Here is a 144,179-nt window from a genome sequence, read left to right as displayed (position 1 = left end):
TCGCTCCAAAGACTACAAAATACATGGGAATAAATTTAACCAAAGAAGTAAAAGATCTATACTCAGAAAATTATAAGACACTGAAGAAAGGAATGAAGGAAGATACAAATAGATGGAAACACATATCATGTTCATGGATAGGAAGAATTAATATAGTTAAAATGTCCATACTGCCTAAGGCAATATACATATTCAATGCAATTCCTATCAAACTGCCAACGTCGTTTTTCACAGAAATAGAACATATAATCCTAAAATTTATATGGGACCATAAAAGACCCCGAATAGCAAAGGCAATCTTGAGAAATAAGAACAAAGTGGGAGGTATAACAATACCTGACTTCAAATTATACTACAAGGCTACAGTAATCAAAACAGCATGGTACTGGCATAAAAACAGACACATAGATCAATGGAACAGAATAGAGAGTCCAGAAATAAATCCACGCCTAAATGGCCATTTAATCTACGACAATGGAAGTAAGAATGTACGATGGAGTAAAGACAGTCTATTCAATAAATGGTGCTGGGAAACCTGGACAGACACATGCAAAAAAATGAAGCTGGACCACCTCCTTACACCATATACAAAAATAAATTCAAAATGGCTTAAAGACTTAAATGTAAGACCTGAAACCATAAAATACCTAGAAGAAAATATAGGAAGAAACTTCTCAGACATTACCCGGAGTAAGATTTTTACTGATATATACCCTCGCTCAAGGGAACTAAGAGAAAAAATAAACATATGGGATTATATCAAACTAAAAAGTTTTTTCACAGCAAAGGAAACCATCAATAAAACAAGAAGGGATCGTACTGAATGGGAAAAGATATTTGCCAATGATATATCTGATTAGGGATTAATATCACAAATCTATGGAAAACTCACTCAACTCAACTCCAAAAAAACAAACGATCCAATTAAAAAATGGGCAGAGGACTTGAAGAGACATTTTTCTAAAAAGGACATACAGATGGCAAACAGACATATGAAAAATGCTCAACCTCACTAACCATCAGAGAAATGCAAATAAAAACCACAATGAGATACCACCTCACCCCAGTCAAAATGGCTATCATCGATAAATCAACAAACAACAAGTGCTGGCGCGGATGTGGAGAAAAGGGAACGCTTGTGCACTGTTGGTGGGATTGCAGATTGGTGCAGCCACTATGGAAAACAGTATGGAGGTATCTCAAAAATCTGAAAATGGAACTACCTTATGATCCAGTAATTCCACTCCTAGGTATCTATCCGGAGAAATCCAAAACTTCAATTCAAAAATCTTTATGCACTCCTATGTTTATTGCAGCACTATACACAATAGCTAAGACATGGAAACAACCAAAATGCCCATCGGTAGATGACTGGATTAAGAAACTGTGGTACATTTATACAATGGAGTATTATGCAGCCATAAAGAAGAAAGAAATCTTACCATTTGCAACAACATGGATGGATCTAGAGAACATTATGTTAAGTGAAATAAGTCAGATAGAGAAAGATACGTACCATATGATCTCACTTATTTGCGGATTCTAAAGAAAAGAATAAGTGAATGAACTAATCAGAAACAGTTTGGGAGATGATAAGGAAAAACTGAGGGTTGCTAGATGGGCGGGAGGGGAGGGGGTGGGGGGGAGGGTGAAGGGATTGGAGGGCAATTGGTGACCATAGGATGGCCACGGGCTTGAAAATTAATCTGGGGAACGTAATTTGGTGGTTACCAGAAGGTAAAGGGGTTGGGGGGTGGGGGATGAGGGTGAGGGGGATGAAATATATGGTGATGGAAGGGGAGCTGACTCTGGGTGGTGAACACACAGTGTGATTTATGGATGATGTGATACAGAATTGCACACCTGAAATCTATGTAATTTTACTAACAATTGTCACCCCAATAAATTAAAAAATAAAAAAAAAAATTAGAGCAGAACTAAATGAAATAGAGAACAAAAAGACAATAGAAAAAAATTAATGTGACAAAGAGCTGCTTCTTTGAAAAGATTAACAACATTCACAAACCCTTGGCTAGACTCAGTAAGATAAAAAGAGAAAAGACACTAATAAACAAAATCAGAAATGAAAAACTAGAAGTTATGACGGATGCCACAGAAATACAAAGCATCATCCAAGAATACTATGAAGGACTATATGCCACCAAATTCAATAACCTAGAAGAAATGGACAAGTTCTTAGAAACATATAGCCTTCCAGGCTAAACCATGAAGAACTGGAAAATCTAAACAGACCGATCACCAGTAATGAAATTGAACCAGTCATCCAAAACCTTCCCAAAAGCAAAAGCCTGGGACCAGATGGCTTCACTAGTGAATTCTACCAAACCTTCAAAGAGGATCTAATACCAATCCTGCTCGAACTCTTCCAAAAAATTGAAGAAGAAACAGTACTCTCTAACTCATTTTATGAGGCCAACATGACCCTGATACCAAAACCTGGTAAGAACAACACAAAAAAAGAAAACTACAGACCAATATCTCTGATGAATACAGATGCAAAAATCCTAAACAAAATTCTAGCAAATCTAATACAGCAATGCATTAAAGAGATCATTCATCACGACCAAGTGGGGTTCATATCCAAGGCACAAAGATGGTTCAACATCCGCAAATCCATCAATGTGATACATCACATAAACAAAATAAAGGACAAAAATCATATGATTATATCAATTGATGCAGAAAAAGCATTTGACAAGATACAACATCCATTTATGATCTAAACACTTAATAAAATAGGTATAGAAGGAAAATACCTTAACATAATAAAGGCCTCGTCTAGTCTCATAATTAATGGTGAAAAACCGAAGCCCTTTGCTCTACGTTCAGGAACTGTCCCCTATCACCTCTGCTTTTCAACATAGTGTTGGAAGTCCTTGCCAGAGCAATCAGGCAAGAGAAAGAAATAAAAGGCATCCACATTGGGAACGAAGAAGTTAAATTATCACTCTTTGCAGATGACATGAAGCTATATATAGAAAACCCTAAGGACTCCACCAAAAAGCTATTAGAAACAATCAACGAATACAGTAAAGTTGCTGGCTACAAAATCAATGTACAAAAGTCCATTGCATTCCTATATACTAACAATGAAATCTCAGAAAAAGAAATACAAAAAAGAATTCCTTTTGCAATTGCAGCAAAAAGAATAAAATACCTAGGAATAAACTTAACCTAGGATGTGAAGGACCTATATGCTGAAAACTATAAGACATTTTTGAAAGAAATTGAAGAAGACACAAAGAAATGGAAAAACATTCTGTGCTCATGGATTGGAAGAATCAACATAGTTAAAATGGCCATATTATCCAAAGCAATATACAGGTTTAATGCAATCTCCATCAAAACCACAATGGCATTTTTTAAAGAAATAGAACAAAAAATCATCAGATTTGTTTGGAACCACAAAGACCTCAAATAGCTAAAGCAATTTTAAGAAAAAAGAACAATACTGGACGTATCACACTCCCTGATTTTAGCTTGTACTACAGGGTTACAATAATCAAAACAGCATGGTATTGGCAGAAAAACAGACACATAGACCAATGGAATAGAATTGAGAACCCAGAAATAAAACCACATAAATATGGACAGATAATTTTTGACAAAGAAGTTAAAAACATACAATGGAGGAAAGACAGCCTCTTCAATAAATGGTGCTGGGAGAATTGGAAAGCCACGTGCAAAAGAATGAAACTGGACTGCTATCTGTCACCATGTACCAAAATTAATTCAAAGTGGATCAAAGACTTAAGCATAAGACCTGACACAATAAACTGCTTAGAAGAAAACATAGGCACTAAACTTATGGACCTTGGGTTCAAAGAGCATTTTATGAATTTGACTCCAAAGGCAATGGAAGTAAAAGCTAAAATAAACAAATGGGACTATATGAAACTTAAAAGCTTCTGCACAGCAAAAGAAACCATCGACAAAATAAAGAGGCAACCAACTGAATGGGAGAAGATTTTTGCAAACAGTGCCTCCAATAAGGGGCTGATATCCAAAATATACAAGGAACTCATGAAACTCAACAACAAAAAAACAAACAACCCAATTGAAAAATGGGCAGAGGATCTGAAGAGACATTTCTCCAAAGAGGACATACAAATGGCAAATAGACATGAGAAAATGCTCAACATCACTAATCATCAGAGAAATGCAAATAAAAACCACAATGAGATATCACCTCACCCCAGTCAGAATGGCTATCATCAACAAGACAAATAGTAACAAGTGTTGGAGAGCCTGTGGAGAAAAAGGAACCCTCATTCCCACTGTTGGTGGGAATGCAGACTGTTGCAGCCGTTATGGAAGGCAGTGTGGAGGTTCCTCAAAAAATTACGAAGAGAATTACCATGTGACCCAGTAATCCCTCTCCTGGGTATCTACCCAAAAAATTTGAAAACATCTACACATAAAGACACGTGTGCTGCAATGTTCATTGCACCTTTGTTTATGGCGGCCAAGACATCGAAACAACCAAAATGCCCTTCGTTAGATGAATGGATAAAGAAGTTGTGGTGTATATACACAATGGAATATTATTCGGCAGTAAGAAAAGATGATATAGGAACATTTGTGACAACATGGATGGATCTTGAGAGTATAATGCTAAGTGAAATAAGTCAGACAGAAAAAGCAGAGAACCATATGATTTCACTGATATGTGGTATATAAACCAAAAACCACAAAAGAACAAGACAAACAAATGAGAAACAAGAATTCATAGACACAGACAATAATTTAGTGGTTACCAGAGGGTAAGGCGAGTTGAGGGTGGGAGATGAGGGTAAGGGAGATGAAATATATGGTGATGGAAGAACTGACTGCGGGTGGTGAACACACTATGGGATTTATAGATGATGTAATACAGAATTGTACACCTGAAATCTATGTAATTTTACTAGCAATTGTCACCCCAGTAAATTTAAAAACAAAATACATTTGATATGGAAAAAAAAAAAGAAAATGCTAATGTTTGCATAGTTGGTAAGGAAACTTTTATGTGTGTGTGTGTGTGTGTGTGTGTGTGTGTGTCTGTATTTGATAACATTTAATTTAATATAACTTTGATTGGGACCTCTTTAAAGACTAATCCAGATTACTTTTGTCAAAGCAGCTTATGGATAATATGGAATCACAAGCACAATCATACAATGGTATAGCTCTGATCTAATCCTATCTGCTCTGCAGAAGTTATAAATAACACTTCTTAAAGTGTTTTCCAAATATTTCTGGCCATGAGTCCCCAGAGGCTTTCTCACATGTGCTCTGTAAATGTCTGCTTTGCTGCCATGTGGTGCCTGCCATTTTCCTCCAATAATGTTGTCTCCCCTCCCTGTCATTATCAAGAATGGTAGCATGCCAACAATGCCCAAGAAGGTCACATGAGTTGATGTCTGAGCTGAAGACACCAATGCTGGCTGTCAAAGACACTGAAGAGACCATGTCCAACAGAGCTACTGCCCTCAACAATTTCACCGCCAATTTTGCAGCCATCATCACCATCATCTTGGTACTTCTCTTTCCCTCACACTACATCCAATTTATCTGTAAGTCCTGTGGATTCTACCTCCAGAACATATCTCAAATATGCCAACTTCTTTCCAAGTCCACTACTATCACCATGGCCCAAGCCATATCTTACTTGTACTATTGTTTATACTCTACAAATTGGTCTCCCTGTTTCCATTCTTATACCAATTCAATCCATTTTCCACAATACTAGTAAGAATGATATTTAAAATATAAATTAGATTTTATCATTTCCCTGCTTAAAACCATTTAATTACTTAGATTATAGTTATATTAAAATTCAGTATCGTTACAATGACTTACTAGATTGTATGTGATCTCGCCCCTGACTACCTCTAGAACATTATCTTGTGCCACTCTCTCCTCAGTCAAATTGGTCCAGCCACACTGGCCTCCTTTCTTTTCATGAAACATAACAAGCTTACCTTTGGGCCATTAATTTTGCTGTTCCCCTTGCCTAGAATATTCTTCCTGCATTTCAAATGGAAATGCCTTCTTCTCGTCTTTTCTATCTTACCTTAAGTAACAACCTTCCCTGAGCTACGAATCCAAATAGGCACCCACTCATTCTCTATATCACTTAATTTAATGGACAGCACTTTTCACTACCTGACATCACTTATTTTGTCCATTTCCACCAAGAAAACCCCTAGAATCCATGATCCAAAAGAGAAACTACCTTCTCAATTCTATTTGCCACTGTACCCTTAGCACCTAGACTAGTGCAGGCTTTCAATAAAATTTTGCTGAATGAAGGAATCACCAGTATGGCCAATGTTGTTGACAATGTCAAAGTCATTGACTCTTTGTGCTCTACTCAGCCTTAACATATGTATATATATATATATATATATATATATATATATATATATATATATATATATATATATATATGATATTTGTGCAAGTAAGAACATTTTAAATTTCCTTACTCTACTCAGTGGCTATCTTACTGAGTTATAGAGCACACTGTTATTTTAGATTTTTCTTTCTTGTAATTCCTTAAGCCTAGGTCTCAGGTATGGTGTGGGGACACAGTCCCAGAGAGCAGTTTCCAGGCCCTCGGCCTCTCATGAGGAGGTGCTGGCTGGGGTGGTGGTTGGCCATTGGTTGTAGCTGGTTGGCCAATTGGCTGCTGATGCAGCTGCCGTGACTGCGTTGGTTGGTTGGCTGGTTGGCAGGTAGAAAAGCAGACGGCGGGTTGCGGATGGTGTAGATCCTATTTTGTGTGTCTCGTCCCGCCGCCAGCGAAAATATAGTGTTATGACTCCCCTATCTATGGCTCTGTGAGTGTTCCTTTTTGACCTCACCATGCCGTGCGTTCTTATGTGGGGAGTGGGAGCTGAGACCCCACGTGAATCCCTGCATGACACATGGTACAGCGAGCAGGGTTTGGTGTCGGCCGAAATGCTACATAAGGTAATGGAGCAGTTTATATATATGAAAGCTCAGTTTCAGAAGGCCCAGGATTAGCTGCGCCGGGAACGAGAGGTGCAGTCTGCCTTGGAGACTTGAGCCTCCAGATGGCACACCACCCTCTTGGCAATAGAAGGCGTCGCCTTCCTTTTGGTAATCTGCTGCTGCTGTAGGCTCCGAGGGTTGTGGACATCTTGCACTGAGGCATCCACTCAATCAGATGCCTGGCATGGTGAGCAGGATTCCGGCCAGGTAGGAATGGTGTCTGACTCTGGGCGGGAGGACACGTGGCCCACACACAGTGTGTGGTACCCGGTAGTCACTGTTCTTGGAAGTTGGACCCCTGAGGAGGGTTGGGAGGACATGGATGGCTCTCTGGCCAGTGTGGAGAGGGCCCTGCAGGTTCTGGCTGAGTGGTTGCCAGAAGAGGCGAAGGGTACAGCCGGCCGTGTGAGATGGATGTTCCTCACCACGTTAGGTCGTAACATGGAAGACACGCTTAATGAAATAGCTCAAGTGCAGGACCAGCAGCCCCGGGGGGAGGCACTGGAAGCTCGGGACTGCCGGTTGGTGGAGGTTCTTACCATGGTGCATCATAACTCGGAGGAAGCACTTGCTGGAGTAGCCCAGATGTGGGACCAGGTATCCCGGTTGGAGGCGTTGGAAGCTCGGGTCCGCCTGTTAGAGGAGGTGACCCACAGTGGAGACTCTGACGCAGAGGCAGACGATGCAAGTGGAGACAGTGTAGTTTGCACCCCCAGGCCTGGCCCATTATGAAGCAAAAAGTAAAGCATGGGCAACCTTGGGCCCCAAGGGCATTGCTGCCAGCAACCCAGCTGTGACTAAGTTCACAACCTATACCCCTTACACTCCCACTGAGTTACAGGTGCTGGGGAGGCGGTGCCCACAGCGCCCTGGAGAGCCAATCTCAGCTTGGCTACTACGTTTATGGGATGAGGGGGCAGATAGCATTCTCTGCTCCCCAGGCAAAATGGAAAAGCTAGCCCCCGTGATGGGGCATCTGTCCCTGTGACAAAGGTTACAGAATTACCATAGGTTGGCCCAAGACCAGGGCAACCACACTCTAATGGAGTGGCTTGCTACTGCGGTACGCACAGTATGGGGAGAGGCTGGCGAGCTTCCAGGCACTGTGAGTAAATGGCAATCATATACTGAACTTACTCAAATCATTTGTGAGATGGATATGAGACATGCTATGTTCAATCCTAATATGCGGGGGCCGGATGACGAGCATTTTATAACCAGCACGAGAGATCTGGTTTTGGATACTGCCCCTGTAAGTGCTTTTGGATCCTTGGTTGCCATTCTTACGCCCTATGTGGGGCGATGGATCCATGAAGTTACGATTGCCATGGCCACCCTAGGGGATGTTGAAAGCTGGCAGCAAGGGAAGTTAAGACAGGAGGTCCAAGCAGTTAAGACCTGGAAGCCCAAATCAAAAGTAGGGGGGGCGAGGTCACGGGCCTCAGAGAGTAACACACACGCAGATGTGGTGTGATCTCGTGGCAGCAGTGGTTGATCGGGGAAAGAATAGACCAACAAACCAATGCACTCTTGTTGGAACTTTGGAAGTAGTTGCGTCTGGAACAGCAATTCCAGTGAAGCCTAAAGGAGAAATCTGGGGAAGCGCAACCCGTGTCCCTCCAGGACTTCATGAGGCCACTTGAGGCCTACTCCTTTCAGCTTGATTAGGGGTGGGACCACAGTACCCGGTCAGAGGGGACGAGCAGGGACTGGAGGCCCCACGTGGAACTGTCCATACATCGGTCACTTTCTAATGTGCAGAGTGTTTGGCCCTAGTTGACACTGGCTCAGACTGTAGTCTTGTTTATGAGAAACCCTGGCTGTGCCCAGGAAGTCTGGCTTTGCCCAGAAGGACTGGCGGTGCCCTGAGAGCTCTGGCTGTGCCCAGAAAGTAGGTAGACATCAAGGGACATCCCCTAGGACATTACTTGAAATTGGACTGGGACCTTTTCTTTTTTTCGTGAGCTGGGTCCCTGACACAGGACCCCTCGCTGAAGACGCTTGTTGCGTAGATTGTAAGGTGAGACCCTGGAGGGGTGGAGTGTGGGGACAGAATCCCAGAGAGCAGTTTCCAGGCTCTCGGCCTTGCTTGGGGGGGTGCTGGCTCGGGTGGTGGGTGGCCTTTGGCTGTAGCCGGTTGGCAAATTGGCTGGTGTAGTAGCTGCCATGACTGCGTTGGTTCGTTGGCTGGTTGACAGGCAGAAAAGCAGACGACAGGTTGCGGATGGTGTGGATCCTACTTCGTGTGTCGCTCCCGGCCGCCAGCAAGAATACAGTGGTATGACTCCCTTATCTATGGCTCCGTGGGTGTTCCTTTTTGGCCTTACCATGTCCCGCATTCTTATGTGGGAAGCGGGAGCTGAGACCCCGTGTGAGTCCCTGCATGACATGGCAATTCAAGTATGGCCTCAGATATGACTCCCTGGGGGCTTCACCCAGGGGCGATTTGATTGATAGACACATGCTGCACCCAGAACCACTTGTCCCCAGCCACATAGGCCTGTATCCTTGACTCAACCCTGTGTATCTCTAGGCTCTCGTCCTCTACAGCAGCAGTTCCCAAACTTAGCTACACAAAGAATTACCTGAAGAAATTTAATAAATATTAATGCCTGGCCTGGTCCCACCCTCAGAGGTTCTGATTAATTGGTCTGGGATGTACTGTGAGAAGCGGGATTTAAAAAAAAAAAATACCCTCCAGGTGATTTTGATGTGTAGCCAAGGTTGACAACCACTGATTTAGAATAAAATAGGTAAATTTCAAGTCCTCTTGACTGTCCTTGAATACAATGAATATTTACTTTAGGCTCAAGCTGAGACCCTTGCTGCATAGATGTGCTGCCACATACTAATACTGAAATAGTAATACAATAATATTTTGAACACACCAGGGTTCTAAAGATCCATTTCATGATCACATGAACTGAATTGAGGCACTTTTGAGAAGTGTAGTATGTGCTTGTTGTCACTAGAGGGCTGTCACATAAGGTAAGTAAAAGAGGAAGAAACAAAATTTCATTATTTCACAGAATCCATTTACTCCTGTAGTTCTTATCATTTTGATGAGTACAAACTAAACTTTCTATCACTTGCCCTGATTATGTCCTCAACTGTCCAGTCCTGTATATTCCGTGTGCATTCTAGTGATTTCTTCCTGATTATGCATCACCTCACATTTAATCAAACAGACGCCTCACAAAACTGACTCTCCTTTCTGACTTCTGTTTCTGTCAATGATGCTTTTATTCTCCCAGTCACCCACACAAGAAACTCCACAGTCCTGTGCCTCCTTTCCCCATATGTCTTCTCTCTGCCCATGTTCCAAGCTGATTTTACCTCCTAAGTATTTCTCGCATCCATTTTTTCTCCTTTATCCCCATTGCCATGGCCTTAGTGCAAAAAACTTCTCACCTGGATTTCTGTAATAACCTCCTAAGGGATCTCGCTGACTCAGTTTGGAGTCCTCTACTCCTTCCTTAACACTGACACCAGAATGAGATTTTAAAACCAAAAAGCTGATCATGACCACGGCAGTCTCCTGCTTAAAACCCTTCAGTGGCTATATATATATATATATATATATATATATATATATATATATATATATATATATATATATATATGCACAAATATCCCTTTAAAGTCTTTAAGATCTGGCTCTTGCCTACTTCTCCTAACACATCTTCCACAGCTCCTTTTCTTGCATGCTAAGATCTGATGTCTCCAAACTTGCAGTTGTCCTATCTGTGCCTTTGCAGGTGCTATTTCTTCTGCCTATAATGTTCTTCCTCCTCTTTTTCACCTGGTGATCAACTCATCCTTCAAAATTCAGCTATGGAGTTTCCTTATCTTTCCAGGCCAAAGTAGTCACTCAGGTGCCACCTGGGCTTCAGGACTTTTCGAAGCTCTCCAGGTGATTTAGATATGTATCCAAGGTTGAGAACCACTGCTACAATATATTTCTAACACTACACTGTATTTAAACTGGTTTTTAGCATATGTGTCCTCCTTTCTAAACTCTAAGATCTTTGAGGAAATGAACTATGTCTTATTTAATTTTGCAATCCTAGTACCTATGGAGAACAAATGAATGAAGGAGTGAATAAACCTTACCAGTAACATAAAAATACAAGTTTCCATTCGTATTTTTGTCATATCATAACCATATATAGTTTTCTTTTGTAAAAATATGATGTAGCCTTACCTTATAAGGATATAAGAATTAATTTTATTGCTGATTTAGACTAAATATTGTCCCCAACAGTGTAAAAAAACATGATTGTCCTCACTGACAACTACCCCAGCTAGATTAAAGATATACTTCCTGTAATAATTTATTGTAAGATCATTATAAGTGAATTAATGAACCTCTTCACTATTTATAATTTTAGCTACTCTCATTTTGTGGGGATAAATTTACTATTGGCGTGCAGCAACATTCCAGGGCCTGGTAGTAGATATAGAGTACAATGAAGCACATAAAATTTTCTTTTTAGATAGAACTCGATCTGGGGACCAAGGACAATTTATCCCCAGAACAGCTTCCCTAATGCCTTCAGTACACCATCACATTCTTATCAACAGCTGCTTAGCTAAAAAGTCCTGAGGACAGCTAAGCTAGCCCAGCCCAAGAAACTTAAAGATATTTCTGGGATTAGAAGAGAGATCATTGAGAGACCATGGAGAGGACACATGTTGTCATTCCAACAAAGAAGACACTTGTTGGCCTGAAAACTTGGGCCTTTATCCTGGGTAGGAGTGTCTAACCAGAATTTGTAGGTCTCTAGACATGGAGAAATGTGAAGTCCTAACCTGACTGGAGTCTGGGACATGCGTTCTTCTAACTAGTAACCTGCTTTGTCAAGAGTGTCTTGTTAAAGGGCTCTCTCAACTCCTTTCACCTCATTTACCTAGATGAACATAAGGTATTTACGGGCCAGAACCATTACCCTTTCCAAAAGAACAGAGACATGAATATTTGATAAAGTCATCACCTGGCAATGGGAAAGTGCTTTGGTGCAAGTGTAGTCAGATCAAGAAAGCCAGGGTTCAAAAGTAGTTGGAATACATATCAACAAACTCTTATGTAGGATCATAGTCTAAAGTTACAGGAGAGGTCCAAAATGGCAGAGTAGATAAATATTGTGCCTGCATCCTTCCATGAACACATTAAAATTACAACTAAATTATAAAGCAATCAACCTGGAGAACCATCTGTAGTCTGGCTCAACAGAAGTCCTATAACTGATAATATAAAGAAGCCACATTGAGACTTGTAGGAGGAGCAGAGACACAGAATGGGTCCCAAACCTGTCTGTGGCAGTTGAGAATCAGGAAGGATATCTCAGCCATAGAGGTTCCCACCAGAAGAGCAAGGTAGCCCAGTCCCCCACATCAGGCTCCCCAGCCAGGAATACTGGTGCCAGGAAAAAGAGCCCCCACAACAAATGGCTGTGGAAATAGTGGGGATTCTGAACCATCTGGGTGGGATGGAAGGTTTCGGGAAACCCAGACATCCTCTTAAACAGCCTGTACACAGACTCACTCGCTTGTAGCACTTACCTTGGGCTCCAACAGAAGGTCAGTGACTTGGCAGGGGAGGCTTGGAGACATGTGGGGGCAGACTGAGATGTGTGGCTTCAAGAGGAGGACTGGAGGACAGTCAGCATTTTCCTGGTGAGTGGTCTTCTTCCCAGGCAGCCAGCAGATGGGCATCATCTTTCCAGTGTTGAGCCCACCCCCACAGGCCAAATTTAATCTGATTGGCCTGGTGAGCTCCACAGCTCTGCCTGGCTGACTCAGCTGGGCCTCGGCTCCACCCAACTCACACACCTTCAGAGGCACTTTCTCTGTGAGCAGCCAGCCCCTCCTGCACTGTACTCTTTCTTGGAAAACTATCAGAGTCCACGGGCCACAGGCAGGTGGTGACTGGCCTCGGTGTGCTCTGAGACTTTTGCTGAGTCGCTCCAGGCTCAGCACTGGCACCAAACCAGAATCTACATTAACCTGGTGACCACAACTCTTCCCACTCTAGTGACTCCCTGAAACCCTACCTCACCCAACTCATGTACCGCACAAGGCTTTATCAGTGGCTGAACCTTAAAGGAGCCAGCAGACCTTGGGGTGTCCTGGTTTTTATGGAGTTAACCCAGGTCAAGTACTGGTGACAGCCATCCTCAATTCACAACATGACCACTCCCACATGCCTCCAGGTTGAACAAAGGCAGCAAACAACTGCAGATTGCTTTGTAGCTCCTACCAGGTAGCCCCTGGCCAGTCACAGGCATTGGCTGACCTGAGCCTGCACCAGAGTACCTTCCAAAAGGCCCCAGAATCAACATACTTGGAGGTTGACTTCAAACCATAGTAGAGCACCACCCAATTAGCTCTACAAGTGGCACATACAAAGGGTGATCTAAACAGGCACCAGAGCCTGCTGGGGTGACTCCCACTCAGTGGGGTAAGCTTCCCACACAGCAGCCCATAAGCTGTGGATGTGGCCAAACCCCACAGCCAGTCAGCCTCAGGGCCAATCCCACCCACTGATGTGCCAATAGTAATGAAGTCTCAATTATAACAGAAGAGAACACAAAACCGACACAAGGGACACTCTTGGAGCACCTGGCTCAGGTGACCAGGGGGGAGACTCTGACACTGGGCCCCACAGGACACCTACTACATAAGGCCACCAGCCAAGACTAGAAGACATAGCAGATCTACCTAATACATAGAAACAAACACAGAGAGGCATCCGAAATAAGGAAACAAAGAAATGCATCCCAAATGAAAGAACAGGAGAAAAATGCAGAAAAAGAAGTAAATATAATGTAGGCAAGCAACCTACCAGAGACAGAATTCAAAACAATGGTTATAAGGATGCTCAAAGAATTCAGTGAGAACTTCAACAAAGAGATAGCAAGCATAAAAAAAGGACATAGAAACCGTAAAAAAGAATGAGTCAGAAGTGAAGAATACAATAACTGAAATGAAGAATGCACTAGAAGGAATCACCAGCAGACTAGAGAAAGCAAACGATCAAATCAGTGATTTGGAAGACAAGGTAGCAGGGAACACCCAATCAGAACAGAAAAAAAGAAAAAGAAAAAAAAAATTTAACTGAGGATAGTTTAAGAGACCTCTGAGACCATATCAAGCATAACAACACTCATATCATGGGGGTACCAGAAGGAGCAGAGAGAAAACAAAGGATTGAGAATCTATTTGAAGAAATAATGACTGAAAACTTTCCTAACCTGGTGAAGGAAATAGACATACAAACCCAGAAAGTGCAGAGTCCCAAACAAGATGAACCCAAACAGGCCGACACCAAGACACATGATAATTAAAATGGCAAAGGTTAAAGACAAAGAGAGAATCCTAAAAGCAGCAAGAGAAAGCAACTAGTAACTTATAAGTGAGCTCCCATAAGACTGTCAGCTGATTTTTCAACAGAAACTCTACAGGTCAGAAGGGAGTGACAGGAAATATTCAACATGATGAAAACCAAGGACCTACAATGCAGACTACTCTACCCAGCAAGGCTATCATTTACAATCGAAGGACAGATGAAGAGCTTCCAGACAAGAAAAAGCGGAAGGAGTTCATCACCACCAAACTAGTATTATAAGGAATGTTAGAGGGACTTCTTAAAGACGAAAAAAATCAAAATTGTGAATAATAAAATGGAAATAATTGCATATCTATCAAAATTACTTTTCCCCCCTTTTTCCACCTCCCCCTGTCCCCCATCGGCCGTTCTCACCACGGTAGCCCACAGCTGCTTACAGAAGCCCAGCTCCAGGGAGAGCCATTGTTCACAATCTTAGCTGTAGAGGGGCAACTCACTGGACCATGTGGGAATCGAACCCACGAACTTGGCGTTAGGAGCTCGGCGTTCCAACCACCTGAGCCACCAATATTGTTGGGAGGCCCAACAATAACTTTTAATGTAAATGGATTAAATACTCCAATTAAAAGACATAGGGGGCTGAATGGATAAGAAAACAAAACCTTTACATATGCTGCCTACAAGAGACTCACTTCAGATTGAAAGACACACACAGATTGAAAGTAAACAGATGGAAAAAGATATTTCATGAAAGTGGAAATGAAAACAACAAAAACAAAAAATCTGGAGTAGCAATACTTATACCAGACAAAATAGACTTTAAAACAAAGGCTATAAGAAATGACAGACCCAGTAATCCCACTTCCGGGTATTTATCTGAAGAAACCCAAAACCCTACTTTGAGGGGAAATGTGCATCCATATGTTCATTACAGTATGGTTTACAGTGGCCAAGATGTGGAAGCAGCCTGGGTGTCCATCAATGGAAAAATGGATAAAGAGGAGGTGGTACATATATATAATGGAATATTGCTCAGCCATACAAGTGAATGGGTTCTTGCCACCTGCAGCAGCATAGATGGACCTGGACGGTGTTGAGCTGAGTGGTGTATATCAGACAGAGAAAGATAGATGCAATGTAATTTCGTTTACATGTGGAATCTAAGAACAAAATTAACAAACAAAACAGAAACAAATCATAGATACAGAAAACATTTTGATGGTTGCCAGATGGGAGGGGGTTTGGGGGTGTGGGTGAAAGAAGGGGAAAGGGTTAAATTGGTTGTTACAAAGTAGTTATGGGGATGTAGGGTATAGTGTAAGGGATATAGTCAATAATATTGTAGTAACGAGTATGGTGTCAGAATGGTATTAAATTTGTTGGGGTGATAGATGGTAGGGGGTTGGGGGCAAGGTGAAAAAGGTGAAGAGATTAAGAAGTACAAATTGGTAGTTACAAAAAAGTCATGGGGATGTGAAGTAAAGCATAGTGAATGATATGGTAATAATTATGTATAGTGCTAGGTGGGTACTAGACTAGTCAGGGGGATCACTTCTTAAATTATACAAATGTCTAACCACTATGCTGTACACCTGAAATTAATATAAAATAATATTGAATGTTATCTGTAATTGAAAATTTTAAAAAGAGGGGAAAAGGTGATGGGGAATAAGATGTTCAAATCTCCACGTATAAAACAAGTAAGTCATGGGGATGTAATGTACAGCACGGAGAATATAGTCAATAATATTGTGATAGCATGGTTCAGTGTCAGATGGTTGCTGGACTTATCATGATGATCACTTCTTTAGGTATATAAATGTTGAATAACTATGGTGTGCCCCTGAAATTAATATAACATTGTATGTTAGTTATATTTTTAATAAAATCTTTTTAAAAAGAAAAATACAGGATACTAAAAATAATATGAAAATAAACTCTAAACTTATGTAACTAAAAAGAATTTTTTTAAATAAAGCTACTGCCAGGAGGGTAGTTGTTGCCTCAGCCCTAGTGTAAAGAGGACTGTTTGGGAGATAAAACAGTCTTCATTGACAAGTAGGACTAGAAGGTGGAAGTTATTCCTGACATCCTTCCTATTTTCAGGACTTAAAGGGTGAACATCTTGTTCTCTCTCTCTCTCTCTCTCTCTCTCTCTCTCTCTCTCTCTCTCTCTCTCTCTCTCGTCTGCTATACCTTTTAATTTTTTTTAATTATCCATTTTTTCAGTACAACTGACATTCAGTATTATTTTGTATTAGTTTCAGGTGTACAGCATAGTGGTTAAACATTTATATACTTTATGCAGTGATCCCCCCAATTAGTCTAGTACCCACCTGGCACTATACATAGTTGTTGCAACATTACTGACTATATTCTTTATACAGTATTTTACATCCCCATGACTATTTTGTAACTACAAATTCGTATTTCTTAATCCCTTCACCTTTTCACCCAGCTCCCCAAGAGCATCTTGTTCTTTAACTTAAAGCTCTATTGGGATTGCAAATGGAATGAAAAGGACCTGGACACACTCTAGCTGGGCTTCTCGTTTTTTCTCCAGTGACCAGCTAGCTCCCTTCGTCTATTCCAGACACAAGTAAACTTAAAGCACTGAGAGGATGTATGGTGAGACTGTTTGTTTTTTAAGAAATCACCAAACTGTCTGGACGTCCCCCCCTCCAATTTCACACTTTGAGGAAGGAAGGCATTTTTTCTAAAGATGCCTCTGAGTTTAGGTGTCTCAGTAATAGAGCAGTTCAGTTTCAAACAAATTGAATCTCCATATTTCTGTGCAGAAGAGATATCCATACACTCTTCAGGAAAAAATGGATTCTCACCTTTCACCCAAACATTCCTTGATCCACTTTCCGCAAATCTGTAGTTCAGAACGTGTCTTCTTCAGGACCTGCTGCTCACAGAACTAGTTATGGTACACTATCTGATGTCTGATCCAGGACCTCAAACATCCTTCTTTTATCTTCTTTTTTTCTTTAAAGTTTATTGGGGAGACAATTGTTAGTGAAGTTACACAGATTTCAGGTGTACAATTCTGTAATACATTATTGATATCTCACTTTCTGTGTTCACCACCCAGAATCAGTTCACTTTCCATCACCATGTATTAGATCCTGTTTACACTCTTGTAGAGCCCCGCTCCCCACTTCCCCCTTACCCTCTGGTAACCACTAAACTGTTGTCTACGTCTATGAGTTTTTGTTCTTTCAGTTGTTTGTGTTGTTCTTTTGTTGTTTTCTGTTTATATACTACATACCAGTGAAATCATATGGTTCTTTACTTTTTCTGTCTGACTTATTTCACTTAGCATTATAATCTCAAGATCCATCCATGTTGTCAAAAATGGTACTATTTCATCTTTTCTTCCTGCTGGATAATATTCCATTGTGTATATATACCACATCTTTATCCATTCATCTATTGAAGGACATTTTGGTTGTTTCCATGTCTTGACCACCATAAACAAAGCTGCAATGAACATGGGAGCACACTTGTCTTTATGGATAAATGTTTTCAGATTTTATGGGTAGATACCCAGGAGACAGATTGCTGGGTCATATATAATGCTACACAAAATTTTTTGAGGAACCTCACACTGCCTTCCATAGCGGCTGCACCTGTCTGCATTCCCACCAACAGTGTATGAGGGTTCCTTTTTCTCCACAGCCTCTCCAACACTTGTTCCTATTTGTCTTGTTGATGATAGCCATTCTGACTGGGGAGAGGTGATATCTCATTGTGGTTTTTATTTGCATTTCTCTGATGATTAGTGATGTTGAGCATTTTCTCATATGTCTATTTGCCATTTGTATGTCCTCTTTGGAGAAATGTCTCTTCAGGTCCTCCGCCCATTTTTCAATTGGGTTGTTTGATTTTTTGTTCTTGAGTCTCATGGGTTCCTTGTATATTTTGAATATTAGCCCCTTATCGGAGGCATTGTTTGCAAAATCTTCTCTCATTCAGTGGGTTGCTTCATTATTTTCTCAATGGTTTCTTTTGCTGTGCAGAAGCTTTTTAATTTGCTATAGTCCCATTCATCTGTTTTAGCTTTTACTTCCCTTGCCTTGGGAGTCAAATTCATAAAATGCTCTTTGAACCCAAGGTCCATAAGTTTAGTACCTATGTTTTCTTCTATGCAGTTTATTGTGTCAGGTCTTATGCTTAAGTCTTTGATCCATTTTGAATTAATTTTGGTACATGGTGACAGATAGCAGTCCAGTTTCATTCTTTTGCACGTGGCTTTCCAATTCTGCCAGCATCATTTATTGAAGAGGCTGTCTTTTCTCCATTGTATGTTTTTTTGCTTCTTTGTCAAAAATTATCTGTCCATATTTATGTGGTTTTATTTCTGGGTTCTCAATTACATTCCATTGGTCTATGTGTCTGTTTGTTTTCTTTTGTGTTTTTTGTTTTGTTTTGTTTTGTTTGTGGTTTTTTTTTTTTTTTTGCCAATTCCATGCTGTTTTGATTATTGCTGTCCTGTAGTACAAGCTCAAGTCAGGGAATGAGATACCTGCAGCATTGTTCTTTTTTCTTAGGATTGCTTTGGCTATTCGGGGTGTTTTATTGTTCCATACATGTGGGGAGCCATAATTTCTTGTTATTCTGAAGCCTTGCAGACTGGCTCAGTTTATGATTAACTTGTGTTAGCTCCTAAGGCATTGTCTCTGCCTGCACCAGGAGGGCGCTTACAAGCTGCTGAGGAATGAGGTGGGAGTGGCCGGTTCCCGGACACAGAGGACTGATGATTATCAGGGTAATTGGTGGACTTTGTCATGAGAAAATGACTTTGGGGAAGTTTCAGTGATTTTGTAGTTTCTATGTAGAAGTTAAAAATTTACTCTCAATGAGGTAATGCACACTCGTGATTGTTAAGCTGCACGTACACGGATGGTATAAATTGGTGAAGAAAAGTAAACTCAGTGCTTCAGCATCACTGGAGTCCGATTGATCGCATCATTACATGTGTGAGTGTCTTTTTTCATTCCCACTCCCCCATTCAGGTACTGATCGACTCGTGGCGGCTGGCCCGTCACACATAGAAATCTAATGGTTTTCTGTTCTATTCTTTTAGAAAATGCCATTGGGATTTTGATGGGGATTCCGTTAAATCTGTATATTTCTTTGGGTAATACAATCAGTTTAACTATGTTGATTCTTCCAATCCATGAGCACGAAATGTCTTTCCATTTCTTTGTGTGTTCTTGAATTTCTTTTAAAAATCTCTTATAGTTTTCAGCATTTAGGTCTTTCACATCCTTGTTTAAGTTTATTCCTAAGTATTTTATTCTTTTTGTTGTAATTGCAAAAGGAATTCTTTTTCTTGTTTTTTTTTTATTTTATTTCTTTTTCTGAGATTTCATTGTTAGTATATAGGAATGCAATGGACTTTTGTATGTTGATTTTGTAGTTGGCAAATTTACTGTATTCATTGATTGAATTTAATAGCTTTTTGACGGAGTCTTTAAGGTTTTCTCTATATAGAATCATGTAATCTGCAAAAAGTGACAATTTAACTTCTTCATTCCCAATTTGGATGCCGTTTATTTCTTTATTTTGCCTGATTGCTCTGGCTAGGACTTCCAATACTATGTTGAAAGGCAGAGGTGATAGGGGACAGCCCTGTTGGGTTCCTGAATCTACAGCAAAGGGCTTCAGTTTTTCATCATTAATTATGATATTAGCTGAGGGTTTGTTATATATGGCCTTAAGTATGTTAAGGTATTTTCCTTCTATACCTATTTCATTAAGTGCTTTAATCATAAATGAATGTTGTGTCTTGGCAAACGCTTTTTCTACATCAATTGATATAATCATATGATTTTTGTCCTTTATTTTGTTTATGGGATGTATCACATTGATGGATTTGCGTATATTGAACCACCCTTGTGACCGTGGGATGAACCACATTAGGTTTTGATGAAAAATCTTTTTAATGTATTGCTGCATTCGATTTGCTAGTATTTTGTTTACGATTTTTGCATCTGTATTCATCAGAGATATTGGTCTGTAGTTTTCTTTTTTTCTGTTATCCTTACCAGGTTTTGGTATCAAGTTAATGTTGGCCTCATAAAATGAGTTAGGGAGTACTGTCTCTTCTTCAATTTGTTGGAAGAGTGTGAGTAGGACAGGTATTAGATGCTCCTGAAGTTTTCATAGAAGTCACTAGTGAAGCCATCTGGGGCCGGACTTTTGCTTTTGGGAAGGTTTCAGATGACTGATTCAATTTCCCTACTGGTGATCTGTCTGTTTAGATTTTCCAATTCTTCATGATTCAGCCTCGGAAGGCTCTATGTTTCTAAGAACTTGTCCATTTCTTCTAGGTTATATAATTAGGTGGCATATAGTCCTTCATAGCATTCTTGGATGATCCTTTGTCTTTCTGTGGCATCCCTGATAACTTCTCCTCAATCATTTCTGATTTTGTTTATTACTGTTTTTTCTCTTTTTATCTTAGTGAGTCCAGCCAGGGGTTTGTCAATTTCATTAACTTTTTCAAAGAATCAGCTCTTTGTTACATTAATTTTTTCTATTGTCTTTTTTATCTCTATTTCATTTATTTCTGCTATGATTTTTATTATTTCCTTTCCTCTGCTGACCTTGAGTTTCATTTGTTCTTCTTTTTCTAGTTTTTAAGGTGTAACGTGAGGTTATTTATTTAGGATTTTTCTTGTTTCTTGAGATAGGCCTGTAACGATATAAATTTCCCTCTTAAAACTGCTGTCCCTCTTAAAACCCCAAATTTTGGTAGGATATATTTTCATTCTCATTTGTTTCTATGTATCTTTTGATCTCTCCTCTTATTTCTTCTTTGACCTGGTAGTTCTTTAAAAGTATGTTGTTTAATCTCCATACATTTGGGGTTTTTCCTGCTTCCTTTTTGCAGTTGATATCCAATTTGAAAGTCTTGCAATTAGAGAATATGCTTGGTATGATTTCAGTCTTCTTAAATTTGGTGAGGCTGGTTGTATTTCCCAATATATGATCTATCCCTGAGAATGTTCCATGTACACTAGAAAAAAATGAATAGTCTTATGTTTTAGGAAGAAGTGTCAATTATGTTTATTTCATCTAATGTGTCATTTAGGGCTACTATTTCTATATTTATTTTCTGTTTGGATGATCTATGCATAGGTGTCAATGTTGTATTTAGGTCACCTACTCTAATTCTGTTTGGTCGATTTCTCCCTTTAGTTCTGTTAATAGTTGCTTGGTATATTTTGGTGCTGTCTTGCATTGGGGGCATAAATATTGATAACTGTTACATCTTCTTGTTGTATAGTCCACTTTATCATTATCAAATGTTCATCTTTGTCTCTTGTTACATTTTTTACCCTGAAGTCTGTCTCATCTGATATCAGTATGCTACACCTGATTTTCTCTGGATACCATTTGCTTTGAGTGTCAGTTTCCATCCTTGCACTTTGAGTCTATGATTGTCCTTGTGACTGAGATATGTCTCTTGGAGACAGCAAGTGGTTGGGTTCAGTTTTTTCATCCAATCTGCTACTCTGTGCCTTTTTATTGGTGAATCCAGTCCATTTATATTTAGGGTAATTATTGGCATGTGAGGATTTCCTCTCATTCTGTCTTTTGCTTTCTGGTAAAACTGTGTCTCCATTGTTTCTTTGCTTTTTTGCTTGTTGTCTATTATTTCTGTGTGGTAGTATAATATGATTTTTCCCTCTGTTTCCTCTTTTATTACAGTATATATTTCAGTTCTGGATTTTTTTCAGTGGTTACCCTTAAGTTTATGTAAAAGAAAGTTTGATATTTAGAGTATTCCATTTTCTTCAGCATGCTTAATTTCTCCATTCCTGTATTCCATTTCAGGATTTTCTTCTCCCCCCTTTTATTTCTGGTTGCCACAAATTATCACTATTGATGCTGGTCGAATAGCCTCCTTCAGTATTCCTTGTAGTGCAGGTCATGTGTTAGAAAGTCCCTCAGCTTCTGTTTGTCTGGAAAGGTCTTTATTCTACCTTCATACCTAAAGATATCTTTGCTGGATATATTATTCTTGGCTCATAATTTCTTCTTTCAATAGTTTGAATATTTGGTTCCACTCTCTCCTGGCTGGTAGAGTTTCTGCTCAAAAAAATGGTGATAATCTAATGGGTTTTCTGTTGTATGTTACCATCTTTCCCTGGCTGCCTTGAGGATTCTTTCTTTGTTGTTGTTTTTTGAGAGCTTCAGTACAATGTCACTTGGAAAAGCCTGTTGGGGTTCAGGTAATTAGGTGTTCTGTTTGCTTCTTGGATTCTAGGATCCAATTATTTCCACAAGTTTGGGGAGTTCTCCTTTACTATTTGTTTGGATATACTCTCTGTTCCCTTCGCTCTTTCTTCTCATTCTGGTATGCCCATCATTCTCATATTGCTCTTTCTGATGGAGTCAGAAAGTTCTTGCAGAGTTCTTTCATTTCCTTTATGTCTTAAGTTTCTTTCTCCTTCCATATGTGTCATTTCCAAATCTATCTTTGATTTCACTGAATCTTTCCTCCATCTGGTCAACTCTACTACCTAAGCTAGCTATTTCAGTCTTGATTTCTTTTATTGAGTTTTTAATCATCAGATATTCTTTTTTTTTTTTTAATTTCAATCTCTTTGGTAAAATGTTCATTTTCTCCTTTGTTTATGTTTCTGAGTTCATTAAACTTCCTTTCTGTGTTTTCTCGCATCTTCTTCATTTATTTTAAGAACTGCAATCTTGAATTCTCTGTCATTTAAGGACTGGCTGTGGTGGTGGTTGCCACCATTGCTCTGGGCCATCTCTCACAAATCACATCGCCCCTGGACCCACCTATCAGGGTGGATCCCTGCAGGAGTAAACAGAACTGCTGAAACATACGGGCTCTGAATCTGGTGCAGGAAGAGTTTTGGAACTTCAAAAGCTCTCCACATACCCACACGGACGCTTCGCCCTGTGACCCAGGCAAACTATTAACAGAGGAGAAGCCCGTCTCCAAGGGAATCTGCCCATTGTGTGAGAAGCTGGAATAGTGCAGAGGAAACATAGCAATACCGTGTGAGAGAAATAAAAGGCTGCAGTCGGAGAGAAAATAAAACATTCTACCAAAAAGTACTGGAAAACAAAAGAAAGACCTCTTGCTATCAACCTGTTACAGAAGCCACTCCTGTAGATGTCTAGGAAGAGAAATAATAAATCCGTAATTGCCATAAACAACCAAGGCAACAAGACAGCTCAGAAAGAAAGTGAAAAGTCTCCAGAAAAGGACTTAAAGATATGGAAAAATGTCACTTAAACGACAGAGAATTCAAGACTGCAGTTCTGAAAAAACTCAACGAGATGCAAGAAAACACAGAAAGATAGTTAAATGAACTCAGAAACACAATCAAAGAACAACATGAGCATTTTATGAAAGAGATTGAAATTTTAAAAAAGAACCAAATAGAATATCTGGAGATTAAGACCTCAATAGAAGAAATTAAGAATGAAATAACCAGCTTAGGTAGTAGAGTTGACCAGATGGAGGAAAGAATCAGTGACATCAAAGATAGAAACCTAGAAATTACACAGATACAAGAAGAAAGAGACTTGAGACTTAAAAGAAATGAAAGAACTCTACAAGAACTTTCTGACTCCATCAGAAAGAGCAATATAAGAATAATGGGCATACCAGGAGGAGAAGAATGAGAGAAGGGAACAGAGAATATATTGAAACATATTCTTAATGAGAACTTCCCAAACTTGTGGACAGAATGGATCCTGGAATCCAAAAAGCAAATAGAACACCTAATTACCTCAATCGCAACAGGCCTTCTCCAAGGCACATTGTATTGTAGCTGTCTAAAATCAAAAACAAAGAAAGAATCCTGAAGGCAGCCAGGGAAAAGAAGACGGTAACCTACAAAGGAAAGCCCATTCGATTATAAGCAGGTTTTTCACCGGAAACTTTACAAGCCAGGAGGGAATGGAAGCAAATATTCAAACTACTGAACGAGAGAAATTGTGAGCCAAGAATAATATATCCAGCAAAGATATCCTTTCGATTTGAAGGAGGAATAAAGACCTTTCCAGACATACAGAAGCTGAAGGAATTTTCTAATACACGACCTGCACTACAAGAAATACTAAAGGAGGCTATTCGACCACCATCAACAGGGACAATTTGTGGCAACCAAAACATAAAGGGGGAGAGTAAAGGCCAGAACCAGAATATGGGAAAGTAAGCATGCTGAAGAAAATGGAATACTCTAAATATCAAACTTTCTTTTACATAAACTTAAGGGTAACCAATCAAAAAATTCCAGAACTGGAATACATAGTGTAGTAAAAGAAGAAACAGAGGGAAACTTCATAGAATACCACCACACAGAAATAATAGACAACAACGAAAAGGCAAAGAAACAATGGAGACACAGCCTTACCAGAAAACTAAAGATAGAATAACAGGAAATCCTCACATATCAATAATCACCCTAAATTTAAATGGACTGAACTCACCAATAAAAAGGCACAGAGTAGCAGATTGGATCAAAAAACTAAACCCAACCATCTGCTGTCTCCAAGAGACACATCTCAGCTACAAGGACAAGCATAGAATCAAAGTGAAAGGGTGGAAATTGACACTCGAAGCAAATTGTACCCAGACAAAATCAGGAGTATCCATAATGATATCAGATGAAATAGACTTCAGGGTGTAAAACAACAAAGGACAAAGATGGACATTTTATAATGGTAAAGGGGATTATACAACAAGAACCGTCATCAATATTTATGCCCACAATCAGGGAGCTCCGAAATATACCAAGCAACTACTAACAGAACTAAAGGGAGAAATTGATCAAAACACAATTATACTAGGGGACTTAAATACATCATTGACAGCTATGGATAGATCATCCAAACAGAAAATTAATAACGAAATAGCAGCCCTAAATGACACATTACATGAAATGGACATAATTGACATATATAGAGCACTTCATCCTAAAGCATCAGACTATACATTCTTTTCTAGTGTACATGGAACATTCTCGAGGATAGACCATATATTGGGACATAAAATAAGCCTCAGCAAATTTAAGGATATTGAAATCATACCAAGCATATTCTCTGATCAAAAGGCTTTGAAATTGGATATCAGCTGCAAAAAGAAAGCAAGAAAAAACACAAATACATGGAGATTAAACAGCATACTTTTAAAGAACGACTGGGTCAAAGAAGAAATTAGAGGAGAGATCAAAAGACACATAGAAACGCAAGACAATGAAAATACATCCTACCAAAATTTTTGGCATGCAGCGAAAGCAGTTTTAAGAGGGAAATTTACATCATTACAGGCCTACCTCAAGAAACAAGAATAAATCCCAAATAAATAACCTCATGTTACACCTCAAAGAATTAGAAAAAGAAGAACAAGTGAAACTCAAGGTCAGCAGAAGAAAGGAAATAACAAAAATCGGAGGAGAACTAAATGAAATAAAGAACTAAAATACAAAAGAAAAAATTAATATGATAAAGAGCTGGTTCTTTGAAAAGATTAACAAAATTGACAAACCCTTGGCTAGACTCACTAAGATAAAAAGAGAGAAGACACTAATTAAAAAAATCAGAAATGAAAAAGGGGAAGTTATCACTGACACCACAGAAATACAAAGGATCATCCAAGAATACTATGAAGGACTATATGCACCAAATTCAGTAACCTAGAAGAAATGGACAAGTTCTTAGAAACATATAGCCTTCCAAGGCTGAACCATGAAGAACTCGAAAATCTAAACAGACCGAGCACCAGTAATGAAATTGAATCAGTCATCCAAAACCTTCCCAAAAGCAAAAGTCCGGGACCAGATGGCTTCACTAGTGAATTGTACCAAACCTTCAAAGAGGATCTAATACCAATCCTGCTCAAACTCTTCCAAAAAATTGAAGAAGAGACAGTACTCCCTAACTCATTTTATGAGGCCAACATTACCCTGATACCAAAACCTGGTAAGGACAACACAAAAAAAGAAAACTAGAGGCCAATATCTCTGATGAATACAGATGCAAAAATCCTAAACAAAACTCTAGTAAATCGAATACAACAATGCACTAAAAAGATCATTCATCACGACCAAGTGGGGTTCATCCCCGGGGCACAAGGATGGTTCAACATCCACAAATCCATCAATGTGATACATCACATAAACAAAATAAAGGACAAAAATCATATGATTATATCAATTGATGCAGAAAAAGCATTTGACAAGATCCATTTATGATTAAAACATTTAATAAAATAGGTATACAAGGTAAATACCTTAACATAATAAAGGCCATATATGACAAGCCCTCAGCTAATCTCATAATTAATGGTGAAAAACTGAAGCCCTTTGCTCTACGTTCAGGAACACGACAGGGCTGTCCCCTATCACCTCTGCTTTTCAACATAGTGTTGGAAGTCCTCGCCAGAGCAATCAGGCAAGAGAAAGAAATAAAAGGCATCCACATTGGGAATGAAGAAGTTAAATTATCACTCTTTGCAGATGACATGATTCTATATATAGAAAACCCTAAAGACTCCATCAAACAGCTATTAGAAACAATCAACGAATACAGTAAAGTTGCTGGCTACAAAATCAACATACAAATGTCCATTGCATTCCTATATACTAACAATGAAATCTGAGAAAAAGAAATACTAAAAACAATTCCTTTTGCAATTGCAGGAAAAAGGATAAAATACCTAGGAATAAACTTAACCAAGGATGTGAAGGACCTATATGCTGAAAACTATAAGACATTTTTGAAAGAAATTGAAGAAGACACAAAGAAATGGAAAGACATTCCGTGTTCATGGATTGGAAGAATCAACATAGTTAAAATGGCTATATTACCCGAAGCAATATACAGATTTAATGCAATCCCCATCAAAATCCAAATGGCATTTTTTAAAGAAGTAGAACAAAAAATCATCAGATTTGTTTGGATCCACTAAAGACCTCGAATAGCCAAAGCCATTTTAAGAAAAAAGAACAATACTGGAGGTATCACACTCCCTGACTTTAGCTTGTACTACAGGGCTACAATAATCAAAACAGCATGGTATTGGCTGAAAAACAGACACATAGATCAATGGAATAGAATTGAGAACCCAGAAATAAAACCACATAAATATGGACAGATAATTTTTGACAAAGAAGCTAAAAACATACAATGGAGGAAAGACAGCCTCTTCAATAAATGGTGCTGGGAGAATTGGAAAGCCACGTACAAAAGAATGAAACTGGACTGCTATCTGTCACCATGTACCAAAATTAATTCAAAATGGATCAAAGACTTAAGCATAAGACCTGACACAATAAACTGCTTAGAAGAAAAAATAGGTACTAAACTTATGGACCTTGGGTTCAAAGAGCATTTTATGAATTTGACTCCAAAGGCAATGGAAGTCAAAGCTAAAATAAACAAATGGGACTATATGAAACTTAAAAGCTTCTACACGGCAAAAGACACAATCGACAAAATAAAGAGGCAACAAACTGAATGGGAGAAGATTTTTGCAAACAGTGCCTCCGATAAGGGGCTAATATCCAAAATATACAAGGAACTTATGAAACTCAACAACAAAAAAACAAACAACCCAATTGAAAAATGGGCAGAGGACCTGAAGAGACATTTCTCCAAAGAGGACATACAAATGGCAAATAGACATATGAAAAAATGCTCAAAATCACTAATCATCAGAGAAATGCAAAGAAAAACAACAATGAGATATCACCTCACGCCAGTCACAATGGCTGTCATCAACAAGACAAATAGTAACAAGTGTTGGAGAGGCTATGGAGAAAAAGGAACCCTCATACACTGTTGGGGGGAATGCAGACTGCTGCAGCCGTTATGGAAGGCAGTGTGGAGGTTCCTCAAATATTACGAATAGAATTACCATATGACCCAGCAATCCCTCTCCTGGGTATCTACCCAAAATATCTGAAAACATTTATCCATAAAGACTCGTGTGCTCCAATGTTCATTGCAGCTTTGTTTACAGTGGCCAAGACATGGAAGCAACCAAAATGTCCTTCGATAGATGAGTGGATAAAGAAGTTGTGGTATATATACACAATGGAATACTATTCGGCGTTAAGAAAAGATGATGTAGGAACATTTTTACAACATAGATGGATCTTGAAAGTATGATGCTAAGCGAAATAAGTCAGACAGAAAAAGCAGAGAACCATGTGGTTTCACTGATATGTGGTATGTAAACCAAAAACAACAAAAGAACGAGACAAACAAATGAGAAATAAAAACTCATTGACTCAGACAATAGTTTAGTGGTTACCAGAGAGTAAGTGGTGTGGGGGGGTGAGAGATGAGGGTAAGGGGGATCAAATATATGGTGATGGAAGGAGAACTGACTCTGTGTGATGAACACACAATGGGATTTTTAGATAATGTAGTACAGAATTGCACACCTGAAATCTATGTAATTTTACTAACAATTGTCACCCCAATATATTTTTTTTATAAAAGAGTGTTTGGGAATTACAGGGTGTTGTCATTCTCCTCTTGAGGGTTCCTGATGCTCACTGGCTAATTAAAAGTTATGAGAATTCAAAAAGAAATAAAAATTAAAAATATAATTTCAAAAACCACAATTACTTTGCACCAACCTAATATAAAATGTCAACCAGTTCATTGTACCGAATAAATAATTATTCCTTTTTCATCCCCCTCCTTCTCTTTAGGTTATGACTTTCAGACTTTTGCCCAAGACTGAGGCCAGATCCGTTATTAGTTTTTAAACAAGTTGTCTACTCTTGACAAAATGGTCATTTCGGGTATAAAACTTTGTTAGAAAATTTGAAAAACTAAAATTGTGTCTACTGTTTTTCAACTTCAAGATGTATATGGGCAAGCCAGATCTAAGAATTGGATATTGACCAACAGAGCAGTGTGACTCAGGTGGACAGGACAACTGAAGTAGGTAAAAAGATCCAGCAGGTCAAGTTAGATGTCAAGTCCACAACTCAGCACTAGCCAGGGAAAATAGGAAGAAAGTAGTCAAGGCAGGCTGGAGAAGGCTGATGTCCTCTGTTTAGGCTTCAAAGATGAGGAAAATAGGCAAAAGCCATAAATGAAAAGCTAGAGATTTAGTTATTCAGGGGCTGGACAATAATTATTGGGGGGCCCATCCCTAGATGATCTGGGTCACATATGTCAGATTTCAGGTTCAGAGTACTGGAGCTATAAGTCAGAGCTCAAATCAAAAGTTTAAATGATAGGGATTGAAAAACCCAATCCAAAAGGACTAGGCCATACCACTGTTAACCCACTACATAGCACAATGCTTGGAACATAGTAAGCCCTTATAAACATCTGTTGAATGAATGAAGAGCAATCACAGTGAAGCCAGATAACAATACTGGAAGGTCAGTAGTAAGATTAACATTGAAACTAAGCCCAAACTCTAAAGGAAAGCAGGTTCACTAATGGTAAAGATCACAGAAGTAGGAAATTAGACCGTCCCTAACATCTCATGGGTAGTAGCAGACTTGCTGAGGCCCTGGAGAACATTTTGCACATGGTGTTGAATTTTGAGTGTAGTGTATGTGAAGGAAGACACTTTGTTCATATTTTAAATATATGTTAGATTATTTTTTTCTGAAATCACTGTTTTTCTCTTCTGTTACATTGTACCTTAATGTTCACTCCAGCATTACATTTATTCCCAAGTATAACAGCACCTGTTGATATATGTACACTTCTTTGACCATGACCTACCTAGATCCATGGTTCTTAACTAGGAGAGGAAGGGTAGGGATATTTACCCCTATAGTAGTTTCTATTGCTTCATAACAAATCACCACAAAGTTAGTGGTTTAAAAAATACCAATTTCTTAGCTCACCATTCTGTAAATCAGAAGTCTGAATGCAGCGTGGCTGAGCTCTGCTCAGGGTCTCAAAAGACTGAAATCAAGGTGCTGGCCAGGCTGCATTCTCATAGGGAACTAAAGGTCCTTTACCCAGTTCATTCAGGTTGTTGGCAGAATTCTGTTCCTGCAGCCGGAGGACTAAGGTTCCCATTTCCTTACTATCAGCAGAGGGCCACTCTCAGCTCCTAGAGGTCACATTCCACACCTCACAGTAGATGTTTGCTTTCTTTCTGGCCAGCCATAGGGCTTTTTTTTCTACTTCCTCTTCCCCACCAGCCATAAAAACTCTACTTTTAAAGCGATCATGTGATTAGGTCAGATCCATCAGATAATCTCCCTATTTTAAAGTCAACTGAGTTGAGACTTTAATTATATCAGCAAAATCCCTTTATAGTAGCACATAGATTAGCCCTTGAATTGAATAACTAGGAAAAAGTGAATATACTAGGAGCTAGGAAATCTTGGGGTCTCTGAAAATTCTGCCTACCACAACACCCAATGTTGAGATGTACCCACTTGAAGAATACCATAAAATATAAAAAAAGAAAAATATCAACCAATTGCTTTAGTTTTGGCTGTAATATTATTATTTCAGATACTTCATTCATTAACATGGCTCATTTGCTATAAGCTAGTAAAAATAGAGCAAACTCTAGGGAGAAAACAAAAAAATAAAAGTGTGACCTTGCCCTGGAAGGGAACCAAAGTTTTGCTACCCTGAAGCTGCCATTGGGGACATTGATTTTAAGCTGGTTATTAAGAAACAAAAGACTCAGAAAGAACCTTTGGCCCTCCCCACTTTTCTGCCAAAGAGAGTCAGATAGAAAAACCCACTTCAGGAAGAAAATATTAGGATTTTACCTTAGCATGATTTGAATTAAGTATGGTAAGTAGGAGGGCTTCAGGCAGGGGCCTGTTAGCTAGATACCCATGCCCCATTGTTTCTGAGTTGCTGAGCAAGAATTCTCCTTCCATATATGTTCCCTCTTACTCAATTACGTGTAAATCTCCATTCTCACTTCTGAAATCTAATACCCACCTCCTCCCTTTCTTCTTTGTCCAAAATGTTATATATACCTCACCCTGGTGTGTCGAGACCCTGCCCCACCCAACTTTCAGGCACACCCAAGCTTCTTCCAGTGGCTTTCTCATACAAACTGCCTGCCTTGCTCAAGCTGCAGACTTTACTAGGGTCTCTCAAAGGTTTGGAGAACCCTGACAGCAGCAACTGGCTTGAGCATGTCCTATACCTTAGGGCTGAGCAGCCCTAAATGCAGCACTAACAGCAACTGGCCTTGGTTTGCATCTTGGTCTCTCAAGGCACTTCTAGCATGGCACCATCTGCGGATTGCTTTGTGACTCCTGCCAGGTGGGGCATGGTCTGCGGCTGAACTTGACCTACAGTAGACCCCCTCCAAGGTGGTTGAGGGGCTAGAGCCCCCAGTGGCCAGCTTCAAAATAAGCTTGAGCATCACCCAGCTGCCTCCAAGAACAACACACCCAAGGCGTGGTTTGGGCAGGCACCAGAGCCCTGCTGAGGTAGATCCTGCTCTGTAGGGTCAGCTCCCGCACCACAACTCCTCCACTGTAGTCACCCAGCCAGTCCTCACAACCAGTGAACCCAAGGGTCAATCCCTCCCCTTGATGTGCAATTATCAACCAAGGCTCAACTACAAGAGGAGGGCACACACAACCCACACAAGGGACACACCTGTAGTGTGTGGCTCAAGTGACCAGAAAGACTGCCACTGAACCCCACAGCACACCTACTACATAAGGCCACTCTTCTAAGACCAGAAGACATAACAGTCCTACCTCATGCATAGAAACAAACACAGAGAGGCAGTCAAAATGGGGAGACAAAGAAACATGTCCCAAATAAAAGAATAGAACAAAGCTCCAGAAAAAGAACTAAACAAAATGGAGACAAGCAATCTACCAGACACAGAGTTCAAACACTGGTTATAAGGATGCTCAATTATCTCAGGGAGAACTTCAACAAAGAAATAGGAAATTTAAAAATGGAGATAGAAAACATGAAAAAGAACCAGTCAGAAATAAAGAATATAATAATAGAAATGAAGAATACATTACAGGGAACCAACAATAAATTAGATGAAGTAGAGGGTCGAACCAGCAATGTAAAAGATAAGGTAACAGAAAACACCCAATCAGGGCCAGCCTGGTGCCTCAGGCAGTTGCAGCTCCGTGTTCCTAATGCCCGAAGGCTGCCGGTTCAATTCCCATATGGGCCAGTGGGCTCTCAACCACAAGGTTGCTGGTTCGACTCCTCAACTCCCACAAGGGATGGTGGACTCTGACCCTGCAATTAAGATTGAACACGCCACCTTGAGCTGAGCTGCCGCTGAGCTCCCGGATGGCTCAGTTGGTTGGAGCGTGTCCTCTCAACCACAAGGTTGCCTATTCAACTCCTGCAAGGGACGGTAGGCTGCGCCCCCTGCAACTAACAATGGCAACTGGACCTGGAGCTGAACTGCGCCCTCTACAACTACGACTGAAAGGACAACAACGTGACTTGGAAAAAATCCTGGAAGTACCCACTGTTCCCCAATAAAGTCCTGCTCCCCTTCTCCAATAAAATCTTCAAAAAAGAAAAGAAAAGAAAAGAAAACACCCAATCAGAACAGCAAAATGAAAAAGAGGATCCAAAAATTTCTGGAGAGTTTGAGGGGCCTCTGGGACAACATCAAGCATACCAACATTCGCATTATAGAGGCACCAAGAGGAGAAAAGAGAGAGCGCAAGGAATTGAAAACCTATTTGAAGAAATAATGACAGAAAACTTCCCTAACCTGGTGAAGGAAATACACATACAAGCCCCGGAATCACAGAGTGTCCCAAACAAGATGAACCCAAAGAGGCCAACACCAAGACACATCATAATTAAAATGCCAAAGGTTAAAGACAAAGAGAGAATCTTAAAAGCAGCAAGAGAAAAGCAGTTAGTTACCTACAAGAAAACTTGCATAAGACTGACAGCAGATTTTTCAACAGAAACTTTGCAGGCCAGAGGGATTGGCAGGAAATATTCAAAGTGAATGAAAAGCAAGGACCTACAGCCAAGATTACTCTACCCAACAAAGCTATCATTTAGAATCAAAGGACACATAAAGAGCTTCCCAGACAAGAAAAAGCTAAAGGAGTTCATTACCACCAAACCAGTATTATAAGGAATCTTAGAGGAACTTCTTTAAGATGAATAAAAATAAAAAATATGAATGATAAAATGGCAATAACTGCATACCTACAACAGTTACTTTCAGTATAAATGGATTAAATGCTCCAATCAAAAGACAGGGTGGCTGAATGGAAAGGAAAACAAGACTTTTACACATGCTGCCTAGAAGATGCACACTTCAGACCAAAAGACACACACAGACTGAAAGTAAAGGAATGGAAAAAGATATTTCATGAAAATGGAAACAAACAAACAAAAATAAAGCTGGGGTAGCAATACTTATACCAGACAAAATAGACTTTAAAAAAAGACTATAACAAGAGACAAAGAAGGACCTAGTAATCCCACTTCTGGGTATTTATCTGAAGAAACCCAAAATGTCACTTCGAGGGTGAAGTTTGCCATACAAATACACACATCTGTATGTTCAATGCAACATTATTTACTTAAGCCAAGATATGAAGGCAACCTGGGTATCCCTGAATGGATGAATGGATAAAGAAGAGGTGGTACATATATAAAATGGAATATTACTCAGCCATTAAAAAAGCCATCTGCGACAACATGGATGGACCTAGAGGGTCCTGTGCTGAATGTAGTAAGTCAGACAGTGAAAGACAAATGTAATATGATTTCACTTTTAAGTGGAATCTAGAGAACAAAATAGACAAACAAATGAAACAGAAACAAACTCATAGATACAGAGAATATTTTGATGGCTGCCAAATGGGAGGGGGTTTGGGGGTGGGTGAAAAAGGGGAAGGGAGTAAGAAGTTCAAATTGGTTGTGACGCAGTAGTCATGGGCATGTAGGGTATAGCATAAGGAATATTGTCAATAATATTGTAGTAACTATGTATGGTGTCAGATGGGTAATAGAATTATTGGGGAGATAGATGGGAGTGGGGTTGGGGGCAGGGTGAAAAAGGTGAAAGGATTAAGAAATACAAATTGGTGGTTACAAAATAGTCATGGGGATGTAAAGTAAAGCATAGGGAATATAACCATTGATATGGTAATAACTATGTACAGTGCCAGGTGGGTACTAGTCAGGGGGATCACTTCCTAAATTATATCTCTAACCACTATGCTGTACACCTGAAACTAATATAAAATAATATTGAATGTCAACCCTAATTGGAAAATTTTAAAAACGGGGAAAGACCAATAATATTGTGATAGCATGGTACAGATGGTTGCTGGACCTATCATGGTGATCACTTCTTTAGCATAGGGAATAAAATCTCGAATGTACTAATAACTCTGTATAGTGACAGCTGGGCACTGTTGAATAACTATAATGTACACCTGAAACTAATATAATATTATATGTTAGCTATATTTTAATAAAAATCTTTTTAAAATGTCATATATACCCAATGTTGCCTCACAGAAGTTTCATGCATATGTGAATTCCCCATGAGCATGTATTAAAATTTGATTTTCTCCTGTTAATCTGTCTCCATTAAATTGATTATTAGCCCAGCTAGAAGAACTTAGAAGGTGGGAGGAAAAGTATTGTATTTTTAGCCCCCCCCCCCAACATAGGCTCACATCCTGACTCTTAAATGTTAGCTGTGAAACTTTGGGTAAGTAAACTAACTCTTCTAAACCTCAATTTCCCTTACTATAAAATGGGGATAATAGTAATATATTCCTCATATAATGTATGGATTAAGTGAAATAATATATGCAAAGGGCCTAGCACTAATTTAATTATAGTAATTATTTTATTATCATTGAATGATATAAGAGATATGACACTATCTTAGAAAGTATAAAAAGTTATTCAAATGTAATATATCCCTAGGTACACATAGAGAGCATACCATTAGACCAGCAACCTATACATAGGTAAACATGTTTAGCATGTAACATATTATCACATATCTATTTAATGTAGTGCCTTAATTGTGCTCTTGAAATTCTCATTCATCTTTGTCTCTGAACACATTCAGTGTAAACACATCAATGTATATTCCCAAAATAAAAAAAACATAAAGAGCACTGATAACCACCTTTAAATAGATTAAACGTTTTGTACGGACTTAAGAGCCAGAATTATAAGCAGTAGACAGAAATTGCAGATTTGGGTTAAACACAAGGAAGAAATTAGTTAACATTTATCAAAAAATGAATTGGGTAAATGTAATAGTAAGTTCATGTCTCTGAGTGATCACTTAGGAAAGTTTGTAAAAGAAATTCATGTATCAGATATGAGGCTTGGATTAGTGACCTTTAGAGTCCCTTCCAGTTGTAAAAGTCCATAAAATTGTAGTTGTTGCTGTTGAGTGTGTGTGTGTGTGTGTGTGTGTGTGTGTGCGCGCGCGCGTGCACACAGGGGTATTAGCCTGAGGATTGATATTTCTATATAAAAGTTTGCCATTAGATTAAGTTTCAGCAGTAAAAATTATACATAAATGCCATGGGAGAAAAACAAAAGATCTCTTCTCCAGTTTTTGACCTGGAGTGACTTTTTTGAAGCATAAAGTCTTAGTTTATCTCTCTTTAGATCAGGCCATATGCACTGCTTATTGTTTTGAAAAACAGTAAGTTACACTTAGTCTATATCACATATTATTATTATACTTTAATAAAATATACTAATATTATACTTTGCTTCTGGAAGCATAATACAGTATAATAAAGTATACTAATATTACACTTTGCTTCTAGAAGCTCCACACCAGTCCATCATTTTACAATTGCTTTGGAAATTATCATGACCATTGTCTTTGTGTGTCAGGCCTACAGTGTAGAAAATATGACTTTTTACTGGTAGACTAATTACATTTCAAGATTTGTTTTGTGGGTATTTTTTCCAAGTTTAGCTTCTTAGTGTCATTTATTAAACCATTCCAGAAGCTACACTATGTTCCAGAAGCTAAGAAACTAAGCTAAGTTACAAAAGCTAAGCAATAGGTCCAGTACTCATAATCATACACTATATTGGGAACAAATTTCAGGCCTTAATTGTATGTAAGTCTATCTTGTATGTGATTGTTTAGATATTTGCTTTTACTATTTTCCCTTTGTTTACAAAGTAATACATATTCACTGCAGAAAAATTCAATCATTATATTAAAGTACAAATAAGGCACAAACCTCTTACTATTATTTTAATCAGCAACCAAAGACAACTGCCATAAATGATTTATGAACAGTCTTCCAGAATATTCTATGCTTATATACACATATAGATATATAAATTATTTTACATCAAAGGGATTATTCCAAATGCCCTATTTCATAACATCTGTTTTCATTTAACATATTATGAGCTCTTGTCATGTCAATGAATACAGAAACTGAATAATAACTTGTGCTTAGCACATTGTTCCTGTCTGCTAGTAACCTTTACTTGGAAAAAACATCCGGTATATACTAGTGGTCCTAGTAAGGAAGACAACCACAGTAGTACCTCCCAATCACAGCAATATTTCCCCACATGGTGTGTGGCAGGGAATCAGCTGACCGAGGCCTGACAAATGAGAGTTCTCCATGCATTTAGCTGGAGGGATTTCCTAAAACCAATCAACATTGTCCCTGAGATTTAATGTATGAACACAGAGAGAAAGTCCGACGTCCTACGGGACTAAAATTTATTAATATATTATAAACTGAAGTTGCTTGCAGCCATCCTCTCTCATGACCAGGAGGAAGCTGTCTGCAATAGGAAAATTGAAGCCAAAGTACCAAAATAAGCAGAGATAAGCAAAGATAAGATGTGGACCAGAAGAGAAAGTATTGACATATACTTAGACCAATACTTGGACCCTGGTTTCAGCCATGCCTGAAACTATTTCATTTGGACTATAGTCAGTGCTGCTATGAGGTGACATATGGTTTCTTAAAAATCACTGTGCTGTGTAAAATTGTTCAATAAAACCCTGGGTTTATGGGGAAAATGGGGCTAAGAGTACAACATTCGAAAACTTTGTCAGTGACACATACACAAAAAGATAAAAACGTAATAAAAATGGCAGCAGAGTTTTACATATGTTAAATGGCTAAGAAATACATAAATACTACAATAAATATGGTGCCTTATTTTGAAAAAGACCCAAAATTTGCTTGTTGAAATGGGCATCAGAGGGGTTGCTGCTTGTGAATTATTGTGAAGTGATAGAAGGAAGGTTATCTGAAATCAGATGGAGAGTTGTTACAATAGATGTGGATGGGTGTGACTCAAAACACACACAATGAACTAAAGTAGCTAGTAGATGTTTGAGGTGTGTGTGTGTGTGTGTGTATTTTGTGTACTAAGTGACTTAATTCAACTGGGTGTAGTTTTCTGCTTTTACCTACTGTTTCTGGCGGACAAAATAGCATATAAGCAAATGCAAAATTCACTTTATGCTCAAATTGTTCTCTAACATATTTATCATATTTATCACAAAGGAACAGACAAGTGTTACAGCAGTCGGTATTTGATTATGCAAGCAAATAAATTCCCTTTTTTTAAAGGTAATTCCAGTTAGCTTTCTTCCAGAGTCCTGAACTATAATACATGCCTACTTAATATTCCATTACACAATAGTAACACATTGTAAATTCCAGGCTGGCTTTTCTGTGTATCTTAACACATTTCTTTCTCTACTTCTCTACTTTCAGTTCTTGGGTGCTTGAAATTTTATTTTAATATTAACATAAACAAACCATTATTAAGAATGTGGGGTGGATTTGAAAAAGATAGATTCCAAAGTCAAACAGAAATGATTTTTTGAATATTTACTATTATAATCTGTAATACAACTGACCTTTCAAACAGATAATTGAGGGTTGCTGATTATAGAATTTGATCTTAGCCCTGACAAATTTTGGCTAGTTTCAAAATGATTTTTTTCCCCATGGATTGTGATACTTTAAAATCCATAAAAACTCTCACTGAGATTTCAATATTAAATCTTTTCATGTCAATATTGTACCTCAAATCACCTAACCCTATACATAAAAAGCCTACATGTACTACTGAGGTTCCAAGTGATTACCCTTGGTTTGGAGCAAAACTGGCCCCAAGGATACTGCCAGTTTGTATTCTTGCCAAGAGGAGAGAGTGAGCATCCCACAGACAAGTTGTTCCACATACTACCTGTGACCTCTAGTAGAGTTTATGCTATGTAGATAAGGAAGCAGAAAAAGTTTCCTTAAACCCACCTTGGTATTAAACCTGTGTAGTTTTTTTTGTTTGTTTGTTTTCTTTTTTTTAATTAAAGTTTATTGGGGTAACAATTGTTAGTAAAGTTACATAGATTTCAGGTGTACAATTCTGTATTACATCATCTATAAATCCCATTGTGTGTTCACCACCCAGAGTCAGTTCTCCTTCCATCACCTTATATTTGATCCCCCTTACCCTCATCTCTCACCCCCCACCCCCCCTTACCCTCTGGTAACCACTAAACTATTGTCTGTGTCTATGAGTTCTTGTTTCTCATTTGTTTGTCTTGTTCTTTTGTTGTTTTTGATTTATATACCACATATCAGTGAAATCATATGTGGTATATGTACACAATGGAATACTACTCGGCAGTAAGAAAAGATGAAATAGGACCATTTGTGACAACATGGATGGATCTTGAGAATATAATGCTAAGCAAAATAAGTCAGGCAGAAAAAGCAGAAAACCTGTGTAGTTTTTAAAGTCACTGTGAATTACCCAGATGGCAAAAAGGTTGTATCCTCATTTTTATTGGTAAGTATGATTTTGCTGTATTATACAATTCTATTGTGAAACTGATTCAAAAAAATCATTAAAGTATACTTTCAGTTCTGGCATACCCTAGAAAATAGTATCCTATGGGCCAAGGGTTGGCAAAATTTTTCTGTAAAGAGCCTGAAAGTAAATATTTTAGGCTTTGTGGGACATACATAAACAAATAGGCCTGGCTGGGTTCTGATGAAACTTAATTTACAAAAATAGACAGCAGGAATGGATTTGTCCAGTGTACCCTGCTTCGCCAACCCCTGCTTTGGACCAATAGTTTTTATTTTCTTTTTTTAATGAAGATTTGGGGGCAGTCTCTGGGCACCTAGAGAAGGTCAAGCAGGCAGGGACCTAAACTATCTCTGCTTCAACTATAGCAGTTTTCATTTTTATGATATGTGGACTTTTACATGAAATAGGTTTGGTTAAAGGCTTCCATTCCTAATAAGGGGAAAAGCTTCAAAACCACTGCCTTAGGCTAACCCTAAAACCTGATCCTTTAAAACTCAAAAACAGGTGTTTCAAGGAAAACAAACACCTCTTTTCACACCTTTAAAAAGAAGGATAGTTTACATAATGTTATTTACCAATGTTACACCAATAAATTTAATTTTTTTAAAGGATGATAGATGGGTACCCATGCAGTTTGACGTTTCCAGAAATGCTTTTATCATACAATTGATAAAAGCATTTAAATAGACAGCTTTAATAACTCTAACAGTGTTATCAACTTATCATTCCTATTCTATTTTGACTTTTTCTAACTATAATTTTAAGGTACCTTATAAAAGGTTCACGAGAGGTGGAATGTTATAGTGAAAAGAAGCACAAAATTAGGACTCCATTATTTGTTTCCATTGCTAGATTGTGAGCTCCTGGAAGACAGGAACTAAGTTGTCTTCTTCATCTTTGAATTGTCCTCAGCACCTAGAACAGTATAAAACACAAAACTTTAATTTTTACGACAAACATAAATTCACTATTAGATAACAAGGAAGAGAATAAATTCAGGTAGTTTATTTACTTATATCTTTCCATAAATCTTAAGGAAAAAATTCATACCTTTCCTAGTGAGCAACAAAATAAAATAGCATTTTGAGATACATTTTTATACCTAGGAAATTAACATGTTTAAAACACATAAAAGCGAGAGAGGTCCAAGATGGTGGATTAGGTAAATATTATGCCTACTGCATCCCAGGATCACATCAAAATTACAAATAGATTATAGAACAATCAACCTCAAGAATCATCGGAAGACTAGCTGAACAAAACCCCTATAAATAAGGATATAATAAAGAGGCCACATCGAGACCGATGAGAGGGGTGGAGATGCGAAGTGGGCTGACCCCAGGCCCATGGTTGAACACTGGGAGGGACACCTAGGTGGCAGAGGTCCCTGCTGAAGAGGGAGGGGTTCCAGCACCACATCGGGCTCCCCAGCCCAGGGGTCCAGTGCCAGGAAGGAGTTCCCATGGCATTGGGCAGTGAAATCAACGAAGATGCTGTCTGCCCTATCTGGTGAGGTGGAAGGCAGCTGGAACCCACATGCCCTCTTGTAGAGCCAGCACATGGACTTGCTGGTGGGCACTCATCTGGTCTCTGGTGGAGGGGTAGCAGCTCTGGAGGCCCAAGGACATGTGGGGAGGGACTGAGTTGTGTGGCTTCAGGTAGGAGCTAGAGGGACAGGAGCCATTGTTGTCCCTCTGTGAAGTCTAACACACATGTGGCCTACAGGAGATGCCATCTTTTCAGTGTTAAGACCTCCCCCAAAGAGCCAAGCTGGGACCACATTGCTCTGGTGGAATGTGCGTGTGTGCACTGCCTTGATGATGCCCTGGGTCCCTGCCCCCTGCCCGCACACAGCTGGTGCTACTTTGACATTCTTGACCACTGGGCTGCTGGTCCCATGCCAGAAGATATGGAAACCTTTTGCAGTGGTGGATGGGCCTCAGGAAACGTTTGCTGGTAGGTGGAAACCCAAGATCTGCATTGCAGTGTCTCTTGGGCAGCTCTTGGGAACCTGTAGACCTGAGATGGGAGATGGCTGGCCGTGGTATTCTCAGGGTGTTTTTGCAGGGCAGTCGTGGGCCCAGCACTGGTGTGGGAGCCAAGACTGCATTGGCTTTATAGAAACCACTGATCACATTCCTTAGCTCCCTGGAACACAACCCTACCCACCTAGAGCTGCATTGGCAGGGGTACTTTGGGCACCTGGGTGGCAGACCCAGCCCAACAAGCCACAGAGGAGTTTTGCTGCAATGGACAGCCCATGACAGCCCAGGGAGATTTTGATGCTGGACAGAAACCCAAAAACTGAGCTGCTACCACTCTTGGGCAGCTCTCAGGAATTTGTGAGCCTGAAGCAAATGGTGGCTGGCTGAAATGTTCTAAGGGAATCTCATGAAGTGGTCACAAGCCAGGCACTGCCCTAAGGTGAGCAGTGCATGGCTGCGGTGTTCCCGGGGCACTGTGAGAAGTGGTGACAGGCTTGGTACTGGCATAAGAACTGGATCTGCATTAACTTTATAAAAAATACAGCCATGTCTTGTGACTCCCTGGGAATCTGCCCAGCCCAGCTAGTGCTGCATTGCCAAGGACACCTGCAACACTGGGTCAACTAGCTGGGCCCATGCACCTAAGGAAGCTCTTTCAACGGCTGGGCCTCATAGGCAGCTGGCGGATGTCAATAGGCCTAAGGGGCCCTGGCCCTTTTATTAAGCTGTCTAAGGCCCAATACTGGTAGCAGCTGACCTCAGTTCACAATGAGGCGACCCCACAAGACTTCAGGTCCAGCACTGGCAGCAGCCAACCACATATATCTTTGTGGCTCCTACCAGGTAGCTGTGGGCCAATAACAGGCAAGGCTGAAATTGGCCTGCATGGGAGCCCCACCTAAGAAACATGAGAAAAAACACACCCAGAGGCCAGCTTCAGACAGCACCAGAGCACTAACTGGCTAGACTCACAAGCAGCACACCCAAAGTGGGGTGGGAGGCTCTCAGCAAGCACAAGTGGGGCAAATCCTCCACTGAGGGTCAGCCTCCACATAGCAACTCATACAATGTGGGCGTAACTAATCATCACAGTCAGTCAGCCTGGGAGTCAATTCCACCTACTGACACCTGAGAAGAAATCAAGGCTCAACTACAACAAGAGAACACACACAACACACTCAAGGGACACTCCCGGAACACACGAACAGGAGGTCAGGGAGACTGCACTGTCAGAACACACAGGACACATACTACATAAGGCCAACCAGCAAAGACTGAGAGACATAGGAGATCTACCTAATACATAGAAGCAAACACAAAGGGACAGCCAGAATGAAGAAACAAAGAAAAGTGTCCCAAATAAAAGAAAAAGAGAAACCTCCAGAAATAGAACTAAATGAAATGGAGGCAACCAACTTACCAGAGATAGAGTTTAAAACACTGATTCTAAGAATGCTTAAGTAACTTAATGAGAATTACAACAAAGAGATAGCAAGCATAAAGGAGGACATAGGAACCATGAGAAAGAACTGGTTAGAAATAAAGAATACAATAACTGAAATGAAGAATACATTAGAGGGAATTAAAGGCAGATTAAATGAAGCACAGGATCGAAGAGGTGATGTAGAAGACAAAGTAGCAGAAAATACCCAATGGGAACAACAAAAATAAAAAAGAAAAAAAAATGAAGATAGTTTAAGGGACCTGTGGGACAACATCAAGCATAATAACATTTGTATCATAGTAGTACCAGAGGAGAAGAGAGGGAGCAAAGGACCAAGAACCTATTTGAAGAAATAATGACTGAAATCTTCCCTAACTTGGTGAAGGAAATACCCATACAAGCCCAGGAAGCACAGAGAGTCAAACGAGATGAACCCAAAGAGACACCAAGACACATCATAATTAAAATGGTAAAGGTCAAAGATGAAGAGAGAATCCTAAAAGCAGAAAGAGAAAAACAACTACTTACTTACAAGGGAGCTCCCATAAGACTATCACCTGATTTCTCAACAGAAACCGCAGGCCAGAAGGAAGTGACAGGAAATATTCGAAGTGATAAAAAAACAAGAACCTACGACAAAGACTATTCTACCCAGCAAGGATATCATTTAAAATCAAAGGACAGATAAAGAGCTTCCCAGACAAGAAAGAGCTAAAAGAATTCATTACCACCAACCTACTATTACAAGAAATGTTAAAAGAACTTCTTCAAGCAGAAGAAGAAAATAAGGAAACAAATAAGATAAAATACATGAATAATAAAATGCCAATAACTATGTACCTATCAATAATAACTTTAAATGTAAATGGATTAAATGCTCCAATCAAAAGATATAGGATATCTAAATGGATAAGAAAACAAGACATATGCTGTCTATAAGAGACCTACCTCAGATAGAAAGACTCACACAGATTGAAATTAAAGGGATGGAAAAAGATATTTCACGAAAGTGAAAATGGGAAAAAAAAATCTGGAGTAGCAATACTCATATTGGGAAAATAGACTTTAAAACAAATGCTATAAGAGACAAAAAAGGACATTACATAATAATACAGGGACCAATCCAAGAAGAGGACATCACCCTACTAAGTATTTATGCACCTTACATAGGAGCATTTACTATATAAAGCAAATATTGACTGACATAAAGGCAGAGATGAACAGTAACACAATCATAGTAGGGGACTTTAACACCCCATAGACACCAACGGACAGGTCTTTCAGACAGAAAATCAACACAGGAACAGCTACCTTAAATGATGCACTTGACCAGATGGATTTATTTGATATTTTTAGACCATTTCACCCAAAAGCAGCAGAATATACATTTGTTTCAAGTGCACATGGAACATTTTCCAAGACAGACCACATTTTCCAAGGTAGGCCACAAAACAAGTCTCGATGAATTAAATAAGATTAAAATCATATCAAGCATTTTCTCTGACCACAACTGTATGAAACTAGATATCAATTAAAAGAAAAACAACCTGAGAAACCCACCAACCCATGGAGACTAAATAACATGCTACTAAATAATGAATGGGTCAACAGTGAGATCAAGGACCAAATCAAAAGGTATCCTGAGACAAATGAAAATGAAAACACAATGACCCCAAATGTATGGGACACAGCGAAAGCAGTCCTAAGGGGGAAGTTCATAGCAATGCACACCTACCTAAAGAAACAAGAAAAATCTCAAATCAACAGTCTATATTTACACCTCAGAGAACTGGGAAAAGAACAGCAAACAAAGCCTAAAGTGCTTACAAGGAAGGAAATAATAAAGATCAGTGTGGAAATAAACAAAATAGATACAAAAAAAATATGAAAGATCAATAAGAAAAAGAGGTAATTCTTTGAAAAGATAAACAAAATTGGAAAACCTTTAATCAGACTGATTAAGTAAAAGAGAGGACCCACATAAATAAAATCGGAAACAAAAGAAGTGAAGTGACAATTTACACCAAATAAATGCAAAAAAAAAAAAATTAAGATAATACTATGAGCAACTACACGCCAAGAAATTGGACAACCTGGAAGAAATGGAAAAATTCCTAGAAGCATACAATCTTGCAAGGCTGAATAAAGAAGACACAAAAAATCTGAAAAGACAAACTACTACAAACGAAATTGAATCAGTAATCAACAAGTTCACAACTAACAAAAGTCCTGGAACAGATGGCTTCACAGGTGAATTTTACCAAGCATTCAAAAAAGAATTAACACTTATTCTCCTCAAACTATTCCCAAAAAATCCAGGAGAAGGGAAGTCTCCCCAGCTCATTTTATGAGGCTGCCATTACCCTGATTCCAAAACCAGACAAAGACATTACAAAAAAATAAAGCTATAGGCCAATATCCCTAATGAACATGATGCAAAAATCCTCAACAAAATATTAGCAAACTGAATTCAACCATACATTAAAAAGATCATACACCACGATCAAGTGGGATTCATTCCTGGTATGCAAGGTTGGTTCAATATTTGCAAATCAATTAACGTGATACACCACATAAACAGAATGAAAAATAAAAATCATATGGTCTTATCAATAGATGCTGATGAAGAATTTGACAAAATCCAGCAGCCATGTATGATTAAAAAAAAACTCTCAGCAAAGTGGGAATAGAGAGAACATATTTCAACATAATAAAGGCCATATATGACAAACCCACAGCTTGTATCATACTCAATGGGGAAAAGCTATAATAAAAGTATTCCCCTTAAGATCAGGAACACGACAAGGATGCCCACTTTCACTACTTTTATTCAACCTAGTACTGGACATTCTAGCCACAGCAATCAGACAGGAAAAGAAATAAAAGGCATCCATATGGGAAAGGAGGAAGTAAAATTGTCATTATTTCAGATGACAATACTATATATAGAGAACCCCAAAGATTCCACCAAAAATCTGTTAGAACTTTTCACGAAGATGGAGCCAAAAGTGAAGAAGGAAACCCCTGCCCCTCCCAAAGCCGAAGCCAAAGCAAAGGCTTTGAAGGCAAAGAAAGCAGTCCTAAAAGGCATCCACAGCTACACAAAAAAGAAGATCCGGACGTCACCCACCTTCCGAAGGCCCAAAACACTGTGGCTCCGAAGGCAGCCTAAATATCCTCGGAAGAGCGCTCCCAGGAGAAACAAGCTTGACCACTATACCATCATCAAATTCCCCCTAACTACCGAGTCAGCCATGAAGAAGATAGAAGACAACAATACACTTGTGTTCATTGTGGATGTCAAGGCCAACAAGCACCAGATCAAACAAGCTGTCAAGAAGCTCTATGACATTGACGTGGCCAAGGTCAACACCCTGATCAGGCCTGATGGAGAGAAGAAGGCCATATGTTCGACTGGCTCCTAACTACGATGCTTTGGATGTTGTCAACAAAATTGGTATCATCTAAACTGAGTCCAGCTGGCTAATTCTAAATACAAGTTTTTCACTGTATATTTGTCTCTTTATGTTGATTTCTGGTTGTGCTGGGGGGAGGCCATACTTTGGTATACTTGTACACAATAAACAACAGGGTTTACACACACAAAAAAAATCTATTAGAACTGATAGATACATTTGGTCAAGTAGCAGAATACAAAATTAATATTCAGGAATCAGTTGCATTTTTATGCACTAATAACGAACTATAAGAAAGAGAAATTAAGAAAACAATCCCATTTACAATTGCATTTAAAAAAAATACTTAGGAACAAATTTAACCAAGGAAGTAAAAGACCTGTACTCAGAAAATTGTAAGAAACTGAAGAGAGAATTTAAAGAAGATACAAATAAATGGAAACATATACCATGCTCATGGATAAGAAGGATTAATATAGTTAAAATGGCCATACTAACTGAATAAATAAGCAAAGTAAACAGAAATAGTCTCAGAGAAATAGAGAAAAAACTGATGGTTGCCAAATGGGAGGGGGGTGGGGATGAGGGAGAAGGGGAGGGGATTAGAAAGCACAAATTGGTAACCACAATATTGCCATGAGAATATGAAAGACAGTTTGGGGAATCAATGTTCTGAAGATCTTGTAGGGTGTCAGATGGGCACATGTCTTATTAGGGAGACCACTTCAGGGACGGTGTAGGTGGCTGACCACTGCACTGTACACCTGAAGCTGAAGCTGAATGATATTGTATGCCAACTATGATTACATATATATATGTATATATATATATATATATATATATATATATATATATATATATATTCATGGGATATAGAGTTCAGCATAGGGAATAAAGTCAATGGAATTGTAATAGATATGAACGATGTCGGGGGGCAGTAGATTGGGGGAGGGGGGTTGCCACTTTGTGGCGATGAAATATCTGGCTATTGCATTGTTTTGTGCACCTGAAACTAATTTTTAAAAAAAGGAAGGAGAAACAAACCAATACAAAACAAATGTCCATACTAGCCAAAACAATATATAGACTCAACACAGTCCCTATCAAAATACAAATTGCATTTTTCACAGAACTAGAACAAATAATCCTAAAATTTATATGGAACATAAAAGACCCCAAATAGCCATGGAAATCCTGAGAAAAAAGAACAAAGCTGGAGGTATCATGGTGCCTGATATCAAATTACACTACAAGGTCATAGTAATCCAAACAGCATGATACTGGCATAAAAACAGACACATAGATCAGTGGAACAGAATAGAGAGCCCAGAAATAAATCCATGCTTATATGTTCATTTAATCTATGACAAAGAAACTGAGAATTTACATTGAGTGTAAAGACAGTCTGTTTAATAAATGATGGTGGGAAAATTGCATACATGCAAAAAAAATGAAACTTCTTATGCCATATACAAGAACAAACTCAAAATGTATTAAAGACTTAAATGTAAGACCCAAAACCATAAAACTCCTAGAAAAAATATAGGAAGTAAACTTTCAGACATTATCCTTAGTAATGTTTGCACTGATATATCTCCTCGGGCAAGGGAAACAAAAGAAAAAAATTAACAAATAGGACTACATGAAACTAAAATGTTTTTTCACAGCAAAGGAAACCATCAATAAAATGAAAAGACATCCTACTAAATGGGAGAAGATATTTGCCAATGATATATTTGATAAGGGGTTAATATTCTAAATTTATTTAAAAACAACAACTCATACAACTCAACAAACACACCACACAAAACAAACAAACAAACAAACAAAAGCCCATACAATCCAATTAAAAAATGGACAGAGGACCTGAAGAGACATTTCTCCAAAGAGGACATACAGATGGCCAATAGATATATGAAAAGATGCCCAATGTCACTAATCATCAGAGAAACGTGAATAAAAACTACAATAAGATAGCATCTCACTCCTCTCTGCATAGCTATCATTAATAAATCAACAAACAACAAGTGCTGGCAAGGATGTGGAGAAAAGGGAACTCTTGTGCAGTGTTGGTGCGATTGCAGATTGATGCAGCCACTATGGAAAATAGTATGGAGGTTCCTCAAAAAGTTAAAAGTAGAACTAGCTTATGACGCACCAATTACACTCCTGGGTATTTCTCCAAAGAAATCCAAAACTGTAATTCAAAAACATATATGCACACCTATGTTTACTACAGCACTCTTCACAATAGCCAAGATATGGAATAACCAAAAAGCCCATCAACAGATGGTTGGATAAAGAAACTGTGGTACATTTACACAACCCAGTATTACTCTGCCCTAAAAAGAAATGAAATCTTACCATTTGCAATAACACGGATGGACCTAGAAGATATTACGCTAGGTGAAATAAGTCAGAGTGAGAAAGGCAAATACAATATGATCTCACTTAAATGTGGAATCTAAAGAACAGAATAAACAAGCAAACAAAACAGAAATAGACACATAGATACAGAGAAAAAACTAACGGTTGCTAGATGGGAAGGAGGCTTAGCGGATGGGTGAGTATGGGGACAGAGCCAGGAGTGCAGTTTCCAGGCTCTCGGCCTCACGTGGAAAGGTGCTGTCTCAGGTAGTATATGGCCATCAACTGTGGCTAATTGGCTGTCAGCTGTAACCAGTGAGCCATTGGCCACTGATATAACTGCTGTGGCTACGCTAGCAGCAAATGGGGGCTAGCATGAAGATGGTGGCTGAGCTAGCAAGAGCGGTTTGCAGTTAGCATGGCGGAGTGTGGATTGCGGATTGCAGAGAGGCGGATTGCAGTTAGCAAGTGAGATTGGTTGGCAGAGAAGTGGATGGCAGGTTGCGGATCGTGTGGCTCCTGCTTCCTGTGTCTCCAATCCAGCCACCAGCAAGACTATAGTGGTACGACTCCCCTATCTATGGCTCCGTGGGTGTTCCTTTTTGGCCTCACCATATCCTGCGTTATTGTGCGGGGAACAAGAGCTGAGACCGTGCATGACACATGGCGCAGCGAGCAGGGTACGGTGCCGGCCAAAGCTCTACGAAGGGCGGTGGAGCAGTTTGTGCATATGAACACTCAGTCTCAGGAAGACTGGGAGGAGCAGCTGCTGGAGAGCTGGAACCCCATGGAGGGGTGGGAAGACTTGGACGGTTCCCCAACCAGCATAGGCCGGAGAAAGCAAAGGTTGTTGTGGTCCTGTGGGCTGGGAAGTGCTTGCTGAGGCCCTCACCCACAGGTGGGGGAGGACTTGGAGCCCTCGCCCTGTGGAGAGGGCACACATTGTGAGACTAACACACAGCCCTCGCGAATGACTGTGGACTATGGGGAATTGCCTTCCATTCCTGATTTGATGGACGGCTTGACTGTTTACTTGGGAACGTACCATCATGCAGTGGAACCGAAGGATGTTTGCTTTTGTGTCTTGACCGGCCGCCATCGAGCATATGTAAGCACCTTGACTGTGAGCCACTGTTGTTGCAGCACAGTACCCTGAGAGGCTCTGGCTGTGTCCTATCTGGCTGTGCCCAGAGAGAGTAGCAGTGCCCAGAGAACCTGGCTGTGTCCAGGATATTGCCTTCACCTCCAGGCTCCTCGCACAGGGCCCCTTGCAGAAGATGCTTGTCGTGTAGATTGTGCGGCGAGACCCTGGATGGGTGGAGTGTGGGGATGTTACGGATACCAAGACCGGAAAGAACCCAAGCAGCACTCAGAGAGTTAGGACAGTCAGCTTTATTACGCTGGCGGGCTCAGCAGGATCTTTCCCAAAATACTGAGCCCCTAGCAAGATTTTGAACAGGTTTTTATGAGTTGGGGACTTCCTGGATTTGGGGAAGGGGTAGGTGTCGTCTGGTGATTGGCTTGGGGTGTGACTTGGATTGGGTTATGCAGAAGTGGGCTGGGGCTTAGGCTGGGGACTTCTCTCTTTGTCCGGGCCACCATTTTAGGTCAGTTCCACGTGGCAGGGAACCATTTTAGGTCAGTTTCTCCATCATGTTCTCCCTGTTGATGATTGTAAGTGGTAACAACTTAGAGTCATCCTATTAGCTAAGAGGACGATAACCCCACAGGGCAAGGATCCAGGCTGGAGCCCAACGGGCGACGGAGGTCTCTATGAAACATATGACAGCGTTAACTATGCATGGTCCGATGGTGGCAAGGAGGAGTATTGTGAGGAGTGGGCCGGCTAGGGGTAGGAGCCAAGAGGACCAGCAAAGGCTAGAAATAGTAGGAGTCCAATGACAGCGAAGACGGAGGCTGGGCAGACTACGGCGAGGCTCAACTGGGCTGTTTCTTGAAGGTCAGACAGAGTGGATGGGCCGGGTCAGGTTGGGCGATCCAGGCGTTGTCCTCCAGCTGGGCTCTTTTAACTCGAGTGTGATGGATCCACGGAGCAATGCCTGAAACTTTAAGAGCGGTGGGAGTAACAAGTATAACAGTGTGAGGGCCTGTTCACCGAGGTCGGAGACGCTCGCACTTCCAATCTTTGACCCAGACTTGATTTCCCAGGGTAGAGGGGTATACCGGGGCCCCGAGAGAAATGGGGGCTCTTTCCAGAATGTTAAGCACGTACATCTGTGAGTACCTTGCCTAGCGCGGACATCTGGTTTTGGATGCTGGAAAACCCCAGCTGGCGAATGTCACCAGGGAGGCTGGTTAGCAGGGGAGAGGATCTCCGGAACATAATTTCGAAGGGAGAGAATCCAGATTTGCCAGGGGTGCAGTGCGCCCGAAGGATGGCTAATGGTAGGAGGTCCACCCACCCTAGGGAGGTCTCCTGGTGGAGTTTAGCTAATGTCTCCTTGAGGGTACGGTTCATGCATTCAACTTTCCCTGAGCTTTGTGGTCGGTATGCTGTATGGAGCCTCCAGTTGATGCCCATGGCTCTGGTTACCGTCTGGAGGAGTTCTGCTATGAAAGCTGGCCCATTGTCACTGTGGATGGAAAGTGGAATCCCGTAGCGGGGGATAATCTCCCTGAGGAGGACCTTGGCTACTTCGCGGCTTTTCTCAGTCCGAGTGGAGAAGGCTTCGACCCACCCGGAGTAGGTACAGACCAGGACCAGCAAGTACTTAGTACTGCAGCAGTTTGTCATGTCAGTGAAGTCGACTTTGAGGTCCTCAAAAGGTGAGGTACTGCCTCTCTGAATCCCAGGGATGGGGTTAGAGCCGGACTTTGGATTGTTCTTTGCATAAGTGAGGCAGTGTTTTCCGATTGACTTGCAAAGAGCTGACACCCGGCTAATACAGAAGTTTTTGGCTAGGAGGCCCTTGAGAGCACTGTTTCCTAAGTGGGTTAACTTGTGATATTCAGCGGTTACTTGAGGACCTAGCAGGGCTGGAATGAAGAGTCTTCTGTTGGGCAGTTACCACCACCCTTGTGGCAATCTGGTGGCCCCGTCTGACTTTGCCCATCTGAGTTCTTCTTTTGTGTACCACAGGAGGGACGTGGTGGTAGTGTTAGTGACCAAGAGTAGTTCACTAGGGCTTCCCATCGCCGCTGATTTGGCCATGGTGTTGGCGAGCCTGTTCCCAACTGCTGAGGGCTCGTTGCCTCTCTGGTGGCCCAACAATGGATAACTGCAACCTGCTGGGGAAGCCAAATGGCTTGTATGAGCTTAAGGATTTCTTGTTTATTTTTAATAGCTTTTCCCTCCACGGTCAGAAGGCCTCTTTCTTTGTATATAGTCCCGTGGATATGGACGGTTGCAAAGGCATACTGAGAGTCGGTGTAGATGTTGACTTTTCGGCCCTCAGATAGAGTAAGGGCTCTTATTAGTACCCATAGTTCTGACCATTGGGCCGAGCATCCCAATGGAAGTGCCCCTGCCTCAAGTACCTCATCTGTGGTAGTTACTGCATACCCCACGTGACGTTTTCCATCCCTCAGGAAGCTGCTGCCGTCAGTACACAGAGTAAGGTCCGGTTAGGATGTGGGCTGTCCTGGAGGTCGGGTCTGGTGGCGTAGACCTCGTTGATAACTTCTATACAGTCATGTTCTGGATCCCCTTCCTCGGTTGGCAGGAAAGTGGCTGGATTCAGGGTGCACACAGTTTCTAACGAGATCCGAGGATTTTCCAGGAGTAGCCCTTGATTCTGAGTCAGCCGTGCATTCGACAGCCATCGGGGTCCTTGACTGTTCATTAAGGTGGTGACCGAGTAGGGTACTTCAACTATGAGTCTCTGGCCTAAGGTGAGCTTATCCACCTCTTTGATGAGAATTACCGTGGCTGCTAGGGCCTGCAGGCATGGCGGCCAACCTGCTGCTACTGCGTCTAGTTTCTTTGAGAGATAAGCAATGGGACAGAGCCACAGTCCAACAGTTTGGGCCAGCAGCCCTAAGGCTATTTTGTCTTTTTCATGGACGAATAAGTGGAATGGCCTCTCAGCATCAGGTAACCTGAGGGCTGGGGTCTGTCCAAGTGAGCTCTCGAGCTGCTGGAAGGCGTGCTCTTGACCTTCTGTCCATAGCATGGGGGCCTTTTCTTGACCAGTTAGAGCCTCATATAAGGGCCGGGCTATTGTTGAAAAGCCAGGAATCTAGATCCCACAGAAGCCGGTGGCCCCGAGGAACTCACGGAGCACTCTCCTGTTGGTGGGCCAGGGGAGAGAAGTGACGACTTTCTTCCGCTCGGTGCTGAGGGCCCGCTGTCCTTTGGAGATGACAAAGCCCAAGTATTTTACTTGTTTTCTGCAGAGCTGGGCTTTCTTCCAGGAGACTCTATACCCTGTCTCAGCTAAGTGGGACAGAAGTGCCTGCGTCACGGTTTGGCACTCGGTTTCAGTGGCACAGAATAAAAGCAGATCATCCACATATTGCAATAGAGTGCAGTGGTATTCTTCTCGAGGGAAGGTGGCTAAATCTGAGGCTAGCACTTTCCTAAAGAGGGGTGGGGAGTTTTTGAAGCCCTGTGGGAGCCGAGTCCATGTCAGTTAGAGCTGCCGGCCGGTATCAGGTTCAGTCCATTTGAAGGCGAACAATGATTGGCTCTGGGGTGCCAACCGAATGCAGAAGAATGCATCTCTCAGGTCCAGGCAGGTGAACCATCCAGCCTCCAGGGGCAGCTGACTGAGGAGAGTATATGGATTTGGAACTACGGGGTGTAGGGAGACTGTGGCTTGGTTTACCACCCTTAAATCTTGTACTGGCCGGTATTCTCCTTTAGGCTTCCTTACCGGCAGGAGGGGCGTATTCCATGGCGACTGGCACTCTACGAGTATCCCTGCTGCTCTGAGATGGGCGAGGTGTTTTTTAATCCCTGCCCGAGCTTCCCTGGAGTAGGGGTATTGGCGTAGCCATTGGGGTTGAGCTCCAGGTCTCAGTTCCACCAAAACTGGGGTCTTATATTTTGCTAGCCCAGGCGGGTTATCTTCAGCCCAAACCTCCGGGAAATTGACCTTTTAGGCTTCTGCGTTCTGTTCTACACTGCCGGTCCCATAGAGCCTCCATTCTTCTTCCCTCAGGGTGGTGATAGACAGAATAAGTCCCTCTGACTGGGGATGCAGTGACATGGTGGCTTGGCCTGATGGTTTGAAGGAGATTTGCGCCCCTAACTTGGTAAGGTGGTCACGTCCCAGGAGCGGGATTGGGCAGTCTGGTAAGTAGAGGAACTCGTGCGACACTGTGTGTCCTCCTAATTTACAAGTCCAAGCCTGGCAGAACAGTCAGCTCTTAGCTTGATCCCCGGTGGCTCCCATTATGGTGACCCTGTGGTCCCCGAGCGGTGCCACTGGTGTGGTGACTACTGAGTGTCCTGCTCCAGTATCTACCATAGAAGTCACTGTTTGGCCCCCTACATCTAAGTCAACCGTGGGCTCGTGGGGGCCGAGTTCGAACAAGCCCAGTCCTCTTCAGTCTGACTCGATTCCCGCTAATCCTATGAAGTCCGGCTCCGGGCTGGTTGGGTTGGGACCACGGGGAGGCCGAGACTGGAAGCGGAGTGTCTCCAAGTGGCGGAGCCACGCCAGCTGTTGGCCATGGTGTGTAGGGAGGTGGTGGCAGCTCTTCGTCAGGGTCTCCTGGTAAATTGTCTTGTCTTTCTGGGTGCAGCCTTGTGGGTTCCGTGCAATGCAGATCCTGGACTGTCCCTTACTATTGGAGCAGAACCGTACCCAAGGAGGAAGGGTTCGAGGTATTTCCAACCACAAGTCAACGTAAGGGAACTGGTCTGGATGTCCTGGGGTCCCGGTGGCAACTATGTAGACTCGGTGAATCGTGTGGAGGTCAAGAGTGACTTCTGTGGGCCATCCCGCGTCAAAACTTGGCCACTCCAGCTCACATAAAGTGCGGAGTCGTCCAGGGGTCATTTTGACCCCGTAGTTGCCTCCGAAACCTTTCCTGAAATTCTTTAACATGCAGTCTAGAATCGTGGGCTTCCCGTGACTCCCTCCCACGACGTTCGGTGTTGCATAAAGAGAAGGGTCTCAATCAGGCGCCTGCCTGGCTGCATGCCTCGCGGGAACCTTGGGTACATCTTGGCTAAGGTGTGCCCATATAAGCCCCGGGCCAGGTCGCACTCTGAGAGTGCAAATCACTGTTATACTGTATGACGCTACCACAGAATGCAGGTTGGGGCTCACTCGGGCTCCGTAGCCCACAGGCTGTGGATCTACACAGAATCCCGTTTGGGACCAAGCACACACACATTTATTCAGGGAGGAAAGATGCCCTCCTCCCCCGGAATGGACCTAACTAAAATCCGAAGTGGGACTCCATGGGAGGTGATCAGGTTCCCCTTCTGCCCTTAGGCAGGCCTAACTGGGTCCGAACCCCGGGGTCTTACCGTGTCTGATATCCTGGTTGGCTGTCCGTCCTTTCTCTCTACTGGGGTCCAGCAAGGAGTCACGGGCTGGAGCTGGTGGGAGGTCCCAGGCCTGCCAAAATCAGCAGGGCGTGCCTAGTCCCGTCTCGGCTCTCCCGCCACCCTATGGCCCGCTCTCGCCCAAACCGGTGGCTCAAGGGGCCAGCGCGGTTGGGTTTCCCGGTCAGGGAACCAAGAATGTTACGGATACCAGGACCAGAAAGAACCCAAGCAGCACTTAGAGCATTAGGAAGGTCAGCTTTATTACGCCGGTGGGCTCAGCGGGATCTTTCCCAAAGTACTGAGCCCCTAGCAAGATTTTGAGCAAGTTTTTATGAGTTGGGGACTTCCTGGAGTTGGAGAAGGGGTGGGTGTCGTCTGGTGATTGGCTCGGGGTGTGGCTTGGAGGGAGTAATGCGGAAGTGGGCCGGGGCTTAGGCTGGGGACTTCTCTCTTTGCTCAGGCCACCATTTTAGGTCAGTTCCACATGGCAGGGAACCATTTTAGGTCAATTTCTCCATCAGGGACAGAGCCAGGAGTACAGTTTCCAGGCTCTCGGCCTCACGTGGAAAGGTGCTGGCTCAGGTAGTAAATGGCCATCAACTGTGATTGGATGGTCATCAGCTGTGGCTAGTTGGCCGTCAGCTGTAACCAGTGAGCCACTGGCCACTAATATAACTGCCGTGGCTATGCTAGCAGCAGATGGTGGCTGGCAAGTGCAGATTGCAGTTATCAAGTGAGGTTGGTTGGCATAGAAGTGGACGGCAGGTTGCGGATCGTGTGGTTCCTGCTTCCTGTGTCTCCAACCTAGCCGCCAGCTAGACTATAGTGGTATGACTCCTATCTATGGCTCCATTGCTGTTCCTTTTTGGCTTCACCATATCCTGCGTTCTTGTGCAGGGAGCGAGAGCTGAGACCCTGCATGACAGTGAGAAAGGTGAAGGGATTAGGAAGTACAAATTTGTAGTCACAAAATAGTTATGGCAATGTGAAATACATATTCCCCATGGGGAATATAATCAATACTATTGTAAAGACTGCGTAGGATTATTAGCCTGGAAAAGGTCTGGCTGCTCGCCGCACGAAAGCCAAAACTCCAAAGGCGAGGTTGGTGGAAAGAAAAGCAGGTTTTATTCCAAAATGCCAGCATTAAGGGAAGACAGTGTAGTCCCAGTCACAGAGACTGTTTTCTTGCTCTTAATATAGCCAAAGGTTTTATAGACAGGCAAGGAGGGGCAGAACAAAGGAAGGAGAAGTTGGCCAGGCAACTTCAGGAAAAAGCGCTTCCTAGAGGCTGCTCTGCCCCAGGGTCAGGATCCCATACAGATGCAAAAAACCCCTCCCAAGTTACTGGGCCAGGAGTGCCCACTGGTCTGAAGTAAACAGAACCGTTGGAACTTGTATGCATAGTAAATGCACAGTGAACAGTCGTCAAGGGTTGAGGTGACAAAAGGGAAGCAAAGAAAGGAAAAAAAAAAAACTTTCAAAACGTCCCAAGCCAAACTACTACCAAATTTAATTACATCAGAGGTCCAAAATTCAAAACTAGAAGATATAGTGTCATCGTTACATGGTGTCAGATGGGTACTGGACTTACTGGGGGGATCACTTCATAGATTATATATGCCTAATTGCTGCGCTGTACACCTGAAACTAATATAATATTGAATGTCAAGTATAATTTATATAGTCACAGATGCAAACTGCAGCATAGGGAATATAGTGAAGGGATAGTAGACTTGGTAGGGCTATCAATCTGTGATGGGTGTAAACGTCTAATCATGGCTGTTTTATACACCTGAACTAATTAAAAAAACACACATAAAAGCTAACAATTACTGAATTGTGACCAGAGTCACATCGAGAAGGATCCACAAATCCCTTGTCTGCAATTCTGAAATCCAAAAAAGCTCTGGAAACAAACAAACAAAAAATTGTATTTAGTAAGTTATTTGACAGTCAAATTGATCTAAATTATTGTCAGTAGTATCTGACCTAAACTGAATAAGGCCACTTATTGGTATTTATTTACTCTGTATGAATAATCATATGGTTTGCTGCAAGAAATATTACCATATTTAATTAGGCAGTTTTCCCTGAACTTCCTGGGGTGTTACAGAATATACAGAGTACAAGTTATTTGGTTTTACACAAGCCTGCTAGCCACCCGCCATATCTTTTCATGGTTGCTTTCCAAGGAGGAATTTAGAGCCCTATTCCAGCCTTTCTGAGGGCCATGCCCCTGGTCCCAATCCACTCTCTTCTGCTGCCATCTTGAGCAATACTTAAGGCTGCATAAAGAGCTGAGAGCCTTACTGTCATGATGTCAGTGGGAAAAATAAATGTATTTCACGATCATATAAATTCAATGCTATTCCTCTGATGGTCAATGATCTATTGTTTAAAAAAGAATATCTTAGTCTTTTAAAAAGTACCTATTTTCATCACTGGACATTGGGCAGTCGAGGATCAGAATTTAGTTACTAGCGCTTAGCCTTGCAAGGGTATCTGCTCAATATACATTTACTACTTGACTGACGCACATCTCGGCCATTATGTAATAATTTCTCTCACATTTAGTGAGGGCAGCAACAGACGTTTGTAGAGAAAAAGTAACCGGAGGCCTAATACTGGCTCAGCTCCAGCAATAAATCCATCATGGAACTGGCACACTCCCCACGTATCTCTCACAGACCCCACCCTGTGGCCCGCAGGACCACATCTAGGGATTTCAATTAGAGATCTTGTAGTAAATAAGGTGCGTCAATCTTGTAAGGCTAAAGGTGGCGGAGCTCCTACACCCTACGGTGGGCTATTTAGGGTTTGGTTAAATTAAGACGATCTTAAAGCAAACCCCAAAGCCAACGTTTCCCGACAGAATTTCCTCTTAAGAAAAAAAGAAGACTCAAAATCATCCCTCTGAAAATGCCTCTCTTAGGAACTGCAGAGTTGGCAGGTGAGACGCTGTACTGAACCCCCACCTACTCGTGCGCGCTCCCTCAGAGCCGGGGTACCGCGCCGCTACTCCTCAGGTTCCAGACTCCTCCCTTCAGAAGGCTCATCCCCACCCTTCTCCGCTACTTCCGGCCTTCACTGAACGCCCTCAACACGCTTGCGCAGTTTGATACGCTTCTCGGGCCGAAGAAACCCGAGCGCTGCCTCTCTGGAGCCGCCCCCGCCTCCTCTTCGCCCCGCCCACGCTTTACCAGCACCCCCCCCGCCCGAAATCTCGCGAGGTTAGGTGTGCGTCCGTATTTTTGCGGGCAACTAGCTCTCATAGCTGCTGTAATTTGCTGCTGCGGGAGAAACTAGCTGCTGTGGTCGGCCCGCCCGCCCTCCCCCACCTAGGAGAGCCACCGCCTCTTCTCTCCCGCTGCTTCTACCCCTATCACCGGGAGCGGTGGCAGCAACAGTCCTTAGACCCTGCGCCGCCTCATTAGGCGGCCGCTTTGCTGGTCATTCCTGCAGCCCGGCAGCTTACGGAACCCCGGTGCCCCTAACCGGCTCCTCACTCCAGATCATCTGTTCCTCCTCATCCTCGCGCGGGGCCCACCTACCCCTGGTCTCGCGGGGGTGGAGGACGACGAGGAGGAGACGAGAGTCACCCTCCCAGGCGGCATCGGCTCGCTCACCCGCGGGTGTGTCCTATAAATGGCGTCGGAAAGCGACACCGAGGAATTCTTTGATGCCCCTGAAGATGTGCATCTAGGGGGCGTCTACCCTGTAGGGTAAGTAGCTATGGCCCAGAAGCCGGACGTCGAGGTCCCACAGCTTCCCCTGTGCGTTCCACCGCTTCCCCTCCCAGGTACCGCTTGTGTCCGCCACCGTTGCTCCTTTCAGTCTCACTCGGGCACTTCAGAGTGAGTTGGGAGGTGGGGGATCGCCCACCTCGGGCAAACTCATTCCTTTTCCTAGTGAACAGCCCCAGTAGCTCTCTCGGAACCCCTTTCTCGTCTTGTCCAGCTTTCTGCGAAGTGGGACAGCTGACGTGCCTGAAAGCCGACGATTTGTGTTTTTGGGATTCAGAGCTTACCTTTCAAACATCCGTTTTGGCCTTGGGGACAAAGGAGCAGTAACAGGAGAAAATACATTTCCCCCTGTTTCTTTGGTTTGCTACTAACTTACCTATTCGTTTTAGAGCTAGCTGTAACTCCCAATTTGCCGCCGTCTTTTCGTTGCATGGAAAGAAAAGCAGCGGGGGAAAGGTTTGGATGTTTACTTAGGAAAGTCCTCTAGCTGATGTACTTTAGATCAAGAATGTTTTATTAAAGTAGAACTTTCCCGTGAGGCAAAGGAAATCGAAGACAAGGTAAGGTCCTTTACCATTAGGGAGAATGCGGTCTTAAAAGGGTAGCCGGACATAAATGTACACAACCGACTACACGGATACAAACAAGTGCTGAGTAATCTGGTGGTTGGAAGGAGAGCCGCAGCTTTGTGCTCTTTATCTAATTCTGCAAGATGTTTTAGTGGTGATTAATATGGGAGATTCTGAGTAGGAAGTACAGTTGTTGGAATGCTTCGCTTGACTAGGACTTCTACTTACCCACTCTTCCACTTTTCAAAGTTGGAATAATATTTATAGCGATTTCGCCGAATTCATTTACAGACTTGTGTGGAACTAGAGGCAGTGAAGTATATATTTAAATAGTGTAAGAACTTGGCAAAATTTGTGTGTTAACGTAAGCCACTAATACGGTTCCAAGAATCAACTGCCGTCAATTTTCAAGCTTACCCTTTGGAAGAAATAACCTCCTTTGATACAAATAAAGATAGCCGTGCAGTCTAGAAGTAGTTCTAAAACGTAATATATATATACCAAAAAAGCTATAGCAACAAAATCAGAGAGGTATGTACATTGGTAGATCGCTGATGTGTGTTTCCACCAACCTTTATGGGATTTTGGGGTGGCAATGGCCAATCTTGAGATGGCCCTGAATCTCCTTCAAATTCAATGTCTGAAACAAGTTCATAGCTAGATGGTAGAGAATAGAAAATATATTTGGATTTCCAAATACGTTGGAGTCCCTTGAAATTAAATTTTGTTTTTGTGGTTTTCCTCCCAAAGTAATGAACTGTCAGTTCAGGTTAAATGAGAGACCTAATCCTTTAGTACTTTTGTGTCTGTAGGTGGAGGAGGGAATAACAATCAATGTATATGATTGTAATCAATTTAGAACTATGTGAATAATGTTCCTTTCCAATGAATAAAACAAATTTCATTTTGAAGGACAGCTATATCAGGACATGTGTAAATTGCCTAGTCCAGCACCTGGCACAGAGAAAGAATGCAAATGTTCATTCCCTTCTCCTTCCTTTCTTGGAATTAGCAAATTGAATTTCACACAGTGCTTACTTTGGGAGGAAGTATGCAGAACTTGGGGCTTTTTAACTTATCTAAACCGAATGAGTCATTTTGATAGAATTGATAGTCACTTCTTCCCTCATAGGACAATATAGCTTCTCAGGTTCTTTGATCCTTTGATACTGGGTGAAAAGTGAAAAATGGCTCTTAGGACCCAGTGTTCTAATTTTAACTCTAACCTGCCCAAATATTGAGCCTGTTGAACCCTATGGGTAAAACTACTGCACCAGTCTGTAAATATCACAGCTCCATCCTGTAATAGGGAATTTAGAAGAAAATTGGACTCATCTGGAGAACTGCATCTGAAAAGAACTAGCAGTACTGGGAGCACAGCAAAAGGTTGGCATCATTAACATTTCCTCTATCCTTTGTGATGTTTTGTCATTTGCATAAGGTACTGTGAGGAGACTTGGCTGGGTAACAACCTAGAAATGCAGTGAGAAATCTTGATTTGTGGAAACAGATGGTTTCACTAGATATCTGGTCATCAGAAATATCTTCTATCCTTTGATATGAACTAGAGTGGCACATCATACAAACTCTTAAGAGGTTAACAGACTGAATTTGGGCACTTTAAAAAAAAATGTTCCTTGCTATTGTATGGTCTAGAGTACCCAGACCATTTCACTAAATTGTAGTAAACTGAGTAGACAGTTGAGATCAACTGTTGTTAATCAGCAGAATCCAAATACATAGTCTATTTCCTGAAATTGATTTATTTCTTCTAGTTCCCCTCCAATGGTGTCTTCAGCTTTATTCTACTCGTTGAAAGCAAATTTAATAAGTTAAAAAATCAGCCCAGTTTTTTATAGAAAAATTTGTGATTCTAGTGCAGCCTACTCTTCACACTGGCAGATCATCTCCACTTGACCAGCTTTGCAATGTACACCACATTTATATTGCTTTATTTTGATGGATATTTTAGGTCAGGTTTCATTATTATCTGTTTTTACATATGAGGAACGTTAGACTCTAAGAGGTTAATGAATTGGCCTAGGAGACAATGCATGTAAGTGACAGAGCTGGGATTTGAAACCAGTTCTTCAGACTTCTACTACAGTATTTTTTTTCTAATATATAGCAGCCCCACTGTGTGTGTGTGTGTGTGTGTGTGTACACGTGTGCATAGAGGATATCCTGCAAGAGATTCTGGTGTAAAATGCTTTAGGAACAACTTGCTGAATTGAACTGATGCATCTATTTAAAACCAGCAGTCCAGACTTTTCAGTTCTCTTGGCTAGAAATTTCCACTTCCTCTTTCAGGAATGTGTATTGCCCAGAGAGGGAAAGTGACTTGTCCAAGGTGCCACAGCAAATTAATAACAGAGTTAGGACTAGAATCCAGATCAGTTTCACATTCTGGCATTCTTTCTGCTAGCATGCTGTCTTTTGATAAAGCAGGAAAGGGAGGAGGAAGTGTGGTATAGTAGAAAAAAGCCCTGAACTATGAATCATTTCATTTCCTCATCTTTAAATTGAAGAGATTACATTCTGAGAACCCTTCTGACTCTAATAGTCTGTCATTGTATTGAGGTTTAATAGTGTGCTTTTATCGATAAGCTTTTGTTCTTGGGAAATCTTTCCATGATTTTTTTTTTTTAATTTTAACAAACGATGGTATTAGGTACATTTTTCAATACCCATAGATGTCAAATTAAATATTTACTGGGTAAATTATACATGAGGTGAATGCTCCTGCTAATTTGTTGATTAAGCATACACATACTAAACTCTGGCACTGTCGTGCAGGGTGGCCTGTGGGGTCTCAGCTCTTACTCCCCACATAAGAACGCAGGATGTGGCTAGGCCAAAAAGGAACACCCACGGAGCCATAGATAGGGGAGCCATACCACTATAGTCTTCCTGGTGGCTGGGATGGAGACACAGGAAGCAGGAGCCACACTATCCACAACCTGCCATCCACTTTTCTGCCAACCAACCCCACTTGCTAGCTGCAATCCCCCGTGCTAACTGCAATCCGCTCTTGCTGGCTCAGTCACCATCTTCTTGCTAGCCCCAATATTTCTGCTAGCGTAGCCACAGCAGTTATATTAGTGGCCAATGGCTCACTGGTTACAGCTGACAGCCAACTAGCCACAGCTGATGACCATCCAATCACAGTTGATGGCCATTTACTACCTGAGCCATCACCTTTCCACGTGAGGCCGAGAGCCTGGAAACTGTACTCCCGCCCCTGTCCCCACGGGCACTGAGAACATGTTATAAAAATAAATGTAACTTTTTGAGCATTCTTTATTTAAAAAGATTTTTTCATGGTAAACAAAATACTTTTGAGGCATTGGAAGGAAGGATAGAATGGTAACATTTTTAGAGTAGGAAGGGACGGGAGATCATTTAGCCCAGACCTCCCATTTAACTGAAAGAAACCTAGGCTTAGAGAGGGGAAGTGACACATTGCTGGTTAGTGGCAGACTGGGAACTAGAACCCCAGTCTCCTGATTGCTCATTTAGACTATGCTGCCTTGTCTGTGGAGGGAGGGAAAGTATTGCTAGGTATCCATATTCTAGGTTCCTGGCACTTACCCTGTTAGTGGGGCTCTGAAGATGGTCTACTCCTATACACCATTGTTCTGTTTTTACAGTGGCTTGCTGTCAGGACAGTAACTGTTCTGAGGATCCTAACTTTTGCCCACTAATTTTCTCCCAAGTCAGGATGAAAGATGGTTGCAGAATATCTGATCTAAGAACAGTGGTTTATTTTATTTTATTTTATTTTATTTTATTTTATTTTATTTTATTTTAAGAGTCTGGTTAGTGTCAACTGCAGTCTATCATTCTAGATTGGAGTAATGGCAAAATCTTTTTTTTTTGGGGGGGAATATTGGGGAACAGTATGTTTTTCCAGGACCCATCAGATCTAGGTCAAGTTGTTGTTTTCAATCTAGTTGTGGAGAGCGCAGCTTCCCGGCCCATGTGGGAATTGAACCTGCGACACTGGTATTATGAGCACTGCACTCTAACCAACCGAGCCAACAAGCCGATGAAATCTTGATTTATAAATCATGAGAACTGAAATCAAACTGTCTTGAAGAGTTGGTCGGTCTAAAAGACAAAAAGTTGCATAGCTGCCTTTGTTGAAAACCAAACTTAGGCATCAGAAACATTTCTCTATGAATTGAAAATTGATACAATATTCAATAAAAATATTTGTGTGATATGGGTTACTTGAGGAAATATTCCTTAAAAATGGCTGTTCATGGGTTGGCATTTAATCATAGATTATATTAGGTTGGCACAAAGGTAACTGGTTTAAAAGGTTAAAAGTAATTGCAAAAACTGCTATTACTTTTGCACTAACCTTAATATAATCATTGATTATATTTGGTTGCTGGTGGCTTTGCGAATTGATTGAAATATGTTAATATTTGTAAATGCTGTGTTACACCTGTGTATCATATTAAAGGGGGGAGCCTACATATTAATTAGTTAGTTCAAGTTCTAAATTTAGTGCCCTCCAAATGTCAATTGGTGACTTCTGGAGGTAGGACAGTCTCAGTAGTATGGCAATTTGGGGGCTCAATTTGAATCTGTACAAACTCCTGTAAATTGAAAACTTTATTCTGTTCTTGGGATAAACTGCATAAAATAGGGTAGATAAAATTTGATTTTTAAAATGTTAAAAACCTCGTTTGTTTTAGGATGTTGACAATTCAGTGGTGGTCCTACAGAACAAAAAAAACCCACAATTTCTAATTGTTGGTATTTGAGATTTATTTTGTAACCTTTACATTACACAGCAATCCATGTGTTCTCTTCAGTTCATTGTTTTAACTTTGACAAAGTCAGGTGACTTTGCCTGGGAAGCCCCTTGATGGGGCTGTTTGTTTCCTCCTACTCTGCCTGCAATTGTGCTAATTACTAGTGGGATGGTGCAGGTGGAGGAAAGGCTGGGTGATGGGGCTAGAGGTGATGGAAGTGGAGGCGATGAAGGTAGCCTTAGCAGCCCGTGTAGAGAGCAGGTTGGAAAGCTGCTTCCCAGGTTACAGATAGCTGAGCTAAGACAAATCACACCATTTAGTATTGTTTTAGATATATGCATGCACAGTGTGTATTAAATAACTCTTTCTGTAAGAGATTAATAGTCCATAAGAAATAGCTCCAAAAAAATTTAAAGTGCCAATAAAAAATGTAGGTGCTTTATGATGTCCTCTTGATATTTAACCTGAATTGATAATTAACCTACATTTTTGTTTTCTACCCAGAGCTAAGCTGATTTCTATAAACTTTCACAAGGTGTGTTTCCCTGTAGCTGTCAAATGTTACTCTGCTAACCAGCTAAACCTTTAATTGGGTGTTTTCCTTACTCTTCGGAGCAGAACTGTATTTATTCCCTTATTGCAAACTGAGTAGTCTTTGTATTAGTCTGTCATCTAATGATTCAAAATTGAGGAATAAGCATGTAAGACATAATGTGGGCCTTATACCTGATGGAAACGCCAGTTTTTTTCCCCAGTCAGTATACAAATTTATTTTGGTTACTATAGCAAGCAGCCTGTCAGTTATTCTTCTAGCTCTTATGTCTTCTCTCAGGAGGATTGCCATATAAATCAGGCTCTGCTAAAACTCTTCAGGTCTTACGTTAGCATTTTATTACCAGCTGCAGCTGTCTGGAAGTTTAGTTTGGCAATCCATCAGGGTCAGTTGGTTTTAAGTCCACAAAACCTTTTTGTCTTCAAACATTTTAAACATACAGAATTGAACAAGAACACGTTTAGGAAACAATTTCCTCATACTAATTTTCTGAGTTGCATTGCTAGTCATTGTCTTGAAGATTGAATGCATTGCATCTGTGGCATTCAATGGCCACCTCTTTGTTATATCAGTGAGAATAAATTTCAAGATCACAAGTGACCATTTAAGAAATATATTTGCAGATGTAATTTTAGACTATCATCACAAACTAGCTGAAGTGACTTAAAAGCACCTTGCTTCATCAGCAACTACCAAATAAATAATCTGGTTTCTAACAAAAATTATTTCTGTAGGTTATAGAAAGAATGTTTGGCCTTCAGATTAATTCATTCTAATTTGAGAAAACTGTTTAGAAATTTAATAGGAAAGGTTATTATCTTTCTTTTGCAGTCTTTGAATAGGAAAAAAGTTAAGACTGAATAGTTGTATAGGTCTTTATTATAAGTCTTTCTATTTACTTGACAATATATCTTTTTAGTTCTTAAAAACTTCAGAATTCATATTATTAAAATAGTTTTAAATTATACATGTTTACATGTCTTGATGAAAATAAAAATATTGAAGAAGCAGGATATATAAATTGTTAATTTACATGTTAGTATTTGTATTAGTGTTTGATTTTGGTGCTCATGCATAATATTGTATAGTACAGTAATAACTTCTAAATATGCATAATGAATCTCTTGGTTACCTGATGGAGGTGGTTAATCTTAATGATTTAGTGGATATTGGTAGCCATTTTCGTACATAACAATGTAAGTAATGTCTTTTTAAAAATCAAAGTAGAATTTTAGTCTTAAGATATTGTGTGTACTTTTCAAAAAGTGTTTATCGTTCTGAATTAGAAGATTATGTAGTAAGCTGGTAAATTTGTGAAATGATTAAATTAAATCTTCCTGGCTTAAATTTTTATTGAAATCGTGATTTGAAGAGTATCATTTTAAGACTAGTGTATCCTATTCAAAACTGTGGTTAAATTCTGATAATCCCCCAAGCAGAACTTAATGTTAATTGCACAAACAGACTTAAAAGTAGAAAAAGTTTTACTTTTTCCATGGGGCCCTAATCCTTAAAATTTTTGAAAAGAAGAGGCGGGGGAGAAGAATAACTTTTTTTTTTTTAAAGAAAGGCCAAGGGTGAAACATAAAAGTTTTGGAACTTTAACAATATTTCCTGGTTGGCTGCCTGTACAGAGCAAGCCATACCTGTGTAAGACCTACTTGACCACTACTACTAATTGTAGTAGACTTTCTTAGTACAAACTCATTGAACCATGGGCATTCTTATGAACCACAGGTCAAGCTTTCTAGAGAACCAATAAATAGAATGTAGAGTTTTATTCAAACCCACTTTCTCAGAAGCAGGCAGGATCCTGGTTGTTATTAAGTAGGCTCAAGAGAAGAGGTGGGAGTGTTCTTTCTGGCACTGCTCTTGAATTGGAAAGACTTGCCATGGATGAACTTAATATCCATAGTCCTCTTTTAACTTTGTTCCTGAAAGTCTTTATTTAAATTGGCAGACTGAGCGATTCATCTTTCTGTTTATTACCATGTTTCCCTGAAAATAAGACCTAGCTGGACAATCTGCTCAATGTGTCTTTTGGAGCAAAAATTAATATAAGACCAGGTATTATATTATATTATATCCAGTCTTATAGTAAAATAAGACCGGGTCTTATAATATATAAGACCCGGTCTTACATTATAGTAAAATAAGACTGGGTCTTACATTAATTTTTGCTCCAAAAGACGCATTAGAGCTGATTGTCTGGCTAGGTCTTATTTTCGGGGAAACACTGTGTGGGGAAAGAGCCAGGAGTGCAGTTTCCAGGCTGTCACCCTCACGTGCAAAGGTGCAAACTCGGATAGCAAATGGCCATCAACTGTGATTGGATGGCCATCAGCTGTGGCTAGTTGGCCGTCAGCTGTAAGCAGTGAGCCATGACCACTAATATAACTGCTGTGGCTACGCTAGCAGCACATGGGGGCTAGCAAGGGCAGATTGTGGATTGCGAATTGCAGAGAGGCAGATGCCGCCAGCGAGAATATAGTGCTATGACTCCCCTATCTGTGGCTCCGTGTGTGTTCCTTTTTGGTCTCACAATGTCCTGCGTTCATATGTGGGGAGCGGGACCAGAGACCCTGCATGACACCCCTCATGATACATGGCACAGCAAGCAGGGTACGGTGCCGGCCAAAGCTCTCCGAAGGGCAGTGGAGCACTTTGTGCGTATGAACACTCAGTCTCAGGAAGACCAGGAGGAGCAGCTGCCGGAGAGCTGAACCCCCGTGAAGGGGTGGAAAGACATGGAGATGCAGACGGTTGCCCAACCAGCAGAGGCCGGAGAAAGTGAAGATTCTTGCTGCCCTGTGGGCTGGGAAGTGCTTCCTGAGGCAGCCTGGATGCAGGACTTGTAGTCCCAGGAGGAAACGCTTGCTGAGTCCTCTGTGGGAGCTGAGGGTGAGGTCAAGGTTGTCCCTCACCCCCAGGAGAGCCCTGGCGAATGACTATGGACTATGGGGAATTGCCTTCCATCCCTGATTTAATGGACCGCTTGACTGTTTGTTTGGGAACCTACCACCATGTAGTGGAACTGGCGGATGTTTGCTTTTGTGTCTTGACCGGCCGCCATTGAGAATATGTAAACACCTTGACTGTACGTCGCTGTTGTTCCAGCACGATACCCACATGACACACGGTAGCAGTAGTATTAACAATTTGTATGTGTTTTTAAAAGCTCTACTTTAAAGTACGTTTACCCATGTGAAATTGACATGGCTGGTGGTCTGACCATTTTCCCCAGCCCCATTTCCACCCCATTCACCCCCAGCTTTCTCCTTCCTAGCTTACCCAATGTTGTTAGTACAAAGATTTTCTACCATTATTTATTGTCCTTTTCAACTGATAAGGGACAGTGATGGATGAAATATAATGGGAGGGTCTTTGGGAAGAAATAAAGGTGTGGGGACAGAGCCAGGAGTGCAGTTTCCAGGCTGTCACCCTCACGTGGAAAGGTGCTCACTCGGGTAGTAAATGGCCTGAGTGATCTGATGGCCATCAGCTGTGGCTAGTTGGCTGTTAGCTGTAACCAGTGAGCCATGGGCCACTAATATAACTGCCGTGGCTACGCTAGCAGAAAATGGGGCCTAGCAAGAAGATGGTGGCTGAGCTAGTAGGAGCGGATTGCAGTTAGCACAGCAAATTGCAGTTAGTAAGTGGGGTTGGTTGGTTGGCAGAGAAGTGGACGGCAGGTTGCATAGTGTGGCTCCTACTTCCTGTGTCTCCAACCCAGCTGCCAGGGAGACTATAGTGGTGTGACTCCCCTATCTATGGCTCTGTGGGTGTTCCTTTTTGGCCTCACTATATCCTGCATTCTTATGTGGGGAGCAGGACTAGAGCCCTGTATGATACCCTGCATGACAAAGGGAAAGATTCCTTACATTGAATGGAGTGGATGGATTAGTAAGTGGGATTGGTTAGCATCACAGGTGGGGTTAGGTTATTGGGTCAGTGAAAGATAGGTGAGCAGAATGAATAGGTAACTTGATAAAAGTAGTACCTTTATGAGTGAAAGAGTAGGTTTGCCAGTATTTTGTAATTGATATTTTATCTTTATTGGATTGACTTTAGAGATTAATGACGACTGAGATCAGTCTTTTTTCCTTTAAATGAACTTTACTATCCTGATTTTGTCCCAGTCACTGCTCTTGGCTGTTGACTTTTGACCTTTACTTTATTTCCCAGGATAGAGAGATGTCCACAGTTGATGTATACAAGTGATGAAAGAGTTAAGTGGTGATAGGGATGGTTTGTAGGCAGGTATACTCTAGGGTGTTTCACTTCTCCTCACAATTTCTTCTACTTTGGAGCTTCCTGGTTCTCTCAAATCCCGCCCCTCAACTGCACACACACACACACACACACACACACACTTCCTATAAGAGTGAAGAGGGAGGAAATGGGAATGGGCTGAGGCAAGGATAGTAGTTTAGATTTATATTTATGGGACCTTTGCAACTTGGGGACATCCTGTACTCAGTAAATATTAAATGTTAACAGTGAAGCCTTGGGAGATGTTGCCAGTTATCCTGCAGTCGTATCAATTCCTTGTTATCAGCTTTTTCCCCAGGGATAAATGTATTCACAATAAGAAAGAAGTAGTATAGTCCTACATGTTATTACATAAATGAATTATATAATGCCATGCTGTCAACTAATACCGGGCATTAATTTTCAAAGAACTTTTATTCACCTTATCTCTTCTGATTATTCTGCAGTTCTATGAGATAGAAGGACAATTTCTGTGAGATACATAGGACAATTATCCTAATTTTACAAATAAGAAAACTTAGCTCAGGGTGGATAAGGGACAGCCAACAAAAGTGGAACTTCACTAATTTGTGATAATTAAATGATGATTTTGAGTGAAGATGTAAAACATCAGAGTCTTCCCTATACTTTCCTTTTCTAAGCTATAAACGTTGCTGAGGTTATATTTTAAATGTCAATTATTAGAATGATGAGGTTAACTCTTCTGCCATTTAGGAATGTATAATTTACAGTTTAAAATAATAAAAGCAGTATTTTTTTTATGCTCTTCTTAAAACTATGACGGAATTGATTATGGTGCGGTAGCTAGGTCAGAAAATGACCTTGCTACTGGAAGAGTTAGAATTCCAGGCACTGCTAACTGCATTTCAAAGGCTATGTTCTTTGTTCCTAAGGGAAAATCCCTCAAGATGTGAGTCACTGTGGATTTGGGTTTCTGTTCCTCATGAAAAAGTCTTGATTTCAATTTTTTTTCGATAATTGTTTTTTAGATTGTTGTCAGTTATTTAGTTAGACCACACTGTTTGGTTTTTCCTGTTTTTTTTTTTTTTTCCTTTTTGGTATAACTGATTCATATTTTGGCTGTGAGCCACTAATTGGAAACACAATGTTCCTTTCTTTTTTTTCCTTCTCCTCAAAGGTGTTTTCTAGCCATGACAATGAATGCATGTGGTAGTTATTAATATTTTCCACCTAATCAAAATTCTATTGGCTGTCAAATTAATGGGAAAAATGCCTTCATACTACGTAGGTAATTAGAAAAATCACATTATCAGTAATTCCTGTTTAAGTTGTAAATAAAATTCAGTAATCTTTTTTATAATAAATAATAAAGTGGGCCTACAGAATATTTTATGTAGGTAAGCATTCTAAGTAATTTGAGATTTTTCTAGAATATCAAGTCTTTAATACACATTTCTTTTTTTTTCTCTTTTTTTTAATTTATTGGGGTGACAATTGTTAGTAAAATTACATACATTTCAGGTGTACGATTCTGTATTACATCATCTATAAATCCCATTGTGTGTTCACCACCCAGAGTCAGTTTTCCTTCCATCACCATATATTTGATCCCCCTTATCCTCATCTCCCATCACCCACCCCCCTTGCCCTCAGGTAACCACTAAACTATTGTCTGTGTCTATGAGTTTTTGTTTCTCATTTGTCTGTCTTGTTCTTTTGTTGTTTTTGGTTTATTTACCACATATCAGTGAAATCATATGGTTCTCTGATTTTTCTGTCTGACTTATTTCGCTTAGCATTATACTCTCAAGATCCATCCATGTTGTCACAAATGTTCCTATGTCATCTTTTCTTACCACCGAATAGTATTTCATTGTGTATGTATATCACAACTTCTTTATCTATTCATCTATCAAAGGACATTTTGGTTGTTACAATGTCTTGGCCACTGTAAACAAAGCTGCAAAGAACATTGGAGCACACCTGTCTTTAGCAATACCATGCTCTTTTCATTATTGTTGCCCTGTAGTACAAGCTAAAGTCAGGGAGTGTGATACCTCCAATATTGTTCTTTTTTCTTAAGATTGCTTTGGCTATTCGGGGTCTTTTGTGGTTCCAAACAAATCTAATGAATTTTTGTTCCATTTCTTTAAAAAATGCCATTGGGATTTTGATGGGGATTGCACTAAATCTCTATATTGCTTTGGGTAATATGGCCATTTTAACTATGTTGATTCTTCCAATCCATGAGCACGGAATGTCTTTCCATTTCTTTGTGTCTTCTTCAATTTCTTTCAAAAATGTCTTCTAGTTTTCAGCATATAGGTCCTTCACATCCTTGGTTAAGTTTGTTCCTAGGTATTTTATTCTCTTTCTTGCAATTGCAAACGGAATTTTTTTTTTTTATTTTGCATTTCTCTTTCTGACATTTCATTGTTAGTATATAGGAATGCAGTGGACTTTTGTAGGTTGATTTTGTAGCCAACAACTTTACTGTATTTGTTGATTGTTTCCAATAGTTTTTTGGTGGAGTCTTTAGGGTTTTCTATATATAGCGTCATGTCATATGCAAAGAGTGATAATTTAACTTCTTCATTCCCAATGTGGATGCCTTTTATTTCTTTCTCTTGCCTGATTGCTCTGGCAAGGACTTCCAACACTATGTTGAAAAGCAGAGGTGATAGGGGACAGCCCTGTCGTGTTCCTGAACGTAGAGCAAAGGGCTTCAGTTTTTCACCATTAATTATGAGATTAGCTGAGGGCTTGTCATATATGGCCTTTATTATGTTCAGGTATTTTCCTTCTATACCTATTTTATTAAGTGTTTTAATCAGAAATGGATGTTGTATCTTGTCAAATGCTTTTTCTGCATCACTTGATATAATCATATGATTTTTGTCCTTTATTTTGTTTATGTGAGGTATCACATTGATGGATTTGCATATGTTGAACCATCCCTGTGCCCCAGGGATGAACCCGACTTGGTCGTGATGAATAATCTTTTTAATGCATTGTTGTATTCGATTGGCTAGAATTTTGTTTAGGATTTTTGTATCTGTATTCATCAGAGATATTGGTCTGTAGTTTTCTTTTTTTGTGTTGTCCTTACCAGGTTTTGGTATCATGGTAATGTTGGCCTCATAAAATGGGTTAGGCAGTACTGTCTCTTCTTCAATTTTTTGGAAGAGTTTGAGCAGGATTGGTATTAGATCCTCTTTGAAGGTTTTGTAGAATTCGCTAGTGAAGCCATCTGGTCCTGGACTTTTGCTTTTGGGAAGGTTTTGGATGACTGATTCAATTTCATTACTGGTGATCGGTCTGTTTAGATTTTCCAGTTCTTCATGGTTCAGCCTTGGAAGGCTATGTTTCTAAGAACTTGTCCATTTCTTCTAGGTTATTGAATTTGGTGGCATATAGTCCTTCATAGTATTCTTGGATGATCCTTTGTATTTCTGTGGTGTCCGTGATAACTTCCCCATTTACATTTCTGATTTTGTTAATTAGTGTCTTCTCTTTTTATCTCAGTTAGTCTAGCCAAGGGCTTGTCAATTTTGTTAATCTTTTTAAGGAACCAGCTCTTTGTCACAGTAATTTTTTCTATTGTCTTTTTCTTCTCTATTTCATTTAGATTTATTGCTCTGATTTTTGTTATTTCCTTTCTTCTGCTGACCTTGGGTTTCACTTGTTCTTTTTCTAGTTCTTTAAGGTGTAACACGAGGTTATTTATTTCAGATTTTTCTTGTTTCTTGACATAGGCCTTTAATGATATAAATTTCCCTCTTAATCCTGCTTTTGCTGCATCCCAAAAATTTGCATAGGATGTATTTTCATTGTCATATATGTCTATGTATCTTTTGATCTCTCCTCTAATTTCTTCTTTGACCGGTCGTTCTTTAAAAGTATGTTGTTTAATCTCCATGTATTTGTGTTTTTCCCTGCTTTCTTTTAGTAGTTGATATGCAATTTCAAAGCCTTGTGATCAGAGAATATGCTTGGTATGATTTCAATCTTCTTAAATTTGCTGAGGCTGATTTTATGTCCCAATATATGGTCTATCCTTGAGAATGTTCCATGTACACTAGAAAAGAATGTATAGTCTGACGTTTTAGGATGAAGTGCTCTATATGTGTCAATTATGTCCATTTCATCTAATGTGTCATTTAGGGCTGCTATTTCGTTATTTATTTTGTTTCCATAATCTATCCATAGCTGTTAATGATGTATTTAAGTCCCCTAGTATAATTGTGTTTCGATCAATTTCTCCCTTTAGTTCTGTTAGTCGTTGCTTGGTATATTTCGGTGCTCCCTGATTGTGGGCATAAATATTGATGACTGTTATGCCTTCTTGTATAGTCCCCTTTACCATGATGAAATGTCCATCTTTGTCTCTTGTTATCTTTTTCACCCTGAAGTCTGTTTCATCTGATATCATTATGGCTACATCTGATTTTCTCTGGGTAACATTTGCTTGGAGTGTCAATTTCCACCCTTTCACTTTGATTCTATGCTTGTCCTTGTAGCTGAGATGTGTCTTTTGGAGACAGCATATGGTTGGGTTTAGTTTTTTGATCCAATCTGCTACTCAGTGCCTTTTTATTGGTAAGTTCAGTCCATTTACATTTAAGGTGATTATTGATATGTGAGGATTTTCTATCATTCTATCTTTAGTTTTCTGGTAAGGCTGTGTCGCCATTGTTTCTTTGCCTTTTTGTTGTTGTCTGTTATTTTTGTGTGGTGGTATTCTATGATATTTTTCTCTGTTTCTTCTTTTATTACAGTATATATTTCAGTTCTGGATTTTTTTTGAGTGGTTACCCTTAAGTTTAAGTAAAAGAAAGTTTGATATTCAGAGTATTCCATTTTCTTCAGCATGCTTACTTTGTCCATTCCCATATTCTGGTTCAGCTCTTTACTCTCCCCCGTTTTATGTTTTGGTTGCCACAAGTTGTCCCTATTGATGGTGGTTGAACAGCCTCCTTTACTATTTCTTGTAGTGCAGGTTTTGTATTAGAAAATTACCTCAGCTTCTGTATGTCTGAAAAGATCTTTATTCCTCCTTCATATCTAAAGGATATCTTTGCTGGATATATTATTCTTGGCTCATAATTTCTCTCTTTCAATAGTCTGAATATTTGGTTTTACTCCCTCCTGGTTTGTAGAGTTTCTGCTGAAAAATCTGATGATAATCGAATGGGCTTTCCTTTGTAGGTTACCCTCTTCTTTTCCTTGGCTGCCTTCAGGATTCTTTCTTTGTTGTTGATTTTAGACAGCTTCAATACAATGTGCCTTGGAGAAGGCCTGTTGGGATTGAGGTAATTAGGTGTTCTATTTGCTTCTTGGATTCAAGGATCCAGTTCTGTCCACATGTTTGGGAAGTTCTCATCAACAATTTGTTTGAATATATTTTCTGTTCCCTTCTCTCTTTCTTCTCCTTCTGATATGCCCATTATTCTTATATTGCTCTTTCTGATGGAGTCAGAAAGTTCTTTTAGAGTTCTTTCATTGCTTTTAAGTCTGAAGTCTCTTTTTTCCTCCATCTATGTAATTTCCAGGTTTCTACCTTCCATGTCACGGATTGTTTCCTCCATCTGGTCAACTCTACTACCTAAGCTGGCTATTTCATTCTTAATTTCTTCTATTGAGTTCTTAATCTCCAGAAATTCTATTTGGTTCTTTTTTAAAATTTCAATCTCTTTCGTAAAATGCTCATGTTGTTCTTTGATTGTGTTTCTGAGTTCATTAAACTGCCTTTCTGTGTTTTCTTGCATCTCATTGAGTTTTTTCAGAACTGCAATCTTGAATTCTCTGTCTTTTAAGTCACATATTTCCATATCTTTAAGTTCCTTTTCTGGAGACTTTTCACTTTCTTTCTGAGCTGTCTTGTTGCCTTGGTTATTCATGGCAATTACTGATTTATTATTTCTCTTCCTAGACATCTACAGGAGTGCCTTCTGCAACAGGTTGATAGGAAGAGGTGTTTCTTTTGTTTTCCAGTACTCGTTGGTAGAATGTTTTATTTTCTCTCCGACTGCAGCCTTTTGTTTCTCTCTCACCTGGTAGTGCTATGTTTTCTCTGCAGTATTCTAGCTTCTCACACAATGGGGGGATTCCCTGGGAGACGGGCTTCTCCTCTGTTAATAGTTCGCCTGGGTCACAGGGCGCAGTGTCCGTGTGGGTATGCGGAGAGCTTTTGAAGTTCCAAAGCTCTTCCTGCACCAGATTCAGAGCTCGTATGTTTCATCAGTTCTGTTTACTCCTGCAGGGATCCGCCCAGATATCGGTGGGCCGGGGGTCGGGGTGAGTTGTGAGAGGTGGCCCAGAGCAATGGCAGCGACCACCACCACAGCTGGTGCTGCTTCCACAGCTCCCTCCCCTCTGCTGGAACTAGTTGAGCTGCGAATCTGTGTCTGCGGTCCACAGTTCTCAGAACATCAAATATTCTGTTCTTTTGATCTGACACTGCTACTGTTCCACTTCTAGCACCGGGCAGGTGGGGGCGGGGCGAGCTCTGGGAGGGTAGGGAGGTGGGGCTAGGCTCAGTGCCTAAGGCTTCCATTCTCTGTTGGGCAGTGAGGGCTTAAACCTCCGTTTTCATCCTTCTTCCCTCAGTCTTTGCTCAGAGGTCTCTGCTGGACCATTAGGTTCAGCCGTGTTATGTGCTGTCCCCTCAGTCCTGTGGGGCATAAGTAGAGCCTTAGCAATCCGTGTTCTTCCCTCTCCCGAAGCTGCGGTAGTTCTGGGATGCAGCGAGCTCGGTGCACTGAGCTATGTCTGCGTCTTGTGCCTGCGAGGCCACGTCTGTGCACTTCTCCCTTCCCTCCTCCCCAACTCGTGCATTTTGCCCACCTTTAGGTGAATTCAGTAGTGGGCCTCTTCGTCTTGCCTGTCTGCTGTGCAAGGAGTCCTTTGTGGAGTTATTTTTCTTCGATTAGTTGTAAATTCCATGGGAACTTTACACAGGCTCACCTCATGCTGCCATTTTGATGATATCTCTTTAATACATATTTCATCACAGACATAGTAAAGAGTACAGAAGTAGAAATTCAAATACATAAAGCGTATAAAGAAAATTTATAAAACAAAGTGCTTAATATCAAATCTTCCTGAAATATGTTCGGTTTTCTATTATTCATGATATTGATGGAGAACATGAATAATTAAAAGCTACCAGATATACCAAAACCTCAGTTCAATCATTGGTTTACAACTAGCTTTCACATCAACCCTTTTATCAGATAATAGTAATTTTTATGTATTTAGAAAACAAAATTAGTCATTTGGTTTGATTTTTGTTCTTCTGCCCATCTTTAGTAAGGAGCAGTGAACCCTGAAGGATAAAGGCAAAGAATCTCAAAATCTGAAGAATAATCAGTTCACTGATAATGAAATTTAGTTATTTAAATTTTTTAAGAATGGGTGGTTGTGACAGGTTCTGTAGAGCTCTAATTTTTATATGATGTGACCTTAGAAGTTATTGGCATTTACTTTTTTCCCCCCTTCCCGCCTCCCCCCCCCACTCTGGTTCAAGCCGTTGTTTCTCAGTCTAGTTGTGTAGGACACAGCTCCCTGGCCCATGCTGATATTATGAGCCTTGTGCTACCCGCGGCTGAGGCAGTCGGTCACCGGTCATAGGTTGGCCACTCACAGCAGCTCTCGCTGGCGGCACACAGCAGCCCACGCCAATCTTCATGTCAGTGTTTTCTGAGCACCAGAACCCTTCTGATTCCTAATTTAGATTTAGCACTTTTGTGTTGGTTTTAGTTTGCCATCAGATCTTCCTATTTCAGTTTGCTGGGCTTCAGAAAGCAAAACCCTTTAATTACCTGCTTACTTCAATGACTGCTAAGGCCTTATCGATGCTCATATGCTGTTCACCTCAAGGACCTCAGAATCTCAGTACCTTCTTGGTACAGGCAAGCTGTTCTTTTTCTCTGCCTGATTCAGTTTATGCTGCTTAAGCTCATGTTACTTTTATGTAATATTTTCCTGATGGCAAAGGCAAAAAGAAGAGGGGGATAAAAACAAAATTAGGCTATAGGGTAATTCTCTGTTAAGCCCTTTGTAGTCACCTTCCTATGAGAAAAATGTTTCCCCCAGCCACCAGCTTTATTCTAGCTGACTCACTCTGTATTTCCTCCTTCCATGCCATTGCTCCTTTTTTCCTCTTTAGAAGACTATTAGGAATTTTGCAACCTGACAGGCAGCTTCTTCAGAACCAACCACCTTATTTCAGTAGAGCCTAAAAAAGGGGGAGTCTTCTTACTGACAGAAAAAGACTTTGTCAGTCCATTTTTCTCTGTGTGTTGCCCAATTCTTTTTGTATACTCTTTGCACCCAGTATAATGAGAAGTCTGGAGATGGGAATGTTAAGTGTGAGAGCACTCATTTTATTTGTGTACTTTAGGAGGTGGGTTTTTGAGTTCCTGGTTGTTTAGTTGACTATGAAGCAGGTGTCAAAGGTTTAGTCTGCATACTCCTTCTTCCCTACTTTCAGAAGGCTTACAAGTGTGTTTGCTTATTTGTTTTTCAGATAACCCGGAGGTAAGAGGTAAAGCCCAAAAGGCAGAAGGATCTGTCTATAGCTAAGGGGTGAGAAACTAGAGAGAGGATTTAGCTCTTTGAAACCACAGAAATTCAGTGTTCTTTTTAAAAGTTGACTAAAACACTTAACACCATGATTTCAAAGTCCTGATGACCTAAAACATATGAGTGATGAAGATTTGAGTTTAAAATTGGAAAAGGTGATCTAATGATTGCCTGGAGAGAAATCACTTGCTGAAGTTCTGAAAAGCCAAGTTAGACTTTTACTGCCATGTCAATATCTGATTTCAAATCATGGGTTTTGCAATAAGCCGGGCAAGGCAATGCAACTAGCTTCTATTTAGGGAATCTAATCTATATGGGTTCTTAGTACACACTTATATTGATTGACATTCAAATCTAGGAGCTATTAGTGCTTTAGTTAAGGTTGTGGGAGGATGTTGAGAGTATGTATTGAGAGAATTTAAGAAGCAAATTCTATTTCATATTACAAGCTTATAAGATTTTTGACTGATAAATAATGTATCTGAAATATTTCTAACATCCTTTTCGTAAAGTGAAGAGTGTCCTAAAATGACTTTGTATATATTGTAGCTGAATCCCTTTTTAATGACAACTTAATTTTAATTGGTATTTATCTAGAAAGTTGGCTGTTGATGTTTATTTGACCTATATAGGTTAATCTCATTTTGAACATGTTAACTGACGGTAATTTTTAAAGTGATATAAATATCTTCCTAAATAGTAGTTATAAGTCAGTTTTTGTACCTAGAGATTTTGTCAGTTTGTTAAAGTAGCCATCCTACTTTTTCTTCTTCTTCTTCTGTTTTTTTTTTTTTGTGGGGGACAAGATAAGCCAAAATAATGAAGCTGTTAATACACCTTTCTACTCTTCACTGAGTGTTTTTGAGAAATGACATAATAGCATATATACCAGTATTTGCATTTGGGCATGTGCACTTAATACACTGTCTGGAAAATCTTTGACTGAATTCACATATGTACAAAATTTTTTCCCAGTCAGTGAATGCTATTGAATACTTAGATGAATATTTATACTGTGACATTGGCCATGCAACTCTTCCAACTTTGTCCCTTTATCACATACTAACAGATCATAGGATGAATTGTCCACCTAATTAACTTGAGGCTGGAGTAGAGTTGCCAGATAAAATACAGGACTCCCAGTTCAATTCCAATTGCAGATACACATACTGAAAATTTATTTATTTATCTGAAATTGGAATTTAACTGGGCAGCCTGTATTTGTAGTTGCTAGTTCTGACAATGCTGGGTGGGGGAGAAGCAGAAGGAGACTGGTGGTTTTGGGCACAGTTATGAGACGTAGGTACAGCTAGAGTGTGCAGTGCCACGGGTAGCCTTTTCTCTGACAGAAATACCAAGATTTTTGAGTGCCATGTTGATTGTAGAGTCCAACACTTTTTTCTTTGGAAGTACATCAGTGAAAACAAAGCTCAGAAATAGCAAAACTTAACAGTATATTATTTAGGGATATGTTACATTTTAAAAATGAGAAGGTAAGAGAACAGGAAGTTAAATCTCGGCTAGTGGTTCCCTCTAAAAGAAAGGCAGCAGGTGGAATACAGCACACAGTAGCTGCACTGCTTTTGATGCTATTCTTATTCTCAGGTGACATTCTCAGATGAGCCACAGTTCACTTTATTTATTATGCTTTATAGTTACATGTATATGCTACATGTACTCTTTTGTACATATTAAGTACAGAGTAACAGTTTAAAAGTGAAAACATAGACTTCAATAAGAAAATTAGCCTATATGCAAAATTTCACTGCCTATACTTTCTGAAAAAATCAAAAATTAAAAGGTCGAGGCATTCATTTCTTTCTTCTCCATGGTCACCATCCTTAGTTTGTTATGTAGTCTACTGAACTTCTAGAACATTCACCAAACTGGTTTCTCTCTTTTGGGTATGTTCTATTTTATCAGTGTTCCTTTTAAATGTGGTATCCCAATGGTACACAGTATTCTTAAGAGTGCTCTTATCAGTGAGAAGTAGAATAGAATGTACCACTCCCCTTGCCCTGGACATAATAGTTCTGTTAATTCAGCCTGAGATTACACTAGCTCTCTGAGCAGCCATATCACAGGCTTTATTACTCTGAGCAAGCAACAAAAATACCTAAATGTTTGCACACGATTTGCTGTTAAGTCATATCTCCTCAATCATGCATTCTACACTTATCCTACTTCAATGCATTCTGTTAGGTTTTGGCCCATTGTTCTAACCTTTTGAAATATTTTGGATCTTGTCAGCCTTGTCCCTGTTGCAACTTTTTGTGCTCCCTATCCCATCTTTTGTGTCATCTGCAAATTTGATAGCTATTCCATCGGTGTTCACATTCAAGACATTCGTAAGAACATCAAATAGGATAGAGCACAAGAGGAAATATTTGATATTTCCTTAATGGTTTTTCATTGATTTGTTAATCAGCACACCTTGGATAATGTTACACCTGTTACATACCCACCTAAGTATATTCTAGTCTACATCTCTTTTCTATAATTCTCTCATTATGAGAGAATTATAAAATTTAGTGCTTAAATCCAGATTTTTTGCATGTGTACAGTATTGTCTTTATATTTTAGGCCAGTAACCCTATAGAAAAAGTAAATTAGGTTAATCTTGCATGATTTGCTTTCTGTGAATGCTTACTGACTCTTAGTGAGTATCTTTCCCCATATGGCTAGGGCCCCTAAACCATTTAATAATGTGCTTAAGAACTTTGCTTGGAATTGATATCAAGCAAATCTGTTTATAGTTTGTAGCATCTACCTGATTTCCTTGTGTTGACTATTAGAGTATTTTACTTAATGCTCTTCCATCCTCCCTTATTCTTCAAAGGTTTTTGATAGGGATTGAGCTCTAAATTTCAGAGTATGCTGGGATATAATTTGTGTGGGACAGGAGAACTGAACTCATTTAGATTAGCTAGGTATTTTTATCTCCTTGAATGCTTTGGGATTCAATTTCCTTATTCTTACACTTTGTTTTTCCCTGTCTGGTTTGACTGTCAGTAATCTTAATTGAAAGGAAAAGAATTGAAGTAGTCTTTTACATTATACTATTTACCCACATATGATCAGACCTACACTTTCTTTTTCTTGTACTGAAAATAAATTAAAATAAAGAAAAGCTTTGTCTCTAGTATTTTTTTAAAAATCGTAGCACATTTTGAGACCAGTCTTTCTGATACTGTTCCAGTAGGTTTTTGCAGTTTTTCTTGTATATGTGTCCATTCCATCCCTCTAATTTTGTGAGTTTTCATTTAAAATACTTCTTAAAACATGTCACCATGGAGGTGCAATCAACAAAATTCAGATCATGAGGAATTTTACAGGATGAACAATCTAGTTTCTTTTGTCTGTTTGTTTAAGACTTTTTTTAAAGCAGTTTTTAGGTTCACAGCAAAATTGAGAGGCAGGTACAGAAATTTCCCATATTCTCCCTCCCCCACTATCAACATCCCCACCAGAGGGTACATTTGTTATACTTGTTGAACCTACATCGGCACATCATAGTCACCCAAAGCCTGTAGTTTACCTTAGGGTTCACTCTTGGTGTTGTACATCCTATAGATTTGGACAAAGATATAATGACATGTATCCGTCATTATAGTGTCATACAGAATAGTTTCACTGGCCTAAAAATCTTCGGGATGAACACCCTAGTTCCTTCACACATGAACTGCAAGAAATAAAAGATTAAGAGGAACCTACTGATTTAAAGAGACATTTCAACCTGTATGGACCTTGTTTGGATATTGATTGAAGTGAACCAATTGTAAAAAAAAAAAAGAAAAAAGAAAATTGAGACAATCTGGGAAATGTTGACTGTGTATAATAAGGAATTGTTAAATTTGATAATAGTACTATGGTTATGTCTTAAAGAGATCTTTTTTAGATACATACTGAAATTTTTTGGATAAAAGTGAAATAATTTCAGAGATTTGCTTCAAAATGATCTGGCAGGGGAGTGAAGGGAGGGGCATTGAAATTGACCATTATCAAACATGGTCAATATGTTGTACATGTGGGTTCATAATATTCTAATTTTGTATATGTTTGAAATAGCCTTAATTAAAAGTTGGGAAAATACCCCATAATATTTTTTTGTGGTCATATAATTGTTATTGGAAGATTAAGGACTAAAAAACTCAGATCTCCTGATTCCAGCTCATGTTCTTTTACTGTGTAGCTAAACTTACAGCCCTTCTACCGTGTTTTCCTGAAAATAAGACCTAGCCGGACCATTAGTTCTAATGCGTCTTTTGGAGCAAAAATTAATATAAAACCTGATCTTATATAAGACCCGGTGTTATGTTATGTTATATAAGACCCAGTGCTATATTAAAATAAGACCGGGTCTTATATTAATTTTTGCTCCAAAAGACGCATTAGAGATGATGGTGCAGCTAGGTCTTATTTTCAGGGAAACACGGTACTTGCAGATGGATGTCAAGTCAAGTTGCCCAGTCAGTGTCTGGGACTCCCAAGCCTTTCTGGGAAATTTGTGGTGGTACTTCTAGATAATCAAGGCCTTAATAAATGGCCAATTTCACTTGACTGGCTACCTACCCATGTAAACTGATGAAGGGATATTACAATTACTAGGGTAAATCTATAGGATGCTTGGGTAGTTGGAATCAACAAAGAGACTTGGGTCCTAATTCTAATTAGGCCTTTAATCTTAGCATGAGCTTTTGGAGGTCAGGGATCATGTCTGCTGTGTTCACTACTTTACACAGAGCGCCTACCTAGCACTGTGCTGATACATGATAAGCCGTAGGTAAATGTTAATGGATTAATGTGATCTTTCTTGGCCTCATTTTCTTCACGTGTGAAATGAGATAGTTGTTCTAAATGATTCTTAAGCTTCCTTCAAACGCTGAAAAAAAGTAATTTTTCCCTGCTGACATTTTCTTTTAAATCCTTTTAGGATTTTGAAAATAATTACCGAATCTTTAACACTAGTAACATCAACAGGTAGTATACTCACTTCAAACACCTTTCACAGAAAAGTTGTTATGTTGCATCCAAATCTCTTAAAAATAGCCTATTGCTATGCATTTTCTGTTGGATTGATTTTGTTTCCATAAAGTAAATGAATACTGTTCTCAACATTACTAAATTAGAGAGTCAGGTTTAGCAAGTTCCAAAGTTGAGCTAAGAGAGTTAATAAAGTGTTGTGTTGCTTGCATATTTGTACCTTTCACTGAAATTGTATTGATTGAAGTATTATGTTAGAGTTTTAAAGGATTTGACATTTTGCTTCCTGTGGAAACTTGGTGGGCAACTTTTGGGTAAGTTGCAGTTATTGTCATTAGATTCAAATCCCAGTGACTGAGCACTTACCTTTGGGAGTAATGACCTTATTATTCTGATGAAATTTTGCCTCAGGTATCTGAAGGTTATCACTGGATTAGGTCAAAGTTTAGGCAGACATTAAAATGCCTTGGTATTGAACATAAATACCCTAGCTGCAAAAGGAAAACTCCTATAATTTAAAATGCTAAATAGATAAGGATTGGAGAAAGCATTTGTCACACATTATTTTATATTCAAACACGATCTTTGTTAGTATAAACTCAACATAGTGAGTGGATGAAAATAACTTTCTTACAGAAAACAGGGTATAATGAATTAAAATAGTCTATTTGTATTGAAAGTTGCTGAAGTACTAATCTGAAAATTGCTTTTATGTTCAAAATCTATGTGGAAGCCATACTAAAAATAATCGTAGTATTTGATCTGTAAACCATTTGGGTTTTTTTTTTAAAAAATAATACTTGTTTAAAGCAGATTTTATTTTGAAGCTGTTTCAGAAATTGCTTCTTTTTCATGTTTAAATTTAATAGTACCATTAATAGACATTGTCTTCAATTTCCAAAACTGTGCTGGAAAATCAAAGATTTAGTATTAATATGTTGGAAGTTTTTTATGTTATTATGTAATCAAAGAAGTTTAAGCCTTTAAGGTAAAAATATCTTCAACTTTGTAATAAACACATTTATTGTTTAAATTAATCGTTTTGTTTATCAGATATTTAAATGCATCAAAAACATTTGTTTTAAAAAATACCCTATGATAAATTTTTTTGAAATGAAAAATGGACTTTTGAAGTTCTCATTTTGGTTTGTTAGGTTTTATTTAAAGTCATGAATACCACCTATACTTAAATATGTCTACCTGTTACTTCAGAGTTTCCTTCAAGATTCCTCACTTGTGTGGGGTGTAATAAAAGTTATGTAGGCATTTGGACTTTTTCATGAAAAAAATTACTCAGCCTGTAAAAAGGAGGAATCTAATATGCTCAGTTTAGTATCCACATAAAATTTTGAAAGAATATTTTTCTAGTTAAGTAGATGTGTTGAGGTATTACTGGACATTGTGTGTGTGTGTGTGTGTGTGTGTGTGTGTGTGTGTTGGATTATGTCCATATTTTCTATAATATATGTTTTCTTGAATTTAAGAAAATCAGACAGTGTAAAATTTAGATAATCATGGTATAAATATCTTCACTCCCAAACTGATCAAGAGTCTTAAATTTTCCTAAAATTACAGGAACTCTAAAACCCTGGCTTACAGGTTTGGCAGCTAGTTGGTTGGGAAAGCCAACAGTAGGACTTAGTTTTCTTGACCTCCAGTTTCCTATTTCTCTTGTTCCCAAACTCGAATATGAATATAGTCCTGTGCCGCTTAAGGACAGGGCAGGGATGTTTTCTGAGAAATGTATTGTTAGGCGATTTTGTCATTGTGGGAACATCATAGAGTGCACCTACACACACCTAGATGGAATAGCCTACTGCACACCTAGGCTATGTGGTTCAAGCCTATATAGCACGTCACTGTACAAAACAACACGAGATTAAATCAAACACGAGAACATGATGCAACCAAGAGATGCAGTAAATACTGGGTGTAAGAGGCTGCTGCCAGCATAACACAGCATACTGTTTTACAGCAAACTTTTTTTCATAAGTAGAAAGAGTACACTCTGAAACAACGATAAAAAGTATACTAAATAATAAATAACAAACCAGTAACAATTATTTTATTATCGAGTATTATGTACTATACATAATTGTACGTACTATACTTGTATAGGCCTGGCAGTGCCGCGGGTTTGCTTACAGCAGCATCACCACAAATGGGGAGTGATGTGCTGTGCTGAGTAGGACCTTACAATAGGACATTTTCAGCTCCAGTTACAATCTTACAGGACCACCATCCTATATGCAGCTCCTCATTGACAGAAACTTTCTTATGCAGTGTGTGTCTGTAGCTGTTTTCTTTAGGATGATAATCACTCTGAAATAGTATAATGTTATTATCTCTACTTTGAAGTTAGAGTCTGAGTAACAGAGAAGAGTTGAGTGGTTGGCTAGGGACACTGAAAATTAGTGACACCTCACTTATCTGGCGGCTACTTCTTTGGTAGTGACAATTCTTTGATACAGCTGTAAATAAGAAATAATTACTTAAAACATCCTCTGAACAATCAAAAAAAAGTGTCCCAAAGTCCAAAATAAAGTCATGTACAAAACTTCTCATGGGAATACCCTTACTCAGAATCTCTGGATTCTTCCTTTAGTACGCAGTTCCATTTTTAAAAACCTGGTTTCCCATCTCAATGCAGATCAGAAGCAAAAATTAGAAGTGGGGCGGAGAAAAGCTTTTAAAGGCATTCACATGGCTATTTTTAAGAAGTGACCACTTAAATAGAGGAAGGAGATGCAAAACTGCGAAACAGGCATTCCAAACATATAGTCTAGGGTCCTCTAGTGTGAAGGCAAATAAATCCCCTGCACCTCAGGGTTCCTGGAGGGCATTAGAGTATTAAAATATAGTGTAGTATTTGAACTTGATAATTTTCTGAGTCAGTGAGAAAGGGAAAATTGTATAGCCTTTAAGAAGGTATTTTCAAGGAAGAGATTACTGAAACAACAAGGTTTAGCCTATAATGTACTTATTTACAGGCTCCTTTTGAAATTTGAAATTCAAAAAAAGTTAAAATACTACTTTCAGAAGTTTGACACTCAAAGAGAAGTTTCATCTCTCTGGAAATTTTATTTATGGAACATTTCATTATTTTATTGCCTAGTAGTGCCAAATCAATTAGGTGTTAATTGTATTCAGAGCCTCTGAATTCAGGATTCAGAGCCTTTGACTTACTCAGTTTGGTTCAACCCAAGAAGCACCGTTAATTGCCTTTACTTTGGTGCTCATTCATAGCACTACTTGGAAGATTTTCATAACCGTCATCTTTTAAGACCTTACCCTGAAAAGAGGCAATATTGCAAAGAAGTTCAGAGAATGGGCCCTAGAGTCAGCCTGCCTGGGGTCAAATTCTGGCAGTACAACTTACATGACCTCATCTGACCCAGGCCTCAGTTGTGTTGTGTAAACTAGGGAAGGTAGCATCACTATCTCATAGGAAAGTTGTGACAACTAAAGAAGCTAAAGCAAGTCAAGTCTTAGCACACTTTTTGACACCTGCTTGATGGCCATGGCCGCTACTAGGAGTGCTTCCTGTGGGAATACTAAATAATGAGTTACTGTTTCCTACTGTGAAATGCATTTTTTTTTCTCATCTTGACACATGATAACAAATCATTTTAGCCAACTTTGCAAATTAGAGAAATGCTTTTGCTTTTTACTAGATGTTGATGTTCTATAAATGGATCAAAAATGTATGACAAAAGAATCGTTTCTCACAGACTCCCGTTAAAGACAATTGTAGGCTTATTTAGACTGGAAGAAGCTATGGTAGTCTGAAATGTTTTACTCCCTACCAAGACCTTTACACCTCTTAACATTTAAAATGTTTCAAACAGGAGTATCTATTGTTAGTTATTTTGTTTAATGACATCACCAAAAATGCAAGCAGGATCCCATGTTAATCACCAGCTCAATAGAATTTGGCATTTTTCATGTTCCTTGTTAAGTGGGCTGGAGCGTGGTAGGCTTTAGGGTATCTTTTCTGTGTTCCAGAAATTGGTCTCGGGCGCCCTACTGCTGACACTGCCAAAGTGCCTTGGAGAAACATAGTGAAGTTCATCATTTGTGAGTTTCAGTGGAACAATTCAAAGCTGCTGAAGAAACAACTACCTATTTATTTTGTGTGCTCCATGTGCTGTCTCACTTAATCCTTGTAGCAGGCCTATGTACTCCTTCTTTTACAGAGGAGGAGATTGAGGCCTGGAGAAAGTAATCTGATCATGATCACACATAAGGTAAATGGTAGAAACAATATTCAACCAAGGTTCATCTACTTGAAAACCCATGGCCTTTTCACTGTGTCCTCTTGTCTCTCAAAAAGAAGTAATAAGTTACTCTTTATACTTTGTACACAGCTATGTGTAAAGCCCCACCAGAACCAATCTGGAATACTTCTTACGTGTGTCAACAATTAGTCTATCACTTAGATCTTGTGAATCAATAGCCAGAAAGTGCGCTTTATGAAACCAGTCACATACAAAAAATAAATGTGGTTCCCTATTCTGTTTTTTGTTTTGTTTGTTTGTTTGTTTGTTTGGGTAGACATCTAAAATACCTGGTCAGATTTCTTACAGTGACGGTCATGGGGAAGGCAGAATTTTTTTTTCCTTCCGTTTTCTACCTCATGTGGAGCTTAACGTTTTTTTAAATCTTATTTCCTTTTACCTCTATGCCTCTATGGCAGGTGATTTTTTTTTTTTACCTGATTGGCATTTAGAATATGTGCCCCATGGAAATTTGAGCCCCTTTCAAGCTTTGTTTTTGTTGTAGTTTTGATTGCACTTGTATTATTTTAGACATCCTTTGTGTGGAATTTTTTTTTTTTTTAAATCAGAATACCTTGGTCCTAGTCACAGCTGGATAAACAGGATTTTGTTACATAGCAGTATAGGTTTGCCAGAGAAGCCAAATAATTGGTGATAATAAATTTTTTCATTTCTGGAAATTGTCCTTTCTTACCATGAAATTATATTGACCAGGCACTGCAGTTAAATGGTGGGCACTATTTTATACAGCTGCCTTTTTTGTGTTTTTTTTTTTTATTGTAGTTGCCCTTCTTCATACTACTTTATTTTATTTTTTTAATTTTTTTAAAAAATTTATTGGGGTGACAATTGTTAGTAAAATTACATAGATTTCAGGTGGGCATTTCTGTATCACATCATCTATAAATTACATTGTGTGTTCACCACCCAGAGTCAGTTCTCCTTCCATCACCATATATTTGATCCCCCTTACCGTCATCTCCCACCCCCCAAACCCCTTACCCTCTGGTAACCACTAAATTACGTTCCCCAGATTAATTTTCAAACCCCGTGGCCATCCTGTGATCACTGACTGCCCTCCAATCCCCTCAACCTCCCCCCACCCCCACCCCCCCGCCCATCTAGCAACCCTCAGTTTTTCCTCTTTGTCTCCAAAACTGTTTCTGATTAGTTCATTCACTTATTCTTTTCTTTAGATTCCGCATATAAGTGAGATCATATGGTACTTACCTTTCTCTGTCTGACTTATTTCACTTAACATAATGTTCTCTAGGTCCATCCATGTTGTTGCAAATGGTAAGATTTCTTTCTTCTTTATGGCTGCATAATACTCCATTGTATAAATGTACCACAGTTTGTAAATCCAGTCATCTACCGATGGGCATTTCGGTTGTTTCCATGTCTTAGCTATTGGGTATAGTGCTGCAATAAACATAGGAGTGCATAAAGATTTTTGAATTGGAGTTTTGGATTTCTCCGGATAGATACCTAGGAGTGGAATTACTGGATCATAGGGTAGTTCCATTTTCAGATTTTTGAGATACCTCCATACTGTTTTCCATAGTGGCTGCACCAATCTGCAATCCTACCAACAGTGCACAAGCGTTCCCTTTTCTCCACATCCGCGCCAGCACTTGTTGTTTGTTGATTTATTGATGATAGCCATTTTGACTGGGGTGAGGTGGTATCTCATTGTGGTTTTTATTTGCATTTCTCTGATGGTTAGTGAGGTTGAGCATTTCTTCATATGTCTGTTTGCCATCTGTATGTCCTTTTTAGAAAAATGTCTCTTCAAGTCCTCTGCCCATTTTTTAATTGGGTCGTTTGTTTTTTTGGAGTTGAGTTCAGTGAGTTTTTCATAGATTTGTGATATTAATCACTTATCAGATATATCATTGGCAAATATCTTTTCCCATTCAGTAGGATCCCTTTTTGTTTTATTGATGGTTTCCTTTGCTGTGAAAAAACTTTTTAGTTTGATATAATCCCACATGTTTATTTTTTCTCTTACTTCCCTCGAGCGAGGGGATATATCAGTAAAAATCTTACTCCGGGTAATGTCTGAGAAGTTTCTTCCTATATTTTCTTCTAGGTATTTTATGGTTTCAGATCTTACATTTAAGTCTTTAAGCCATTTTGAATTTATTTTTGTATATGGTGTAAGGAGGTGGTCCAGCTTCATTTTTTTGCATGTGTCTGTCCAGGTTTCCCAGCACCATTTATTGAATAGACTGTCTTTACTCCATCGTACATTCTTGCTTCCATTGTCGTAGATTAAATGGCCATATAGGCGTGGATTTATTTCTGGACTCTCTATTCTGTTCCATTGATCTATGTGACTGTTTTTATGCCAGTATCATGCTGTTTTGATTACTGTAGCCTTGTAGTATAATTTGAAGTCAGGTATTGTTATACCTCCCACTTTGTTCTTATTTCTCAAGATTGCCTTTGCTATTCGGGGTCTTTTATGGTCCCATATAAATTTTAGGATTATATGTTCTATTTCTGTGAAAAACGACGTTGGTAGTGTGATAGGAATTGCATTGAATATGTATATTGCCTTAGGCAGTATGGACATTTTAACTATATTAATTCTTCCTATCCATGAACATGATATGTGTTTCCATCTATTTATATCTTCCTTCATTCCTTTCTTCAGTGTCTTATAATTTTCTGAGTACAGATCTTTTACTTCTTTGGTTAAATTTATTCCCAGGTATTTTATAGTCTTTGGAGCGATTGTAAATGGGATTGTTTTTTTAATTTCTCCTTCTGATGTTTTATTATTGGTATATACAAATGCAACTGATTTCTGAATATTAATTTTGTATCCTGCTACTTTAGTAAATTCATCTATCAGCTCTAATAGCTTCTTGGTGGAGTCCTTAGGGTTCTCTATATATAGTATCATATCATCTGCATACAATGATAATTTTACTTCCTTCTTACCAATTTGGATGCCTTTTATTTCTTTTTCTTGTCTGATTGCTGTGGCTAGAACTTCCAGCACTATGTTGAATAGAAGCGGAGATAGTGGGCAACCTTGCCTTGTTCCTGATCTTAGGGGGAATGGTTTTAGCTTTTCCCCATTGAGTATGATGTTAGCTGTGGGTTTGTCATATATGGCCTTTATTATCTTGAGATATGATCCCTCTATTCCCACTTTCTTAAGGGTTTTTATCATAAATGGCTGTTGGATTTTATCAAATGCTTTTTCTGCATCTATTGATATGATCATGTGATTTTTATTTTTCATTTTGTTAATGTGGTGTATCACATTAATTGATTTACGGATGTTGAACCACCCTTGCATACCAGGGATGAATCCCACTTGATCATGGCGTATGATCTTTTTAATGTATTGCTGAATTCTGTTCGCTAATATTTTGTTGAGGATTTTTGCATCTATGTAAATTAAAGATATCGGCCTGTAGTTTTCTTTTTTTGTGGTGTCTTTGTCTGATTTTGGGATCAGGGTGATAGTGGCTTCGTAAAAAGTGTTTGGGAGTCTTCCTTCCTTCTGGATTTTTTGGAAGAGCTTGAGGAGAATCGGTGATAATTCTTTTTTGAACGCTTTGTAAAATTCACCTGTAAAGCCATCTGGTCCAGGGCTTTTGTTTGTTGGGAGATTGTTGATTACTGATTCAATTTCCGTGGTGGTAATCAGTCTATTCAGGTTTTCCGTTTCTTCTTGAGTTAGCCTTGGAAGGTTGTACACCTCTAGAAAATTGTGCATTTCTTCCAAATTGTCAAATTTGTTGGTATATAGTTGCTCATAGTAACTTCTTAAAACTCTTTGTATTTCTGTAGTGTCCGTTGTCACTTCTCCTCTTTCATTTCTGATTGTATTCATTTGGGTCCTCTCTCTCTTTTTTTTAATGAGTCTGGCTAAAGGTTTGTCGATTTTGTTTATCTTCTCTAAGAACCAACTCTTGGATTCATTGATCTTTTGTATTGTTTTTCTGGTTTTTCTGGTTTCTATTTCATTTATTTCTTCTCTGATCTTTATTATCTCCTTCCTTGTGCTCCCTTTGGGCTTATTTTGCTGTTCTTTTTCCAAATCCCTTAAGTGTGAAGATAAACTGTTGATTAGTGATGTTTCTTGTTTCTTTAGGTAGGCCTGCAAAGCTATGGATTTCCCTCTTAGGACTGCTTTCGCGGCATCCCATAGATTTTGGGTCGTCGTGTTTTCATTTTCGTTTGTCTCGAGATATCTTTTGATTTCTTTCTTGATCTCCTGCTTGACCCATTCATTACTTAGTAATAAGTTATTCAACCTCCATGAATTGGTGTGTCTTCCAGTTTTTTTCCTGTAGTTCATTTCTAATTTCATAGCACTGTGATCAGAGAAGACAATTGGTATGATTCCAATTTTCTTAAATTTATCAAGACTTATTTTGTGGCCTAACATATGGTCTATCTTGGACAATGTTCCATTTGCGCTTGAGAAAAACGTGTATTTTGCAGCATTGGGGTGAAATGTTCTGAAAATATCGATTAAATCCAAGTGGTCCAATGTATCATTTAAGGGTGTTGTTTCCATATTGATTTTCTGTCTGGAAGACCTCTCCCTTGTTGTCAGAGGTGTGTTGAAGTCCCCTACTATGATAGTGTTACTGTTGATCTCTGTCTTTATGTCAGTCAGTACGTGTTTTATATATTTAGGTGCTCCTATGTTGGGTGCATAGATGTTTACTAGGGTTATGTCCTCTTGTCGGATCGATCCCTTTATTATTATATAGTGCCCATCGTTATCTTTTAGATGTTCTTCATTTTAAAGTCTACTTTGTCAGATATAAGTATTGCAACTCCAGCTTTTTTCTTATTTCCATTTGCATGAAATATCTTACTCCACTTTCAGCCTGTGTGTGTCTTTTGTTCTGAGGTGAGTCTCTTGTATACAGCATATACAAGGGTCTTGCTTTCTTATCCAGTCAGCCACCCTATGTCTCTTGATTGGAGCATTTAATCCATTTACATTTAAAGTGATTATTGATAGGTAACATAGTTATTGCCATTTTTAAATTTGTAGTTAGATTGTTTTGATCTTTTTTCTATTTACAGAAGTCCTTTTAGTATTTCTTGCAATGCTGGCTTGGTGGTAATAAATTCCTTTAGCTTATTTTTTTCTGGAAAGCTCTTTATCTCTCCATCAACTTTAAATGATAGCCTTGCTGGATAAAGCAATCTAGGTTGTAGGCCTTTGTTTTCCATCACTTTGAGTATCTCCTGCCACCCCCTCCTGGCCTTCAATGTTTCTGTAGAAAAATCATTTGATAGTCTTATGAGAGTTCCCTTGTATGTAACCCTCCGTCTTTCTCTTGCTGCTTTTAGGATTCTCTCTTTGTCTTTAAGCTTTGCCATTTTAACTATAATGTGTCTTGGTGTGGACCTGTTTGGGTTTATCCTGGTTGGAACTCTCTGCACTTCCTAGGCTTGTATGTTGGTTTCCTTCATCAGGTTGGGGACGTTTTCAGACATTATTACTTGAAATATGTTCTCAATCCCTTGGTTCCTCTCTTCATCTTCTTGTATTCCTATGATGCGCATGTTGTTGCGCTTGATGTTATCCCAGAGGTCTCTTAAGCCATCCTCATTGTTTTTCATTCTTCTTTCTTTCTGTTGTTCCGTTTGGGTGATCTCGGCTACCTTGTCTTCTAAGTCGCTGATTCGATCCTCTGCTTCATCTAACCTGCTGGTAATTCCTTCAAGTGAGTTCTTAATTTCGGTAATTGTGTTCTTTAGTTCTAACTGGTTGTTCGTTGTGATTTCTACATCTTTCTTTATGTCTTCTCTAAGCTCCTTAAACATTCTTATCACCAGTGTTCTGAACTCTGTCTCTGAAAGGTTGGTTATGTGTGCTTCATTTGGTTCCAGTTGTGGAGGTTTCTTCTGTTCTTTTATTTGGGACGTGTATCTTTGTTTCCCCATTCTGGCTGACTCTCTGTGTTTATTTTGATATATTAGGTAGATCCCCTAGAGTTCTTAGTTCTTGCTAGGTTATCTTGTGTAGTATGTGTCCTTTATATTTGACTCGCACCACGTCGTCCTTCTCTGCATGTGCTCCAAAGGTGACTCTTGTGTTGTGCACACTGTCCCGTTCAAGAAGATCTTTAATTGCTTTTTGCTTGTGAGTAGGTGGGGTTAACTCCTGGGCTGACCCGTTGGGAGACTTGGCTCTGCACCCCGCAGGGCGCTCTGCTGCATGAGGGTTGACCACCCAAATGTGGTTTGGCCTCTATGGGCTCCAGTGCCTTTAGAGAACCCCCTGTAGGTGTGTGACCTGCAGGTCAAACCCGGCAGCACTCCGGTTTGGTCTGGAGTTGACCCCTGGATATGCTGAATCCCGTGCCTCTCAAGCTGGGCCCCGGCAGGGCAGTTTCAGAACAAAGCAAATCACCAAGCACAACAGCAACAACAACAACAAAGAAAAAAATCAAATACATTCACATGCAAAAATACCCGATAACCCCCACTCCACACAGGCAAAGATATCAAAGATGTAAAGACAAAGCAAAACAAAAGAAAACAAAGCGAAACAAAAAGCAGCGACAGTCTCGCCTAAGCCCACCAAGCAATGTCCAGGTTGTCCTCTGCTGTACCAAAGAGCCCCCTTCTTATTGCGCAGGCAGAGCCGATCACCTGGTGCCCAGAGTGACTTTGGGACTGCAGACTTAAATGCGTGGGTCTGAGGGGTCTGGATGATAGTTTTTACAAATTCAGTGCAGTTTCTGCCCTTGCCTGCACATATGCGCACTGAGAGTAGCACCACCAGCCCCGTGTCCAGTACTCCTGAGTCTTAGGGCACTTCTTCAGTGTGTATGTGTATGGGAAGGTGCGGGCGGGAGATTTCTGATCTGCTGAAAGCCCAGAGCTGGGCCTGCCTTACTGCTGATCTCTGGGTGTGTCTCTGCAGTTGCACTTGCCCCGCCCTAGGCAGGCCAGAAAGGGTGGGGGCTGGGGATGGAGGGGTCTTCTCTCTCCCAGTCCAGCCGAGCGCGTCACCCTCTTCCTGCAGGCCAGAAAAGGTGGTGGCTGGGTGTGGAGGAGTCTCTTCTCTCCTAGCCCAGCCAAAATCACACACTTCCCAGTGTCCCTGGGTCAGGGCTGCCTGTCAGGCTTCCCAGAGCCTGAGCAGTACTAGGGCTCCTCTGTAATCTGACACTACTCCTCAGTTCAGGGGCCAGTTTAAGTCTCTGGAAGGGCGGGGTAGGATTGGAAGAGAGGGGCGGGGGAGGGGCCCAGGTATGGAGTCTGTGTTCTTTGTCCGCCCCAGGGCCCACTAGCTGACCTCCCGGCGGGAGAAATCAGCCATGGGATGCAGGGAAAGAGCCCACCTCCTGGTCTCTGTGCTCTTCGTTCTGCCCTGGGATCCCGTGTGTGCCTGGAATTGCGGGTGCCACCGCACTTTTCCGGTTTTCGCCGCTGCAGGCTGAGACTCCGCTGCGGGCTGGGATTTCCTGCTGCCGCCAGCGGCTGTGCGTTTTCACTCTGCTCCCTTCCTTCCTTCCCGTGCTCGCCCAATTAGCGCACCTTCAAGTAATCCTTAGCTTCAAGTAATCCACGAGTCTCTTAGGTGTTCTGTGTGATGAGCAAAGGGTTCTTTCTTTTTTGTGTTTTAAACAAGCCTTAAAACCCCCTATATTAGAATTGTGTCTTATTCGTCTTCTTATCTCTGGTTCCTGGTACGTAGTAGGTATTCCTTAAATGTTTGTTGAATAAAGGAGTTGGTTTTCTGTTAAATGGCAAAAGTAATTTTTTATCACAAGTTTTGATTAGAGCTCAAGGATTCCTCTACCAAATATGGATTACTCAGTTTGGCATGTGAAGAGCATGGTAGTAGGTAAGACTCGATGCTTTTCTTGGTTCTGTCCCTAAATATATGACTTTAGGGAAAAATCACTTAATCTCTCAGCACCTCAGTTTCTTTAGCTGTAAAAAGAGGCTGTGTGATTAGATGATCTTGAAGGTGGTATTCAATACAAAGTTGTGTCATCTGTGATCGTTGTATTTTACAAAAAGAAATTAGGAATGGCATATTAATAATAATCATTTAAAAGTGTTTCTTACTGCCTAACCCTAAAATATAATAAGCGACTTTAAGGGTGTGACTCTCCTTTATGCTTTGTAGTAGATATTAAACTGTTCCTATTTGAAAAAAAAATGTGGCAGGGATATGTGAAAATAATTGGTGAAAAGTTACTTTTTAGAATTATTGTATTTAGAATGGTCTGTGATAAATAATAGAGTTCTGTTCCAGTAGAAAAATGAGCTATGAACAAAACCGGGCATTTCTCTTCAAAAGCAATGTAAATGTCTGATGCACACAAAACTTTTCATCCACACTGTAAATCAAAGAAGTGTAAATTCAGACAACAGTGAGATATACTTTTCCCTATCACATTTGCAAAAGCTTAAAAATAACACTCATTTTTGGCAGGGGTATTAAGAAACATGCACTCAGAGCAATGGGAGTATACATTGGTACAGCTGTTCTGGAGGGCAATTTGAAAGTGTCTCAAAATGCTGAAAATTGTGTATACTTTTGAACTGCAGTTCCACTTCTAGAGAAGTTTAAAGAAATTTATTATGGAGGAGCACAAAATTTTCTTTACAAAGTTGCTTATTATAGTATTATATGTCATAAAGATATAGATATGTAGAAAGACAAAAGATACATACTCAAATCGCTGCATAGTCAGATTATGGTTCACTTTAATTTTCTTCTCTACTTTTTTATGTTTTCTACATTTTCTCTATGTAAAGGAACTTTTTTGAATCACAGAATACATACGTGTTTTTGAAAAGGTGGGCTTGTCTTTAATAAGTATGTAGAATTATTTCCCTTCTCACCTCCACTATTCAACACTACCTTGCTTTTATTTCTTAACAGGTCTCCAGAAAAGGTTGGAATTTCAACATTAGAGGTAAGTTGTGCTTTCTGTAAGTTATGTTTCTACAAATCATAAACACTTTTCATTCATTTTTCTTTTTTTATGTAATTCCTTTTTTTGCTTTTGCTTTCTATTACTTATTTTTTGCTAAATATTGTCACATTGTATCTTACTAGGTGTAATTAGATACTCTAGAAATACTTATTGTGCTCTAAGGAAGGGACTATAAGTATTTTTTAGATTTCCAGTAATTTTTATTTGGCTTATAATTTTTAGAATAAAAGAACACTATAAAATACTGTGTGTTTGTGTGTGTGTGTTTTAATTGAAAAAGAAAACCTGCATGACAAAAATGTAGAGTAACCAAAACACTTGTATACTTCTTATGGGCACATGTATTGGTATCGTCACTATAACAATCAATCCCAGCCTTATATCCAAGCAGAGGAGTTTATTATTGAGACAATATGCCCCTGCGAGCCATTTCAAGCATAGGAATATCACCAAATAGATATTCTCTGTCATTTGATATTTTACATCAAATTGGGTATATACTGTATGTGTATTTTGCATGTTTGTAAAGTTTTTGTGTGGTGTGTGTCTGTACATATGTATGTATAATCTCAGACATGCTCTATTTTTCCACTTCCAGTGTCCTGCCATCTTTTTATACACATTGGATATTGATCTCTTTGATAAATTTTGGTATATTCATATGGAATAGTCTACAGCAGTGGATATAAATGAATTAGTTATACACAATAGCATGGATGAGTTTCAGTACCATAAGTTTGAGTAGGGGAGTAAAAGACAACTCATGGAAAAATGCATGCAGTAAGATTCCATTTATATGTTGCAAAATTAAAGACTATATTATTTAGAGTTATAAGCATAGTAAAACTGTAAAGAATAGGAAAAGGAATGATAAACAAACTTTAGGATACCAGTCATCTCTAAGGGGGAAAGAATGTAATAGAAATGGAAAGGGATATATAAGAGACTTGAAAGCTAATGGTAGCTATTTTCTTTTTCTTAAATTGAGTGCTTAAGAAAGGTTACATCATAATTCTTTATTCCTTGTATTTTATAAAAACCATTTGATAGTCTATTTAATAAAAACAATTTTCAAAGTAGAATATAGACATGGTTAAAATTTGCTCATTGCAAAAGTAGATAGTTGAAAATATAACTTCCATCTCATCCCTCATCTTCTACTTCCCAACACCCATATCCAGAGACAATTGCTGTTTATGCCACTTAGCTCTAAGATGTTTTTAGGTTCTAACAAATAGGTTTTGGGAATCTACTTTATTTCAGTAATTATAGATTGTCCTTAAGTTGAATAAAATTAGATAGAAAATGTACATATTTAGTAAATAAATATGAAGTTGGATATTGTTCTTTCTTATGTTTTATTTTGAAATAATTATAGAGTCACAGGAAGCTGCAAAGATAGTACAGAGAAGTCCTATGTATCCTTCACCCATTTCCTCAGGGGTTATATCTTATTTATAGTATAATATTGGAACCAGGAATTTGACATTGGTACATTATGAGTGTATAGCTCTATGTCAATTTATTACATGTGTATATTTGTGTAACCACCACCACAGCCAAGATGCAGATCTGTTTCATCACCACAAAGCTCTCCCTTGTGCTATCCCTTTATAAAGTCACACCTGACACCTTCCCCTCATCAACCCTAACCCTAGACAGCCACTAATCTGTTTTCCATCTCTGTAACTTTGTCATTTAAGAATTTCCTATAAATAGAATCGTACAGTGTGTGACCTTTTGAAATTGACTGAAGGAGATTGAGATCCATCCAAGTTGTTGTATGTATCAATGGTTTGTTCTTTTTTACTACAAGCTAGTTTTCTGTGGTATGGAGGTACTCAGACTATTGAATGCATATTATATATAACAGCATAACTATTGATATCTTAAGCAACCCAAATAAAAGTTGGATATAGTCCCAATTTTTGATGAATTTATTATCGTACAGTAGAGACATGTATACGAAGAGATGAGATGTGTGGTATTGATGTTTGTAGAATAGAATAGACCTTAAGTGCTACAAGGAGTTTGGAAGAGGAAGGGAGCGAGAGAGTGACCATGAGAGTACTGGTACCTGGAATAGCAGAGAAAAGTTTCAGGGAAGAGTTAGAAATTGCTGGGCTTTGAAAATTGGGAGAGATTTGCATAGGGTACATAGAGAAAAATTGGGAAAGTATTGTATGTTAGGCAGTAGTATTACGTAGCTAATTAATATGCAAAGGCATAGAATTTGCTGGGAGCATTGAGAGACCAGTGTGACCAATGTAAACATTTCATGGAAATTGGGGCCAAATTTTGATGAGCCTTGAACGTCAGGTTAAAAACTCTGGGCTTTACATTTTTGAAGAAAAACATTTAAAAAGTCCGTTCTTATATGTCTTACAGCTCTGCTTTCCAAGGTTTTTTTGGGGGGGGGAATTAGCAAAAGATAAGTGGAGGAAGGGTTGGAGAACAATTGGAGGAAAGAGACTAAGTGCAGAGAGTTGTTAAGAAGTTGTTAGAATGTTAAGACATAAAACTTTGACAAAGGGACAGTGTTGATAGGAATGGATGGATGAGTATGACAACTATTTAAGAGTTGTTTTTTTCTCTTAGACAAAAAGAGTGGAGGTCGCATCTCTAAAATATCTTTTTTCAATTTCATTTTGTCACTGTTAATAGCTTCCCCTTCCTTACTACTATAAACTAGAAGTGACGTGATTTTTTTAATAACTAACATTTTTAGCTTAAGGTTTTTTAGTAGATAATGAAGATTTGAGTGCAGATCATGTTTGTGCAAATGATTTGTGAAACAGTCTTTTGTTGGATGTGCTTATTAAAATTTAAAAAGCTCAAATCTTAAAATCGAATACTGTGAGGAGGATACAAACAGCTCTCTGATATCCAAGGTGGTGAGGAAGGTGGTGTGAATTGCTAGAATTTGAATGATCTAGCATACTTTTTAAAGGAAGCATATTTCTGAGGTTGAGATAGGTAGAGGATAGGGAAATGGCTTGATGGTGGGAAGCTGGAGTTTAGTAGGTACTGTGCTTTATTAATCAGACAGCCCAGATCCAGAAGGGGTAATAAATGAGGACTGTCTCAAGTCTAACTAAGTTGGTGTTGGCTGTCTGTAGGCACATGCTTGGCTTGCATTGCTTTTTCCCCAAAGCCTGATTGAGGTGCTAGGGGAAGGACCTGAACCTACATCACTCAGAATTATATGTGAGTATACACACACACACACACACACACACATGCATATATATATGCACATATAGATATACTAAATCAGGTTTTACTAAGAAATCTTTGATTAACTTCTGTACAGATCAGATCCTCTGGTAGGTGCCATATCACTCCTTTAAACTTATGGTTTAATAGCAGTTTAAATTACAGGAGTTGAGAGCTTTCAAAAGGTCAAAGTCCAAGAGAGTTTTCTTAAAGCCAAATAAAATAGACGTCTAATCACTGCTTGGCAGTTTTGATCAGTGTAAGAATGTTAATCTGTGATCTTTGTAAGTACTTCATTCAAACAAATTAAATTGAGGTACAGGAATGATTAGTGTATATTTTTGCTTAGAGAAAATATCCACAGAATTAGGTTGTACAATGCTTCTGATTTTCCTACTAATGAACAGTTATTAGAGGATAATTGGATACATATACTTAATTTATAGGACAGTTGAAGGAGTTTCTCTAATATGCATTAACTGTTCTTAAGGCCATCAGCTTTCAGGTATTTTCTGTCCCTCATCTTGTCAAGATTATTTTCTTATTTGTTTTTCTTCCAGTTTAATTGAGAAATAATCGACACACATCACTGTATAACTTTAAGGTGTATAGCAAGATGGTTTCATTTACATGTATTGTGAAATGATTACCACAATAGGTTCAGCTAACATCTATCTTCTCATTTAGATACAATAAAAAGAAAAGAAGGAAAAAAGTGGAAAAAAATTTTTCCTTGTGGTGAGAACTTAAAATTTACTCTCTTAACAACTTTCCCATATATCAAGCAGCAGTGCTAGCTATAGTCATTGTTTTGTATATTACATCCCTAGTACTTACTTATCTTCCAACTGGAAGCTTGTACCTTTTGACCACCTTCCTCCAATTCATTCTTCCCCCAACCCAAAACTGGTTTTCATTAGAAGTGTTTTTTAGTTTAAAACCAGGATTCGATTAAACAATATATAAACTTAAGAGATGTGTCTTTAGTGAAGGAAAACCAGAGCATGCATTATTCAGCATTCATTCAGCCAATGATTACTTTTGCCAGGCACTGTTTTAGGTACTGAGTACGTAGTGGTATACAAAACAAGGTCCCTGCTTTCATGGAACTGACATTCTAGTGAGGTAGGGAAGAGCCCCCCAAAAAGCAAGTAAATAAGGTGGTTTCAGATGGTAATGAGTGCAACGAAGTAAAATAGGATAATGTGATAGAAAGTCAGGGGGGTGAGTTTATTTCAGGGTGGTCAGGGAGGGCTATTCTGATGTAATAACACTTGAGTTATGACTGTAAGGATGGTAAGGAACCATCCTGTTGGCCAAAGTGTAATTGTGGGGTTTTGGTGTGAGAGGGAGGTGAGAAATGTAGGAGATGAGATGTCAAAGACGTGGGGCCATATCATGTTAGGCCCTCATGGGCTGTGGTAGAGTTTGGATTTTATCTAACACTTAAAATTCCATGAAACAGCTTTTCTATAGTAGAATCTATATAAGATTGGTAGTATTCCCCAAATGCTGGAAGGAATTCAATGAAACAACTTTTCAGCTTAATGATATTGGAAGCCCTACAGAAATTTCACTAGCACATTAGACCTTTAGCATTTAATCATCTCTGGAGCAATTATGTCATGAAGCCCATAATGATCATATCCTGATACTTGGTAGAATTGCTACCTTAATACTTACATACAACCTTCTGTGCCTTAGGTTGCTTATCTGACAAAAAGTGGCTATAGTGGCCTTCTTTTAACAAGATCTGTGGTGTGCACCAAGAATTATTTTTCCCTCAGTACCAGTAGTAGCATTAAAATTGCTGTACTTCTATAAATGTAAAGACAACTTAAGATAGAGAAGGATATGGTGTTAAGATTTACAAGTGAATGATTATCTTATTTTACCCAAATTTTTTTCCAGCAGAAATGCAGTATCCATTTCTATCTTCTCTAACCTCCCATATATATATATATATGTACGTATGTGTATATGAATGTATACGTAGATATATATGTATTTTTGGTGGGTTTAATTTTGTTCGTCTGTTACTGTTTGGGGAACTTCATTTAATTTCACGTTAAGTCTTGATTCCTTTTATGTAAAACATGTAGAGTTTTTAAGAAAACAATTGTCTGAATGTGGTTTTCTGCCTTACATATTTTTGTATTTATGCGTATCTATGCAGCAATACTTTGGGGAAAATAACAGTTCTATTTCAACCCTTTACTTAAATCCTTAATCTTTTTAAGCTATAGAGGTACTTAGTAGGTCTTATATTCCTATACAGTTTTTTAATTTAAAAAATTGGACACTTTTAAAGGAAAATATCCTGTTGCAGTAGAAAAATTAAAAATTGCTGATTGATAACCTTCTTATGCAAATTGTATTGTCCCAGTTAGCATAAAATCTCTGGGCATCTATCAGCATACAAACATTTAAGCCCTTTATGGGCCTTTAATTTATTAATCCTATGTTTTCTAATTTGTCCTCATTTTAAACAGAGCAATCATTCGATCTCTGATTCTTTTTAAAATAGGAAACAGAGAACACTGCACACAAAGTTGGAAATGAGTCCCCTGTACAAGAACTGAAACAAGATGTGTCTAAAAAGGTTGGTAAGATAAAATGTCAATATTAGTTTAGCAGAAAGTGGAAAGTTTTCTGTTTTCCTTCAGTATAGTGTTCTGTATGTGGTGGATACTTCATAAATTTCCTTGAATCTGTTGAATTTGTGATTGAAAGTGCATCAGGGTTTTTAGAAGTCATTTTGTAATTGGTAATTTATTCTTTGAAGCAGTATTTTTTTATTAAATTTATTGGGGTGACTTTGGTTAATAAAATTATAAGTTTCAAGTGTGCAACCCTATAATACATCATCTGTATATTGCATTGTGTGCTCATCACTCAAAGTTTAGTGTCCTTCTGTCACCATATATTTGAACCCCTTTACCATATTCCGCCTCCCCTCTACCCCCATCTCCTCTAGTTTGAAACAGTATTTTAAAAAATGTTTTGTAAAGTGTTTTTATTTTTTATGCTTGTGTTTTTATTAAAATAAGTTTTAACTACGCTTGAGGTTGCTACCAACAGTTAGAGGTATTGAGCAGCGCAGTGCAGCAAATTCTGAAGTCTTTAGGAGTTGCAGGTTGTAAGAAGTCATTACTCTCATAGTGCCTTTGATACCTTTTAAAGAATTGATGCTATGAAGAGTTTGGTTTACTAGAAGAGACTGAGCACAAGATACAAATTTTGACAATGGAGTAGGTCACAGTATCAGAATAAAACCCAAGGAGAAAGGGTGGTATGTGCTCATTCATCCATGTTTTGAGTGTTTTCTACACCTCAGGCATAGTTCTACTTAGTAGATTTCCAGAGACCAACAAGATGACACATTCTCTACCCCAAAGTTTCTCAGTAGTATCAATAGTGATACTATTGACATTTGGGGCTGGGTAATTCTTTGTTGTGAGGGAAGAGGAGACTATTCTATGCACTGCAGGATGTTGAACATCATCCCTGGCTTCAACCCACTAGATGCCAGTAGATTCTCCCCACCCCGTCGTGACAACCAAAAATGTTTCCAGACATTTCTGGGGAAGGATGCCGAGCAAAATCGCCCCCAGTGGAGATCCATTGCCCTGCACTTATGGAATTTAGAAATGTAATGGAATACATATTTTAATATTGATCATACTTTTTCCTTTAAAATGAAAAGTTTTCTTTTTGGGAGAAATGGTGGTATTATGTATCGGTATAAATAAGATAACAAGACTGGTACCTTTTTTTAAAATTAGAAATTGCCTACAGTTAATGCACTGTAACAAACAGCTATCTTGATTTTTCAGTATTCCCTTCTGTTTCTCACCTATTTGCATATTTTTCCCTAATTATAGTGTAGATAAAATTTTGTATTCTCCCTTTTCCTCTTACCATTTTTACCTTTTCATCATATTTCTACACTATTTCAATACTCGGTTTTCATTTGATATAATATCAGTTTCCATCAAGCAATTGTATTACACACGTACCTAGCTATTTTTATTGTTGAAAACTTGAAATGTTTTCTACTTTTTCCATTAGAGCTTTTCTTTCCCTTTTTAAGAATTTTTTCTTAGGATAAATTACAAATGGGTAACTATCTATAGTTAGTAGCAGAAAAATGGTGATGTTTTAAAGGCGAGTTTAGAAGCTGAGAAAATAGTAAATAAACACCATGGGGCAGAGAGTAGAAGAGGAAACTGGGTAACAAAATTGAATGTAACATAATAAGGTTCAAGTAAATTTAGAAACTATTACAAGAACAGGAAGGGACACTTTACTTCCTACTTGGGAGTGGGAATGAGGAAGACTTCATGGAGGAAAAGTAGCATCTGAGATGGTTCTTGATGAGTTGATAAGATTTAGGCAGGCAGAGATGGGAGAGGAAAGGCATAGAGATGACGAATGTGCAGAATGTTGAGGATGAGTCTAGAGATCAAAGTTAAGGTCAGATTATGGGAATGCCTTATATCATACTAAAACATCTGTTATTTATTTTATAGTCACTGAGAAAGCAGTGAGTTTTGGGGGGCAGGAAGATGATGTGAAGCAAACAGTTGCTTTAGCGTGATCGTTTACATGTTCTTGATTTTCACTGTTTTGCTATTTCCCTGTTTGCTACCTCTTAAAATCCAGGGAGAAGAATACAAGGCTAGGCACTGTAAGTAGGTGTTTTATGGGCATCTCAGGAGTTAGAAAATATGGGTCTTGCTTCCTAGGAACTAATTATCTGGTGTGGAGAAAATATTTATACAGAGCTAGCCCATATACTACCTCGTATTTATAATATAGCTCATACTATAGTGAACAGTAAGAATGATAGGAGTTCAGAGACAGGAGAGATTGTTCTCAGATAAGGGGTTAGGAAAGACTTGTGATTTAAATCCTCATTTTGACCCGTCTGGTGGCATGGAACTTTTCATTATGTATAGTAATTATTTCAAGCCTTTATGTTCACCTCATGCTCACTGTGCCCACTTGTATCCCACCCAAATCAGCAGATGAGCTCATTTCTTACTGCATGTAGACATTAGTGGCCAAGAAGCCTGAATTCACTCCTTTTCATCATCTTGTATTTCCCTTACCTGCCAACTTATTTTCTTCACCTTTTACCTCTTTTTCATGTTATTGTTGAGAATTTCATTGTTTTTTTTTTCCTGTCCAAAGTAGCATGATATAAAGAACAGAGGATATTTGATAAAATCCTAGATTTCTGTTTCGACTTTGTACTTTATTAGCTGTGGGACCTTAGGCAAAATTCTTAATGCCTTTACCTCAGATACCTGCTTTTGTAGAAAGGAGATAATCCAACCATCTTATAAGGTCTGTATGATGATTAAATAGAGAATGTATATACTGCATCTAGTACACAATAGACCCTCTTTCCTTTCTTCCCCAGAACTCTGTTACTTTCCTTTCCTTTGGCTCCTTCCCCTCAGCTTGTAAAAATGCTGGGTCACTTTGTTGCAGCCTCTTGTATTTATAATCAAATTTTTGAAAATCATAGACTGCCAGCTCTCTCTATGTCTTCACCTCTTTTTTTTTTCCATTGGTTGTCAAATGATCTTTAATTGAAATATTTTCTTTTGTAGTCTTAATTAGCTGGGCATTCCACTGCACCACTGTTGATGTTATCTGCGATACCATGAGGGTGGTGGCCATCAACATTGCAGCCCACAGACTGGGCAGTCCCCAAGATCTCTTTAATGGTTCCAGAGAGTTCTCCAGCTAAAGACCAGTGCCGCATCTGTCGGACAATGTTGACAATCTCATCAAAAGTGATATTTCCATTGTGCTTAATGTTTTTTGCTTCTTCCCGTCTCTTGGCGGTTCTCTGGGGGCTTTGATGATCAGGGCAGAGGCAAAAGGTACCACCTCAATCTGGGCCTGTGTGTGCTGAATGGTCAGTTTCACTGTAACCCTCAGACCCTTCCAGTTAGTCACCCATTGCTTTGGTGATGTCGTCACCAACCTTTTTTGGAGACAGACCCAGGGCGCCAATCTTGGGAGCCAGGGCAGAAGTGGCACCGACTTCCCTACCAGTATACCTCAGGTATATGACTTTGATCTCGTTGGGGTTGAACTTTGGCAGCCTGGTAGAAGCAGCTGAACCCAGATTCGGGGCAACTCAAGAAAGTTGCACCTTGGCCTCCTCCAAGCCAAAAGCTGAAAAAAGCCTCTTATTCATTCTGAAACCCACTGTAATCTGGCTTCTGTTATCACTTAGACACTCAATAACCACCTAATTGGTAAATTAGGTGGACTCCAGTTGATATTTCTCTGGTAAAAGTGACATACGTCTAGGATTAAAAATTTGAAGGTTGAGAAAAATTAACTGGGAAATCAAGGATGAATATTATTGAACAGCAATAACCTCCAGTTCGAGTTAGCATGAATTTGTGGCAAGCCAGCTTAGGGCAGTTCTGTGACACATTGTGTTAACTTTCAGGAGCCAAGGAATTGAGAAGCAGAAGTCATCCGTAGTTCAGCCTGGCAGAAAGATAAGCAGGCTGGGAGATTTAATGTGTTAATAATGACAGGGCTGGGTAGAAAATACATTTTCTTCTAAATGTTGGTAGAATACAGAGAAAGCCTATCTGTATTTTTTAGCTATAGAAAAGAAATGAAGGGGGAGGGAAGCAAGGTGAGCTGGGTGTTTGAACTCTTCATGGTCCTGCCATCCCTTTGAATAGTGGGTTATTAGGTGTATTCTGTTTAAGAAAGTTAATCTTGCATCTGCTGCCTTTTCCTGTCATAGGCTTGAACTTAATAATTTGACTTCTTGTGGTAGGTGGTTTTGATTCTCATGGTTTTGTTAACTAGGCTCAAATCAGCAGGCTGCTACTGCTGCTAACTTGCTGCTACTTGCTGCTACTGCAACTAACTTGGCATAAGTATGTAAATGAACAATGACATAAAGAATCCAAATGGTAAATTTAGGTTTGAACTTTATTATACAGAGTTGATTGAACATTTGTGATTACATGTACTAACACAGATTCCCTATTATCATGGCTAAGAGTGCAGATTCTGGAACCAAACTGCCTGGGTTTATACCAGCTTCATCACTTACTAGCTTTGTGACTTTGGGCAGATCACTTGATCCCTCTGTGCCTTAGCTCCCTCATTTGTAAAATGATGATAGTAATAATGCTATCTCTTAAGGTCATTGTAAAGATTAAAATATGTAAAGTATTAAGAACATTTCCTATGTTCTTATAAATAGCTTCATTTTTAAAAAGAACTGCTTTTTAACCTTTCATCAGATTATTGAAAGTATTATTGAGGAGAGTCAGAAAGTACTACGGATTGAAGGTGACTCTTTGGATTCTGGAGGAAAAGGACACTCTGATCAGGCTACTGCTAGTCCTCTTGTGGCTAGAACAGATCTTAGCACTATATCTGGACTGTTAGCCATAGATCAAGTACTACAGGAAGATTCCAAAAGGGCAGAGAATCAGAATGCATTTGAAGAAACTGAATTAGAGTCAAAAAAATCTTTTCCTTCTGATGACACCTGTGAGAAACCAGTAGATGAAACCACTAAGTTAACTGAAATAAGTTCATCTGAGCAGCTTTATGTGCCTGAAACTGAAACAGAAGTATTGAACAAGGAAGCAGTGGAAGTCAAAGGAAGTGATGTTCTAGAACCTGTGTCCTCAAACTCCTCATCTGCTAAAGATTTTACTGCCGTGGAAGAATTGGCTCCTGCCAAACCCCCAAGACAGCTTACTCCAGAACCTGATATAGTGGCTAGTACAAAGAAGCCTGTTCCAGCGCGTCCACCCCCTCCAACTAATTTCCCACCTCCTAGACCACCACCTCCATCTCGACCTGCTCCACCACCAAGAAAAAAGAAAAGTGATTTGGAGTTCGAGGTTCTTAAAACACCTGATTTAGATGGCAAGTATTAATTGAGAAATAAATATTTTGTTGGGGAGATTTTTGAGTTGAAACTGTTTAAATTTCTGAATTTGTTTCAGTTTATGCTAGGTACAACCACGTTGATGACCGAGTTATAAAAGTTATTTTAGTAATAAGAAGTGAAAATGTTTACATTGGTGATTAGTTACATTACTACAATTGAACATTTCAACAGACTTCAAACTTTCAAATCTGTTACCATTGGAGAGCCAGTGTGGTGTGGTGAAAAGAACATGGGATTTGGAGACTTAAGATTTGAATTCAGGTCCTAGATCTATAAATGTTTGAGTTGTATAGCCTTTAGGAATTTAAATAACTTGTTTGAACCCTGGTTTCCCCATATGTAAAACAAAAGTAGTAAAACCATTTTCATCTTAGGGTTGTTATAGGAATCAGACAAATAAAGGTTAAAGCACTTTTCAAGCTATGTATAAAGTCCTATATAAATAATAGTTATTACCGTTATTATTATTATTGCAGTTCCCAAAGAAAGCATTACATCTGATGCTCTCCTAACTACACACATGGCTTCAGACAGTGCAGTCAAGGATTCTCAACCTTCTCTTGATTTGGCAAGTGCTACCAGTGGAGATAAAATCGTTACTGCACAGGTCGGTGAATTTGTGTTATATTTGATATAGGCTTTATCACCGTTCTGCAACTGGCTGGTTTGTTTGATTATTGAACTTTCTTTTTTCTCCAAGCCAAATATCTCCTTATCCTCAAAACCTGACCTCCTTACATCCCTTGTCCAGCTCTGTTACTAAGTAGCTGGGTGACTCCAAGAAGCTCTTTAACATCTGAGTCTCAGATGCCACATTGATAAAATGAGGGGAGAACATTCCTGGAAGGTTTCTTGCAAGGTTGAAATGAGCTAAAGTATGGCAAGTACCTGGCCATGTAGTGGAAAAATGACAAATGGTGCTATTTGTAATATTATTAGTAAACACCAACTACAGTCTTCATTTACTTGACCTATGGTGGACAAAATTGGGGACTTTTATATTTTATAATTCCCTTCTCCTAATGAGAAAAAAGAACTCATACACTATGCTATACATCCACAAGTGAGACAATAGGAAAGGACTTGATACCATGAATTTTTTTAGCACAACCGAATTCTGGGACTCTGGTTACTTGTGGGGTAGCTGTGATTGGGGAAGGTTAGCAAATTGGGAAAGGTGACAAGACTATGATAAGTCTTGTCAGAGCCTTAGAGCAGAGGTTGGCAGTGGCCTGGTTTTGTAGGGCCCCCATGCTAAGAATGGTCTTTACATTTTTTAAGGGTTGTTTAAAAAAGAATATGCTACAGACACTATACATGAAGCAAAAAGCCTAAAATATTTACTGCCTGGCTCTGTACAGAAAAAATTTGAGGACCCCTACTTTTGCAATATCCATATGCATAGCCCTGATTAATGGCAGTCTTTGTGCTGGCATTCAGCACAGTACAGAACTGCTTTTGGGTCAGATTCCAATAGAACATTTATTTGCTTTCAAGACTACTAAGGCATTGTTTCATGGGCAGCAATAGTTTTGGTACCTAATGTTTTTCAGCATGCTGGTAATAATAAAGGGCTGAAATGGAGTGTTCCATTTAAATTATAAGTAGGCTCCATTATCTGAATTAACAGAATTTTTTAGAACTGTGTATGGTAATGAATAATTGAATATTTATAGAAATTGACTCAGTCTAGTTTCTGTTTATAAAATTATAATTTTAGGAAAATGGAAAAGCACCTGATGGGCAGACAATAGCAGGTGAAGTGATGGGCCCTCAGAGACCTAGATCCAACTCTGGGAGAGAGCTTACTGATGAGGTATAATTATATATTTTTTTGTTCTTAAAAACATAAAATATAGAAACCATAATGGGAAGGTGAAAAAGTTCTGGAGATGAATGTACATGCACAGCAGTGTGAATGTACTTAATGCCATCGAATTACACAATTAAAAATGGTTAAAATGGTAAACTTTATATTATGTACATTTTACCATAATTAAAATTTGTTTATTGTTGTTAGCCAAAAAAATCATAACATAAAAGGAAGAAAAAAATGAAAATGAAGATTGCCTTAGTTTTTGATTTTTTTAATATGCTGGAGTTTGCAACTCAGACTTAGCCTTGCCCTTTTGCACACTTATATGGTGGAATAAACATTGAAGCAAGGTCTATATTTTATAGAAAATGGCCTTAAAAAGAACTTGGCATTGTAGATATGTGTATGTTTTTATACTTGTTAGATGATGTACAATGCACACTGACTCAGTGTTTCTTACCATTAAAATTTAGTATACATCTATCGGCCAATTTATTCAAAATGAAGTTCTAAAGCAAAATCTTAGTTTTTGATTCTTTTAAACAAAACGTTAAAAAAATTGTACTTTGGAAAACAGTTTAGCAATTTTTCAAAATATTAAACATTGAGTTACCATGACACAGCAATTCCACTACTGTTTATACACGAAAGAGATGTGAAAACATATGATTGCACAAAAAATGTACACAAGTATTCATAATAGCCAAGATGTGGAAACAACACAAACGTCCATCACTGTTGAATGGGCAAATCAAATGTGGTATATGCATCCATGTGGACTTTGACAGTTAAAAGCAATTGAGTTCTGATACATATTCCAGTATGGATAAACCTTGAAAACATGGTGTAAATGAAAGAAGCCAATAACAAAAGACCACATGCTGTATGATTTAATGTATTTGAAATGTCCAGAATAAGCAAATCCATGGAGACAGAAAGTTGCCAGGGGCTGGGAGCAGAGAGGAATAAGGTATGACAGCTATTGGGTATGGAGTTTCTTTTTGGGATAGTGGAAATATCCTAAACTTAGGTAATGGTGATGCTTGCACAATTCTGAACATACTCAAAACCACTGAACTATTACATTTATGCTTTAAATGAGTACATTTTGCAATTTGTGAGTTGTATATCACTAAAAATGTTAAAAATTATTGTACACAGTACTGAATGTCTATAGAAAGTCCTCAGCTTAAAGTTTTGAGGATTTTGTAGATTCAGAAAAATAATTAAATTATAGGTCCGCTTGGTGTTACTTTTTGCCTCAGGAAATTTTAGCCAGTGTAATGATTAAGAACCTAGATACTGGAGAAGAAATACCTTTGAGTCTTGCGGAGGAGAAACTGCCAACAGGTATTAATCCTCTCACTCTACACATCATGAGAAGGACTAAAGAATATGTAAGGTATGGCCTAACGTTACTATTTATTATTTGTTGTATTCCATTCAGAATAGTTGAAGATTTCTCTGTTTATGAACTATGACAGTCCCTGATTGGGTTACATTAAGCCTTCTTTTTTTAAATTTGGAATTAAAGTAGTTTATGTATTCTTAAACTTTGTTCTCTCAAGACTATACAATTACTAGGGGAAAATAGTATATATCTTCAACCTCGTAGTATTTAGTTTCTCTTGGAAAATGATTTATATTACACTAGAAACAATATTAAAACATTGAGGCTAAACATCCATGTTATAAATATCTGATCTTCTGAAGCTTTGCTTTAAGGATCAGAAATTTTATATGTAATTTGCAGGGTGAGGAAATAGCTTTAGAGTGAGTTGATTGATTTTGCTATGGGACATATGTAGATCTAAGGAAAGCTTTGTGTAAGCAAAGCTTTTTAAAGTATAATACATGATGTGCCTGATGAGTGAGGAGGAAGATATTTACAATGCAATTTGTCGTTTCTGTGCAGCATGTTTTGCCCAGCAGAAAGCCTTGTAATTCTGTAGTAAGTATATGTAGAGATTTTTGAGAAGTGTAAGGAAAATGGCTTTTTTAAAATTACTCTTTCCCTTGTAGTAATGATGCGGCACAGTCCGATGATGAAGAGAAGTTACAGTCTCAACCAACAGATACTGATGGTGGAAGGTTAAAACAGAAAACGTGAGTTACAGTACATCCCTTTTCTTTATTCAAGCTTTTATTTAAAAAAAAAAATAGAGAACTACCATAGTATTTTCAATCTGTGTTCTATCCAGTTTATATGTCCATCCACACCACCACGCCCTGCTCCCAGCCAATGGATTATGAGTTCCTGGAGGTTGTGTTGGTCATTTTTATAGCATCTGACATATAGTAGATGATTAATAAATTTTGCATCACGCCTGTATTGTCTGTCTGACAGTACATACCAGAATTGTTACTAGAAGAACATTGGGGTGACAATTGTTAGTAAAGTTACATAAATTTCAGGTACATAATTCTGTATTACATCATCTATAAATCCCATTGTGTGTTCACCACCTGGAATCAGTTCTCCTTCCATCACCATATATTTGATCCCCCTTACCCTCATCTCCCAACCCTCAGCCCCTTACACTCTGGTAACCACTAAACTATTGTCTGTGTCTATGAGTTTTTCTTTCTCATTTACTTGTCTTGCTCTTTTGTTGTTTTTGGTTTATACACCACATATCAGTGAACTCGTATGGTTCTCTACTTTTTCTGTCTGACTTATTTGGCTTACCATTATAACCTCAAGATACATCCATGTTGTCACAAATGATCCTGTTTCATCTTTTCTTACCGCCGAATAGTATTCCATTGTGTATATCTACCACAACTTCTTTATCCATTCATCTATCGAAGGACATTTTGGGTGTTTCTGTGTCTTGGGCACCGTAAACAAAGGTGCAATGAACATTGGAGCACACGTGTCTTTATGTATAAATGTTTTCAGATTTTTTGGGTAGATACCCAGGAGAGGGATTGCTGGGTCATATGGTAATTCTATTCGTAATTTTTGAGGAATATCCACATTGCCATCCATAGCGGCTGCACCAGTCTGCATTCCCACCAACAGTGTATGAGGGTTCCTTTTTTCTCCACAGCCTCTCCAACACTGGTTACTGTTTGTCTTGTTGATGAAAGCCATTCTGACTGGGGTGAGGTGATATCTCATTGTGGGTTTTATTTGCATTTCTGATGATTAGTGATGTTGAGCATTTTTTCATATGTCTATTTGCCAATTGTATGTCCTCTTTGAAGAGATGTCTCTTCAGGTCTTCTGCCCATTTTTCCATTGGGTTGTTTGTTTTCTTGTTGTTGAGTTGCATGAGTTCCTTGTATATTTTGGATCTTAACCCCTTATCAGAGGCATTGTTTGCAAAAACCTTCTGCCATTCAGTTGGTTGCCTCTTTATTTTGTCGATAGTTTCTTTTGCTCTGCAGAAGCTTTTAAGTTTCATATAGTCCCATTCGTTTATTTTAGCTTTTGCTTCCCTTGCCTTTGGAGTCAAATTCATAAAATGCTCTTTGAACCCAAGGACCATAAGTTTAGTACCTATGTTTTCTTCTATGCAGTTTATTGTCTCAGGTCTTATGCTTAAGTCTTTGATCTAGTTTGAATTAATTTTGGTACATGGTGACAGACAGCAGTCCAGTTTCATTCTTTTGCACATGGCTATCCAATTCTCCCAGCACCATTTATTGAAGAGGCTGTCTTTCCTCCATTGTATGTTTTTGTCTTCTTTTGTCAAAAATTATCTGTTCATATTTATGGGGTTTTATTTCTGGGTTCTCAATTCTGTTCCATTGGTCTATATGTCTGTTTTTCTGCCCATACCATGCTGTTTTGATTATTGTTGCCCTGTAGTACAAGCTAAAGGCAGGGAGTGAGATACATCCAGCATTGTTCTTTTTTCTTAGGAATGCTTTGGCTACTCGGGTCTTTTGTGGTTCCAAACAACTCTGATGATTTTTTGTTCTATTTTTTTAAAAAATGGGATTGGGATTTTGATGGGAATTGCATTAAATCTGTATATTGCTTTAAGTAATATGGCCATTTTATCTATGTTGATTCTTCCAATCCATGAGTGCGGAATGTCTTTCCATTTCTTTGTGTCTTCAATTTCTTTTTAAAATGTCTTATAGTTTTCAGCATATAGGTCTTTCACATCCTTGGTTAAGTTTATTCCTAGGTATTTTATTCTATTTGCTGCAATTGCAAAAAGAATTGTTTTTTGTATTTCATTTTCTGAGATTTCATTGTTAGTATATAGGAATGCAATAGACTTTTGTTCGTTGATTTTGTAGCCGGCAACTTTACTGTTTTTGTTGATTGTTTCTAATAGGTTTTTGGTGGAGTCTTTAGGGTTTTCTATATATACCATCATGTCATTGGCAAAGAGTGATAATTTAACATCTTCATTCCTAATTTGGATGCCTTTAATTTTCCTCTTGCCTGATTGCTCTGGCGAGGACTTCCAACATTGTGTTGAAAAGCAGAGGTGATAGGGGACAGCCCTGTCGTGTTCCTGAACATAGAACAAAGGGTTTCAGTTTTTCACTCTTAAGTATGAGATTAGCTGAGGGCTGTCATATAGGGCCTTTATTATGTTGACGTACTTTCCTTCTATACCTATTTTATTAAGTGTTTTAATCATAAACGGATGTTGCATCTTGTCAAACACTTTTTTCTGCATCAATTGATATAATCATGTGATTTTTGTCCCTTATTTTGTTTATGTGATGTATCACATTGATGGATTTGCGGATGTAGAACCATCCTTGTGCCCCAAGGATGAACCCCGCTTGGTAGTGATGAATAAGCTTTTTAATGCATTGTTGCATTGGAGTTGCTAGAATTTTGTCTAGGATTTTTGCATCTGTATTCATCAGAGATATTGGTCTGTAGTTTTCATTTTTTGTGTTGTCCTTAACAGGTTTTGGTATCAGGGTAATGTTGGCCTCATAAAATGAGTTAGAGAGTACTGTCTCTTCTTCAATTTTTTGGAAGTGTTTGAGCAGGATTGGTATTAGATCCTCTTTGAAGGTTTGGTAGAATTCACTAGTGAAGCCATCTGCTCCCGGGCTTTTGCTTTTGGGAAGTGTCAATTATGTCCATTTCATCTAATATGTCTTTTAGGAGTGATATTTCATTATTTTCTGTTTGGATGATCTGTCCATTGCTCTCAATGATTTATTTAAGTCCCCTAGTATAATTGTGTTTTGGTCAATTTCTCCCTTTAGTTCTGTTAGTAGTTGCTTGGTATATTTCTGTGCTCCCTGATTGGGGGCATAAATATTGATGACTGTTGTGTTTTCTTGTTGTGTAGCCCCCTTTATCATTATGAAATGTCCATCTTTGTCTCTTGTTACCTTTTTCACCCTGAAGTCTGCTTTATCTGGTATCAGTATAGTTACCCCTGATTTTCTCTGGATACCGTTTGCTTGGAGTGTCAATTTCTACCCTTTCACTTTGAGTGTATGCTTGTCCTTGTAGCTGAGATGTGGCTCTTGGTTGCAGCATATCATTGGGTTTAGTTTTTTAATCCATTCAGCTACTCTTTGCCTTTTTATTGATGAGTTCAGTGCATTTACATTTAGGGTGATTATTGATATGTGAGGATTTCCTGTCATTCTATCTTTAGTTTTCTGGTAAGGCTGTGTCTCCATTGTTTATTTGCCTTTTTGTTGTTGTCTGTTATTTCTGTGTGGTGGTGGTCTATGATTTTTCCATCTGTTTCTTCTTTTATTGCATTGTATATTTCAGTACTGGAATTTTTTTTGAGTGGTTACCATTAAGTTTATGCAAAAGAAAGTTTAATATTGAGAGTATTCCCTTTTCTTCAGTGTGCTTACTTTCTCCATTCCCATATTCCGGTTCATGCCTTTATTGTCCCCCCTCTCATGTTTTGGTTGTCACAAATTATCCCTGTTTATGCTGGTCGAACAGCCTCCTTCAGTATTTCTGGTAGTGCAGGTTGTGTGTTAGAAAATTCCTTCAGCTTCTGTATGTCTGGAAATGTCTGTATTCCTCCTTCATATCTGAAGGATAACTTTGCTGGATATATTATTCTTGGCTCATAATTTCTCTCTTTCAATAGTTCGAATATTTGGTTCCGCTCCCTCCGGGCTTGTAAAGTTTCTGCTGAAAAACCTGATGATAAACAAATGGATTTTCCTTTGTAGATTACCGTCTTTTTTTCCGTGGCTGCCTTGTGGATTCTTTCTTTGTGGTTAATTTTTGACAGCTTCAATGCAAAGTGCCTTGCAGAAGACTTTTGGGGTTGAGGTAATTAGGTGTTGTTTTTGCATCTTGGATTCGAGGACCCAGTTCTTTCCGCAAATTTGGGAAGTTCTCCTTTACTTTATTTGGATATACTCTCTGTTCCCTTCTGTCTTTCTTCTCCTTCTGGTATGCCCATTATTCTTATATTGCTCTTTCTCATGGAGTCAGAAAGTTCTTGTAGAGTTCTTTCATTTCTTTTAAGTCTCAAGTCTCTTCTTCCATCTTTGCCATTTCTAGGTTTCTCTCTTTGATGTCACTGATTCTTTTCTCCATCGGGTCAAATCTACTACCTAAGCTGATTATTTCATTCTTCATTTCTTTTATTGAGTTCTTAATTTCCAGAAATTCTGTTTGGTTCTTTTTTTAAAATTTCAATCTCTTTGGTAAAGTGTTCATTTTGTTCTTTGATTGTGTTTGAGTTTATTAAACTGCCTGTCTGTGTTTTCTTGCATCTTGTTGAGCTTTTTAAGAACTGCAATCTTGAATTCTCTGTCATTTAAGACATATATTTGCATGTATTTAAGTTCGTTTTCTGGGAGACTTCATTTTCTTTCTGAGGTGTCATGTTACCTTGGTTATTCATGGTAATTAATGCTTTATTCTCTTCCTAGACATCTACTGGTGTGGGTTCTGCAACACGTTGATAGAAAGAGGTCTTTCTTTTGTTTTCCTGTAGGTGTTGGTAGAATGCTTTATTTTCTGTGTGACTGCAGCCTTTCATTCTCTCTCACCCTGTAGTGTTATGTTTTCTCTGCACTATTCCAGTTTCTCACACAATGTGGGGGTTTCCCTGGAAGGCGGGCTTCTCCTCTGTTAACAGTTCGCCTGGGTCATAGGGCATCGCGTCTCTGTGGGGATGTGGAGAGATTTTGTAGTTCCAAAGCTCTTCCTGCACCATATTCAGAGCCCGTATGTTTCAGCCGTTCTGTTTATGCATACAGGGATCCGCCCAGATAGGTGGGGACAGGGGCGGGGTGAGTTGTGAGAATTGGCCCAGAGCAATGGCAGCGACCACCACCACAGCCAGTCCTGCTTCCACAGCTCCCTCACCTTTGCTGGAACTAGTTGGACTGCGAATCTGTATCTGCGGACCATAGTTCTCGGAACTGCAAATATTCTGTTCTTTTGATCTGACACTGCTACTGTTCCGCTTCTAGCACCGGGCAGGTGGGGGCGGGGCGAGCTCTGTGAGGATAAGGCGGGGGCGGCTAGTCTCAATGCCCAAGGGTTCATTTCTCTCCTCAGTAATGAGGGCTTAAACCACCATTTTCACCCTTCTTCCCTCAGTCTTTTCTCTGAGGTCCTTGCTGTGAGCGTTGGGTTCAGCTGTGTCATATGATGCCCCCTCAGGCCTATGGGCCATAAGCAGAGCCCTAGCAGTCTGAGTTCTTCCCCCTCCCGCAGCTGCGGTAGTTCTGGGATGCAGCGAGCTCGGAGCACTGAGCTAGGTCTGCGTCCTGTGTATGTACTTCCCCTTCTTCTCACTTCTTCCTTCCCTCCTCGCCTGCTAGCACAATTTGCCCACCTTTAGATGATTTCAGTAGTGTACCTCTTAGTCTTGCCTGCAAGTTGCGCAGAGTCCTTTGTGGAGTTATAGCTTTCAAATTGTTGTAAATTCCAGGGGAGATTTCAAGAGGCTCACCTCACACTGCCATTTTTATGACTTAACCTAAAATGAGTTTTTAAGGATGGCCATCTAAAGCAGTCTTCTCAAAGCAGTTCTCACTGCATATTCATGGCCTCCCTGTACTCTCTAAATCAGATGATCTGGGGAGATGGCTCAGGTATCTCACTCTAAACACTCCCCTCCCATCCCAGCCTCGCCAACAGATTATCATTCACCAGTGAAAACCAATGCTCTTAGAGCATACGATGTTGTGCATTGAGGGAAGTGCCTATATTTGCTTTGTTGCCATGTTGACTTGAATATACTTATTCCATACAGTGGATTTGAGAGCTCAGAGACCTACTGTTTATGTAAAAAAAAAAAAAAAAGAGCTATTTCAAAATAACATACTTTACCAGTCACAGCTAGTAAGATTATCAATGAATTCTTGAACTTTTACAATTAGTTGAGTTAATAAATAATTGTGATGTTTTTGTATTTTCGGTAAGGACTCAACTAAAGAAGTTCCTAGGAAAATCAGTAAAAAGAGCAAAGCATCTGGCTGAGGAATATGGTGAACGTGCTGTAAATAAAGTTAAAAGTGTGAGAGACGAAGGTAAGTGACAGAACATTTCAACTGAATGTTTCATTTGTTATCATTTAAATTTAGCCTGCAGTTTCTTTGAAGCATTCTATTTTATCGAAAGAAATAAAGCTTTATAGATATCTTAGCATTTCAATAAATCATATAACTTTCACTGTCACTTAATTTGGTAAGGAAAATGAATTTATGCGTCTTAAACATGAATTTGTACATACTTTGTGACTGTGGCAACCTAGAAGAGTGTTCAGTAATCAGCTATAAATTAGTTATGCAAGGCTACTTAGTTTTTATAAATATTTTCAAATATAGGTAATTTTTCTAAATTTGTGCACATCTTAACTTCATATGCCCTTGTTGTAATTATATTCATTTATTGTTTATAATAAACAGTTATATAGCACTTATTCTGTGCCAGACACTTCTAAACACTTTCAGCTATATTAAGTCATTTAGTCCTCATAAAACCTATGAGGTAAGTACCATTATTCTCCCCATTTTATAGATGAGAATACTCAGGCACAGAAAGGTTGGGCACCTCACCTGTGGTCATACAGATGATAAAGGACAGAGCTGGATTTGGAATCAATATACTATTTAGTAATATAGAGATTTTGTTTCTCCATTTAATGAATTTTTCTTGGTTAGCAGTGGATATGAAAATGGGATAGCTATATCTATATTAGTTAGTCATGATTTTTGGTGGTTTTCTATTTAGTGTTTCATACTGATCAAGATGATCCTTCGTCCAGTGATGATGAAGGGATGCCATACACAAGACCTGTTAAATTCAAAGCAGCACATGGTTTCAAAGGACCTTATGATTTTGATCAGATCAAAGTGGTGCAAGATCTGAGTGGTGAACATATGGTAAGCGAGATTTTTATTTTTCAGTATGGATTCTGTTTTCATTGAGAGAAATACTTCTGTAAAGCAGATCTCTTCTTATGTATGTAATTTTTCTAGCCTTACTTAAGAAGAGTGAATTGATATTAATACAATTTAATGAATTAGTAATGCAGTCTATCTGAATTATTGTTCAAGAAGTAAGTTATTGAATTAAGTAAATTCTAAGTCTGTATCATTAAGAAAGCAATGTAAAGACACCAAATTTTAAAACAGTTATATTAGAGGGTGATCTATCACTTTCAAAAATGATTAAAGTGTTCCCCAGTATATTTTAAATAATTTACACAAGTATTTCAGAAGCTCGGGGCAGCCGGAGGGTTCATTTGGTTAGAGCGTGAGCTCTGAATGACATGGTTGCCAGTTCGATTGCCACATGGGCCAGTGAGCTGCACCCTCCACAACTAGATTGAAGGACAATCTAGTTGGAGCTGATGGGCCCTGTAGAAACACACTGTTCCCCAATATTCCCCAATAAAATTGGGGGGGAAATGTCAGAAGCTCAATATATTTTGTAAAGTGACCTAAAACAAGGACAGAGGTAGGTAAAGGTACAACTTCTCTATCAGACTTAAAATGTACCAAAGTAGATATAAAGTATACAAATTATATTGCTCCTGAAAAGGCTAGGAATATAGGGAATGAAGTAATAAACTCAGAACTGGATATATGATGCTGTGTGTCCTTAATCAGGGAATCTGTTTATCTATTTAGATTTTAAATCTAAAAGTTGGCCTAACCGGAAGAAAGCAACCACAAACATAAGATGGCAGCCAGACTGGCATTTAAACTTTGGTATTTATAATCTACACATAAAATGTTTGAGTTGATTATAGTAACTTCCTTTAGGAATCTGATGAATTTCCTTGTACTATATTGACTGTCTTTCATTGTTTCCAGTTGTAAGTAAAATCTCATTGTAGTAGGCTCCAAATGACAAATTTCTTAATATACTTGAATTTTATAGAGATGAATGTTATTCCAGTAAATGAGCTGTTGCCTCTAACTTGGGTAATCTTTTTGATCTGCATAGATGTGTGTTGTAATAGTTATAATAGTATTTGTTGTAATAGGATTTGCCCTTTCCAGTTTAAGAGTTCACATTCTTTAACCCCCTACCCAACACACACACACACACAGAGACACACACACACACACACAGTTTTCAGTATCTGTCTGGGAATTCTAGCCATATACTGCAAAACCTTTCTGGGGAGAAAAACTGGAGGAAACGATACCATTCCAACATTTCTAAATATCTAATACTATGAGGGTTACTGGTAAGGTGGATCGTACTCTTCTGTCAGTCCTGGTCAAGAGTTATTGGTACTAAGCTGAGGTCTCTGCCTCCTCCTATCCTACTCCCCCTGATGTTCAGCTAGGAAACTGAAATCCCAATCTAGTATTCATGCTTTTACAATGAAGATTTCAAGCTACCTCACAACTCCCATTTCCAGTAATATGTGGGCAAGGTTTGGAATTGAAATTGTTAGTTTAGAGTATGGTAAACTGCACTATTGTATCTCTCCTTTCTCCTAAAAGTGCCTCTTTGTGGTATTGTATCACCATTGGGCTGTTGGTTTAAGTGATGTTAGTAATGGGAGCATTATCTTAGTATGCATAATTTGGCATAATTTTTTATTTTGGCTTAGTGTCTTAATATTTAAAATAATAACTTTGAACCTTCATTTGTTTTCATAGGGAGCTGTTTGGACAATGAAATTTTCTCACTGTGGTCGATTACTTGCCTCAGCTGGACAAGACAATGTAGTGAGAATATGGGCTTTAAAAAATGCTTTTGACTATTTCAACAATATGCGAATGAAATACAATACTGAAGGTATTTTTTTCATTTATTTGTGGGCTTTAAAAATCTAGAGACATCTGGCATTTTTACATTTTAGGTATAATAATGCCCTCTAATCAAGGCAACATTTACAACAACTACTAACTTCCTGTCGTAGCCACAAACCTAAGTAAGACGGAGGTCAACAGCAAAAAGCATCTAAACCCAGTGAAAAAGCTACCACAAAGCTTTTGACTTTATCCTCTTTCCGGTGTAGTGCAGAGTTAATTTCATCAGCTATTGAGAACGAAGTCATTTGGTTTCCCCTGGCAATCTTCAGTTCTATCCTAGGTTAAAATAAATATCTGATTCATCTAGAAAAAGCATGAGAATAATATATACATCCAATAAGTAAAACGAATGATTACAGAAACATAGCCATGGAAAGTAAATGTGATTTGTCAATACATCAAAGGATATATGAAAAAAGGTTAAATGGAAAAGAGAAACCTCAGAAGATGGTATATGTACACAGTGATTACAACTATGTGAAATAGTTCTGTATCATAGTAAATTATCAGGAAAATATATAGAATTGATGTAAATAGGAGTTTCAAGTTTATGGGATTCTTTTCTTGTAATTACTTAACTACAATAAATTTTCTCCACAAATCCCGCTCTCCCCACCCTACCCCCATCCCCAGGCTGGAAAACAAGAAGTTAAGGGATGGGAGCAAGGACATACATAGAAGTGGCTTTGGGCAGGAATATAGAGCATAGTAAACTATGTTTATTATGCATTTCTTTTTATTGCCCCACCTGGAGCAAAAAGACTACTTTCAGTGGCCCTTGAGACTTACCCCAGCCTAGACCCTTTCTGCCCCTTTATTGTTCATCTTGCTACTTGTTATGATTGACAAGAATGTATTCACTGTAAATAATGAGAATTTAACAATATTTTATTTAACTGGGGAAATGGTTAAGCCATTTTATAAAGTTCTTATATAAAAATGATAAGAACAAATATTTTGGTGCCTAAAGAGTTAATGCGTCCCGTGGATTTTTCCAGATTGTTACATTCATGACTATTAATTAGGTGTTACTGTGTTATTAGTTCTGATTTTTTTTTTGTGTGTGTGTGTGTACATGTAGGTACATGCCTTTTTACAGTTGTTATGTTGTTTTTAGGACGTGTGTCCCCATCACCTTCTCAGGAAAGTCTAAATTCATCAAAATCTGATACAGATACAGGGGTATGTTCATTCTTTTATGGTTACTATTGTTAAATACTGTGATTTGATTTGTTTACCATGAAGTACCTTATTGTTTATCAGAAACTACAGTTGCATGAAAGCACTTAATTAAAATTAGATATGTTAGAAACGAGTTTCTTCTATTAGAATTGGTAAATGAAAAAATGTGATGTTTAAAGGTTGTTAGACAGTGAATACTACTACTCAAGCTACCAAACTACTAATGAAAACTTAAATAAAACAAAATCCCCTCCCCTCAAATCCATTTTAGATATTTTTAAAAAATAATAATGGATACCTGAGTTATAGGTAATTAAAGAAAGAAAAAAAGATGCTGAAATATTTTCATTTTTCCATTTCCTTGGTTTTGTTTGTTTGTTGTAATTTTATAGGGGAATATTGGGGAACAGTGTGTTTCTCCAGGGCCCATCATCTCCAAGTCATTGTCCTTCAGTCTAGTTGTGGAGGGCGCAGGTCAGCTCCAAGTCCAGTTGCCGTTTTCAACCTTTAGTTGCAGGGGGTGCAGCCCACAATCGCATGTGGGAATTGAACCCGCAACCTTGTTGTTGAGAGCTCACACTCTAACCAACTGAGCCATCCGGCCGCCCTTCTAGAAGCTCAGCGGCAGCTCCTTGTCTTCAGTCTAGTTGTGGAGGGCGCAGCTCACTGGCCCATGTGGGAACTGAACCAGCAACCCTATTGTTCAGAAGTCGCCCTCTAACCAACTGAGCCATCTGGGCATCCCCATTTTCTTGGTTTAATAAATGCTTTATCACAGTTTTAGGTAGTTTTAAATATCTTAATGATTTTCATTTGGTCTCAGAGCTGGAAGGTTGAATATTATAACCAATTTTAAACCTAAAAGTACAACATAAAATGTTATTCTAAGCTATCCCCTGTGTTTCTAGTGTACTGATCTAGGCAAGGGTAATGTAAACAGAAGCTACAATATCCATCTGGGATTTCACTGGCTCTATAGTAATTGACATGAATTTTTACCTACTCTGAACATACTCAGCTTTCCATAGATCTGGTTTTCCTCGTTCTCTTCCTCTATCCATGTTGTCTCTTCTTCCTTCACCCTCTTTAATGTTGCTGTTTCTCAGGGTTCTTTCCTTGGCCATTCTCAGTGGATTTACCCACTGCCTCCCATCCTAAACTGGCTTTTTAGCTCCATAATTCTCCTAGCCTTTCAGTAGCTTTATGTTTTTTAAACAAGAATGAAATCTTACTGTGCATGCTGCCCTTTTCACATAACAATATATATGGGGTCTCTCCACCTACATGTTCTTCAAGCACATCAATTAATAGATCTGAAACAACTCCTTGAGTAAAAGTTTTTTGAGTGCCTGTTACGTGGGACAGACATGGCACTAGACTCTGCAAAGTTAAATGAGACATATTTTGTGGCCTCAGGGACCTGGCTGACTAGTGAAATAGATATATTCACAATTACAGTAGTGGATAATGATATTCTACAGAAGGGACTCCGCAAGTATAGGAGTTAGCGTCGTGAATCAGGGTGTCAGGAAAACCTTCCTGGAGGCTTTGATGTTTGACCTAGGAGTTCACAAGAGAAGGCAGGAAAGGCCATCTCACAGCCTGTAGCCAGTGCAAAGGCATGAAGACTGAAACAGCACAGAACGTTAAAGGTGCTACAAGAAATTCCATGTGGGTGGACCAAAGGGTAAGTGAGAGTTGTGGGAGAGGTTGGCAGCACTGGAATTTTACATGGCCTTTTGTTTGTGTTAAACCAAGGTTTTGAACTTTATCCTGCAAGCTACTGAGGGAGAGGGGGCTTTGAAGGGTTTTGATCAGGAGCTCAATTAAAATGTTCAGGGTTTTGTTTTAGAAAGAACATTCTGATAGCACTGTAAAGGATAGATTGAATAGGAGTGCCAGGCTAGGGACAGGGAGACCACTTAAGAGGCTGTTAACCCAGAAGAGAAATGGGTACTTCGATCATGATAGATTCTGATAGCAGTGGGTCTAAAAACCATAAAGATGAGCTGAATTTGAGATACATCAAAAAAGTGCGATCTGTAGGACTTGGTGACTGATCAGCTGGGTGGGAAGTGACTAGCCTAAGATAATTCCCAGGTGTCTGGATAGATGTTAATGGTCATTCATGGAAATATTTTTATTATCTGCCCACATCCTGCTTCTCCTCTCTTTTGAACCTTCTTTAATGGCATCAACATCTATAAGTTCCTTTTTTAACTCAGTCAGGAACACTCTATTGCTTTTCCTTCCTTACCCACATATCAAATTAATTACAAATTCCCGTCTACTCTACCTCCACCTGCAAATGCCCATGGAATCTGTTCCCTCAACCCCCATTGTTGCTCACATCATCTATGCCCTTAACACTCATTTGAATGTTTGCTGCTTTTTCTGTCTCTGGTCTTTACCCAGTTCATTTTCTATACTGCCACCAGTTATTTATTTATTTATTTTTTACAAAATACATATCTGCTGTGCTGTTCAGTGTTCTTTAATCTTCTGATGGCTCCTTGTCACCTGCAGAATAAGGCCCTTCCCGATATTGCCTCATCTCATCGCTTTAACTCAGTTCTAATTCCCTAGTACCTGCACACCCTACCTGCCATGCTGGATATGGGTGTGTGCCCTAAACACTCACTTTCATGTCTGTCCATGCTGTTTGCTTTACCTGGAACTCCCTTCCTGTCTCCTGTCCTCACAGGGCGAAACCCTCTCCTCCTTCAAATACCTTATCTCTTACAATATTCCCTGAATCAAGCAGGCAAAGTTGTTCTTCCTTTTTGTTCTGAGAGTACGTCGTATTGACATTGATATTACTTACCACATCCTCCTTGGTAGTTTGTCTCACTGGCTAGTCTCAGGCTGGTTTAAGGCAAAGAACTGTACTTCACAGATCTTAGTATCCTTGCAACCTAATCCAGGCCTGAGTCAGTGTTGAGTTCCTGTGCCATTATTCCTGTTTCCCTTATTTGGATGCTTGCAGTTTCCCTTCTTTCTATCCAAGCTTGCCCATTCTTCAGAGCCCACTTCCTCCAGAAAGCCTTCACCTACTAATTTAGCATAGAAAATGTTAACCACTTTGCTTTAGGGAAAAGGGTTTGCTTTTATTAGTTTAATTCACCATAAATTTTCCAGGCTTTGGTTACTATTAAAAACAGGGACTATTTGAACCATCTTTCATTATGCTGATTTCAACAGTCCTGCGTACAGTTTCTTAACTACTTCCATCCATGCCCCCAAAAACCCTAAGTAACTCCGAATGTTGTTTAAATGCAAGACCCTTCCTTCCTTCTTTCCTTCCTTCCTTCCTTCCTTCTTTCCTTCCTTCCTTTCTTTTTTAAGGATGGCACAGCTTACAGTGGCCCATGTGGGGATCGAACCAGCAACCTTGGTGTTACTGGCACCATGCTCTAACCAACTGAGCTAACCGGTCACCCCAAATACAAGACCTTTTAAATGAGGAGCATACCGTGTTTCCCCTAAAATAAGACCTAGCCGGACCATCAGCTCTAATGCGTCTCATGGAGCAAAAATTAATATAAGACCCGGTCTTATTTTACTATAAGACCAGGAATATAATATAATATAATGTTATATTATATTATATTATTAATATATTATAATATATTAATATTAATATATTAATATGATATGATATATGATATGATATTATATATGTGTGTATATATATATGTGTGTGTATATATACGTATATAATATCAGGTCTTATATTAATTTTTGCTCCAAAAGACGCATTAGAACTGATAGTCCAGCTAGGTCTTAATTTTCAGGGAAATATGATAGTAGTTCTTTGACACAAAATGCAGTGACCCCCTGAAGTACTAAGATTTTTTTCTGGAGTCTTGAATATCATTTATGTCTATTGTTTCCAGGAAAAGATTGGGGTTCTGTTACTTCTGTCATTCTACTTGGGGACAGTTAAAAAAGAGGCCGCTATTTCATATGCCTTTGGAGTTCAGTATCTGGCATTACCTTTGAACCTAGTGCTAACTGCAGTGAGGCACAGTAAGCACAATGGAGTTTATGTTCCTGATGTGCATGTTCTTTTTTCGCATGATACTGATAATATTATAGCACATTTGAACTACGTTCTCACTCTTGTCTTCTTAGCATCCGTGTAAAATAGAATACCTGAAAGTACCTGTTGTACAGTTAGGCATACAGAGTGATGCACAGCAGATCACTTACCTACTCATTGGTCATGCCACACCTAGAATTACACTCTCTGTTTCTATTAATTTCCAAAAGTCGCTCAGTAAATGTAAGGCAGAAAGGAAGAGGGGCATGGTTGATTTGCTCCATTATGCTAGGGACTTACCAAATTTCTTCTTGACACTAGAAGTATCAGTTTCTTAAAACGAATGCTTTTCTTGGGTAAATCTATGTTTGGTATGCTTACTTAGTGGAACATCGATATAGGTGTGATCGCATTTAACTGCTGCTTAGAATTTTTGAGAGTAGATTGTAGGGAAGGAAAAAATTTTCCTCTACACTCTTAGGTTCTACAGCCGGGATCTACAAAATAGCCTGACAAAGGACAGAGTAACAGGAGAAAGGGTTTATTACATATGCGTATGGAGGCCTTCACCCCAAAATAGGGAAGATCCAAAGAAACAATCAGACGTAGGGGCTTATGTATCATTTTAACAAAGAGCAATAAGTTTGTGGAGATGTGACAAGACAAAGAAAAAGGGGGTTTAGACTTTTAGGGGTGGTAAATTTTGGGGCAGTAAATATATTGGAGGAAGCTAATGGAAGATAAAGGTTATTTAGTAAAGCCCTGTTTGTGCAGACTCATGCTATCTCCAGAGATAAGATTCACTCTCTCCTTCCTGATAAAGGAGTTGTGAGGGGAAGGTACCTTCACAAAAGGAGTTTTATGCTCTGCTTTCAGGTAGAAAGGGGAAGGGTAGAGACTTTCTTGTGTCTGTTTCTCCTAAGTTGATTTCAGCTCAAAATAATCCTTATGCAAAAGGGCATGTTTTGGGGTGACATCCTGATCCTCTTTGAGATCATTAGAATCAAAAGCTTGGATGAAGACAGTTAACTAAAGAGTAAGAGGTAATTTTTGTGAAATTCTACATATGCAGCATTTTATTAAAAATATGCATTGGTTAAGATTTGGTTTTGTCACCAATTATTAAATGTCTACAATGTGTTAGTCACTGAAAATATAAAGTGCATGCCAAGGACCTCTGCATGGGAGAAGGCACAGATCAACCATAATTAATATATGTCCAAAACGGAATTAAGTATGCTTTTCCCGAGAAAACCATTCCTTTGACTGTACTCGATGTCAGTTCCTTGTTTAACACCCATGCCATTTCCTGAGTTAGAAACTGTGATCACTTTTTACTCTCCCTTCAATGTCTGCTCATTTACCACATCCTGCCCACTTGATCTCAGAAATGTCTTTGGAATCTGGCCATTCCTTTCATTTCCACTGCTATAATCCAGGCTTGATCTCTTACTTGGACCACTAGAGTTCTTTTCCCAGATTCCAGTCTTTCATCCACACTGCCAGTAGAATTGCTTTTGTATGAAACACATCTGATCATGTTATCCTCCTATTTAAGCACTCCTTGTGGCTCTCTTTTTTTTCCTATTGAGTCAAGTCCAAATTCCTTAGCTTGGCTCAACCTTTCAGAGATCAGCCTGACCCCAGCTCTCATTGTTATTTCCCACCCTTCCCTCTCACAAACCTTATGTTCTGAGCCACTCAGTTGTTCATTATTGTCCCAACAAAAGTGTCAGACCCTTTGTTCCATTTACATATGCTACTCCTTTTGCCTGACAAATTCATTTTCAAACTCGGGTCTCCTCACTGAAGCATTCCTTAGTTTGTTTAATGCATTCTTACTCATATACTCCATCATTGTTGTCGTGGTACTTTGTCTGTATTTCTGTTACCGTGTTTCCCCGAAAATAAGACCTAGCCAGACAATCAGCTGTAATGCGTCTTTTGGAGAAAAAATTAATGTAAGATCCGGTTTTCCTTTACTATAATATACGACCGGGTATAATGTCATATCATATCAGATCATATCATATCATATCACATCACATAATATGTACCATGTCTTATATTATTTTTTGATCCAAAAGTTGCATTAGAGCTGATTGTCTGGCTAGGTCTTATTTTCGGGGAAACACGGTAAAAGCACTTACTATACTGTATCAATTTATGTAACAGCAGATAAAATTTTATGTACCCTTACTATGTGCCATGTACTTTGCTAACTGCATTTTACGTCTTATCTCATTTAACCTCACAATAGTCCTGATACTGTTGTGAGATACTATTAAGAACTCTGTTTTACCGATGAAGAAGAAAAGGCTTAGAGATGTTAAGTAACTCACCAATTTCACTCAGTTCATATTAGAACCCAGCTCTGATCTGTCTCTAGAGCTTATGCTCTTAACCATTATGCTCTGCTAGTTGGCATCTGAAGGTCTGGCACCATGTCTTCATTTAGTCCATAAATATTTGTTGAGTGCCTACTGTGTATTAATGACTGCTCTAGGAATCGGGGATATAGTAGTGAGCAAAAGAGACACAAATATCTGTTGTTACGAAGTTTAAATTCTAGTGGTTGGAGACAGAGAAACAAAATAAGTAAATTTTGTAATATGTTACCCAGTGATAAATTTTATGGATAAAATAAAGCATATTAAGTGGAGGCACGGAGTAAATAATGTGGACAAGCAAAGCTTCACCAAGATGTTATCATTTGAGCAAACTCTGAAGGAGGTAAGGGAGCGATCATCTGGCTATCTGGAAGAAAAGAGTATTCTATTCTAGGTAGAGTGAACAACAAGTGAAACTGCTATAAGGCAGGAGTTCTGTGTATTCAAGAAACAGCATTGAGGCCTGGGTAGCTGGAGCCAGTGAGCAATGGGATGTAATAGAAAATGAAGTCTCAGAGATGTTGATGGGGCAGTCATAACGTGTAGGCCATTGCAAAGACTTTGGCTGTTCTGAGAATGATGGAAGCTAATGGAGGGTTTTTGAACAGAATGGCATAATTTGTTAATGACGTCTGTTAAAAGGCACATTATGGCTTTCAAATGCTGAGAATAGATTATAAGGTAAGAAATGTCATTTATTTTGGTATCTCAAGTAATTAGTACAGTATCTGGTAAGTGCTAATAATATCAGAAGGGTTACAAGTTTTCAAAGCAGTCCAACTTTAAAATGACATTTTTAGGTAATCAGGATATTAGAATATGGATTAGATATTAGATGATACAAATAATATTTTTAGGTGTGATAATGGCATGGTAGTATATTTAAAAGAGGTAGTATATTTTAAAAAGTATATTAGTTGGAGATACATATAGAGTATTTACTGATAAAAATCAGTGGGGTTCAGATCTTGCTTTACATGCTCCAGCAAAAGTGAGCAAATATATGAAAGTGGGAGGAAGATTGATAAAACACGATGAGTAAAATGTTGATGATCGTTAAAGTAGGTGGTGGATGCATGGGGGTCATTATACTATTTATTATATTAATCTGTCTACTTCTGTGTATGTTTGAAATGTCCATAATAAAGTTTTATATATATTATATTTGTGTATGTGACTATATATAGAGATATAAATGTCTCTCGAGACATATGTAAATTAGATGAAATATATAATATTGTATTTAGTAATTCTACCTTTAAAAATCTATTATAAAGAAATAATCAGATACACCCAAAGATGTAAGTAAAAGGATTTTCATTTTAGTGTTCTCACAATAGCTAAAACTTGAACAAGCTAAATTTTTAACAACTAGGAAATAAAAACTATGGTATAATCTGTACAGTAGAATGTTATTTCGTCCTTAAATTGTTTTCAGACACTATTTAATGATGTTAAAAATATCCAAAATAAAATGTAAAGTGAAAAAAAGCAGAATTGAGAAATTACATACAATATTATCCAAATTTTGGCTAAAAATATCTATAAATATTTATAGATAAAAACTTAAAGGAAATACACCAAATTATGTTATCTCTAGATGGTAGGATTTGGGGTGATTTTTATTTGATTCTTTATACTCCTGTAGTTCAAAAAAAAAATTTAAACTTATCTGCTTTTATTAAAACAAGCAGCAAGAGATAGTATAAAAGTCTCAGACTTGAAACTTGTGAGTAGTAATACCCTTATATTAGGATAAAAATAGTCAAATGGGGATAGAGATTCATGTTCCAGGATGTTCATTGAATTGCTATTTATATTAGGGAAAAAATGGAAATGCCTAAGTGACCAACATATTGGAGAATGTTAAATTATGGTATGTCCATATGCAGTTAGTAAATGTTTTCAGAGTGAAATACAGAAAACACATGATGTAATAAAAAGGAAAATACTGAATCATGTGTATAGTATGATTTCAATTGTTTTTAAAAACAAAGATTGAAGGTAGTCAAAATATTGGCAGATTATAGGTGGTTTTAATTTTAATTTTTCTGCTTTCTTTGTTTTCTGAGTTGTCTACGCTGAGCATGTATTATTTTATAATCAGAAAGACATTAAGTATTTTGAAAAAAAGGTAGCGTATAGGGAGAAGAAAATGGATATTTAAGGAGGAAATAAAGGTCTGGAATTACTTCTGGAGGAAATATGCTGAGGAGTTAATGAAATGTAAATGATTATTAAAGGAAAAGCTGAATTTGATGTAATGGGGCAAGCCTGTTTAGTTTTATGTCTTCCAGCAGTGCTCACTAAGATGGCAGCAAAATTAGGGGAAGTAGTTCTAGTCATCTAGGATCAGTAGTGCTTGGCATTTGTGTTGCTAGTCTATCTCTACAGTAGATGTGAAGATGTTTTATAAGCTGTAAAGTTCTAGAAAAATAATATTGGTAGTTTTTAATCTATCGCCATGGCCACTGTCCTAGTTCAAGCCCTCATATTCTTACTTAAACTTAACGGATTGCTCTTTCTGCTTCCACTTTCTCTCTCCAAATCGTCTTTTATGCTATTGCCCAGCATTCTCTTTCTAAAGCACCAGTCAGATCATGTTATTTTTTTTCTTTTCAGAAACCCCTGTGGGCTCTCCATTGTATTAGACTAGCTGAACTTTTAAGCCACAAATTTGTGACTCTTTATGATCTGGTCTCAAAGTACCTTTCCATCCTAATCCCCTACTACATCTCCCTTTACTTTTTCTCCATCCTCATCATCCTACCCATCGTTCCCTAAATAAACAAGACTTAGCCAGCACTCTGTATTTATGCTCATGCTACATCCTCTAAAATATTCAAGGAACAATCTCTGAACTTGAAGTTGGATGACTTGTATTTCCACTTTGGTTCTGCTATTTACAGGTGACTGTGTGACCTTTAATATGTTATTTTAATCTCTTTGAGCCTCAATTTTTTTTCCTTATTCCTTCATCTTCATAATGTTAATACGTAACTCACAGTTGTTAGGATTCATTCAGATAATGAATACAAAAGTATGTTGTAAACTAAGTGCACAGCACACAAGAACGGCGTTGCTTTTTCTACCTACCTTTGTCAGGATGCTTTTGATTTCAAATAACAGAAATCTAACTGAAAATGGCTTAAACAATAAGGAAGCAAGTCTGGAGGTGAGGTGGTTCCAGGGTTGGCTAATTGAGCAACTGAGTAGTGTCATCAGGGAGAAAGGATCCTACCATCTTCCTGCTTTGCTATTCTTTATCTGTTCTTCTCTTGGGTTGGTTCCTCTCATGGTCCTACAGTGGTTGCTGCACTCTTAGGTGTCACATGCAGACAACAGTGTTCAGAAGTAGGAAAGAGGAAGGTCCCTTTTAGTATTTCCCTGTTTAAGAATGAGGAAATCTTTCTCAAGCCTCCTTCTATTCCCTCCTACCTCAAAAAATCTTTCCCTCCTGACTAATTCGTGAAAATTGTAGCACGTGCCCATGCCTAAACTGCTCATCCCTGGGAAAGGGAGTGAGCTCGTTTTGATTAGCTTAGACTGGTCATGATCCTCCCCTGGTGCTGGCTCCTACCTCTCCTGAAGGAACGCGTGCTCAGAAAAGGACAGGGTAGGGGCTCTGGCAGGAAAAGACTGGTGGTACAAGGTCTTCAGGGAAGATCCTAGTTTGTTATTTTTTAGGTCAAGGAGGTGAAGAGGTGATTAGTAGATTCAGCATAAAGAGGAGTTTGCTTTTGGTGCATCAAGATTTCAATCAAGCATCAGTACACAAGGATGAGAGAACAGATGAGATGGGAAGAGTATGGAGCTTTTATTTTGCTAATGTTTGTCTTTGTCTAAATAGGTATGCAGTGGAGCTGATGAAGACCCCGATGATAAAAACGCACCATTTCGACAACGGCCATTTTGTAAATATAAGGGACATACTGCTGATCTCCTTGATCTTTCATGGTCTAAAGTAAGAAATTCATATTTGAATTGTGAATTAATTCTATGTAACTATGACTTTAGGATAAAAACAAATCTTTTATTTGTATGATTGTTCCACTGTCTAATGTTTGAATACCCATATATACTTTGTGGGAGTTATCTATAAATTAAAATTAAAAAAAGAGAAATGTCAGGTTAGGCTAATAAGGAAATGTTTACTTTATATTACTTATCAGCTTCTATCTGGATCTGTCTGTATACTGTACCTTTTGCCACTTTGTAAAGTAATTTTGCAAAGTATCCTCACTCAGCAAAATGGATATGACTTCAACTACAAAGGTGAAATTTGATTTATCTTATCAAGACTGCTTTGGGTCTGATCTGCTACATTATTAACGTAGATTTAACAATTATATTTTACTAATCAATTGTAAATCTTCATTTTTAAATTATTTTTTCCCTTAAAGCAAAATTATTTCAGAAGTAGAGAGGGTGTTTTGCCACTGACCAAGTATTTTCAGTTTTGTGAAAACTTAAAGAGCTATTTTAAATTTGATTTAAGCTATTTTAAATTTGATTTAAGGTCTTGAAGTAGGAAGCAGTTTTTGGAATTTTTGCATGATGCCTTACACTTTCTTTGTATTAAAATTGGTCAGTAATCATAATATAAAATATGTTAAGAATTTGGGGGAAAAGTAATATTTAAAGCTTTAAACTGAGAAGTCACCTGAGTTAACAAAAGACTATCAGGGATACCGGTGATGCCCATATATTTTAACTATGTCAGGAGAACCTCATGTACCACAAAAATATTGCTGGTGGTGTTGGCAAGTTAGGTTTTCTCTGACCTCCAGCTTTGAATCACTTCATTTATGAATTGCTGCTCCTGTCATACTTGTTTAGATGTTCTGGATGCTTTTTATAATCCATCTGTCATAATGTCTTTCTCTAACCTCTTGAAAGAAGCTTGGGCCTCACATGGTAGTCTAGTTTTAAACGGATCCCTCGTAGTGTCTTTGTACTCCTTCCCCATCCTGTGTGAAATGTGACTGAGTTGTCAGAAGATGGAAATCTAAAGTGTCCTTAATCTGATAATTATATTCATCTGGAACAAGAAGTACAAAACATAATTGGGAACCTTGCACTCATTTTACTTTCTTAAAGCAAACCAATGTTTTTTTCTGAAATGTCACACTAACTGGAAAAAATTAGATTTCCATTGACCACTGTATCAGTCAGGGTTCTCCAGAGCAACAGAACCAAGAGGATATACATACTCAGGAGGTTTATTTTAAGGAATTGGCTCACAGGATTGTGGGGGCAGGCAAGTTTGAAATCTATAAGGCAGGCGTCACACTTAAGACACAATTTCTTTTCCAGGAAACCTGTTTTTGTTCTAAAGGCCTTCATCTATCTGTATGCTTTTTTCTTAAACTTTCTTTTTTACTTAACTGTATACCTACAAGTACGTACAATTCTAGGTCTTGTTTGCAACAGGATTCTAAGTCCCTACTCTCAAGAGTAGGGACCAGATCTCATTTTACTGTCGTTTCTCTTTAGTACCCAGCACAATTGATGTTTATAGTGGGTTTTCTGTTTGTTGAAAACTTATTTTGTAGCAGGTACCACGAATTACCTTGTTAATTCTTCCAACATTAACCCTGTGAGGTAGACGATATTTCATTTTGTAAATTAGAAGACTGGGACTCTGACTCATCCAAGATCACAAAACTAGTTATGGTTAGAACTTAGATTTTAGTGTAATTTCCTTGACTCCCAAAATCATGTTCAGTTTAAGAAAATTATTTCATTTCACTTATTCAATAAGTATTTATTCAACAGAAATCTCTTGGCATATTAGGACAAGTCTTAACACGTCTTCAGCATCTTTATTTTTAGGGATGTCTTTATATTTCTTTCATATGCTTAAAAGCAATGGGCTATTGCAAGAACTGAATGAAGTTAGTTTTAATGAATAGCAGACCATAGATTTACTGTGTTTTCCCGAAAATATGACCAGGTCTTATATTAATTTTTGCTCCAAAGGACTCATTAGGGCTTATGTTCAGGGGATGTCATCCTGAAAAATCATGCTAGGGCTTATGTTCAGGGAAACATGGTAGCTCTTACATAGTTTGTTATTAATCAACAGAAAATATAAAGTAAACTGCGTATGCTCTTTAAAACTTTTATGGAACTGAGTAGATCTTGAAAATAAAAATAATTGTTATTAGATGTTTCACAAGTTATTGTGAATCTTTCAAAATTCTGGTTTTTTAATAGTGAGGTGCACCATCTATTTAAAACCAGGTATACCACATAAAATGTATACTGTCTAAACTAGCCCATATAGCATATATGCACCATACAGTTACATATCCAAATCATTTTTTATGCTTAGTCTTTTACACTTAAAGATAGAACATTCTTTTATTGCTTTGAGTAAATGACAGAGCATCTTGTTGTTTTTGTAACATGTTCTACGTAAGCACTCTGCAGAATGTGTAGTGGTTAGCGCCTAGACCTTAGAGCCAAACTACCCACTCTGCCACTGACAAGCTGTATAGTCACAGACAAATTATTAACCTCTCTGCCTCAGTGTTCTCATTTGTAAAAGGGGATAATAATATACCTACCTCATATGGTTGCTGTAGAGTGCTAAGAGTAATGTTTAGCACATTGTAAGTACTAAATCAATGTAATCATTACTTCAATTTGTTTAGCACCTTTATGCATACCAAAGAATATTAGGGTCTCATTTGGGTTTTCTACTTCAGTATAACTCGTAGTTGTTCTTCCCTTAAATAGATTGTGTTTAGAAATTAAAGATCTTCTGCCAGTTAGAAACTTTTGACAGATGGATGTTAGGTTCTTTGGTGATGGCCAAATCCGTTTCACTGTGCTCATTTAGCTTTGAAAATTCTATGATCTATTCTGAGAGATTTGACAATTTCTAATCTCTAATTTTCTTGCCTACAGTATGACAGGTGCACAATAACTTTTCATTTCCATGCTGCATTATAGGGTAATCTTTTTGAAGGCATTTTTAAGTGACAGTTAAGGAGTCCATGTGAGTTAAAATTCGCCAGTGTTGTCAATGTGAAAATAACTGAACTGAAGTAACAATCAAATTAAAAGATGCCTTATATTCATAGCTAAGTTCCAATGTCATCCTATATGCAGCCTATATGCAGGCTATAACCACTAAGGTACACCTTAGTCTTCTGTTGTTGTCTGTCTGGCAGATTTCTTTTGACATGGATCATAAGATTCATCCTAATTCCAGAATAGGTAATGTGAAAAAGTTGTAGAATCAAAGAAATATGCTAATTAACTGTTTTGGAAAAAATGGGATCTTCCAAGTGAATTAGATAATCTTTTGTTCTTCCTGATGCTGCATATAACAATACTAATAGCAAAACTATTGAGGTACATAAAACCAAAAGTTCACTTTTATTGTATAATAATTTTTTTCCACATGATGATAAAATAATCAATGGCAATTTTTCCATAGAACTACTTTCTGCTTTCTTCTTCGATGGATAAAACAGTCAGGTTATGGCATATTTCCAGAAGAGAATGCCTTTGCTGTTTTCAGCATATAGATTTTGTTACTGCCATAGCTTTCCATCCAAGAGTAAGTAATTATTTATACATTTTTTTGTTATACTATAAGGAAGGTGAAGGAACCAGGTTTCCCTGGAGGGTAGTTAGACTACAGGAAAAGAATTATAACAGCCACATAGTTAAGAACAGCTTAATTTAATGTTTCATTTCACTTTAAAAATGAAAAAGGAAATATTCTGCTAATCTGCATTAGAAGAAGTGGAAATGTTATATTCTAAATATGACAGTGAAAAGTAATGCCAAATTTTTAAAAGGACATGCAGGGTATAAATGAAGAAAGTATCCTATTAAAAAAGTGAGATATTGGAAATGGTGAGAGAAGAGAAGACAGCAGCAGGTGGATAAATGAGAAAGGGAAGCATATAGGCAGGAATAGTTATGGGAGGAGGTTTGGGAAGGGGAAGAGACAAAGAGGAAAGAGTTGAAAGAGGCAAAGACCAACATTTGTTACAGGATAATGCTGAATTCCTATTTAATGTCTGGCAACATTGTTAATCTTGAGATCCCTTCTTAATTTTCAATGTAGAAAATTCGTTAATATCTTCCCTCTGGAAAGAAAGTATATCATATGATTTCAATCAAAGGAGAAAAGTCTGCTGTCATGGAATCGCAGGCCTATCTTATGTCCTTATAGGATAGAGCCACCAAATGCATAAGGCTAAATTTGTTTTAGTTCTTTGTAGGGAAGTCACATGTTAGTTCTACTCCACTAGCTAGGCTGAAATAACTGGAGGGCTTGAGTTGACCCTAGTTGATGTGGGATTATTTTCTCACCCCTGCATTGATGTTATGATTGCATTTCCAATTATGTCCTCATCTCTGTCGTCTTTTTAATGAAATGTTTTAATTATAATCACATTTTTCCTCTTTTTCCCCAGATTAAGAGAGAAGAATGACTTTTTGTTCCCCTCAATATAATTTCTCTCCCTGGGCAAACTTATAACATAGGCAGTAATAATCTGAACTCTTAGAAGACTTGGTCAAAAACTTTTAAAAATTAAAAAAAAATGTTTAATTTATATTAATACTTCTTCAGTTGTAACCATCAGGCCTTTAGATGCTTCTTTCTGAATAACACCTCCACCTGTCACCCAAGATTGCATTAAAAGGATGGATTTATTCCTGTCAGCAACTATGAGAAAAATCCTTCCTTCTACCTCTATTTTAACTATAATGTATCAGAGTGCAACGAGAGAGGTATTAGGTGGTGATATTACATTATTATTAAGGCTTCTGTTTAGTCAATAATTTTTCTATACTTTTATTTTGGAAACTGAAAAGCCCTGTTTCTAAAAATTCTACTGACCTGGAGAGTTTTTTCAGAGGCTCTAGGGAAGAATGGGGTGATGTTGACATTTTCTTAGGAAATATGACTCTATTAAATGTTATCTGGAAGGAAGATGGCAAAGTTGTAAAATAAATAGCAAAATGGAGATGCATACATACACATACATGAGTACACACATGTGTATGTATGTACATAAATAAAATTCTGAATTGTAAGACCAAGATGAAGTGTTTTTACTTGTTAAGCTTTTCTACTGGTAGACATTGAGTCAAGCCTACTGTAGCATAGCCATAAAAATGCCCAGGTTATCCTTGATGGGCTTCAGAAGTGGGTAAGAAGAATAATCTTGAGCAGAGAAAAGACTGTTTCTTGTTTTGGCATCCCTATTATTTTATATTTGATGCTTATGTTACCAGAAGTTAGACCAGCTTAGTGGTAGGCCTGGTTTAGTTTAGAGCAGAGTCATTCAACCTTGACACTATTGACGTTTTGAGCTGTATAGTTCTTTGTCATCCAGGGAGAGAAGGCTGTCCTGGGCATTGTAGGATGTTTAGCAGCATTCCTGGCCTCTACCCACTAGATGTCACCCACCCCCAAGTTGTGACCATCATAAAAGTCTTCAGACATTGCTAGATGTCCCCTGTGGGGCCAAATTGCCCCCCGTTGAGAACTCTGCTTTGAGATTGAGAATTTGATTAGTGAAGCGATTCTCTGCTGACATGGTGTCAGAGTTCCAAAAATTGACTGGTTCTGTGGGCTAACTGGCATGACTTTTTTTTTTTTTAATTAAAGTTTAGTGGGGTGGGCATTACTCTCTTATCCAACTGTTGTTACATGTGTCTTAGGGAAGTCTAGGACAAGTGTATCATTACAGGATGGTTTTTCTCAAAGCATGTTCCTTGAAGGTACTAGCCATGCTAGATGTTCCTACCTTGACCCCCTACCAACAGAAGTCCATGGTTAAATAAGCTGGAAAACACTACCTACTTTATCCTCTTTTTGGCGATACAGAATGCATGTTAACTGAGAATCTTGTTCAATTTTCCGTAACCCAGAATTTCTCAAACTTATTTGATAACAGAACCCTTCTACGCAATATACACTCTAACGCATTATCTATTAACATCCATATACTTCGGGAAAAGCAGTTTATGGATATGATAAGGCAAGCAGTATGCCATTTCTTTAGATTGAATACTGAAGTTTCTACTTGTTATTTTTAGTGAATAAAATAATACCTACAAGAAGAATACTTTAATACTTTTTAAATGAGATCTACATATTTTAAACATTTCTAATAGACATATTGATTTGCTAATGAGTTTTTCTTGATGTGGTAAAATGAAAGCTTTCTCTTTTGTCACATTTTTAGGATGACAGGTATTTTCTAAGTGGATCGTTGGATGGAAAGCTCCGCCTTTGGAACATACCTGACAAAAAAGTGGCTTTGTGGAACGAAGTAGATGGTCAAACAAAATTGATCACAGCTGCAAATTTTTGTCAGAATGGCAAATATGCAGTAATTGGGACATATGATGGCAGATGTATTTTCTATGATACAGAGGTAAATGACTATCTTGTGGAAATTACATAGTTGAATACATAATAAAACATTTTTGTGGTTTGGGATAAGTTGGTGTATCCTCTCTGCACGTTAACTGCCCTATCTGTAAATTGGGGTAAATAATACCATGTCTGGCTGCAAGTTGGATCACATAATCTCTGAGGTTCCTTCTTATTCTGATCTTTTAAATTTGTGATTTCTTTTTAGCATTTGAAATACCACACACAAATACATGTCCGATCTACCAGAGGGCGCAACAAAGTTGGAAGAAAAATTACTGGCATTGAGCCTTTACCTGGAGAAAATAAGGTACTAAGTATTGAAAATAATCACTCTGCACTCTGTAGACTTCTGAAAGTTAGCTCTTAATATCTTGGCTAAGATTATATTCCCTTTCCTATGGAATACTGCTTTTTCTAGTTTTGAGGTATATTCTGTATGTGTACACACCCTTTTTTGATTATAGCTTAACTTATATTAAAAGATTATACTTTTTACTTTTCCCTTGATTTATTTTTAGATACTGGTAACCTCAAATGACTCCAGAATCAGACTATATGATCTTAGAGATTTGTCCCTGTCCATGAAATATAAGGGTTATGTCAACAGCAGCAGCCAGATCAAAGCAAGTTTCAGGTAAACGGCAATGAGAAATTCTCCAAAGAGGTCAGAACATTCCTCCTTTTCTCCCATTTTCCATTGATCTAGGCCTTATGTCTGATACATTCTGAGAAATGCGTTGCTGGGTGATTTTCTCATTGTGGGAACATCATAGAGTATACTTACACAATCTTAGACCGTTATGTGGCATATGACTGTGTGTATAGGAAAAAGCATAGTACACGTAGGGTTCGGCACTATCTGCAGTTTCAGGCATCCACTGGGGGTCTTGGAACGTATCCCCCATGAATAATAGGGAACTACTGTAATTACCCAGTAATTTAATTGGTAAAATTCTCTGCTTCTCTCTTTTATCTCCTAAGGACGTGTTCCTCCCTGTGTGGGTTAACCAGCAGCACAGTAACCTAGGGCTTTGATAAAAATACTAATGCCTCTCTGACTCTGACCCCCATGTGAAAACTACATGGTCAGAACCTCTGGAGTGAGACTAGGAGTCTATATTTCAACAAGCTCTCCTGGGTATTTTCTTAGGTATTTTAAAGTAGGAAGTTCTGATAGAGTGGAATCTAAAGAAAAAACAAAAATGAGTTTTTTATTCTTCCCCAAATTTAGCCATGATTTTAGTTACCTCGTTAGCGGCTCTGAAGATAAATACGTTTATATCTGGAGTACTTACCATGATCTAAGCAAGTTTACTTCAGTCAGGAGAGATCGTAATGACTTTTGGGAAGGTATTAAAGGTAAGTAAATGCCTCTTTTTGTGTGTCTTTTATTAGTGAATAAAGCTAAAGTGGATATGTACTAGAAGTAAATTTGTATAGGCATTATTTGAAAGAGAGTTTGGCAGTTATAACTTTTTTTGCTTTGTGTTTGGCTTTGTTGGATTTTTCTATACCAAGGAAGAACTTATACTTGTCTAAAATTTGAGAAGTCATGAAATCTTAGAATTTGTGTGTGGCATTTTTTAAAGAAAATATTTCGGGATTTTAAATACTTCTTAGTTACTTATTTGCTAGTTTTAAAAAAAATATTTGCATGTAATATACACAATTGTATTTTTTGCATATTACACTCTTTGTCTTGATGTTTAGAATTAAATTTCTTGGTTATTCTAAAGTAAATTTTTCCCCCAGCACATAATGCAGTTGTTACATCGGCCATCTTTGCTCCAAACCCAAGTTTGATGTTGTCTTCGGATGTGCAGTCTGAAAAACCAGAAGGTGAAGATGCTGAAATTTTGGATACCATGCCCTCTGGTAGGTACTCATATTTTATTTGTCTTACATTTTTTCTAGTCTGCATGAAGTAGCCTTATTGACCTAGTATTGGGTATTAGGAGGTTTTCATGAGTATGAAAAATGTTTTTTGTTGACAGCATATTGGTTGTCAGATACCCATTTCTGAACATTTCAGTAATATAGTTCTTGCAAGTTTTACTTCTTTTAAATTCACCTAGGAGTTAAAAACGAAAAATTTGAAAGTTCATGGTTTCTTTTTATGGGCAGCTGCTCTCCGTGGAGAAACGTAAACAAGGCATGAAAATACAAAATTTATTATGTGTCTCTTCTAGACTCTAATTTCTTTGAGGACAGAGACTTTAGATGTCTTCTTTGTTGTAGTGCCAATGTCTAGATAGTGCTTGCCTACATACAGTAGGTGCTTAATAAACATTTACTGAATAAAAAGATTAAACCAAAATGAAAGCAGTGTTCTTTTCTACTTGCCACAAATTTATAGTTTCTTATAAGTAGCTATTCACAAGCCTGTAATTTCTTGCCATTTGCAGCATATGCTTTGTGAATGAGAATTTTACGTAACCCCAGTTATGTAAAATACTTAGGTTAGGAAGTGAAAAGAAACCAAGTAGTATTGAGTGCTAATTACAGAAAAATAGTCCCTGTTAGTCCTTAAGAGTATTGTAAAACCATGCAAATTTGATCCAGTTGTTAAAACAAGTTTGTATTAAAATAAATTGCAGAATAGTTCATTAAATGTGTTTTCTCACTTTAGAGACTACAGCCAGGCTTTTTAGAGACTTACAGAGCCACAACAGTGGATACAGTGTATACAAGGTGCTTCTAAAAGTACTTGAGTGCTTAAAAGTTCTCAAGTGCTTTTATTTCATTTAACCTCAGATAATTTCCCTTGTGGTATTATTTGCACTGTACACTGCACTAAATATACTGTGAAGAAAAAATTCGGATAGCAAAGATGAACTTCAGTCTAGCACTTCTTTCAGTTAGATTTTAAAATAAACTGACTTAGAATTATTAAACCTTTACTAAATGCCTGTTTGGAAATACTTCCTTTTTTTTTTTTTTTGCCCTCAGAATCAAATTCTAACTCATCTAACTTAAGTCATTTGGGTTTTTTCCTTTTTCCCCAGTGATACCTTTTTACAGTCTATACATTTCCTCTATACATTCTACAGAAAATTCTAGCTTTTAAACAATTTGAGGAAAAATGAAGAGTACTTTTCTTTAAACTTGTCAAAACTGTACCTTTTAAGAAGGTTCAGTTAATTCACTGAGTCCTTTTGAAAGAGGCATAGCTTTTAAAGGATCATCAGACTTGTGTTTGCTGTTTTGTGCCTGTCTAGGTATAATCTGAGAATAAACTCTTAAACCCAAGGTATGAGATCGTAAAATACATCCAATTGCGCTCGCTCTCTTTATTCTTGACATATTTGACAATGTAAGCTTTAATTTTCCTCATGTGTAAAATGGTGATAATACCCAGTTTACAAGGTTGTGGTAAGAATTAAAGACAACATATGTAAAGCGCCTGGCAAAATGCCTGGCATGTAGTAGACATTATCATTATCATCTTCATTATTATTGTATGTGATAAAGTATTTATATGTATATGATGATTTATTTTCTTCTCCAGCCTTTCTCATATCCCCAAATCCTTTGCTGCTGCTTCTGCTGCATAGCACGACTTTGAGATATGTCTGAAGGGTAGTAAGGAATGTTCAAAGGCTTAGGATATGTTTTTAGCAAATCTAAGTGAAACCCTTTTGTCTGACTCATCCTTTGCACAATTTTCCAGTTAAAGTTTGGATTATTTTCTTCCTTACTAATCAGTCCTTAAATCTACAACCTTTGCCTATGCATAATAGAGTTACTTAACACTCAATTTTGTTTGTTAAATGCTTTTACTGGCAAATGTAAATGTTTTTGCCATTCATCATAGCTACATAGCTCTTCAATATGGACTGTAAAGGGAAAAGGTGCTGGCAGCATTCATAGATCGATCATGTGTACTTCATTTCATGGCAGTTTTAGTATGTTTGCTGTACAATAAACCCTAACCATCAACCTCGTTAGAGAACCCTGATAACAATAGACTTGCCCATCTGATCCCATTCTACCAGCACTCCCGTCCTGGGGCTGAAGAACATGCTAGCCTCTTGGCACAAAATGAAGCATTAGACAACTTAGAGGCCAAGGCTGCCTGGTAGTAAATACAGGCTTGCAGGCCCCAAGGGACTGGACTCTCCCCAAGCCAAGGAAAGACCAGCCTAAGACAAGGGTAGTGGAAGTGAGCCTCAGAGAGGAGGAGAGGTACAGGAGGATGAAAGGATTGCAGGAGTGAGCCAGAAAAGAGAGACGGAAAAGGTGGAGAGAGGATCTTCTGCCCCAAAGGTCACAGGCATATGATGATTGTGGCAGCAGGCTTCATATTCTTTTTAAATCAACTAAAAGTATTTTTTTATATTTTTAAGGTATTATGAAGACAGATAACACAGAAGTTCTTCTCTCTGCTGACTTCACTGGAGCAATCAAAGTGTTTATTAACAAAAGAAAAAATATATCTTAATTTGAAATGCCATGTAAAATATATCAGTAAGTTTCTGTATGTATCAGAACTGAAAAAAATATTAGTGTTTCAGGCTAATGTCCCTTTTTTAATTTTTATTAGAAGTTGTTCAAATATAATATATTTTTTGAGAGGCAGCGTTCATGATCTAGTAAACCCTGGGCTGATAAGACTAGAAAGGAATGTGGCTAGAATAACATTGCCAAACATTAGGCTTTACATTTTCTTATGTTTGTGTTTTTCTTATATAATTGTGAACATGCACAGGTTTCTGCATGAAAATATTAATATATTAATCACGTGTGTGTGCCTTTTGGTTACATGCACTAAATCTTAACAAAGTTAAATTATTTCAGTGGCTCTTTTGGCCTCTTATTGGGGAAGGAGTCTTGTTTCTAGCTTAAGCAATTTCTTTTGCACAAAATTTCATTTTTAAGAAAAGTGGTATCTTTTGACTGAGTTATTGTTTTTAAAATATTATATAGGTTTTCAATAGGTCAACAACCGTGTAAATGGTTTTTATAAATTTCTCAATTTGGGGACAAGATTTTTTTGTGTGTGGTCTAAATTGTGGACTTAAGATTCTTTTCTTTGTATGTATATATATAGATTTTTGTTTTGTTTTGTTTTTTGTTTTGTTTTGCCACACTGGAGCACAATGTTTCAATGTAAAGAATTCTTTTCCTTCTTTATCCATGAGCACCAGGCTTTGCTCACTTAAAAAAAATTAAGCCGTATTAAGGAGTGAATCTTCTTTTTTACAATAGTGTAAAAATGAACTGTTTACATTTTTTTAAAGCATTGTAGTTTTAAAAACTAAGCTGTTTTGTTTTGTGTGGTTGAATTTGAAAGCCTTTGTACATATTGATACAATGTACCAATGAAATAACATCTGGGGCATTGGAACCCTTATCATGTTGTTGATGGTTAGCATATGTTTCTGAAAATTAAATAAGTATTATTAAAAGTTGGTCATCAACACTTGTTAAACATGTAACTTTATTTTCAGATGGCTTCGGTAATTTGAGGAATGTAAGAAAAACAAAGTCTTGTTTTATAATTTGATTTTTAGCAAGCAGAAGACCAAATTTGAGACTTCTATATTATAATGCATTAGCTACATACCTTTAGGGAAAATTTTTTTTTTAGTTCTAAAATGAACACTGCTAAGAGGTCATCTGTATGCTTATATGTTCTTTATTGCATTTGTTTTCATTATGTAAGTGAGAAGCTGGGGAGCCATGACCATATCCATGATAATCAGCAATGACCTTGGAGTATTCTGGATTTTTTTAGTTAATTGCATTTTGTTTGCCTTGGTTTTACCCCTGTGCTGTTTTCTTCTCTTGCCAGTGTTGTACTCTCTTCTTCTCCTCCTCTCCCCATCCCCATCTCTCTGCTCATTCTTCCATTCTCTACCTGACAAATACAGTTGTTATGCTGTTAGCTTTCTAACCAGCTCGTTTCTTTAGTCTCAAGGTCTGGATGGCAGTGTGATTGGTCTAGTGTTTCAAACAACTTGATGTCTTCAGCTCTTTGAGAGAGCTCAGCTTTCACTGACTTCAGCCTGGGGCCTTGTAGTCTGCTGTGGTGCCCTCATTTCAGCTACAAATAACCAGGGTGTTGCCATATGGATATTTCCTGATAAGTTTTATGTAGTTTCTTGAACAAAAAGGCAAAAAATAGTTGGGATGCAAGCTTACGAGAATAATACTTCTAAGTTTAGTTTTTAAAATGTTTGCTCTTGCTATATAAATACACTGCCAAGTTACAAGTCAGAGAGTTTGAAAGGGTAGTATCAAGATGTATACAAAGAAAAGCTGAACAACATTTTTCCTTAAATTGAGTATCAAAACTCACTATAATAAGTGGTGTGGTATTATAGGAAAGAGCACAGATTCTAGAATAGCATAAACTTGGATTTGGTTCCCTCCATTAGCACATTCCTTGGGCAACCTATTTACCTTATATTAATTTCCATTTTCTT

At 38.6% G+C, this 144,179-nt stretch overlaps 2 protein-coding genes across 3 annotated transcripts; both read left to right on the top strand.

Moving 5' to 3' along the window:
• The first annotated feature begins 45,615 nt into the window (after window positions 1–45,615).
• LOC117027332 (60S ribosomal protein L23a-like) lies at window positions 45,616–46,097 on the top strand. The gene has a single exon (XM_033114966.1). The coding sequence runs from the start codon at window positions 45,616–45,618 to the stop codon at window positions 46,042–46,044; it is 429 nt and encodes a 142-aa protein (XP_032970857.1). The 3' UTR covers window positions 46,045–46,097.
• A 12,020-nt stretch (window positions 46,098–58,117) lies between these two features.
• Window positions 58,118–143,179, top strand: WDR44 (WD repeat domain 44). Of its 2 annotated transcripts, XM_033115539.1 has the most exons (20): window positions 58,118–58,590; window positions 95,472–95,505; window positions 101,270–101,344; window positions 106,038–106,674; window positions 107,176–107,306; window positions 108,420–108,515; window positions 109,781–109,917; window positions 110,538–110,621; window positions 116,866–116,972; window positions 117,676–117,827; window positions 119,565–119,703; window positions 120,838–120,902; window positions 131,185–131,298; window positions 134,785–134,907; window positions 137,558–137,749; window positions 137,957–138,058; window positions 138,270–138,385; window positions 138,983–139,110; window positions 139,504–139,626; window positions 142,098–143,179. In XM_033115539.1, the coding sequence occupies exons 1-20, from the start codon at window positions 58,514–58,516 to the stop codon at window positions 142,190–142,192; spliced, it is 2,727 nt and encodes a 908-aa protein (XP_032971430.1). In that variant the 5' UTR covers window positions 58,118–58,513; the 3' UTR covers window positions 142,193–143,179. The 2 variants fall into 2 exon arrangements, with proteins under 2 accessions (XP_032971430.1, XP_032971437.1); XM_033115546.1 differs by lacking the exon at window positions 134,785–134,907 and having other exon boundaries at window positions 58,206–58,590.
• The last annotated feature ends 1,000 nt before the right edge of the window (window positions 143,180–144,179 follow it).

The sequence above is a fragment of the Rhinolophus ferrumequinum genome, chromosome X, assembly GCF_004115265.2.
Source record: "Rhinolophus ferrumequinum isolate MPI-CBG mRhiFer1 chromosome X, mRhiFer1_v1.p, whole genome shotgun sequence".
Taxonomy (NCBI): domain Eukaryota; kingdom Metazoa; phylum Chordata; class Mammalia; order Chiroptera; family Rhinolophidae; genus Rhinolophus; species Rhinolophus ferrumequinum.
The sequence above is the reverse complement of the archived record's forward strand: the minus strand, read 5'-3'. Positions and strand labels throughout refer to the sequence as shown.

What these genes read in the sequence shown, in the direction of transcription:
- LOC117027332 (XM_033114966.1), top strand. Translation starts at nt 45,616, where the DNA reads ATGGAGCCAAAAGTGAAGAAGGAAACCCCTGCCCCTCCCAAAGCCGAA.
- WDR44 (XM_033115539.1), top strand. Translation starts at nt 58,514, where the DNA reads ATGGCGTCGGAAAGCGACACCGAGGAATTCTTTGATGCCCCTGAAGAT. An exon ending in ATCTGAGTGGTGAACATATG is followed by an intron (nt 117,828 to 119,564) that starts GTAAGCGAGATT and finishes TTGTTTTCATAG; the next exon opens with GGAGCTGTTTGGACAATGAA. An exon ending in CAGATCAAAGCAAGTTTCAG is followed by an intron (nt 138,386 to 138,982) that starts GTAAACGGCAAT and finishes CCCCAAATTTAG; the next exon opens with CCATGATTTTAGTTACCTCG.